The sequence below is a fragment of the Pseudopodoces humilis genome, chromosome 3 (assembly GCF_049639895.1).
Source record: "Pseudopodoces humilis isolate 2021_Gansu_Grassland_sample_001 chromosome 3, ASM4963989v1, whole genome shotgun sequence".
Lineage (NCBI taxonomy): Eukaryota > Metazoa > Chordata > Aves > Passeriformes > Paridae > Pseudopodoces > Pseudopodoces humilis.
In genome coordinates, this window is record NC_142202.1 from 71,364,222 (window position 1) to 71,508,400 (window position 144,179).

Below are 144,179 nucleotides of genomic sequence, written 5' to 3' on the forward strand. Positions count from 1 at the left end.
TAACCTACGTTTGCAGCCATGCTTGCCCCAGATGGCAGGAGTCTTTCAGCCACGGAATGCAGGTTCAGACTACTGGAGGCTCCATCATCTCCCTTCCTGCCCTGTATATGAGTGCATTTTGTGTGTCCTGTTTTGGGATTAGTATTAGGCAGTTGCAGAGTGGTGTCTCTGCTCTTTGTCATTTTCTTACTACAGAGAAAACCAGAGCCAAGCCCCACGGCACCTTAAAGCTGCATATTAGGATGCCTGCTCTCATTGGAAAGCAAAGAAAATGCCCCCAGGGACGCTTGTGACCATCGAACAGTGCATTATGAAACCTGAAGATACAAAAGGTGAATTAAATTTTAATAAAGTAACTTTAGTAAAATTGCTTTCAGTTAATAGCTGAATGCCAGGAGTCGGTCAACTTCAGTTAAGTGGTTTGTAAGGCTGGAGGTGTGAGGTGCAGGGGAGGCTGACAGCCTCTGTGGGGATCCCATAAGATGGCCCGTCTGCAGCGAGCCAGTGGAGGAACCAAAGATTCAGAGTTTGATTTCCTGGTAAGTGTTGTGGCACCTTGGGATATTTCAGCTACAAGATGATTTGTAAAGGGGGTTTAATTGTGTTATGGGTAACCTATTTGTGATTGCTGAGGAAGCAAATGCTGTAGCTTGTCATTGGATCTCATAGTAAAGGAAGAGAAAGCAAATCTGGGTCAAAGCATATTTTGGTGTTTTGTCTGTTTTTTCAGAATCTGGGAAAGACCCTACTGGAATATTGCCTTTTTTTTACAAGGTCTCTTTACAGATCCTGGATATCACTTAAACTTTTAAACAACTGAAAGATTGCATGGACTGCAGAAATAAAGGGTTGAGCAGAGTCACAGAAGCAAACAGCAGTTTTGCTGGAGATCAGAGCAGAGCAGCACAGTATGAACAACCAGCAGAAACAAGAACAGGAGGTTGTGACTGCTGCTAGTAGGTAATGGTAAACCTGGTGAGCAAACAGGTAGCAAATGCAAGACCAGTGCTGGTGTGAGTAGCAAGAGGTAAATATAGAGTCCCTCAAAAAAAAGCAATGTAGAGCACAGCTCCTTTTTCAGGGCTCAAATGGTGAATTATGAGGGAACAGATTGTTAAGTATTCCAGGAACAATGATCAATACCTGTCACTTGGATGTCTCTAAACCTGGACTGGAAATAGAAAGTGGATTTATTATCTTACAAACATTCAGACCTGTAGGATTAGAATATGTTTAAGACTATTAGAAAAATAAAAATAGCTTTACAGAAAAAAAGCCCAAAGTCTATAGAGTCTTATATTCCATCTCTGATGGAGAAAATGTGTGGAAAAGGACAAGTGGGGAGGGACAAACCCCTGCTATGTCCTTCCATTGAGTCCCTAGCAGAAGGGTTAAATCTTCTAGAAACAAATATGCACAGGAGCTATATTTGGATCTGATCGTTCATTTTCATTAATATGTTTAGGGCTAGCAATATTATTCCTAGATCACTTTCCCCGCAAATATTTCAACATGATCAATAGTTTTCCCCTGCCTAGTTAGTTATCAGAAAGGAGCCAATCAGAATAATTTACTGTAATTCATTAAGACTGACATCTTGTGGTTGTTTTTCATATGACGCCTTCTGTCCGAACTTCTTGGGAAAGACCGAATTTATCCCTTGGTTTAACCAGCTGTTGTAAATCCTCTCTGTGTTACTGAGGTTGTATTAGACACACGATTCTGAAAATTATTCAGCAACCCCACCAGGGAGCTGAGAAAAGAATTAATGCTGTATAAAAATTTAATTCTCTTTTTTATTTGCTCCGCAGAGCTTTATGGTGTTGAATTGTTAATGCACAAAAGCATTCTTACTGCTGCAATAACAGCCTCTTTAATTGTGTCTCTGTTTACATAATAATATTTATTATCTTGAATATTTTTAAAACTGTTAGTAATCTTATCCTAGAACACCAAGCAAACTTCTAGGTGTTGGCTAGAGTAACAAGGGAGTCTCCTTTGGTTTGAAATTCTCTTTAATGATGTTGTCTTTTGTGAGCTTAAAGTTACCATGTCTAGCAGAATGTGTATAGTGAGATCTGCCTTTTGCATGCATTGAATCAAGACAGTTACTGGGACTCAGCTGTGCTCCCCAAGGTTTCATCATGTATTTTAGTGTGCTGCGAGGGTAAAACGATGCACCTCCTATCTCTGCAAAATAGGATCCATTTCAGAGAACACAATTTTTGCCAGTCCAAAGACTACAGAAATTTCCACATTATTTTTTTAATCTCAAGGATTGTGTTAAGAGGCTCTATATTCGCATTCTTCTAAATTTTAAGGTGGAAGTTTCTTTTTTAGACAGATGCTTGCAACTGGCAATGTGTTGATACAAAGCTACAAAGTAATTGGGATGTTTATTTGAAACTCTGCAATCTTCTATTGGTACTCGATTAGCTTGTTCATAGGCATCAACAATGTCTGCAGGAATGCTTTACGTGAGGCCTGAGATATCAAGGGTGGTCCACCTGTATAGCATCAGTAGCAAGTAACAAAGAAACAGCAGAACAAATACCTTCAGTTATTTTATCAAGTGATAAAATGTATGTAACTGTGTATGTAACTAATTAATTTATTTATTTGCTTGAGAAAAGAAAAGAGATTGCCTTCCTTTGAACTTTTCTGACTCACAGAATGCTTCCTTGTCTCCCAACAACTAAAAATAGCCGAGTTTCAATGTACTCCCAAGGTGAAAATGAGTTGATTAGGACCAAATTAATAGATTTTGCTTGTCCTTCAAAACAGAATCAGCTCTAGAATGACAGCAAATAGTGTCAGCCTGAATGCAATTTTTACAGAGTTAACAAGGACCTGAAACAGGGAGAGCTAGTGAAAACCTCAGTATATCATAAACTCAAAATTTGCAGCAAATGGAACAAAATAATGGTTCCACTGTTCATTCAACATTTTTAGGTTGTTGTTCAGGTTGTAACATAGTATTTCAGCATTTTTCACCTTGCAGGTTTCCTTTTTCTGATCTCTGCTTGGGTGTAGTGATGATGAGTTACAGGACCTTAAGTCATGTTTATTGTTGCAGAATTGTAAACATGCTTGTTCTAGAAACATGAGAGAATATAAAGAAATGGTCATCATTATCTAGAGAAAAAACTTCCCTAAAATCTGTAGGGAGCTCCTGCTGCACAGAATAAAGGTGCAAACACAACTAACCAGAGAAGTGGTAGGAAAAACATGACAGCCAGAAATAATCTTGCAAGAACATCACCAGTGTTAGAGAGACAAGAACAGAATAGTTATTGATTTCTTCTTGGCCAAGCAGGTGTATAAATACTTGGCTCTTCCCTGATTCCACCTAGGCTAATACTGAGAGAAGCATAATGATTAACAGAAAAAAAAGCCCCTTATGTTTATATCTTACTTGCTCTTTGGTATTTTTTTTTCTTAAAAACACTTTGTGCAGAAAATGGATTTTACTAAAAGAAGAGTGATATTTTTAAATATGAGACATAGTCATAAGCTTTTCAAGCTCCAGTAAAGACAATGCAAACTTAAGGGCTATGACATTATGAAAATAGTTCAAAGTATCTTCACTCTTATCCTTGAGCACTCTGGATTTGTTTTGAGGCACATTAAAGCTTCCTTTTGAAAAATTAATGTAAGAGAAATGTAGCACAAATATTGCAGAAATAGAACTGGTAGGACCTGCTTCAGACCAGGAGCCTGGGTGAATTAGATGAAGAGAAAGTTTAAAAATATATCTTCAAGCCTGGACATATTATTTTTGAGAAATTTCAGCAACCCAGCTTTAAGGAAATGTAGGTAGGCGTCAAGTAGCACTAACTGCTCCACAGAGAATAGAAATGGATGCTGCACAAGCTGTAATTGATGGTCCTTTAGTTTAGAAATTTTGACAGTCAGTGTAAATCATGTGGGTCATAAAAATAGACAATAACATTTTAAAACTTATTTAAAAAAAAATTATACCTCTTTTCCAGCAGTGCCATAATCTCAGAAAGAGAAACCAGGATTTAGTATAGTTCACATAGCAAAGCAGCAAAGAAATAAAAGGCAAGATAGTTCAACAAGGCAGAGAAAATAAAACCGGAAAAAGTGGTGGGGAGTTTTTGTGATGTCCTGAGCCATAGCTGCTGACCTGTCAGTTGGCAGAATCAAAGCAACTGTGGTACTTTCAGGGTCCTCTCTGAGAAATTTTCCTTCCTTGATTAAATGTCTTCATCCTAAAATGAAAAGAAACCCAGTCAAGGGATACATAGTTTGTACTTTTCTAGAACATAGTTTTCAATGTTATCTAGGGAACTAAGTTTGTCCATTAAAATAATATATTAAAATTACTTCAAGAAATCCCATTAAGTGATTATAAAGTCAGCATCTTTTTACATAGGACCATATTACTCAAAAATAAGAGAAGGCATAGAAATAATAGATCTTATTTTGTGAGTTTTTTAATAATCATTATTATAATTTATTATTGTTGTGATAATAATAAAATATAAAATATATTTTTAAATATTAATAATTCATTTAGCCTCTATTAATATTGCTTTGGCATCTATAGCATAAAAAATGAGGATTAGAAATCAAATCTATATTCAGCCAAGTTCACATTTTTTTTTGACAGTAGAAATAAGTGTAGTGATAATCCATATTACTATTATTGACTTTTAACCCCATTGACCAAAAAAGTGGGGTTTCATTGATTTTTTTTAAGATAGATATGCAAATTAAAAATTGATTTCCAGTACAATTAACACATAAAAGTGAAACAGTTTAAAGCTACATTTTCTTACCCTCAATACTAATGATAACAAGGTGAAACGTAAATTTTGGAATCAAAAAAATCTCAGAAAAAACAAGGATTCATGTATACATGTATAAACCTTATCTATCCAATGATGAAAATTTTTGCTAGAAGTTTCACTGTGGTAGCATTTTACATGTCCAGATATACTAAAACATAGCAGCATGAATTAGGGTATAGGACAGACATGCAGCTGTATTAGCACTGGAATTCTCAGAGATATATATAGATCCTCTATTATTGTTTTCATTGGGATTATGCACAATTCTCTGACTGCAGTGCCTTGATCCAATTTCCTCAGTCCTAAAGAGTATACATCCAGCAGTAAGAATGGATCATTTATGGGATAACTGAATGGATCATGGGTCTGGAACATCTCTCCTATGAAAATAGGCTGAGAGAGTTGGGGCTGTTTGTCCTGGAGAAGGCTCAAGGGAGATCTTCTGTGGCCTTGCAGCACATAAAGGGTGCTTGCAAGAAGTCTGGAGAGGGACTTTTCACGAGGGCGTGTTGTGATAGGGCAAGGGAGAATGGCCTCAAGCTGAAAGAGGGCAGGTTTAGAACAGATATAGGAAAAAAGTCTTTACTGTGAGGGTGGTGAGGCACTGGAACAGGCTGCCCAGAGGTGTTGTGTATGTCCCATCCCTGGAGGTGTTCAAGATCAGGCTGGATGGGGCTCGAAGAACCTTGGTCTAGTGGAAGGTGTCCCTGCCCATGGCAGGGTGTTGGAGCTACATGACCTTTATGGTTTCATCTAATCCAAAACACAATTTGATTCTATGAAGACAAGCTTCCCCCAAGAGCAGAAGGAAAGCACCATGCATATGTTGCCTGTGAATATCTTATGTTTTTTGATGGTAACATGGGGAGGAGGAAGGTAGTTGAAGGTATCTGTGAATTAAGTTGATCTCTATCTCTACTACTCTATTACAATTCTGCAAAGGTTCTCAGTTATATAGCTTCATCTTCATTGCAGGCAAGTCCCAGCACAGTACATGCTGACAGTTTTCAATCTTAGTCTGCTGGCATGTCCAGAAGAAGCTGAGTCAGCCCACAAGGAGAACATGGCTGTTGGGAAAAATGGCTCCAAGCCACACTCCAAAGATGTGCTGGCTCCTAATACTGCAATGCAGTGGAGGAGAAAATCTCTGCTGCCAGAACTGCTTCCAGGAAGAGCTCAGATTGCATTTAGAGTTCACTGCTAGGGAATGGAACCAAGGCAAGTGGAATTGCAGGGGGAAAAACATAGGCTCATGCCTGTCTATCTGGAGTAGCCCATAAAATTATCATACTCTTTTCAGATTTTTAGTTAATTCCTTGATGAAACATGGACTACCATGCTATCTTGGTTTGTATCAGAAAGTGTGGCTAGCAGAACCAGGGCAATGATCATACTGTTGTACTCAGCAATGGTGAGGCTGCACCTTGAATCCTGTGTTCAGTTTTGGGCCCCTGACTACAAGAAAGAAATTCAGGTGCTGGAACAAGTCCAGAGAGTGGCAACAGAGTGGGTTAAGGGTCTGGAGTACAGTTTTATAAGGAATGGCTTAAGGACCTGGGTTGTTTAGCCTGGGGGAAAGGAGGCTTCATGGGACCTTATTGCTCTCTGCAACTACCTGAAAGGATTAGGTCAAGCAGGGGCTGGTCTCACCTCCCAAATAATAAGAGATAGGATAAGAGCAAACAGATTCAAGATCAATCAGAGGAGCTTTGGATGGGATATTAGGAGAAATTTCTTCACCAAAAGGGTTGTCAGTCACTGGAATATGCTGCCCAAGGAAGTGGTTGAGTCACCATCCCTGGAGGTATCTAAAAGTTGTGCAGTACTGGTACTTAGGGATATGGTTTAATGCTGGACATGGCAGTGCTGGGTTAATGGTTGGACTCAATGATTCTATAGTTCTTTGCAGGCAAAATAAAAAGTTATGCTCTTTTATCTAATCTATATTTTTCCTTTCTGCAGAGATTTATATTTTTTGAAAGTGGTCTTGTCTCATAATTTTCCTGTAAATTAATAGGGCATGTTGAAATGAATTTGACCAGAAACCCTTTTATTTTTTTGGTTAAAGGAGACAGCAAACTATAGATGAAATGCACTTTCCCACATATTGAATTTGTTCCTATATTCTGGTGTTTGGTGATGACCAAAGGTCCAGTATAGGATTGGATGCTTGGGCTCAGCAGTGTCCAGAGAAGGCTCTTCATTAATAACTAGGAATCCAATGACAGAAAAGGTGTGAAAAAACCTGAGATACAAAGTTTACTAAGTCTTTATGCCACAAATTTCTCTTGGCATTTAAACATGGAAAAATCAATATCAATTCCTCACTTCTATGCTGTAGGCTAACTAGCTTAAAGTTCTTCTAATTTTGTATGTCTTTGTGAAGAATGTACAGAGGAAATAACAGAGTGAAAGAACTGAATGTTTTTAGTTTTACATAGTACTGCATTCCTTTTCTGACAACAATCTGCATTCCTCCCAATCCTGAAAGCAAAATAATTTTTGTCTCTGAAGAAAACTTTTCTTGTAAAAAAATAAATTCCACAAGCACCAGAGTTTTGACTGTTAAGGATGGTATTATCTTTTTTGAAAAGAAACAGTCTACCTCTCATCCTCCTGATACTGCTCACAGCAACGAGCATTCCTGTACGAGTCAAGGACAGTGTTTCTTTCATAGGGCTGATAACTGGTTTGATTTAATTCACTGTGAAAAACAAGTTTGACCAATTCCTTGTAGGCAGTTGAACATGACATCTTCAGATATGTAAGTGCAAGGGACAGATACATTGAGGTCCCCTTATCTCATTATTTAAGGGAACTCTGCTGACTGCATTCAGTGAGCAAATGACTTAAAGCTTAGGTGGTAAGTTGGGAACCTTAATCTTTCCTTGAGATGTCAATTTTTTCCTTGATATCAAGAAAAATAATACAATTTGGAACTATGGCTATGCCATAGTGTAAACAAATTAAGCTAATTTTACTATTTTCAGCTAATTTTATTTATTTAAAAGGTCTCCATTTAAGACTTAGTCTTACTACAGGTGTCTAAACACCTCTGAAGGTATCAAATTCTACTGCAATACCCATTTCTAAACTAGACAGAAATAATTACCATGCAAAAATGCCTAATTCTCCACAGCAGTCAATATAGGCATAGACAGCTGCAATACCACTGGAAAAGCACACTGTTAAGTAGAAATTTCCTAGAACATAGTAAAAGCTCATAGATTCAAGCTGAGACTTTTTTGGAATGATGAAGTCTAATACAAAGCAGTCTACTAAAACGAGAAACGTTAGCCGTATCTGCAGCCCTCAAACCATCTGGGTGGGTCTGGAATTAAATCAACCTCTGAAAGAGAGGCTGTGTTGTGACCATTGACACTGACCACTGAGATCGTATCACCCCTACCTGGATTGCTTTCTGGCCTCTACTGGCTTTTCCTTCCTTGAAGTTTTATACAGTCATCAATTAAAGCAGTTATTGAACATTGTAAACTTCAGGCTGTAGTGGAAAGAATATGGCTAGAAAGCTGCAAATGCCCATCCATATGTCCTATCTGTTTGGGAATGTCTTGGCAAGTAGAATGTGTTTGTGCAAGAAACCCAAAATAGGATCAAAAATGGAGGGAGAGAAAACAGGGATGTTCAGAGTGATGGTGTTTGTCTTCCCATGTCACTACTATGCTCGGTGGAGCCCTGCTTTCCTTGGCATGGCTCAACACTTGCCTGCCCATGGGAAATGGTGAATGAATTCCTTGTTTTGCTTTGCTTGTGTGTGCAGATTTTGTTTTACCTTTTAAATTTTCTTTGTCTCAACCCATGTGTTTTCTCACTTTTACCCTTCTGATTCTCTTCCTCGTCCCACTTGGAGGGAGTAAATGAGCGGCTGGGAGGGGCTGAGTTGCTAGCTGTGGCTAAACCACAACAAAGACCCCAGGAGACAGAGAGTAGAAGAACCTGTATTTAGGTCAAGGAAGACCTTGTGTTTAGGATTGGGAGACTGTGTACCTTATTGCTATGGAAATGAGTCAGTTAGTACGTATGCTCATTCCTTTCTTTCCTGAGCAGTTTGTGACAGTATGGAAGATAATAACCACCAAGATTTTATCCACTCTCTGTCCCAAGAAGAACTAAGAAGAATTTAAACCACAATGAGATCTAGCAAGGCTGCCTAAGTAAGAGTAAGAACTTGTATTATCTCTTCACTGTCCTAGCATTTCCTACCTGCTGATTGCACATCACACTAAAACACTCTACATTTAAAACAAAATTTACTAAGGATTTTATACTGTTGTATCAATCCTTTAAATTTTGAGGATGCATCCTGAATATATTTTGTGTTTAGCACTGAATTAAAGTGAAATACATACAAAATTAGAACATTTTATGACTAATTGCATACTCCTAATGTTTTTGTTTCATCCCATTATTTTGGTACTTTTAAAAGATGCCGCCAAATATGTCTTGTGGCAGTGTTGCACCAAAGGAATATTACTGTACTTACAGAAGGTTTCAAAACATATTAATTTAGAAAAAAACATACATTCTCCAGTTTCCTCACTTTTCTCCTCTTTGATTTCTATGAACAGTTGTTCACACATATTGTAGTTCTAACATTAGGTGCATCTGGAATCATTCTCACAGAAAAGGAAAGGGACCTCAAGTGGTCACTTAATTAATCCTCTACACTAGTGAGAACACTTAGAAATTGGAATAAACACTAACCTCAGCCCCTAGAAACTTGGAATAAAAGGAAATAGCTCTCTAAGACCCCATGCAGAGAGGAGCTTGTGCTGCAGCAGGTTTGCTGGCAGGAGTTGTGACCCTGTGGGGACCCACACTGGAGCAGCTGGTTCCTGAAGGCCTGCACTCCGTGGAAGGGACTCATGCTGGAGCAGTTCATGAAGAACTGCAGCCTGTGGAAGGGATATATCTTGGAGAAGATTGTGGAGGATTGACTTCTGTGGGAGTGACTCCACACTGGAACAGAGGAAGAGTATGAGATGTCCTCCCTTTGTGGAAGAAGGAAGGGCATAGAGAGTGTGTGATGAACTTACCACAGCCCTTATTTCCTATCCTCCTATGCTGCTGGTGGGGAGAAAGTAGAGAATTTAGTCATGAAGTTGAGGAAGAAGGGAGTTGTGCGGGGAAGGGGTATTTTTAAAATTTCATTTGTTTCTCATTAACCTACTCTGATCTGATTGGTAATAATTTAATTATTCCCCCCCCCCCCCAGACTGTATCTTCATGACATTCATTATTTTTCCACTTCTACTTTGTCCTGTACAGTGTTTCTTTTCCAGATAGCAGAGTTCCAAGTCAGTTGTCACTTACATGGAAGCCAATTCACAGGGCCTTTTGCAATAGTACAAGGGGTCATGGTTTTAAACTGAAAGAGGGTTGATTTAGATTAGATGTAAGAAAAAAGATTTTTACAATGGGAGTAATGAAATGCTGGAACAGATTGCCCAGAGAGGTGAATGCCCCAAACCTGCAAACATGCAAGGTCAGGTTGGACAGCACTTTGAGCAACCTGATCTAGTTGAAGATGTCCCTGTTCATTGCAGAGAGGTCGGCATGGGTGACCTTTAACAGCCTACTCCAACTTAAACTGTCCCACAGTTCTATGATTCTTGATTGTCCTTGCTGTCCTTTCTGAACCTTTTTCAAATCTTAGATAGCTTTTCTTCATTTTTCCAAGTCAGAGTCATTGGAGCATTTTACAGAATGAAACAATGAGAGCATTACAAAAACCAGATCACAATGGATCCCCGTGGAGTCCCATATACTTCCTTGCATTTGGAAGTTGATCACTAATAAAATCTTGTTGGGGTATGATTTCTTTACATTCAGTTTTCACATAATTTTTTTAATTCATGCTTTACAGCATTGTCACGTAGCCCATACTCCCCTGGTTTGCCAAGATTGCAACAACAGCTGAAGCATCATTAAAGCCAAAATACCCAACTCTGAATGCTCCTTCACGCTTGACAACATGTATTATCATGCCAGAGGAAGAAATTAATTGACAGGCTCATGCTGGTAGTTGTTTCCTTGCGAAGTTCCAAGTGTCTGTAGTTTTTGTGCTGGCACTAGAAGGGCGATGAGGCTGGTGAAGGGTCTGGAGCATAAGTCCTGTGAGGAGTGGCTGAGGGAGCTGGGGGTGTTTAGCCTGGAGAAAAGGAGGCTCGGGGGTGACTTTATCACTCTACAACCACCTGAAAGGAGATGGTAGCCAAATGGGGCTGGTCTCTTCTCCCAGGGAACTAGCAACAGAACAAGAGGACGTAGTGTTAAGCTGCACCAGGGGAGGTTTAGGCTGGACATTAGGAAGAAGCTCTTCACAAAAAGGATGATGAGGCATTGGAATGGGCTGCCCAAGGAGGTGAGGGAATCACCATCCCTGGAGCTGTTTAAGAAAAGACTGGGTGTGGCACTTTGTGCCATGGTCTAGTTGACGTCATGGTGTTCAGTCATAGGTTGGTCTCCATGATTTCAGAGGTCTTTTCCAACCTGGTCGATTCTGTGATTCTTTCCCGCTCAGGTGCGTTTGCAGCCCCATTCCCTTCCGTGGCTCCGGGGAAAGGAGCCCGCACGGGCAGGACCACCTGGCAGGGGCGGCTTCAAAAGGCAAGTCAAAATTTTTATTTTTATTTGTAACAAGCAGACGTTTAAAAACCCATTTTCTACGCTCTTTGAAAATTTATCCCCACTACCCTTTTCCTTCCTTCGGGAAAAAGCAAACTGAGGGAGACCGCCACCGCCCCCAGCTCCGCCCCGCGCATGCGCGCAGCCTCCCGGGGTGGTGGCGGCCTGGGCGGCCTCGGCGCCGCCAGCGCCGCGATGGGCTGAGGGCAGGCGGTAGCGGCGGTGTCCGCGGCTCCGGGCTGGGCGCTCCGAGGATGGAGAGAGCCATGGAGCAGCTCAACCGGCTGACGAGGTCCCTGCGCCGCGCCCGCACCGTGGAGCTGCCGGACGGTAGGAGCGGGGCCCTGCCGTAGCGGTCGGTCCCGGCGGCCTCCGCGCCCGGGCCGGCGGGGATGAGTTGAGGCGGCTGGGGAGAATGGAAACGGGGTTCCTCTCTGCGCCGCTGGCAGGCTCTGTTTATTTGTCGTGCTGACGGCAACAGCGGCGTCCCCTTCCTTCCCCCGCTGCCTCGCCGCCTCCGGCACGGGGCGCGGGGGATCCCTGCCCGCTGCTGCCGCCCCTGAGCCCGGGCGGGTGGGTGGCCGGGGTGCCGGGCACCGCCTGTATTCGCTTTTAAATCCTTCGTCCGTTGACGGAGTAGTGATGACAAGTCTTTGTGGGTTTTTAGTTTTTTTTCTTTAATTTGTTTGTTTTTTAGTGGTGCTGAATTTTGTTTGAAAAGGTATTTTAAGTCACTGTTACCCGTCACAGCCTAATTTTTTTTGTCTCTAAACCACTTCACATAGAAGCTGGTCCCCCATATCAGGATGGATTTGAAGGCAGAGCTTCAGGCTCTAATGGCGAGTGGTTTGGTGTTCCAGCCAGGTCCAGTTTTTGTGAGAACTGACTGTAAAACTCGGATATACAAAATTTCTGTTCTTGTGAGTCATGTGCTGTCACTGTGCTTTCTTCAGTGTTTCTTTTATTTATGAGTCTTTGGCTCCCTGTCTGAAAGCTTTCATCTCCAGTGGTGGAGGAGGGGGAGTAATATTCTGGTTTCTCTGTTTGGACTTCCTGGTGTCCTGAACTTTGCTACTACACCCTTCACTTATTGTCACCTATCACAATTCCAGTGTCTTCCAGTGCAGTTGCCCATAAATTTCACTTGACAGGCAAGTTTCAGGCAGATTTTGCTGCTGCTTGTAAGCCTTTGAATGAATGGCAGCAGTGAAAATTGTCGTAATACTACTAACTTAACCTTAGACTTACAGAAATAATGTAATTGTACCAGTTTAACTGATTTAAGATGCCAGTATGAATAATGCTTTGCACAACCTGTGTCAGTTGGAGCTGCTTTAAATTTACTCCAGTACTAAAGTAGGTAAATTGATTCTGAATTTTGTCGGTTTTCTTCACATCTTGGGCATTTTTATCTTACACTTCAGAGGTAGTTATGTCTGTGGAATGGCAGTGCAAGTTCAAGCTCTGAGGTCTTTGGAACATGTACTTCTGTCACCCGGTAGTGCAAGTTCAAGCCCAGAGACTTTTGGAACAAGTTCTTCTATCCCCTTGTAGTGCAGAAGGAACACAAATTCTATGCTTTCCCTAGGAATTGCATGAAACAAATTGGTGGGACTGATGTAAGGACATAAGTGAGCTTAACACACTGAAGTCTCAAATTGCATTCCAAGAAGATCTCTGTTCAATGGCCATCCATCTTTAGGTCTGTCTTAGCTTGTTAGGTATCTTCTTTCTTGACCTTGGTGTTCCTTAGGTTCATGCAGGTCTGCCCAAACTCTTCTTGAGAATCAGGGTTGGCTTGTAGTATGTTGTTCCAAACATGTACTGACAGGATCAGCTTGGAACATTGCACACTGGTCTAGGATAGTACGTAGTTTGGTGGCTTCTTGTGTGCTGTGTCTGGTCTCTTAAATTATGATTCCCCTGCCCTGACTCTTCTGTTGCATTTGAATAACTTTAATTTGACATTTAATTTGAAAGATACATAGTTTACCCCTCCATCCTGAAAGTGAGAGTCATAGTTTTCTCGCAGGAAATGGAGATGTATGTTTGAATTTACTTATGCTGAAGAAAGCAATAAATCCAGGTATTGAACTTCCAATCCATGTGCCATAGCTGTTAGGGTATTATGTGGCCAGTGCTGACACTTTAATATTGTGATCTCTGCCAGCTTCACTACATTATCTCTGAGGAAATAAAGTCACAAGTGTATCTTGCTAGGGCAGGATTCTAGATGATGAATTTCCAGTGTTTTTTTTTTTAAAGCAAATCTTAACACCCGAGTCCAGTGCCAGTGAGTACTCTGAGCTTGAAAGTAGGATTTTTTTTTTAATCACTCCCTCAAAGTATCCTTCAGCAGTTGTTTTCTGGACACTTGTGAGTTTGACACAAATTCTTAATGCTACTAGTAAGGCTCAGTGCTTAAAAACTAGGTCTTGCAGCCCAAAGCTCTGACACTGTGTTTGATGTGCCTTTTTTTTGTCTTTATACACAAGATTTGAAATGCAAGCAAGTTAAATAGCAAATAAGTTTGGTAAGTCTGTAGGTTGTATAATGCTTTTTCTCTATCTGCTGAGATGTAGTTCATGTCAACTGGATGTTTTTTTATGACTAGAGAAAATATTCACCAAAGACAGGCATAGAAGCTCCTTAGTCCCACACCCTTTTAGTTACTTCTGTACAGAAAAACTGGGAAAATCTGTATGTGGTCCACAATGCAATTTCTGTAAATAGAATAGCAAAAGGCTTAGTTTTGTAACCGTGCCATAAAATGCATGTTATGGCCCAGCTACGCTTGTATTTAACTACTGTCTTTTTCTAGATCACTATACTTGCAATGTAGTTAAATTTAATTGGAATAAATATTAAGCATTTCAGTTAGGTATTTAAAAGTTTTTTCACCTTTTTTTGCGTGTCTTGTATAGGGCTTGATTGTGGAAATATATAAGGGTGTCATGTTTAAATTTAGTTGATGGTTTTAAGTTCAGGTTTTTGTTTTATTTGGAAAGCTTTATCTTCCTGCCAAAAGTTCAAGATTTTTTTTTTTAGTTTGTGTATACTGGGAGCTAATCATGGATAGATTTTAAAAAAATTGCTCAAATATATTTCACAATTGAAATTTATTTAGCATTATTTAATTTTATTTTAGGTCTCTTTTTCTCTCTGTCCCCTCCCTTCCAGCTTGTTCTTCCCCCAGGAGTCAAATTCTAGGGGTGTTTTGGAGATAGTTATCTGATGCCCACAGAACTCTGCCATAAGGAACAACTTGTAGAGAGTTCAGACTTGAACTTGGTGATGGTTGGTGACTCTCTGCAATGTTTAGTCATCATTTGGTGTTTTGAGAGGCTTGTGTCTCTTGCACCATGTGTTTGCTATAAGCAATGTTGATTTTTTAAAAGTTTGTTTTAAAATTTTTATAGCTGATGAAATGTGATTTGAATTTGACTTATCTTTGTTCAGTGTTCAAAGATAATAGATTAGTGTTGCTTCTTTTTTTTGTTATCTAGGGACACACAACTTCAAATAGCTGATAGAAACAATAATCTTGGAGTACTGTAGAACAGCAATAACAACAAATAGCATAGTTGCAGCATGATAACACTTTCTTGGATTCCACTTCATAATTCTGGAGAATCTTTATTTAATATTCAGTAAATATTACCTTACCTACCTAGTGGAAGTAGTGATTGTGTAGAGGCATGGTATGTAAAAGACATGAGATACTATGCTTGTTTGGGACTGTTTTAATTCTTCCTATTCTGATTGCTTTGTAACTTAGGATCAATGAAGGTGATGAGGAAAATTTTGAAAATAAGAATTTTGTGAGAACAGTCCTGTATTTCCATATCCTGAAACCATATACCTGGGTTCTCAGAAAGCATAGCCCGTCCTGTCATAAGTTGGTGTCTACATGAACAATCTGTGGAGATTGTACTCTCAAAAATGGGTAGCTTGTTGAAGGGGAAAATTATAATTATCTGTAATAAAATAAAAAAAATTGCACATTAATATTATTTATAATTATTATATGTTAAAAGATTTTAAGTTTTGTCAAATGACAGATATTAATATGACTATTTTAAAAATAGTATTTTACTTCAGCAAGTCTGTAAGTGACTGAACAGGCTCATCACACCCATGCAGTGCGCTGGCATTTGCAGTAGTAGTGATTACAGAGACTGGCTGAATGTCAGTGTATTCCTACCACTGACGTGGATCTTTGTGTTCTGGCCTTTTTTGGTGGCCTTCAAGTGTGAAATATGAAACTGATTAGAGATTAAAAATTAAAATGAAACTTGCTGCACTCAGGTACTCAAGTATAGAGACAAAACGGAATGGTTATGAAGTGATTTAAAGAATCACTACTAAAAATTCATGGTCTCAGGACTGTGGAAGTCACCTTGGAAGACAGGAAACTTCCTTCTTTTTAAAATTAAATAGTTCATTGTTTTTGTTTTGTTTGGGTTTTTTTAATGCATATTTTTTAAAAGCTTTGATTGAATTAACAGAATTGTCAATTCAAAGAAATTGATGCTCCATTGAAAATTCTGTAATTCTTACTTTGTAAAAGAAAAAAAGCCATATTGAATTTTCATGTATTGCAATTCTGTTAATTCTCTCTTTTATCTAAGTATGATGGCTTTTTCTTTATAATGAAACTTCGTGTATGTAGAATCTGTGTAAAAAGAATGATCTATTGAACAGTGGACGCTTGAAAAGGTAAATAAGTGTTGCTTGATACATTTATTTTATGTTAAAGATACATTTATGGTAACGGAGTAATTTAATTTCTTCCCAGATAATGAAACTGCTGTCTATACGCTGATGCCGATGGTTATGGCTGACCAGCACAGGTGAGAGCTTCTTTAAGTTTACCTTTTTTTCTTCTTTTTTTCTTATGGTCTGAAAAACAGCATGTTTGCTTAAGTCATAGCTGCTAAAGCACTCTCAGAAGTCCTGCTGCTGAATTGCTGAGTTATGTTCTGATTTGAAGTTAGTCACTGACTGTGTGCATCCCAGCATACTTTTACATGTTTTGATTTATGCCATAGACAGAACTGGGATTTGTTCCGTTGAAGCGCATAGAAAAAATTGTTACAGGATATGAACGAAAGTGTTGTTTTGTAACTGTGTCTTAGCTCTGAGTGTGTATTTTTATGGGTTACATAGAAGCTCTTAGTCTCATTAGGTCATCTGGAATTCCTCAGATGACCAGGTGTTTCTCTTACTGAGTTGTCCTCAAAGTGCTTGGAACCTGGAAGCTATATAATGCCAGCTAAGTGGTGCTTCCTTCACATGATTTTTGTAGGGAAGCAGGCAGTAACTCCTACTGAAACAGTAAGCTTCTTTTTCCAGCCAGGATAAATGTCTGTTCTGCTATGTAGTATTTTGAGATTGCATGCAAGGGTTTTGACTTTCATGATCAGCCCATTACTGCAAGTTGAAAGGTCCTATTTTAATTTTTTTATCCTGATCTTGTATCCTTCTACTTCATTGTTATGATTTCACATACCAGTCTTCCCTCTGAACTTTGCCAGTGTTTGGGAAAACTGTTGGATATGTGGTTGGGGTGATTGTGATAAGGAGGAAAATGGGCATTTATATTTTGTTTAAACCAAAGCTGTTGACATGCTTATTTTTCATATGTGTAAAGGAGTGATTTGGTTGTTTGGTCTAATTCTTACTAGTTTACATTTGAAACAGTTTTCCAGTGTCACAGTTCTTTTTTTATGCACAGTAAGAAGTGGAAATATATTGTTAATCAGCAAATGCTTAAAAATTGTTTGATAAGTAATTAGTTGGAGGGAAAAGAAATAGTGATTAAGTAAGAAATAGAGTACTTGTGTACAACTTACAGTATAAACTTTCCTTTGATACTGTGAGCTATTTTTAAAATGAAAAAATTATTTTTCTGTTTGAAGGTCTGTCTCAGAGCTGCTGTCAAATTCAAAATTTGATGTGAATTATGCCTTTGGACGTGTGAAGAGAAGTTTGCTTCATATTGCAGCAAAGTAAGACTTAATTGAGTCCAGTCCAGAAGTTAACAATGAAAATATTGCCACAAATCTAAGGCACCAATGTAAGCTGGAAAACTCTGTAGTGTCAGTTAACATTTTGTTTTCACACTTTTTGTATCTTGTTTGTTCTTCCTAGTGATGTATCGGCCTCATAAAGAGGACAGATTTTACACATGATTTCAAATGGCTTTCCAAATTCCAGTGAAGGAAGTCTGGCTAGATACTTTTTTACCTTTCTGTGAAATCTCAGGTCTTTAAAAAAATGTAGCCATGATGTGCATCCTGTATAGGTGGGTTACTCTTGCCTTTGTAGAGGTAGGGAACTCTCACTTGGAAGCGCTGGTTGTTTTTGAGATGTTCTAAAACAGTGGGAAGCATTTGGATGTTTGTTGGGAATCAGCTGTTCCAAAGTACTTCATGTGACCGTAACTGAAGGGAATATAACTTGGGCACTCACTTCTATTAAGTTTTGTATCCTGGATAGAGGGCTTAAGTGCAAATTTTGACCTACATTTATTACTTGTTTAGCTCTTCAATGGGAATAACTCTATTTTATATGTAACTCTGCCAAGAAACAGACAGGTTAACATCATATAAATAGAAATGTACCAGATAGTTTTTTGACATGACCTTTCACGAATATAAACTCTAAACTGATGAATGAATGCTCTGTATTTTGCTCCCCTTTTAAATGTCTTGTAAGTTCTTAAATGTAAAATGTTAAAAAAAAGGCAAAAGAATAATAAATAGTAGTAGTATTGCATATGTATAGCAGGATTTGGTCTCAGTAAATGTGGAAACTCTAGCTTCTTAAACAGACTCCTAGAAATAGCTGTTTCCCAACTATTTCCTATCAGAATTTCATATTGCTTATATAAAATTTACTTAAGGTAGTACTTAAAAAAATGCAAGCAAATTTTTAGCATATGCATTAGAATTATATTTGAAAATACACTGTACTTACTGATTCTAAAGATACAAGTAGTTGTGTTACACTTAGTTTCTGGGTTGTCTTTTATCTTGACTTAGTTATTGGGTCACAAAGGGGTCATCAAGCTGCTGGTTTTGCAACATATTGTACTGTTATTCTTCAATTTCTTTGGGTTGTTATAGCAGTTCTGACATTGGGAAGATTTCTAAAGAAGTATTTGGTTGCAACAAATATAAAAATACTGTCTATCTTTTCAATCTGTTCTTCCTCTTGAAGTGCTCAGGAGCAAGATAAACATGTAATGCAGAGTTTCTGTCTTCTTAGTGACATTGGTTATCCTGAAGAGCTGCTATATTATGTAAAATAAAAGATTTCAGCTGTTTATTACAGGTTCAAAATTAATAGCAAAAAAATATTTATATGAGTTTTAGAATTTTCCTGGTATTCAAACTTCTAAATGTAACGTCCAGACACTGAAACATAACAAACTCCAAAATATTTAATGGAAAATTTAGTCATGTTAATAGATTAAGGATGAGGGAGGTGAGAGGAACTTTTGAAACAGTTTATAATTTAAAGAATTACCAGTCTTAAAGACTCACTGCTGTGTTTTAAAGTCATTAAAATCACAGAGAAGCCTGGCATCTATTCGTTGCTACAAGTTATATTTGGTTACTTCTCGCTGCATTAAGTGACTTTTCTTTAGCTTTGTGTAAACTGAGCTGAGGGTGTAGAACAGTTTTATGTAAAGATGTTCTAGTGAGTGTGATCTGTACATAATATTGCTGTTGTCTTCATGCCAATTCAAATTTGTAAATATCCTTGTTATAGTTTTGCCCTTTCTTATTTTCTTGTTAGCTGTGGATCAGTTGAATGCCTTGTTCTATTATTAAAAAAAGGAGCAAATCCAAACTATCAGGACATCTCGGGATGTACTCCTCTCCATTTAGCAGCAAGAAATGGGTAAGTTTTTAAAATGCTTAAACTCTTAAAAAATTTTGTGCATAACGTACTTGAGCTGGCATGTTCTGTAATATTTTTGCACAGTTCATAAAAATGCCTTTGGTTTTCACTTTTGAAAATAGAGAACATGGAGGTTAAAATCCTTAATTTGAGTATTCATAGAATAATTTTTTATAAATAGTAAGTCATGTCTAAAATACCAATTCCAGTGCCAGTCATTTTAATGTTTTCTGTTTATCAGGGGCATAATGATTCTTACAACAGTAATTGAACAAGGGGTACACTCACCTTCCAGTTAGCTGGAAGGTGAATTTAGCTTTCTTTTTAGTAAGAAAAGGTTTTGGAGGGCTTGGTGAGGGTGGGAGATGGGGTCAGAGACTTCTCATTTTTCTAAGATAGTGTCTTTAAGAAAATTTTCCTTGCAAGAAAAGGAATACAAAGTTGGCCTGCACAGTGTTAGGAGAGGGATAGAGAAAAAGCCAAACCAGTGAGCAAGTACCTTTTTAAGATCCTCCTTCTTGAACTGTGGTATGTGAAAACATGCAGCTGTAAAGGTAATGTTGTCTTTTTCTTTTTAGAACATGTATGTGATCCAGTAACTAATTGTATCACAGCTGGTACTTCACATGAGGAGGTGATAGTGTTTAGTGGCTTCTGGGTATTTGTAGGAGAGGAAAGAAGCAGCCAAGTGGTGTATGATGAAATGCAGAAATGTGCACAGGGGACAGTTATGTAGAAATGAGGTATAAGAAAGTTGTGAAATTTTTTATTTTACAAATAAAAAGGAAAAGCAAAATAAATTTGTAAAGGTAAAGCACAGAGCATTAAAAATGTTAAAAAAACCAAACAAAACATGAATTAGGAAAAAATTACCTCTACTTTTTTTAAGATAGTACTTGTCTTAAAGTATTAATCTTACCAAAGATTTGCATAGTTTTACAATGACTGTCTCATTAAGTAATGATTTAGTGAACATTATCACTGACACATACAGGTGACAGTGAACTTGATGGATTTCTGTTAGCTGAAGTCTGGCTTTTTTGTCATTCAAGTTCATGCAGTGCTGAAACTATACGAGTTATGGTTAGGTGCTTCTGCACTTTGCAGAAAAACAGCTATGATTGTAGCCCTGTATCGTTGTTTGCTACCCTTGCACTGTCTTGAGTCTCTATGAAGATCACTTCTTTCTTTCACATGCTTCGTACTCCTTATAAACTGGAACCACCTGCTGTGCTTAGAACAATGATAAATTAGCGTGAGTGGAGCTCTAAGAAGATATTTAGTCTTTGTAAGTGATTTTCCCTGACTGAATTTTAATGTATTCTTTTGCTTATAGCCAGAAAAAATGTATGAGCAAGCTGCTGGAATACAGTGCAGATGTCAACATTTGTAATAATGAAGGCTTGACTGCAGTAAGTGCTATTAATTATCATGATGTTCTTAAAATGAATGAAGAATTTGGAGATTCTTGGTTTTTAAGCTTTTGCCATCTGACATGTTAAACAAAACTGCTGTGTCTCCAGTGCCATCAAGAATCAAAAAGATGTGATCAAAATACCTAAGCATATGATTGTATTGTTCAAAACTTCTCTTAATATTATGCAAAGCTTGTCTTTGTTAAAATGTTGACAATAATACACCCAGGTTAAAAATCATTTTTATGGGATATATATGTCATTGCTAAATAAGAAATGTGTGACATTGCTAAAAATTGCTAAAAGAAATGTGTGTCATCATTTTGTACTTAGATTCATTGGTTGGCTGTCAATGGACGAACAGAATTGCTTCATGATCTTGTTCAGCATGTCAGTAATGTAGATGTTGAAGACGCCATGGGACAGACAGCCCTTCATGTAGCTTGTCAAAATGGACACAAGACAGTGAGTTTCTAAATTGTATGAACACAATTGATTTGTGAAGAACTTGGTAGTGCCTCAAAGTTGTTGTGGCTTTCTTACAAACTTCAGAGTGGAAATGCACATGATAATGGTTACAGGTGTGAAGAGTGCTGTTGTGTCTTAGTATCGACTGCATATACTTCCATGGGAACAAGTTATTTATTCTTGTGAAGGTGATTGATGTCAGTGCTTATGGACATTCAGGTGACTTACTGTATACTGTTCAGCTCTTCTGTAGTGCTATTATTGGCTTGTTAACATCAAATTTTTATGTTATGTTAAGTGTTTGAAAATGTTTTTCCTTATGTTTCAGAATAGGTTTAATTCATAATTGTGCAAGCTATTACATGATTTTGAAATCTGAAATATTAATTCACTGTGAGTAAAAAATGAAAACAGAGTTGGATCAGTTACAATTTTTACTCTGAAAGTAACGAAGTTCAAATAAACTCTTCTGTTATTGATCTGTGTGAATAATTTTTATGCCTGGCCTTGCATTAGGGCTCACTATTTTTATTCAGAGTGCAAGTCTGGATGCTTTACTTGAACTGCATTAGAGCCCTATAGTTATACAGATTGCCACCAGAATTATTTACTGCTAAAAAGAATAAATTCTACCCAGATTCTTTCTGTTGTCCTTGTCAGTGCTGATTTTGGAAGGCCACATCCTGAAAAACTATTACCTATAAATGTAGCAAATTTATGTGACTGACGTGTAACAAAAGCTTGACAGTCTGCTCAGTATTTTCATATTTTAGATATGCATTGAATAGTTGCAAGCCAATAGGGTTTTTCACTGCTCTTTCTCTAAAACTTCTGTTTTGTTCTCTTGTAGACGGTGCAATGTTTGCTGGACAGCGGTGCAGATATAAACAGGCCGAATGTTTCTGGGGCAACTCCGCTTTATTTTGCTTGCAGGTTATAAACTTAACTTTTGAATACTGGCCTAAAAGTGGAATATTTTTTCCCCTTTTGCAGTAGCTGATTAGAAATTACAAAGTAGAGGAAGTATAAAAGCTGACTGGTATTTAATATTGTCTCATTTTTGAGTGTAGTTTGGTGTCTTATCTAAATACTTAGGTTAGTACTGCAGGCTTATGTACCTCTTTTTAACACACATTTTAAACACATACCTGTGCATGTTTTAGCATGAATCGTAAATTGATGATTGCTGAACCCTTTTTTCTGAAAAAATTAATTCTACCAACTTAGATTATTTTGAGTACACTGACTATAGAGCCTTCTATAAGGCAAGTTTGGCTATTCCTCAATGTACAGTATAGTATTACAGTATACATGAAATGTGCATGTATGTGTTAAAGTTACAGTGTTGAATTAAAATTACATTGTTGCTTTGATCAGTTCTGTTTTATTCAAAGTTTAGTTATATTTAAAAATTAATCATATATAAAATATTAACCAAATATTATATCAATATCAATTATTAATCATATATCATATCAGCATATGATAAATGATATTTTGTTTTAATTAGAACATTTCTGTGCTTTGTTAGAACATTTACAATTTTTGCAATCCTTGTGCTTTGGTTACAGGTTAAATAGTTCACATAAGATTAACTGTTCCTATAAGCAAAAGGAGAAATGGACTGACCTTCTGACCTGCTAAGAGTTTTGTTCTGGGAGCTGTGGTCTCTGGAGATAGTGCATGTTGACTTGTGGCAGATGAGAAGAAGGGAAGTGGAGAATAAATAGCTGCTAGCCTTGGTCCTTGATTTAGGGACTGGTATTTGTATTCACTTTAAAGAAGTAAGCAGCTTGTCTTGGCTTGGAGGTTTTTCATAAGAAGGGAATGTGGCAAGTACAGGAGTCATATTCTTTAGAAATTGTCAACTGGAGCAGCTGGCAGGATAGAATGACCAGAGCATGTACTACAGCAAACCTGAAAAGAAAGGTTGTAGGTCCCTGGTGGCCTACAGGGAGGGCAGGATGTAGTACAGTGGCAGGTGATAGCTGCAGAAAGGTATCGGTATTCAAAATCTGTGTCTGAAATACCTGTTTTGTCAATGTATTGGGTTGTGCACTTAGTCTAGAGAATTACCGTGAACATGCTGCAAGTAGGCCATTAGTCTTAGCTCCTTTCTGACCCTTAATGTTTGCTTGCATCGAGACGAAGTCTGGTACCTGTTGGCTTCCTGGGCTGGAAGGACAGGACTGAGGAGAACTCATCTGGAAGCTCTTGAGAGATCAGTGAAGCTACCTCTTGCCTCTGAGCTGTTAGTTGTCACTTTAGCTGTGCCCTTTCTGAACTGATAGGTTGCACCTATCAGGCTGAGGATGCAGGCAGCCTCTTAAATATGCCAGGATGCCAAGTACTTATATATATTGATGTAAAAGGTGTACTGCAAGCTAGCTTGAGAAATAAAACTTCACTGAAAAACTTGTATCTGTAACTCTGTAACTTTAATTGCTATGTCTTTTTTATTAGTTTTTCATTTCACTCTTTAGATGCTTCTCTGTTAGGTTTGGCAGTATTGCACTTAATGCTGGTGAAGGCAATATTCAAGTAATTGTTCCATGTGTTTTTAATGAGGTAAATCTCTGATCACTGGTACTCAGTTTCTAATTTTTTTTCAAAAGAAAGGGTTTGGGTAAGTGTTGAGAAGTATAAATAGTTTTCTAGGCAATGGTGGCATGTTGGGAAATGTTAAACTCAAGGGAACTAAGGGTCCTATACAACCTGTAAGCAGCTTAGTGAATAGACTGTGAAATAGTCTCTGAATGCAAAAGTAAAAGTCATCACTTCTAGAGGCTATGCAAGACATATATAGAAATTAGAGCCATTTGAGTGATGCATTTATCTCTTGTGCAAAAAAAAATCAATAAAAATATCTGGCTAATATTTTATTGATGGTTAAAGCACAATTAGATTGTTTTTCCCCAAATATGGTAGAAGTGAGTAAAGAGCTTGGCAAAGAGAGCTTCCTCTGTGAAGTAAATTAGGATGTAAATTGAGAAAGAGCTCTCTTTTTGCAGGAAATGCAGCTCATAAATATTTGAGGCAAGACTAAGATGAATCATTTCTGAATGATGAGGGTGACTCTGACTTCATAAATGGCTTGAATTCTGCACTGCTCTTTTGCTGTAACTATTTTCTTCTAACTTACGTTGGTTTTATTTGTTAGATGCAATAAAAACATTTGACTCATAATAGACCATAAATGCTGTATTAAATGTCTTTCTTCTCTTCTTCTGAATAGCCATGGTCAGAGAGACACTGCACAAATTCTTTTGATGAGAGGAGCCAAGTATTTACCAGACAAGAATGGTGTTACTCCACTGGATCTCTGTGTACAGGTATTAAGTTAGCAATGCTTTTTCTGTGAATTTCTGTGATTTACTACTCTGTCACCTGATCATTTTTACCTTTTCTTATTCTTATGGCCACGGAAAGATGGTAGTCCTTTGGCAAAACAAGTGCAAAACATGGTTTTTTATCATGAAATTGATCCTACAGGCAGGTTCATAATTTCTACCCTTTGCATAAGTCAGATGCAAGAATTGACCTCATGACAAAGTTTCCAGAGCTCCATTTGACTAGAAAGTTTGGAAATGCCTGGTGTAATGGTAGTGGACAATTTAAGCACTTACCTGTTAAAAAGTAAGAGGTAAAGGCATGCAGAAAGGAGTGATATTTTTTTTTTTTTTTTTTTTTGTACCTCGAATAATAGGTGTTCTTTTCTCTTGAGGAGATGTTGCTATTAAAAACAAACAAAACTTACATGATGATGACTCTTACTTTTCGAAGATATTTCTATATCTGGATGAGGAACAAAATTCTTCCATATTTTCAACTAACACAGCATTTTCAACTGCAAAACAGTCTGTCTTGTTTAATACCAAGTACTGCTTGTACTGCTTGCTAAAGTAACTTTTTTGATATTTGAACACTTACACTTCTTTCTGTCAGATCAGTTGAAAGTCAGTGTGTAAATAACACGATTGTATGGAAGCTTTTTAACCTTTGCTAGTAATCAGACTAGAAAACTGAACTGAAAGCTGAAAATGCCAAATCACTGGAGTGAGTGGGCGTCACACTACCTTTGTGCAGGTTATTAGCTTGTCAGGATAATGTTGAAATTTTCAATTTTTTTTTCTGTATTTTCAGATTATTTCAGCCTCAAATTATTTAATTTCTGAGGTGCCTGCATGTGCCTAAGACTTGCACTTGAAATAGTTGTATGTGCAAGAGTGCTGTCTCCAGTGCTGTAGGATATTTTTGGAATGTTTTACTCTGAAAGCTTTATTTCATAGACTATCTGTGGAAGACCTTGATCCAGTTAGGTTACTTACAGTATTTCTTTTTGGATATAAGAAACCAGCTAAGTCCTCAGCTCTGGTCACTGAGAAGTGCCAGATCACTATACTCTCCCACTGCTGACTTGATTGTGAAACTCAAGAGTTAGATTTTTTTTCCTTGTTATTTCAGAATGACTTACTGTTACATAAAGCCACATGGACCTGAACAGCCACAAGACCAATAAGATAGTATATGGCAGAAGAGGCTCAGATTAGATATTAGGAATAAATAATTTCTTCATGGAAAGGCTATAAAGCATAGGAGAAGACTTCCCAGGGAAGTGGTGGAGTCTCCATCGCTGAATGTGTTCAAATTGTGGATATGGCACTTGAGGATGTGGTGTAGTGGTGTACATAGGGGTGGTGCTAGGCTGATGTTTGGACTTGATGGTCTTAATGGTATTTTCCTACCTAAATGATTCTGTGATTCTAGGCCAGCGTGTGCTTAATGGTACAGTTATTTTTTTTAATTAATATTTTGAGTTTCTGCTTCAATCTCCAGTTTTGCAATTCCTAGGGCACCTCTTTACACATAAAACTGCTGTTAACTTTTTTAGATGTGAGTAGTGACACCTGGTGTTTGTTTTGTAGTGATGATCTTACTGTGTTTGAGATCATGCAGTATACAAGTTCATGATGCCAAGTAAGAATGGAGAAAACAATATGTTTTCTTTCATTTTACATTGTGGGTTTTATTCTATGCTTGCAGGTTTGTTTTTCAAAGTCAATACATGTTTTTAAGACTGAAATTATAGATTAATATGCTTCTTGCCAGCATTACCTTGATCTTGAAGATTTGACTTTCATTAATTCTTACAGATTCTGGGTGGGTTTATTTTTAATACTTAATTTCTTGGTACCAGAAGCAATTAAATTAATCTTTTTAATGTATGGTTTTTACTGAGGTAATGTCAGTTGTCATTCAAAGAGGAGTCCCTGGAGTTGCAGCAGTTAGTACATTATATGGTCATCTTCTCAGAGTAGAAGTTGATGCATATTCAGGTGTTAGGTGTCTGCTTAAAAATGCAGCTGTGTTAAATAAGGTTTGATACAAATAAACCACAAAATCAAGTTCTGTTCTTTACAGAAAACATTTTTTCTCAGAAGTGTGTGAAGTTAGTCTAAGCCACAAGTGGAATCATACCTCTGTATTGATTTTAAAGTTAAATAACCCTTTCATGGGTTTTTCCTGTTTCTTCTTGTAACAAGTCAGATATGTGTCCTATGAACCTTTAGAAAATTTTTTGATTTTTGAAGGTTTAGATTCTGAGTGTAATTAAGTAGATGTCAGCAAGAGGAAGAGAAGTGAAATATTATACTATTTTTAATCTCTGGTAATTGATGGCTGAAATGCTGTTCAACTGTACCTTTAGTTTGGTAAGTAGGAAAATGTTTCAAAAACCAGAAAAATGGGAGTGGATATATGTGAGCCAGTATACTGAAAAAAGTTTGATTCTGTCTTCTCCCGAACATTTTGGGATACCTAATTTTGCTACGTTTTTGAATTTCAATTTATTTTAGAATAGGATTTCTCTATCATTAAAAAAATACTGTAATCCTTAATAGATGTTATTGCCCATAATAGTTTAACTCTCAATTCTGATGTTTCTTTTAATTAAAATGTTTTCTTAGGGTGGTTATGGAGAGACTTGTGAAGTTTTAATACAGTACCATCCTCGGCTTTTCCAGACAATAATCCAAATGACACAGAATGAAGAGCTGCGGGAAAACATGGTAATACAGGGGGTTCTGCGTTTTATAGCCAGGGGTCTCTGTATGGAGAGATCTCTGTGGAGAACCGAGTGCTTAATATGAGTGGCAGTCAGTAGTACTAGTAGTTGACCACTGGGTATCTTTCTTTCCTCATGGAAAATGTACTGGCTTCACATAATTTTAAAAACAAGAACTTGGAATTAAATGTAGGATCTGTTTTCATTTAGTGTTCTAACTTTGCACATTTGGCTAAGTGATCTAGTTAGTTTAAAGAGCAGACATTGCAGGTTTCAATACAAAGGTGGTGGTAGAGCATTCCTAGAGCATCCTATATATACAATTACTTTGTGTATCAGGGCCTATTTTCTTTCATTTAGTCATTATCTGCAGACATCCATTCTAGGATGTGTCTTGAGGGTGAATCATCCTGGATTAGCTTAAAAGTTTCTGGTATGAGCACTCATCTGTATGAGGTTGCCTTGTACAATTAGACTGTAAAAGATTGCAGCCACAATTTAGTTTGATTATTATTTCTGTAGATGAAACAACTGTTTCTTTTTTAATGGTTCTCTTATATCTTGCTTCTTTGGTTATTGTGGGGTAGTGCAATCTAAAGCAAAGAAAAATCAAGGAAAAATATTTGGTTCCTTGATTGTGTAAGGGAAAAGAAGCATGGGATGCCTTTTCCCCCTTGTAAATCTAGCTTGCTGTGGGTTTTTAATACATTCTCTGTTTTAAAATGACTGCAAACAACCTTACAGACTGTAAAAAAAATAAGATTTAGTAAGGTGTTGGCTGCCAATTTACTTAATTTAGTTTGCTAGATTTTTGACATTTTCATTTTCTCTGACTCCATTACTTCTACTACAACACTGAGGATTCCCAAGTCAGTGTTTAAATTTCAGAGGCAGGGTTGAGTTTTACAGAGTGACTCAGGTGAGAATTCTCAAAGTGTATGTTAGGTGCAAGGGGAGATGCTATAGGTGATTTAAATTAAAAGAGAAAGAACTAAAACAATGGAACAAAAATACCTTTTGCATATTGTAGAAGTGAAGAAAATAAGTGATAAAAATTTTTCATCTGTCTGAGTAATGATGGAGCTGTGTGCAAAAACAAGATCTTAACGAGAGTGTATACAAAATATATTAGTCAATGAGTGGTAGAGTTCTGTTTCATTGCCGAAATGTAAACATATATTGAAAATAATTTTCTATGGCCATGTCTGAGCTTTTCTTCTTAGTCTTGGGTAATGACCAGTTCATATTTTCTGGAAGTGACGACATAAGGAAACTGGGTATGTGTTACAAGTCAGGACTCATATTTTAAATGTGCAAGTTGTTATTAATTATAAATGAATAATACAGGGTTAAGCATTCACTGTTTGTAACATTCTGTAGTGTTAAATACCCTGTGGTACATGCATCGAGACTAGAATGTGTACTTTTGCAGTAATCTTTGTAAATGATTACAAAACATTAACTGAGGTTAGATTAGAAGTTGTATGGTATAGATGTGCATTATTATTGTTAGATATTATTGCTTGGGTGAAAGTGTTCTACATAACTGATAAATTATTGTTGATCTGGTGTTCCTTGACACTTGATGCTTTTGTTTTAATCCTTCAGTTGCGGCAAGTTCTGGAGCACTTGTCTCAGCAGAGCGAAAGCCAGTATCTTAAAATCTTGACAAGTCTTGCTGAAGTTGCTACAACAAATGGTCACAAATTGCTCAGGTAAGTGTGAGGTCACAAGTTGATAAACTACCTGGGAGTTAGTATATCATAATAACTATTAAGTTAGAAGCTTAATGGTTTTAATAGTCCAAACTATCTGATGCTCAGCACATGCTGGAGTAGATGGATCTGAAATATGATTTATATGATAATGGCTGTTTAGATCACTGTTTTCACAAAGACTTCAAGAGAGAAAGTTAGTGTCTTTGTATAGCTGCTGGTATCTAGAAGCTTGAGTTGCAGAAAAGTGTATTTTTTGTTTGCTTAATTCGGCTATGTCAGCCCTAGGAAGGGAAGCTTTTTAGACAACTATCAAATAATTTTTTTTGTCTTCACCCTTCTCACTTTTTCTTCCACATTTTTACTTTTCTACATGCTTCCTTAGTATGCTTGAAGAGAGTTTTCTTACTTCAGACACCTGTATCATGTTTGCTGGCTTTGGTTGCCTTACATGGCTACTAATATATATGAGATAAAAAATTTAATTTACCAGTGTGCTGTATCAGCAGCACAAGCAGCAGTAACTTGGGGAAATGCATGGCATAGGCGAACATATTTACTTGGTATGCTTTCCTAGTTTTTGTGGCATCTGTCTGAAGTTGTGCAAAACACTTCGTCTGCAATTTGTTGGAACATTTTACTGTTTTCAACTGCTAACAGGTTTTGGTGCAACCTTTATGTTTTGGATGGCATTTTGGCAAAGAAAGATTTGAGAGTGGTCTGTAATCAGAGAAACCTGTCAACATTGGTTGTAGAGGATTATGACTTGAGAAGCTTCTTTTTAACTTGCGCTGGCATCTGAGGAGCCCATCAGTGAGATAGAAAATAAATAGTATATTCTTATTCCTAGATGGCTTTATTTCCTTCCCCATTAGTCATGTTACATTCAAATGGAGCTTGTAGATAGCAGGTCAGAACTCCTGGATGATGGTAGGAAATCCATTACACCAGTAACAAATCATATTCTGGTGGGTGTTCACTTTGATGAATTAATGTAAAGGTCTGAATCCCTTTAAACTTTGGGGTTAAAGCGTGTAGACATTAATGAAATTTTGTTGTTGCAAAGATAATTTATTGAAGAATTTCTGCTGTTGCTGAGCTTCAGTGTGTATCAGCTTAACTTGTAACACATTGCTTTTTGTCTCCAGACTTCCTTAGAGGCAGTAGACTTCCCACAAATAAATTGTTATAAAGTGTAAAAAACCATAGTGCAGGAAAGGGTTTCAAACTTGCTCTGTATAGGGACATTATTGCAAGTTGTGGTAGGTGGATTACATCATATGAGGTAATATTTGTTTCTGTTTCAGTGTCTTCAGAGTTAAATTAAAAGGATTTGTTACTATTAATGCTCTTCTGATTTGAGCAGCACTCCCTCAGTGTGGATATAGAAAAAGTAGCTCTGTGCCTCTACTGTCTCTGAGTTTGAGCCACCTTGTGCTCCTACACTGCTGTGTATGGGTGGGCTAGTGGAAGCTGAAGGGAAGATCGAAGGGTTGCATTGCCTGAGGACTCATTTCTAGAGATGCCAGTACTTGGAGTGTCCTGTGGACTCTTACTGGCGAGCTTCTCTTTGGTACTCTGGAATATGTCACAACAGAAATGTGATTGCAAAAGAAAACAATTCCAAGACACTTACACAGACACAGTTTTGCAAAAACTGTCTTTCTCTTCAGCTTGGTTTCCTGGCAGAAGCAGCCAATTTCTACTTCAAGAAATATTTCTCAGTTGCTTTCTTATAAACAGAGTGAGGATTAAGGTAGCATTTGGTGAATACCCTGAACTTGGGCTTCTTTCTTCTTTCTCCTTCTTCCAACAAAAGCGTGTAAAATGTACTTCGTACATGAAAACCTCCAATAATGATATTCTTGCATGGCTGAACTATCATCTCTATTAGTTTCCTGGGTACTAACCCACAGCCTATTGCTTTTGGGTTTGTCTGTTGTTTAGTTCAAAAGTATCTAAAATTTTTTCTTGTAATGCTTCTAGCAAGTATTCAGGAGGGCCACTAAGCTTCTGCCTGAAGACTTCTGCCTTGAGTATGAGCAAGAACCCTATTTCATGTAGAATTATCTTCACCATGTAGTCCCTTTTCCCAAGAAAATAATTGAAGTGTAACATGATTTGGTCTTGCTGGTGCAGGTTAGGCATAGCTGAATGTTTGCAAACATGCAAGTAGAAGTTTCAGTAAACTATTAAAAACCCTCTAAGGTTTTTCTATATATGTGGGTCCTTATCCTGGAGACCAGGATAAGCATAAGGACCAGAATAATGATAAATTTCACCAGGAACACTGCTGCTGAGACATGATAAACTTCAGTCAAAATGTTAGTAGTTTATCTTTTTATTTTTTCTATTTTTCAATAGTTAACTTCTTGAGTTAGCTTCTTGAATTCATAGGTTCTTTTGGTATATATGCAAAGATTTTTACAAATGCTGATTTTTAGCTGTGATGAGAGCCTCTGGTAACACAATTGCTGACTGCCAGTCAGGGGATTTTCTTTATCTGGTTAAAAACTTAATATTCCTACTGTAGCACTGTTTACTCTCTCTGTTCCTTTCTTATATTGATTTACTGGAAACCTACCTGGTTAAAGTGTAAATTGGCACAAGAAAGTCATACTTTGTATGGTAGTTTGGTAAAATTCTAGGTACATTGCTTTTTAAAGTTAACTCACAGTCATTAAAATGTAGTGCTGAAAACAAATAGGTCTTTTGCTGATGATTATTAGGATTAGGATGAATGAGATCATAATAAAGCTATGCTAGCTGTTAAAACTGCCTGTGTTTCAGGTTTGTGAATTAACAGATTATTAATTGCAACAGACATTTACAGCATCCTGTAAGATGTCAGTTTTCTGGTGTTTACCAGTCTTCTGGCTGGGAAGCATGCTTTTAAGTTGTAAGTACTTCAAGGACAGAATTGAATATGGGCTTACTTTTATAATATTTATAAGTTGGTAGGTTTTGATAGAAAAAGAATTAATTTCTTGCAGTTTGTTATGAATTCAAGACAGTGGAATTCTTACTACTTGGGGTTTAAGAAAGAAAAGCAAGTTGAGTTTGGTGGAGAATGTTCTGCTTGTGCAGAAAGTCGTGAATATCTCATATTTTGCACTGTTTTTGGTACAGAGTTCAGTGTTTGCCAGTTCAATTAAGGAGACATAAAACTTTTAGTATATTTGTTGGAAAATAAATTACATAGTGGTGGTTTTGTTTAGTATCTTTTAGATTATGTTTTTCTTCAGTAGAAATAGTGGCATCCTTAACATCCTGATCCCTTGTCTGGTTGAGGTAGTTAATGAGCATCTTGAATAATAGCTGGTGAGCATGCGCTGTGGCAGCATATCTGATCAGTCAGTAGGCTTTTACTGTTGGATGCTCTCTTTTTCGGGTTGAAAAACATTTTCATCTGGATATCCCAGTTTGCTTCATGCTCTGAGATTCTTTCTGTAGGAAGTTGAATTTCCTCCTAGGGGTTCATAAGAAGTGCATTTAAAAAAAAAAAAAAGGAAGTATTTTTAAAGATCTGGGATTTGCTGTTCTTACTTCTAGTTAAAATCACGTGTTAGTGAAATCATAATGCTTATTTGACTTCTGGGGCTGGTGCAGGAAATGAAAGCTAAAATTTACTAGGGTTTGAAGATTAGAGTTTGTTTTCAGCATGTTTATCAGACCCTACCATTAGATTGCTTAATCCTTATTATACTAAATTGCTTCATCTAGGAAAAGAAACTTAAACATTCCATTTTTTTCCCCCAGCTTGTCAAGTAATTATGAAGCTCAAATGAAGAGTCTCTTAAGGATCGTGAGGATATTTTGCCATGTGTTTCGCATTGGCCCATCCTCTCCCAGTAATGGAAATGACATGGGCTACAATGGAAATAAAACTCCAAGAAGTCAGGTGTTCAAGGTCAGAAAAGTATATGATGTTGTTAGGAAGATAGACGTTAAAGAGATGAATTTCACAAAGCATGCATTCATTAATCAGACATCTCATGAACAGGAAGTAAGTTTGGTTGATGTCCCTATCCCTTTTTAAGTTAAACCTACCTCTCTCCTCCTGTATTTTTTTCCCCACTGAATTAGTTCATTTAGTCACTGATTCACATCTCATGTTATGATTTCTGTTTATTTCTTATTTAATAGATTGTTTATTAGGTGTTGAAGGTTTAGTTACCCAGGTGACTTTGGTAAATTTTGTTTTTATTTCTGTTAAGAGTATAGTAATCTCAAAATATGGTGATATTAACGTAATAGATTATATTAATGTAATTTCAAAATGGTAGTTGGAGATACACAGATGGAGTGCTGATCAATAAGCTTTATCCAGCTGCGCAAGATAAATGAAAACAATTGAATTCTTGATCTGTTTGTTGTTCTCACTATGATCATGAAATCTTTTCCCAAGTTGTTTTGGGATTTCTTATTATGTGCTTTGAAACATATCAGCTCACTACTACAGTTGCAAGGTTATTGATTTATATCTGCTTTCAAACACATGCTTAAGATGATTGTCATTTAGAGATTTAGTTCCTGAAGGTGTTTGGTGTTTCTATGTTTGTTTGTTAAGGAATCCCTCTGTAGAAAGTTGTAGATAACCTTTTTGTAAAGAAGCCCCAGTTGCCTGTGTGCCACAGTCTTCATTGGATATACAACTGCCATACTTTTCAGAGCACTTACTAAAAAAGAACTGCAGGGTAATTTTTCTTCTCCATCTTACTCCATATTCTTACACAGCACAGCTCATATCAAGAAATTTAGATGCCAGTAATTACTTGAGGATTTTTCTTTACCTTTGCATTTCTTCCACTGTGATGCGAAAACAGTATTTTGAAATTACTGCAATTATTTGATGGTATATGTTCGTCAGGATACTTCTAAGGGCTTTTAAGACAGAGCTGTATTGGTAAGATCATGGAAGATGATACTCTTAATTCCAATTTATTTAGTGAAGTATCTCAGTTTTTATTTAAATTTCTTCTCTTGAAAATAAGAAAAGAATTAGGCCGTTAAAAAAACCCAAAAAAACATGTAAGCATAAGTATTTGTTCTTCTGGTATCACAATAGTTTTAAGAACAAATTGATTTATATAATGAATATAAACTAGTACTTGAGTCTGAACAATACTGTGTGCAAAATGTAAAGCATTGTACATGGTGCAATGTAATAATTGTCCTTTGGAATTGTTCATCAAAATAGGGCAATAATGTGGGTTTAACCAAAATTCTGTTTTTAAAAAACAAAGCTCTACCCAAACCACAAGAATTATTTTATTAAAGGCAGTACTTTCTAACACTTTTGATGAAAATTGCTCCAAGTATACCAGATTAAATAACAAGCAGATGTTAAAAACACTTCATATAAGAGCTATCTCCAGTGAGATAGTCCACTACCAAGCCCATAAAGGAAAAAAATGAAGGTTTCCTGCTTTTCAACTCCACATAATTTCAGAACTCAGTATAAAATAAACAAAAATATTCAATTGCAATTTGCAGAGGAAGTGGTATATCAGTAGGATCCCTTATCTGTGTGCTCAGATGACTTTTTATGATGAAAGAATTGTTTCTCAATTTACTCTGCATTTAAGTCTTGTGAAGTAGACTTATATTAAACAACTGCCACAGTTGTTCCAGAAAATATCAGTAATTCTTCCTTGAGTGAAGACAATATGTATGCTTATTTTAATAAATAAGCAAAATGTATACTACTGTTGCATTATGTAACAAAACAAAAATTTTAGGACAATTTAAAAATTACTATTGCAATTATTGTAATTTATTAGAAGTTTTGAGTGAGGTGACCCTGCAGTAGGGCCACTCTTGTGTCCACGGTATTTTAAAGATTAATTTAAATTTCAAAGTCAGAAATATAAAACTGCTGATGAGAACTTATTGTTGTTTGGGAATGGGCACACAGTCTGGCAGTGTTATTTAATCTCCAGTTGTGGTTGGTTTAGTCTGTTCTTCCCTGAGTTTATGGTAGACTGGGTAGTGGGAGATTAGATGTAGTGCTGAGTGAGTTGGGTGACTTTCTGTTTTCTCTTCGTCCTACCTTTCTTTCTGCTTTTTTTGTCCTTTCTTTGTAAAAGTACTTATGATAGTCTTTTTTACCTTTTGGGAGGAGATAAAAAAGACCTGACTTTTCATAATGCTTCATTAAATTTCTCTGTATCATTGTACTCATTGAACATCTTTTGATGAGTTGTCACTGTAATGTTGCTGGGAAGGGATTAAAAATGTGAGTATACTTGATCTGAGCCTACTGAAGAATGTTACTGCTTGACAAGGTCAAGAAAATCACAGGGCTATCTGTGCTTTAGTGGAATTCCCTGTATGTGATTCAGGCCTATCCAGGTGCTTTAAAGTGGAAGCACTAGCTAATGATAGCACATTCTTGTACTGATCCTGTAAGATACAAAAAAAGTCATTGAATTTTGTCTCCCAAGCTTGAAACAAGCTGCTAACTCAAATGAGTTCTTACCAGTGAGAAACTTTGAGTAGTAATTTTGACCAGATTTACGCTCATTACTTTTCCATGTATTGCTCTTCCAATTTCTGTTCAGTGTTATCACATATTAAGGAAACTTGCTGCAAAATTTCTCTGTAATTGAATAAGGTTGGGAAGTGCTTAATGTTTTTATCTTGTTTCAGATACTGTTCTTTTCTAGAATTGAGGTAACTTCTCTGCTGTGACAAAGTCACTTCATGGATTAGCGACCTCCTGCACCCTGTGTCTTAAAAAGCTATATGACATCTGGCAAAAGATTTTGCTTCAGTGTTGCAGTTTGAATATGCATTTGGTTACTGGTCTTGCTTTCTAGATGAGTAAAGAGGAAGGCATTGTTTGCATAGGTAAATTCTTGTGTTTGGGAGGTAAGGTGTGCAGCTATAAAAACTTGGTACTCCATCAGACTTGGCTGTATATCATCTAGAGAAACTTTTCTGCACTGTGAAATATGACATCTGAAGTTTGAGTGGAGGTCTTTGTTTAAGGTTCATGGTAAGAACCTTAAACCCTTTGTTTAAGGGGTTCATGGTAAGAATTGACTGACTTTGAAGAAAACATCGCTAGTGGTTTGATTGAATATGTCTGTATGCCACTTAAGAAGGTCTGGTCATGGAAGCCAACATAAAATGCTGACAGTTGTGGATATTGAGGTGATGGGCAATATTTAGTTGTTGTACATCCTGGAATTGGACTGGAAAGAAAGAAAATGAAATGTTATAGCTGCTGTGCTTGACTAGACTTTTGAATGAGTTTATAATCAGAAGCTGTGAAGAACTAGCTTTGGAAAAACAAATTGAGTGGAATTGAAGTTCTGAAAGGTGTGCTAAATCTGTGGGAAATCAAAGACAAACCACAGGGGAATATGGTGTCTGGCAAGCTAAACATTGAAAAGTATGAGAGAAAAAAACTAGATTTTAGTGTTCTACTAAATAACTAGTTTTTCCTGAGTTACCGATTAAGAGTACAGATGCATTTCAATTCTTCAGCATGTTCAATTAATCCTATTTTCCATCAGAAAGTTTTTTTACTTTGTATTTTGTGGTAAAGGTCTGCCAGATAGGTCTTGGAAGGAGGATAACTTGATCCTGTATGGCAGACAGTTATGTAGAAAATGCTGCTTGTGCTGGAGGTATTCAGATCACCATCTAGAGAAGTACATAGTCTCTAGGAACATAAGCATTACGTGATTATTAATAAGCATTAAGTGATAACAAAGTATTGGGCAAAGCCTACAAGTATTAGAGATAAGGGTGGCTTTCCCCCACACTCCTACTGGGGAAAAATGGATGTGTAGTGGTAAATTTTTAAATGGTGAATTTCAGCAGAATCTTTTAATACACAGCTCTTATGAGAAGTAATTTACTGTGTATTGAGAGCGTGTCAGCTATGAGGTGCTGACAGTGCTCTAGATAGTGTACAGATGCTGTGAGCAGCTCTTTATTTTCAAAAGCAACCTGAGAACATAACTTTCAGTGTTTGCTAAGTCTTTGAATGTTTTCACTGGTGAAAAATGTTGATGCAACACTAATACATGGAAAAAGGACTCCATTAAGAAGTTCACTCCTACTTTTGTAATGCTGTGAAGTACTTGAGTTGATGACCTCCCTGTAGGAATCATATCCCTGTGCTCACTAGACTGTAGGCTTGTGAAACAAGCCTTTAGACACCATTAAGGGACAGGCCAGTTAGCCCTTGTGGATTTTGTTATGCTCATGAGAAGGGCACAGGCCTTATCCCTTTTTCTTCTGTGTAATAGGCCTGCAGCTCACAGTAGGTGTGTAATGAGGGAATTGTACTGGATTTCAATTATATTGGGTTTTAGCTCACATTATGCATAAAGCACATTCTTACTAGACGTGTGCATGAACCTGAATCTCAGTGGTGTTATCTGGGATTTCCTACATCTTCTTAGTAAAGGAAACTCCTTTGACCAGGTTCTTCAAAAAGAATTGGCACTCTCTTACTCTAGAAACTCAACCTGTGTGTTCCTGTTTCCCTGCTTGGCTGCAGTGGTTAGGCAGTAATGTGCTGTGTGAAGCCCAACTTCATCATATAGTTCAGTTCTATAGTTCTTCTGTAGTTCTTTCTAAATGAGTTTACCTTTCTTCCATCTGCTGCTTGATTTTCCTTCTATATGAAATTTTCTCTTTGTGCTGTTTGGCTACAAGTGCAGAATTTTTTATGAGTATTTGCCCCTTATCTCTAACATGACTTCTAAAGGATCATTTAAAGCTTTAAAATGTGCATGATATTTATTTGCCTTAAGAGGATTATCACATTATTAATATTGTCTAATGTCAACGTGTTCTTTTTTTGTCTGTTTTTTCATATGTTTATTGCAGCCACTGGAACTGCTCTGGCATTCTCTGGATGAATGGCTTGTTCTGATAGCCACAGAGCTGATGAAAAACAAACGGGACTCTGCCAACATTACTTCTATTTTATTGAAGCAAAAAGGACCAGATCACCAAGATGCTACTCCTGCACCTTCTTTTGCCACTGCAGGGACTGAGGGAAGAAAAGAGCTGTCCACTGATGCAGTTGAGTTAAAAACATATGATGTTGCTGGGAAGCAGGAAGCTTGTGCTGATTGTCAGGATGTTATCTCCATGACAGCAAACAGGCTAAGTGCTGTCATTCAAGCCTTCTATATGTGCTGTTCCTGTCAGATGCCTCAGGGGTAAGGAGATGATTCATTTTTCTCACCCAAACTATTTCCATTTTAAAATAATACATACTTTCTTGGAAGAGTGTTGATACTGACCACATTGTATTAGTGACAATCAAGGCTGTGCTGTTTAATGTTTAACTAGTTCAATTATTTGAATGTTGTTTTTTTTTAATGGTTCTAAAGACACCAAGCAGCACTGCAAGTTTTCCATAGTGCTGCTGCCCATGAATGTAGCTGCACTGGGGCACATTTTGTATTGAATGTGTAATAGCTCTTGGTAATCATGTAGTATACTCATAGGTAGTATATGAAACTTAGCTGTATTTGCTGTTGGTTCTTAATGTAAAATTAACCTTGAATTTAATGTGATTATTCAGCAAGAAGAGCTATAAGCGCAGAAGAAAAAAACAGTGAGTTATCTTTGTGGATGATGGCTGGGGCAAAACTTATTTGACTATATTATTTATAGCAAGGAGAGTTCAAAGTAATGCTCACTTGGAATCCTGTCCCAGGCTGACAGACATGTAGTTTTGTGTGGAACATGCAGTTCAATTTAGATAAACCTAATATCATTGAGGTCTGGTTTAAAAAAGGAAACAACTGTGACCACTTGTAACTGAGGTCCTGGTCTGTCCAAGATTGTTATGGTTTATATTTGTGACTTTGGCCCTCATGAGTAGAAGATTGGGCAAGTATGATGGCATTACAAGCTTCCTGAGGAATCTAGAAGCAAGGGCCCCACTACATGACAACTTTTGGTTATTCCTAATCACCATAAGAGCTTTTCTTTCTCTGCCAAATTGAGTTGGATAAAAGCTTTCAAATTGGCCAGTAATATTTGTCTGGGGCATCCATTTTCTGTGGATGTTCTGGAAGATGACTGATTATTAACATTTTTGCCTTTTCTGTTAGTTCAGTAACGGATCAGTAACAGTTAGTTCAATATGAGGTCTTAATGCTGTTGAATATTTAGTTTAATTTAGCTAAACAGTGTCAGTTTCTATTTGTGTAGTATTTATTTAAAAAAAACCCAACAATTTGTGTAATTCAAATTAGTTTCAGTTGCACTAACCAAAAACATCTTATGATTTTTGAACAGGATGACGTCACCTCGTTTTATAGAATTTGTTTGTAAACATGATGATGTCCTTAAGTGTTTTGTTAACCGGTAAGCTTCAATAAATATGGGCCTTGTAATCCTTCCCTCTGTTCCTCCCTGGCAATAACTAATTTTTTTCTTCTTACTGAGTTTTATTTTTAGATTGTTGCTGTGATATATGAACAATATGCAATTTAATGGTCTTGCTGAACTTAAGGGAGTGTAGATTAATGATTCAGAGCTCAGACTTAAATTAACTCTTCTGCATATTTAAGTGATCTATTTGTAAGATTCGTGAACGAAATCTATTTCACAGAGCAACAGAATAATTTGATGAATGGATTCTTTCCTTATATTTGTTCCAAATAAGGCCTTCCCTTTTAAGGTAGATGAAAATCTTCATTCTTCCTCAAATGTGTAACGACTTAAAGGAGTACAAACCATCTTTGTACAGTTGGCTGTTTCCAGCATTTCTCTGGGACTGCCAGGTTTATAACCTTCCTTCTGTGTGGCGAGCTGCTTCTAATCCTCCCATGTTTAACAGATGAGGTAATATAAGCTGTTAGGAAAAACAATTAGGAAAAAGTGATAAAATATAATCTTGAAACTTGTCTAAGATTAATTGCGTTGCTTCTTTATGTAGACTTTTTGCATCACAAAACATTATTATTCAATCTCTAACAGGCTTCTAACCTGTTTTTCTTTCAGAAATCCCAAAATAATTTTTGATCACTTTCATTTTCTTCTGGAGTGTCCCGAACTAATGTCCAGATTTATGCACATCATAAAAGCTCAGGTAAATGTCAGGAGCTGCTTAGTTACAACTTCTGTGATTTTACAAAGGGTGTTTTTTTAAAAAAAATAATACTTAAAGAAAATCCATTTTGGGAGGGTGAAAGAACTAAACATGGCCTCTAGTGCTTCTGAATATATAATGTGGAAATACCATATTTAACAGACATGGCAGCCAGATTTCTGTATTCATAATTCTCTAAAATACATGAGTGAGTCTATTTGAGATAACCAGTGTTGGATGTGTCTTACAAGTTTAACTTTTGGTTAAAGAATGAAATTTCTGTTTCTAAATTGGTTTGTGCACATCTAATAGATTGAGCTTTAAAATGCTTTACCTCCCCCTAAATGACTTATATTTTGAGACAAACCAGAGGATAAATACATCACTATTAATTGATTTGGTCATAATTGGTGGCAACTCCTATAGTGGAACATCATGTTGTCTTCTTGTCTGTTCCAACAGCTTTATTTCCTTAGTTGTGAACCATACTGTGCTTTTATTTTTAAAGATAAAATGCTTTTATTAATCCAGTTTCATTTCTGGGACACGGTGTTGGTGTACTGTTTATTCATTCTTTCATTATGATGTGTGTTTGTGAAATTTACTACGTATGAATGAATAATGAGGAGACCCCGAGAGCTGTTTGTTAGATCAACTCATGCACGTGCTATGAACTGCAGGGGATGAGAACGGCCATACTTGTGTCATATCTGTCTTGAAAGAGCTGCAAAATGTCTATATAAATACTGAGTCAAATAAGTTAGAACTTTCTAACCTAGGAATTGCTTTGTAAGGTTTCTCATTCCTTTGGGATGTTCTGTATTGCCAGTGAACCTTACTGCAAATAGGGCTGGTTCATATTACTTGTGCTTCTGTGGTTGATTATCAGTAGTTTTACAGAAACCAGTGACTTTATTTCTTATCTAAGTTCATTCATGCTCTCCCCTAACCTGTAAAAAGTTTTGTGCTGTTTTTCTCTTCCGTGGAAAACTTCAGTAGCTATTTCTGGACAGCTGTTGGTCCAGTCTTTCTGCAGACTCAACTTCAGCAACCACTCAAGCGCATGTCTAGTCCTTTCTTCTTCCTAAAATACTGTATAGCATGTTGGGGTAACTCTACACATCTCAAAAATCAATTCAGAATTATGCATAACCATTTGCTTATGGGAGAGGAATTTTTCATAGGAATGCATGTGTATGATATGGTTTGCACCTTGTTTTGTAGCCATTTAAAGATCGCTGTGAATGGTTCTATGAACATCTGCACGCCGGGCAGCCAGATTCAGACATGGTGCACAGGCCTGTCAGTGAAAATGACATACTTTTGGTTCACAGAGGTATTGTGTTCTAAATGGAATTAGTGTGTCTTTGAAAGATAATGAATGAAGGTTAAAAAAATAATTTGTATTTTGTGTTTAGATTCTATTTTTAGGAGTAGCTGTGAAGTTGTGTCTAAAGCAAACTGTGCGAAATTAAAGCAGGGGATCGCTGTGAGATTTCATGGAGAAGAAGGCATGGTGGGTAAAAGTGCATGGTTTTCTTTTATGGCATTTTCATATGGAAATATTAATTCTCATTCACAAGTGTGATTTTGAACTAAAGCCCACTTTAAAATTACTTTAAAATAAATATGTGGTTACTCAGCATAACTATTGAGTGAAAGTTTTGTGTACTAATACCTTTTATTCTCTTGACATGCAGGGACAGGGTGTGGTGCGTGAATGGTTTGATATTTTATCCAGTGAAATAGTTAACCCAGATTATGCCTTATTTACCCAGTCAGCGGATGGTATGTCTCTGCCTTTTTTTTTTTTTTTTTTTTTTTCTCCTAGGTGTAGGGTGTAATTTTTTATAAAAGCATTTTTATAATACAAAAAAATCTGGTTTTTTGAGGCACAGATTATTTCATGAAAGCTAAAAGGAGAGGTTCTGCCTGTTCAAAGTAGTCTTCTCCAAGGAGACTAGGAATGGACTGTCTCCTGCCTACGTCTGGCTGGAGACAGGTGAAAGAAAGTAGATATATTCTCGTCCTTCCTTTTGAGCATGTTCACAAGTTGATAGAACCAAAGCCTATTAGAGTGAGTGAAACATATATATGTAGCAATATAGTAAAATGGAGGACCAAATTTAGCAGTTGGTAATTACCCTTTTGCTGATAATTATTTCAGAACAGTGCCTTGGAGAGTGGATTAGCAGTATCATTGTAATAAGATGTCATTACATTCTAAGACATTTCTTTCTGACACCTTTTTTCTGTAAACAAAATACCTCAAACAGACTTTCAAAATCCCAAGATAAAACTCTTGCAATGTTTTCAGATGCTTAGTGTGTTTGATAAATAAAAGCTTAATTTAAAATAAAGAAAATAATGGAACGTGATAATGTTTTTGTTTTATAGGAACAACTTTCCAGCCGAACAGCAACTCTTCTGTAAATCCGGATCATTTGAACTACTTTCGTTTTGCAGGCCAGATCCTGGGGCTGGCTCTGAATCACAGGCAGCTGGTGAACATCTACTTCACAAGGTCATTCTACAAACATATTCTTGGTATGGTTTTATTAGAATCCTGCTTATTAGTCACAACAGTTGTCTGAGTAGTAAACCTTTCCCTTTTTTACTTTTGTGTATGTGTATGTTAAAAGTGAAAAAGCCGTGGAAATTAATATCTTGCTAGTCTTTCACGTACCTCGGATTCCCAACAATTCTTTGCATCACAGTTGTGAAGTTTATTTGCTCTTCTGAGTAGTGTCATTCTTGAGAAATGAAAATAATTGTTCCCTAGTTAGCTTAAAGTTGAGAATTCTTGTGAGCTCTGGCAAAAATCTATTAGGCATTCTTGATCATGTCTGAAGTTCTTCACTTGTGCAGCGGTTTTTAAAAAATTGAAACCCTGCTGTTGAAAACCTCTCTGTCTGCTGACTCCAACAAATACTACTTACTTTCCAAAGTAGTGTTTTAGGTTCATCCTGTCTCCTTAATGAGAGAAGTTAGTTCATGTGCTTTTACTGTAGCATTCAAGAAGCTTGGACAGATGTGTTTATAGAAATGTAGCCGTTTTAGTAGAGGATAACTTCTGTTTGCTGGTAGTAGCTGTGGTCTAGGGCTCTTCTCTGCTCTTTAAGAACCTTTGTGAATCTTGGTTGCTGAACAAGATGCCCCTCTTCTGCATTGTCATTTAAACACTTCTCTTGAAAGAAGATGATTTCCTTTTGCATTCTTGTTACTCCTTCAAGTACATAAATTCATTTGCTGTTGCATGCAGAATTTTCTTTGTGTTCGATCACTAATCTTTGAAGTATAAGATAGCTTAATGGTTTTCTGTAATCAGTCTTCCTGTCATACTTGCTGAGTCCAGGACAGATTAACTCTTAACTTCAGTTAAGTTTACTGTTTATCTTCCCTGAAAGTGTTCAGAGAACACTTGCTGTTCATTGAAGGTGCAGGCTCAGTTTTCTTTGTCGAGATCTTCTTCAGGAAGCATAGAGGAGCATATTTTACTTCTCTCCCTCAGTACTACTTTCTGTGGCAGGAGAGTGAGTATGCTGGGCAGGAGCCAGTGGAGCGCAGCCAGTCTGCAGCAGCACAATGTTGGCAGTGCTTCATCAGTCACCCCTAGCCATTGATCTTCACACAGAAGGGTGGTTCTAAAGCAGAGATATCATTGCATGGCACAGTTTGGTGCTGACTTAAGCCTTGGCCTCTGACATTTAGAGTGAGTAGATGAATCATGAATGATTTGGGTTTGAAGATACCTTAGATACCTTGTGCAGAGACACCTTCCTCTAGACCAGGTTGCTCAAAGCCCTGTACAGCTTCATCTTGGAACACTTGCAGGGATGGAAGGACTGGGCGACCTGTTCCATTGCCTCATCACCCCCAAGTAAAGAAATCCTTCCTAATATCTAATCTAAACTTACTGTCTTTCAGATTTAAACCATTCCCCTTTGTCCTGTCACTACTTGCCTGTGTCAAAAGTCCCTCTCCAGCTCTTTTGTAGGATGCCTTCTGGTACTGGAAGGCTGTTTGAAGGTCTCCCTGGAGCTTTCTCTTCTCCAGGCTGAAACAAGTCCAGCCTTCAGTTTTCATAGGAGAGGTGCTTCAGCCATCTGATCATCATTGTAACCTCTTCTGGACTTGCTCCAACAGGTCTGTGTCCTTATGTTGGGGCTTCAGAGCTGGATGCAGTGCTCCAGATGGGGTGTCTTGAGTGTGAGGTAGAGGGAGAGAATCATTGCCTTTGATCTGCTGGCCACGCTGCTTTCATTGCTATGAATAACACGGTCTAATCTCCTTGTGATGTATTCACAAAAAAGAAAATCTTATTTTTCTGCTGTTCCATGTTACCTTGAGAATAGTGAAATGTTGATCTTGTCACCTCTTTTGGAAATGACTGTTAGTGATGATATGCTTGATTTATTGGTTTCTGAATTGACAAGATGATCCATTACTTTTTTTTTTTTTACTTTGCTAGAATAACTATTGCAAACCAAGCAGCAGTCATTAGTCTCTGTTAATAAGGTCTAACTGGTCTTAATAAGGTCTTGTCATTCCAACATTCTGTTTTACAGGTATCCTAGAACTTTATAGAGGTTTATACACATTCAACTTGTTTAAGATCAAGAGCTTTATCACTTCTTATTACTTAATCAGAGACAAAGAACTGGAAAAATTACACCTCTGCTTCTCAAAGTAGTTGCTTTTTCTGCCTCAGTCGCCGTGATTTATTTAAACCTTGCCAAGGCCTTTTCCATCAGCTTTGCACATCTCCTATCTTCTTGTTTAAGGAATCAGTTGCGCAGCAGTGGGTGCTCCTGAGTGGATTTGTTTTATTTTTGCTAGCTCTTGTTCATGCCAAATACAAGTTATCTGGTTACTGACATAGAAATTCCCTTCAACTCCTTGTTAGGCCTTAAGTAAAGGAGTTTGAAATCTTCTTGGAGTCTGTTTTCACTCCTTTGGTTTCTCACCTTGCACTGAGATCCTTGTTTTCTGTAGGGAAAGTATATGCATCTGCTGATGGCACTGAAACCACCAGTTGTGTGCTAAGCCCTTCTGTATCTGAGGAACACTGTGAATCTCTTTCAGAAACTCTTCTTTTTAGTCAACAGACATGATGTGGAAGTGCCTTAATTGGAAGCTGAAACCTGTATGACCAAATGTTCATACATTTCTTTGAGTCTTGGGTGGGTGCACACCTTTTTCCACTGTGGTGAGTTGAGAGCTTCCTGCAACAATATCTGGTAGTGAGGAAAGATCATTAACTTATGTGATGACTCAGCTAACACATAACTAATGTGCTTTATAAGGTATTAGGTATGTAGTGTGCATGATTTTTTTTTTTTTGTGTGTGTGTGTTCTGTGAAACCAAACATTGTTCCATAGGTCTGCATGTTTATTAACGCTGCATTCTATTCCAGATGTGGCACAGGGAGAAATACAGGCAGAAATTAGTAAGACCTCTTAGGTTTATTTTTCTCATACTTCTTATCTATCAGCCTTCTGCTTAAACGGGGGAGGAGCGGATGGTTTCTCTAGTGCTGTTTTCCAGTTACTTTGTATTTCTTTACAGATAAGGTTACTTTCCTGTTTGTAAAAGGAAACTTCCATCTCCAGCTTATAAAGACAGCAGATAAATTCTTAACTGTTCTATCTACTCTTACATTCCACTCTCAAATAGAAAGTAGTCCTTGAAATGGCATAAACAAAAGTGAAAATTAATTTCTGGGTCAGTGTATTTTGAACTGGAGGCCTTAAAACCTTGAATAATTAATGAGCTTGTCTCAGAGCTTACCTGTAGTATCTCTTTGAAGTTCTGTGTTGCACAGAAATACTTGCTTCTCACAATTATGCTATGCTAGATTTCTCTTCCTTTTCAAACTACAGGGGTCTCAAGGGCATACAAGAGAAAGATAGTATTTTGTGGGATTCAAATTTTGTCATGATAAATCTGATGGAATTTTTTTATAACTGCCTGCTTGAGTCCATTCATTGGTAAAATATCTGACAACCAAATGACTGAGCTTAGTGCTTTGGTCTCACAACATGCTGGCTATGATTTTACTCTCATCATAACACTTGTTGAGTTTCTTCTCTAAAGGAGGAGTCTGTGATTCCTACTTTTCAGTCTTTCCCCACATCATTATTTCCACGTTTCGTGTGTCAAATGCACATATGCTTGCTAGTTGGCAAAAGTGAAAGTCCTTTGGACACTACTAGACAGCTGTTAGATTTGTTTTGAGCGACATGACAGTGATATTTAATTAGTAAGTTATCTATCCCTATCTTGAACTGGAGTGTTGCTTGATTTTATTTGAAAAACAATGCCTTAGAGCTATATACACACACCCTTTCAGCACTTGTCAGCTCTTCCTGGGAAATATTATAGTACTTTTTACACTTGGATGTTTTGCAGTGGCTGCTAACCTTTGAATTTTGTGTTTCTGTGGGGTACTGCATCCACAGTCCATAGTGTGCTAAGGCTTCTACTAATAGGCATCCTTATGACACTGCACAATGCAGGGAAGATGGTGAAGCAAGGGCAGTATTTCCAAATAGCTTGCTGTTCTCTAAACCTACTGCTACCCTCACCCCCTGCCCCTTTCCCCAGATATTGTGTCTGTGTTGGTAGAGTTGAAGTATCTATCATGCCAGAGTTAAAATAGTCAAGGTCTGCTTTCTTGTGAAGAGGGTAGCTCTCTTGTAAACTAGGGTCAGTTTGTTCCAGGCCCATTTGCTCAAATGTGCTTGAGTGCCATGCCTGTGAAGGGGTTTGAAAATAGGCATTTACATGTATCTGTACCTGGATAAAAGTCAGATTTGTAGAAAATCTCCTTTTAATGCTTCTAAATGACTTGCAAGTTTAATTGGAAATGTAAAATTCCTATAATAATAGGTCTAAACTGTGTAATAGATCTCATTTCAAATATGATTAAAAAGAACACTGAAGGGTAATGAGAGTTTTCTGAGTACAGAAAGATTGTTTAAAATTGTCTTCCCCCCCCCCCCCCCCCCCCCCCCCCCCGCCATGTAATGCTCTGGGTGAAAAGGTGCTGTTATAGAAAATATGGTACTTGTGTTTCTAAAATGTAGGTGGAAAACTTTAAGACTTTGTAGGAAACATTTAGCATTTTGTGTTCAGAATAAGTAGATGCTTTTACTGAAATCCATTAGTGAACTAAAATTATGCAAATTGGTTTTGCCTGAGAGTTATGTCATTTGCTTCACTAGGAGGAAAAACATATAGAGGAAACTTGATTCTGTAGTATTTTAAAAATACAGCTGCACAGTTCTGCTGTAGTTCACAACAGTGCATCCCTTTTTCCCTTTTCTTATTACTGCATTATTCTGGTTTCTCTATAGAGGGCAATCTTCTACCACATATTAAGTCAGAACCCTTTTTGCTTTATCCCATTTATTTGAGCAGTTTTGTCTCTTTCTTTGATTTTTTTCCTAGGCATACCTGTAAATTATCAGGATGTAGCATCTATTGATCCAGAGTATGCAAAGAACTTGCAGTGGATTTTAGATAATGATATCAGTGATCTGGGTTTAGAGCTGACCTTCTCTGTTGAGACCGATGTCTTTGGAGCAATGGAAGAAGTGCCATTGAAGCCAGGGGGTGCAGGTATACTTGTTACACAGGAAAACAAGGTGAGTGTACAGGTTTATTCACAAGATGATAGTATAGGAAAAGCCATTGGACTGACTTTCTGAATAACTGGAAGGATGAATGGTATACCTGTTTTGAAGAAAACATAAAAAAAATTCAAGTTGCCAACACTCTTTCCCCTTTTTCTAGGTTAGCATGTTACAGAAACAGTACTACTTAAAATCTTTAAAAAAGTTCTGATTAGAGGTTCTTCTTTCTGCCAGAACTGTGGAAGGGAAATAGGATCAATTTAAATGAAGGATTTATTTTAAAAGTTACAAATACTCCTAAAGTTATGTCTTGCATATATACACCAAGAATGTAGAACAGTAGCAGTTGCTAAACATGAAATTATAGGTAATGTTTCAAAGTGTGCTGCCTGCTAGGCCAGTCTATAGCACTGGATTGCTCAAATTAACGTGCAGGTAATGGACAGAATAAAAGTCTGCAGGAAGCTTTTTCAACCATTTGCAAGGCACTTGGTGTGTATGGAAATAACCTGCTTTTTGAATTTACTTTAGCAGGTTGAAAAGCCCCCACTTCCTCTGCAGCATTAATTAAAAAAAAAAAAAAAAAGAAATGTGGGAAAACACAGCCAGATTTTGAAAATCGTCTAGAAATTATGATAAACACAAGTCTAATTGAATCCTGCAGTTACTGACTAAACAGTTCTGAGTTTACACTGCAGGAGTGTCACGGGTAGACCTGCAGTTTTTTTGTAACATTGACCCTTGGTCCTGATGTCTGCTTTGTGTTCTGATTTCCATTTGTGTTGGGCTGGCTGAGCCTGTTCTCTGTGCTCAGTAAGCATTTGGCTTCAGGAGTGGTGTCAGCAGCTGCTGCACTGGAGAGCAGCCGCTTGGTGTCAGCCTTTGTTGCAGTTTGTGTTGGAGCAATTGGTACTGGATTCTTGTAGCCTTAATCCTCATTTTCATTAAGGCACAGTGTCATTCCAATAGCAGGAATACATATTATTAGCCTAATTCTGCACTGATTCCTGCAATACAGTCATTTGTGGAAGAATACAGATGATAAAACAAGTGTAATTGCAAAGGTAGTGGATGCTTAGTTTTTTTATTATCTATTGGAGAAGGCAAGGATGTAGATTAGTGCATCTGGTCAGTATATTCTAGTATGGAATAGTACATATACTATTACATACTTACACTAGTATATATTTAGCTTCTCAGTATATGTAAAAGATGTATTTAACATAAATTGTAGTTTCATAACAACTATTTAAAACCTGTTTTCAATTAGCATAAAACTAGAAGTTTGCCCACATGGGGGTACTACCTGTTACCAGCTTAATTTGCTCTCTTAACTTCAGAGCTGGGACACTGTCTAGAAAGGGTGATTGAAAATGTGTAGCTGAGATGCCTCCATTCCATCTCATCAAGCCATTGTCAGAATGGCAGGAGGGGACTAGAGTTTGTGTAGCTTTAATTTGAAAGGTGCTAAGAAAGAGTTGGCTCTGGTGGTAGCTTTGGAACTATTAATATTAATGCATTTTTTGAATTTGAAGTTGCAAAATGTGAAGTAAAAAAAATCTGTAGGATGGCACTGTTTTGTTCACTGGCAAAATTGGCCAAGTTGCTGAAAATTGGAGATCTGTATTTTAGTTTTTTTTTTTTTTTTTCCCAGTTTGTTTAATGTGACATAGTTTTGCAGTATGTTTTAGCTTAGCTGTTCTATCAATTTAAATAGGAATGTGTCTACTTAATAAAAAAATACCTTTTTCTCCTGCAAGAGAGAAAAGGTTGGGTTTTTTTTCTGCCTTTACCCAAGGAATAAGGATCACTGTTTAAAACTCATTGTATTTATTATGTCTCTAGGAGAAGAAAATTCAGCTTCTGAAAGTATTTGCTGTGTATGCACACTTAGCAGATTACCTGTTAAAATTAAATTAGGAATTAATCTTTATCCCTTGAAAAACCTGAGCAACAAACACATACACAAAAAAATCCCCTGTGCCAAAACCAAAATAAAGCACACCCTTGCTCCTCCCTGCACAGAAACCACCCAAACAGTCCCTTTCTTTCATTGGAAACTGAAACAGACTAAATGCACTAGTAGTAAGAGCTATTTGTAAAATGTTATTTTCTTTGAATGGGGTAATTTTCTTTTTTTATGTCAAGTGTGTAATAGGGGAATGATTGTGGGGCATTTAGATGATGCAAATATTCGTGTCTTACAATTGCTGTGTCCATGTAGCCCAGCTGAAATATGGTTATAACTTGGTTCAAATGCCTTTTGTCATGTTAATGGAGAGACTTCAAAGGGAAAAGTCAGGCTTTGTCCTGAATTTGCTCTTTGCTGTGTATCATTTTTCAGCTTTGTACTTTTTAGGAAAAAAATGAAATTAGGCCTAGTCAAAGTTTGATTATATGTTATGTTAAAGAATGGTGCAGATTTCCACAATCCTGTGGCTTTCTGTATCTTCCCAGAACCTGTCTGTGAACTGGCCATTCTGTTTGGCACTAAAACAGTAGGTATTTTTATTTCCAGGCAGCTTTAAAATGGAGCTGCTCTCTGAATCTGAAAATCATCATAACCATTGATCCTTGTCTCACAGTATATGGGATTGTGAAATCAAGGTAGCATGATCTCTGCTTTATTTACCTCAAAGTAAAATACAGAACAACCCCTCACCCAAACAAGATTTTGTCATTATATTTGTGTTGCCTGTCTAATGTGTTTTTAATCACGTCTCCCTTCCCTAAAGAAGGCTGGATCATAACTTTATGTAGGAATACATATGTAGATCTGAAATGATGTAGGTATTCCTGTTCTGTAATGTGCTCCTAAGGCTTCAGAGGGGAATAAAATGTAAATGAAGTGCACAGAAAGCAAAACAAATTGACCAAGTTGTTTACCGACATGTATTGTGTAAATTCTGTGCTACAGGTCTTTCATCATATGCCAGTGCTGATAGCCAGGATGCTCGGCTGTTCCAGGCTATTTTAAGCATTTATTTTTACACCTAAAGTACAGCAACTGCTTTCTCTCATAATTAAAGTGTTCAATGTAGTATTTTTTTTTCCTGCATAAAATAAGTAATTTTTTTTTTAAAAATGGATTTTTCAAAATAAGGCTGTAAATTTTACTTTCCACAACCCTGTTTTTCTGGGTAGCCTAATTTACATAAGAACAGTTTGAGATGTAAAATGTGCATTTCTGATCATTGAAGACAAGTGTTAACAGTATTTTGAATCCCAGTATTGCAAAAATTTCTGGTTTCTTCTGTGTTCACGGACTGACTTTTATCTAGTGCAGTTAATCTCCTTTGGCTGCCCCTCAGCCCTCTGACAAGGGAGGTGTCTTCAGCTCCACTGATAGTAGAGGCAACCTGGGGAGACTTCTAGACTTGAAACTAGATTTTTGGGAGCAGTACTGCAGCTGAAGATATTATTAGGTCATGTTCCTCTTCTTCAGAGCACTTCACAAATTAATTGCTCTCTCAGTCCAATGAAATGGTGATAATGCTTTCAAAAGTATTTTTCAACTGCAAAGCAAACAACCCCTCTGTACATCTGTAAGGAGCTGCCTTTAAAAAAATATAAGTTTTGATATATTTCATACTTCATTCTCTTTTTCTGAAAGGGAGGAAAGGAAAAATGCTTGATTGCTTTTGTGCAGGTTCAGGACCTAAAAGTTTAGGTTGCAGTATTTCAAAATTAAAGTAGCATTTTGTAAGATTGTTTTCTTAAAGGAAGCTGATAGTTGAGATGGTTTAATTGGGAGATACATTTCGTGATTTTCTTATTAAAAATCATGATTACAAAGTCAAAGCATTTCTTTAAACAGAGTACCTTAAATAATCTAGGAATAAATTTTGTTTTCAAGTAGAAAACTATTTTCTTGAGTAAATAAACTTTATTCAACTTGGTCAGGGTAGATGAAATATGTTTATAGAATTTTAATGTCGGCACTTTTCCCTTCTAAGGCACTTGTCTTCTTCTAAAAGCCTTCTTCCATTAACGCCACCTAGGCTTTTGTGTTCTCAACAAAAGCAAAATTCTGGTGGATTCCTTTCCTGGCTGGCATCTTTTAAAGGGAAAGGAGCCCCCAGATCTCTAAGGCATGTTATAGTCTATTCCCTGGCTATGGTGGAAATAGTTTTCTGGTTGTTTTTATTTTTTAAAAACTAAGTAGATTTTTCAAGACTTTCTTAAAAAAACCTGAAATTCTTATTGAAACTATTCACCTCTGCAGGCTTTATTATGTATTATTTTAGGCTTCCAGAGACAGGGGGAAAGCAAGGAAGCTTTCTGGCTCACAAATATGCCTTCAGAACTTAGCCCTTTTTCCTGAGTAATGTCGGTTTGCTTAAATAGAGTATTTTTGCTTACAAACACTGGTGTGTTTATGGCCTTAGTTGAGCTTTATGGAGGTTGTACTAGATGTGTACATGGGCATGACAAGTTTTATTTACTTCCTTTATCTTAGTCCGATGTCCCTGTTTTTTGATTGGTTTATGTAACAATTCAAACACTTCTGTTTTGGGATTGTCTTAGAAATGAAGGTAGAAGAGCAGAAGGGGCTTATTTTGGGTTGCTTCCATGTAAAAATGCAAAGGGACTCTTACCATCTTAGAGTGGAAGAGATCTGTGATGCATTGAGGACTGCATTTGTGTGTGTGAGTTTGTTTGAGCACTGTGTGGTTCTGCTGGGGTCTGTCTTAATATTGTTCTCTATGTTGCAGGCTGAGTATGTCCAGCTTGTGACAGAGCTCAGAATGACAAGAGCCATTCAGCCTCAGATAAATGCCTTTTTACAAGGCTTCCATATGTTCATTCCACCATCTTTGATACAACTTTTTGATGAATATGAACTGGTAAGCAGAAATGCCTATGTACTTTTAAACACTTTGCTCAGCATACTTCATCAGCAGTGTAAATGATGTAGAAGTAAAGCTCAGTAACCACAAAATAAAGATTTTGTAGCTTTCACATTGGCTTTGCTTCCTGGGCATCTATCAATGGGGATCTCGTTATGTGTATTCCTGCTTTTGCTAATTACTCAGGATAACCATCTTCCTGAAACTTCACATGGCAGTAATAAATGCCTTAATTTGTAGTTTCAGTATGGAATCAGCATGTTGTGGCCTTTAAGTCTTTGCGTGTTTTCCTTGAGGAGGACAGAAATCCTTTAAGAATAAGGAGATGCTGTCTATTGTCTCTACTTTTTCTGAGTCACAGAGTCAAATTCCAGTAAAGTTTTGTTGGTGGTTTGATCTTCTGTAACCAACACATCTCAGATTTTCTCTGAAGTCATGGCAAGACTCAGAGTTTTTTTTCTTTCACGTTCTTTGGCAATAAGTTTTTCTCTTTCTAGTGCATACTTAAATTAAACAGATCATGTGAAGTTACCTGAATTCAAGAATCTTCATGTATTAAAATTTAGTCGTGGGTTTCATAAGATTGCAATAAGCACTGTAAGCTTTCTACTTCTTAAAACGTTACTTCTTTAAATAGCATAAACTCTTGAAATAAGTGGCTAGTCAGGAGGACTAATCACAGTCTATGTGCTTCTTCTGAAGGAGCTTTTGTTGTCTGGTATGCCAGAAATTGATGTGAATGACTGGTTGAAAAATACAGAATACACCAGTGGCTATGAGAGAGGAGACCAAGTTATTCAGGTAAAATTATTTATTTGTTTGTTTTCTTTTTTGTTATTTTTTTAATAATGTAGACTATTTAATCCAAAAAATATGGTTTTGTTGTTGTCAACATCTATGTGTTTATGGAAGCTTATTTTGGCTGAAATTTGTGAAGGTTTTTTTCTATGGTATTTCTACATTAAGTAATTTAATTATGTATGAATTTGGTACAAAAAATTCCATAATTTAAGTAGAAAACACATATATTCAATTTATTGTTTTATCAGTGTATTTTCAAGTACTACAAGTATTTAATGGAAAATACAAAGTAATTTCTTTGTCATTTAGTGGTTCTGGGACGTGGTGGAAGAGCTAACTCAGGAAGAGAGAGTGTTACTATTGCAGTTTGTTACTGGCAGGTGAGAGACTCTTCTGTAAGAACAAATGCATTGTCTAGATACTCTGAAATAAGACAAGAGACTTGTGAGACCATAAAAGATCAACTTGAGAGACCATAAAAGATCATCTAGAAACTGTTTTGCATGCTGGTTTTTCTGTAAGTTGATCAAAGCAGATAAAGTGTCTGTTAGTACTTTTACTCTCTCTGTTGCCTGCAAAATGATTGATTACATATTTATTGTACTTGACTACTTCGTAAGAGGCCTTTGTTGCTGTCCAGGCTGTTCTGACAAGGCTGTAGTGAATTTAACTGAGCTTTATATTCTTGTTCCTGTTGCATATTTATATGACTCTTGGCTTTTTCAGTAATCAGCTGAGGCTGTAATATATGAGATAAGTAGGTATCACTTCAGTCGGTGTACACAGAATAGCCTTCTCAAACTGAGTTGAATTTAAGATTAGTGCAGTGTGTCAAGATAAGTAAAGATGCAAGCTTATGGAAGGCAGTCTGCTTTATAAAGGTTTTCTGTCCTAAATTCTATTTGTTCTCTAGGGAAAGCCACTTTTATTTCCCTTATGGTTTGGGAGCAGTGAGGGAATGTTTTAGCAATAAAGGCCCCTGTGAGCTGGGTGAGTTGATGAGCTTTTGGGTACAGACATTTTGCAAAGTGGATCCATAGACATAAGTGCGACACCTGAGTTGTGCAATCCAGTCTTTTTCTGATAGCAGGCAGAGATCACATCATCTTCTTAGTTTGATGTTCTCTTAATTTTCTGGGATTAGTAGAGTAGTTGACCTTTTGTGTGTAAGTTTTTGTGGTTAAGCAATGATAAAATACAAATTAAGATCATCAAAAGTACCTTTTATATTAAGGAATTTCACAGTCACGGATGTATCATCAAATGGCCCTCTCTCCAAATTCTATTAGTTTCACTTAATTTATTATGAATTTCCTTGGTTTTAGGGATCATGGATGATTTGAGAAGCTAGTTGTATGCACACTGATCTTTTTATTCTCTGAAGAAATGATTCCTGAAGTTGCATATGTATGGCATGCCAACTGCTTGTCTTTCATTTTTAGTGGACTGCTCCATTTCTAAATCTAGAGAGCAAATAAGGATCTTTAAAATGTAAGGTTGTGTTTCAAATGCTTCTTGTAGCATTCTAAATGATACTGAAGTGGCATTCAGTATTTTTAGGGCATTTAGGGTAATATACTTCTTCTAAGGGACGCTTTCTATCAAGCAAACAGTTACACTGTCTGATTAATATGTGCATCAGCATCATTCATTTTGGTCACAAATCACCTACTGTCTTGTTCTTACCCATTCTCTTGTCAGTAGAAAAGAAATTTTGGTGTGGCTTTAAGAATTCTGGTCTGGAATTTAAAAACAATCTGCTTAGGATTTTTTTTTTTCTGTATCAGCTAGGAGGAACCCTTTGTTTTTCCTTTAGTGTTTGAAATGCAATATATTTTTCCATAAATATTTAACTTTTGAAAGTTACCTCTAATAGTGATATACAACTGGCACTTTTGCACATAAGTCCCCAGACAGTCCTACTTTCTTTTAAATGGAAGATTTAGACAATGGCTTTTCTGTGAGCCTAGTACGGTAGTTGGGCTGGTATCTTAAGTAAAATTTTACATTAAAAGTATACCTGATTTTCAAACTATGGTGTTTTTAAGGCCTTAGTGAAGAATTTGTTTCTATGGGTACTGGTTGGCAGGTTACATTCACAGGTCTTTTTTTTCTCCATTTCCCTTTAATCTTGTAATTTAATCTTGTAATCTAATTTTGTACATTCATTTGATTTTTTGTGTATGTGTGAAGTGGAACTCTTCTTTCCAATCAAAGACTATGAAATGAATCTAGTGAATTAAGCAAAATAGATTTCTGATTGTCTTCTGTGTTTCTCTGACCTCCCTAAGTATTTCTTAAACTTTCCCTTTTTTCTTCTTCCCCCATTTTTACATCTCTTTCTCTTTTTCCCTTATGAAGTCTTGCTTTGGCAATTTCAGTGGAGATAACTTTGCATTTGTCATTAATACCAATTTTGAGACATTTTTAATAGTAAAGCAACTGTCAAGAGCAAAGCTTGAACATATTTGGAGGTCTTAACACACTCAAGAAAAAGCCTGAATGTTTCTGTGGCTCATGTTTGGGATTGGAAAGTTCACTTATGATGCCATTTATTCTTTCTTAGCTAACAGCTGCTTGAGATGATAGTGCCAATTCTACAAGCTTTTCTTATTTTCCCCCTCTTGATCTGTTTGGTATTTATAATAGTGTTTGGCTAATTTATTGTTAATTCTTCACTGGCAACTTCTGATGGAGTTTTTAGTGAGCAGTTGGAAGGAGATGTTGACAGCTTGATAGAATCTAAATGATAAAGTATTTTATTTGTATTCTACATCTGTAAAGATTATATAGAACTTCTTTGGGGACTGTAGTTTTTGTTGAGTAATAAGCAATATGCTTATGCTCTTTAAGGAAAAATCAGCATACTTGTTAAATATGAAAGATATATGTGTCTACTGTCACATAAGAATAAAAAACCATAAGGAAATAAGCTTAAAATCTCTTCTACAGTTTTTTTATTCCAAGGAAATTTATGCAAAACTTGTCAGTGGAAAAATAGATAGAAAAGTCATGATTCAGATGTAAACGTAGAAATTTCCAAAACTATGAAACTGTATTGTTGTTCTTGTTCACAGCTATTGTGATATTTTTTGCATCTATTTGGAAGGTTTTCTCTACTATATTGGCAGTGTTTTGCTTGGAGAGAAGGCTCATTCTTGGAGGCACAAGTTGGCAGCAATCTCTTCCTTTTGAATGTTTAGTCTTTTGACTGTGCTTTACTATTTTGACGTGTTATATGGGAAGTATTATTATAAGTTACATTGAAAAAAACTTTTAGATAATAGTGGAATGAAAGAAATTTTCAGCAGTTAGGTCTCTTTCATTGCTGATTTGAATGTGGGATGTTTTTCAGAGGGGAGAAAAAAAAGTCATTGCAGGGGAGGCAAGATTATATTAGAATGTGAACCAAAACCATGGTGTAAGGGTACTGATGTACCATCTTTACCCCTGTCCTGAATGGTTGCTGTAAGCACAATTCCATTTGTGTCAGAAATAATATGCTGCAAATAATCAGCACTCCTCTCCTTAGTGGCTATTTTGTGTAGCAGTGTTGGAACTATGCTCAGTATTGCTGTCGTTAAGCTAGGTAATACACATTTATGTGTTGGATACTACAGCTACTTCTAAAAGGTATATTACTGTGAGTTGTGTCCCAGATACTTCACATTCAGCAGCAGCAACCATTACACTTCTGCATTTTCGCTGGGAAGTTTTACTGTGAGTGGAAACATTACTTCTTCTCTTCTACACTTGCTTCTGGCTTTTACAGTCACTTGATTTGGTGAATATAGGAGCACTGTTTTTAGTATAGGTAGCTGTAATCCAGAATTCTAACAGCTGTTACATATTTTTGGAAGGTTTATTTTGTTTTATCAGATGCTCTCTTTGCTAGCTACAAAATCACAGAATAGCTGAGATTGAAAGGGACCTCTGGAGATTAAGACTTTCACAGAATATTCTGATTTGAAAGGGATTCACTAGGATCATCAGGTCCAATTCTTAAGTGAATGGTTCATACAGGGCATACATTATTAGTACCATGCTCTAACCAACTGATGTATCTCATTGTCAAGTCCAACATGGTATTCAGAGCAGGGGCAGCTACAGCTGAATGCTCAAGATCTTGTCCAGACAGGTCTTGAGTGTCTCCTGGAATGCTGACCTCTCATCATCTCTGGGCAATTTATACTAGTGTTTGACCACCTCACAGTATAAAAGTGTTCCTTATGTTTAAATGGAAATTTCCTAGACTTCAGTTTGTGCCCATTGCCTCCTGTACTGTAACTGTGGGGATCACTGCATCATCTTATTTATCCTTTCCTTCAGTATTTGTACACATTGATCAGATTACTCTGAGCTTTCACTTCTCCAGGCTGAACAGTCTCAGCTTGCTTTTGTCTTGTGTCAGGTGCTCCAATCCCACAATTTTTGTGGCCCTTCACTCGCCTTGCTGCATTATGTGCTTGTCACTCCTATAGTGGGGAGCTTGGAGCTGAGTATTCCCCCCCCAAGTACAGAGAAAGGACATACTGGTGACATTGTTCCTAATGCATTCGACTTCTTTGTCCTTTCATTATAGTGTATTTTGGGAGGGGTTGAGGTCCTTTTGCATGTAAGGGCTGTGATAGCAAGATGTTATCTTGTAGTGTATATCAGCTTAAGTTGATATTATGAAAACATGTGAATATCTGATTTTTTTTCTATTTGTTAGTTTAGAATGACAGAGAGGGTGTCTGAACAATGGGCTAATGGGTAAAATGCCCATTTACACCTGGAGTAATCATTGAATAATATGTTGGTAAAAGGAATAAAAAAGAGTAATATGATTAAGTGAGATTGCATTCCTGAAGATGCTAGTGGTTTTTTTTTAGCTTGTTCTAGTTTTGCCCTAGCGTGTCATTGGGCTATAGTATGACTGATGTAATGGTTTCATTAGTTACTTGAAATATTTGGTCTGAAGTAGTCAATGAAGAGACATGTCAAGGACACTTTGGTTATTTGTCCCACAGATAGTAATCAGAGAACAAACTGTTTTGTGATGTAGCTTAAACTTCAGACATAAATAGACATGTTTGTCCTAACTGAGATAATGCCACAATATAAGAAGGATATAAATCTGTTAGAAAGCATCCAAAGGGGCCATGAAGGTGGTGAAGGGCCTTGAGGGGAAGCTGTATGAAGAGTGGCTGAGTACACTTGGTCTGTTCAGCCTGGAGAGGAGGAGACTGAGGGGGGACCTTGGAGGCCTCACTGCAGTCTACGGCTTCTCAGGAGGGGAAGTGGAAGAGCAGGCACTGATCTCTTCTCTGGTGACCAGAGACAGGACCCAAGGAAATTATGTGAAGCTGTGTCAGGGAGGTTTAGGTTGGATGTTAGGGAAAAGCTCTTCCCCCTGAAGGTGGTTGGGTGCTGGAACAGGCTCCCCAGGGAAGTGGTCACAGCACCAGCCTGACAGAGTTCAAGAAGGGCTTGGACAGAAATCTCAGGCACAGGGTATGATCCCTGCAGAGTTAGGAGCTGGATTTCAATCCTTGTGGGTCCTTTCCAACTCAGAATGTTCTAATTCTATGAATATTCTGCTACAAAAACTGGTTATAGAAATGAGTCCTTCTTGCAGGCAGAATTATCCTAAATGTCAAACAATATGATGCCTATTGTAAGCGGACTAATGTGTTATTCAGTCTTTTAATTTAAAAGTTTTTAAACAACGAGAATTTTGATATCAGTAAGAAAAAGGGAAGTTTAGTAAAAGTATTAGTAACTGTCAAATAATCCTAAATAAGAGATATTTTCAATGTAAAGATTACATTTTTTTGCCTTAAAACATTATTGCACTGCTCTTATTTCTGTACATTTTCTCAGTTCCAGGGTGCCTCATGGTGGCTTTGCCCATATAATGGGTGGCAGCGGATTGCAAAATTTTACTATTGCTGCTGTACCATATACTGCAAATCTTTTACCAACATCAAGCACATGGTATGTTAACTGTTCTCATTAGAATATCTTAAAACCAGGGCTTTTTCATGTCAGTCACAGTCAAAAGTATAGTTCTTTAGAATATTAAAAGGTCAAAAAAATTTTAAACAGTTTCTTCAGTATTTACTCTCCAACATGAAAGTGGTGGGTTTTATCCCAAATGATGTTATGTTTGCTCATTGTTTGCAACTCAAATTTGTCTAATTAAAGGTAGTGAAATTAATAAATGAATATTAAAGTTAAATTACTATATTACAACTTACTGAAGTGAAAAAACAACTTAATTTCCTATAATACATTCAGATGCTCAGTGGTACTATAAGTCTGCATAGGCTTATTTTCTTCCATACATGTGATCTCTTCAGGGGTTTTAATCAGAAATCTTTACTGTTGAGTTTTTTGCTGAACTGTGCTGTCTTTTTTTTTTTTTTTTTTCTTTCCAGTATCAACATGCTCAAGTTACCTGAATACCCAAGCAAAGAAATCCTGAAAGACAGGCTTCTTGTGGCCTTGCACTGTGGAAGCTATGGTTACACAATGGCATAAAGAAGTCTAGAAAACCCATCTGACTGTTAATGTGCAAATGTGCAATCTTGAGTGGCAGAAGTAATTTTGGGACCTGTCAATAGAAAAGCATCTTAGATGCTGCAGCCCATTGGCATGGCTGGGCTTCTGAACTGGCACAGCATCATCAGCTTACTCTCCATTATTGTGTTGTCAAGGTAGCTTTGATACCATCATAACAAACTTCTCAGTATGCTGTATTTTCATTTTTTAAAATTACAGGTCTGTATGGAAATCAGTTTACATGCTTTTCATTATTACTTCAATCTGAGAAAGTTTGTGAGAATCTTCACACAGTTTACATTTGATTTCCAACTACGTGGTTGAATGACATTTGCATTGCAGTTTACTTTGCACTCAGATGGAATACTGCAAATGGAAAGAGTTGTACTTTATGCCTTGTTGCATGTGAAAGTGCCATTTATTTTTGCAGACCACTACAGAAAGTTCAATTGGAATATTGTACAGTAAGACAGAGCTGATGTATTTTCCATTTCTTTGCAGAGTAACAGAAAGAAAATTTTATAACTTTTTAGTATTCTGATGTATATAATATGTAAAGATTAGACTGTTATCATGGGAAAAACCCAACAGATTGAGTTTATCTAGTTTATATTAGAATTTACACTATATTCTACTAAATATTTAAAGTATTTGTGACTTTATAGTCAACTTGCAGTTTAGAATTTGTAAATATTGTTTAAGATCTATATCCATTGTTTGAATGCCTTTACTCTTTCCTTCATATAATTGTATGTTCAAAAGGTATTAATTAAATTTTAATATTTTAACCAGAATTGGAATGTGACAAGTTTGTGTGTGTCTCTGTGGGCAGATTATTCTTTTTTCTACCTAAATTTTATTAATCTTTTTATAATTTCAGTTGTCATGGAATCAGTATTTGAGGAGTCACTGTCAAAGTATATGGATAGACATAAAAAAATGCACAAGGAAGTAAATTGAGCTTATGAGGTTAACTGACAAAATTATGATAGAATCTCATGTCAAAATTTATATAGAATTAGAATATATTACACTTATATGCAAAAATACACAGCAAGAGCTCAGCACATTTGATAAATAGCTGCACATGTTGGGGTTGGTGATACTGTTACATAACATTTTTTTAGGGACTCTGGGGTAGGCCTACATTACTGTTTTGATTCAGTCTAGGAATGTTTTTTTGTAGTTGTTGGTATGTTTTTTCAGTTGTGGATGTTTTTCTTTCTTTGTAAATTAATCTGGTTATCCCTGCTTGTCATGCTTTTGCCTTGGGGAATGCAAATTGGATTCTGTCCAGATTAAACTAGACAGGAAAAATTGATCCAAAAATGTACTAAATGCTAACGGAGGAGCATCAAATTTATGTCTGCAAGGCTTAAATGATATGAAGAATATCACAGAAGAATATTATGGATCTGAAGAGTTCACAAATTAATTTGGTCATAGCAAACCCACCAAAACTCACAAATTTTAAGGTTCAGGTTCATAGCAGAAGCTGTTTTCTGCTAATCCCTTAATGTTTTCCTACACTAAGTGCTAATACATGTGGAGCCTAAATTCACCAGCTGATTTAGGCTGCTTATTTAGTGCTGGGTTTTTTTCAGATTTTATTTATCTAAAGCATACATAACCTCTCTGGGGGAGTGAGAAAGAAATCCATGGACCATCTTGCCACGATAATGTTCCTCTGGACTAAGCTTTATATATGAATTTACTAGCTTAATTTCCTTTTTGTTTCTTTGTGAACGTTATACATGTGTATAAATGTTGGTTTAAATTCTGAGGCAGAGTCTGTGGTTGCAACATGAGAATACTAGTTTTAGTTAGTGGAAAGAGCACACTCTGAGCAGAACAATCCAGGGAAAGCTGCTTGGCTGTTGCTTCAGTCAGTGGCAAGGTGCTGTTCTTTGGCATACTTGAGGAAGCTTAGGCTACTTGAATACTTGAAACTTAAGTTTAATAAAAATACTTTGCTTTCTTGCACAGCTGGGCTGTGCTTGGTTCCCTGGTTCTATTGCTTATTATATTATGTGCTTCTGCAAGGTAGATGGATAGGAGGACATTGTTTTGAGCATTAAAAGGTATTTGTCAGGCATTGGGTATTTGTTTTCTTTATGTAAACTGGGATTTTTGTCTTTATCTAAGGTTTTACTGTAAATAATGTTCATTAACTGCTATGCAATCTGTGATTTTTTTTCCCTTTCATATGTTTTATTTACAATAAGTAACATACAGCAGTTTCCAGGAAGCCAAAACATTGCATGCTGCTGCAGTGTTCAAAAGAAGTTGTACTGCAAGGCTGAATGAAGACAAGAAAGAAATATTTTTTTTCCACTTCTGTATTATACTGTGGGTGATAACAAGATGAATTTGGTCTCAAGCAGTTCACCTAACATGCTTGGCAGCTGGTTTTGAAATGTAAAGGAGAGTAGAGTTTTAATGTTCTTAACAGTTTCCTATGATAGATCTCCCTGTTACAGCCTCACAGTGGTAAAGCAGGTTATTCTTGTTTCCTCTGCCCCACCTTAGTCATGTCCCCTATGATATATCTTTTAGGGTTTCTTGTAATGTTTGCACTACTTACCCCCCTAACAGATCAGAATGAAATTCCTCTAAAATCCTTCTGTCACAAGAAAACATGTAAATATGTAGATAATGGGAGGAGAGTAGTTGATACTGGACTCTTGGTATAACATCAACCTTGTTATTGCTTGTTTTGAACAGGGTTTTTTCCTGCTGGGGCTGAACAATGCTGTTGACTGCAGCTGACCATTTGAAGTTAGGAGGATTTAATTACTTCATTGAAAGACTGATTTTAGGACACCTGTGCCGTATTAGCAACAGGGTATGAAAAGCCTGTAGAGAAACTATAACTTAATATAGCTTATAGTTTAGAATGGTTAATTGGTTTATATCTGTTCTCTCCCACTGTGCCGGAACAAGGCAGGGTGAATGTTTTATTTTGGAAAGAACAGAACAGATGTCTTGCCAGATCATGGATCATGAGTGCTCATTAGCTTTTATTATCTTTATGAAATGTTAGATAGCAAAGCCTAGTTTTTGATGGTTGAAAATGTGTTGTGCATCTAATGTTGCAAAACCATTAAAACCATAAACTGTGAAATGCAGCTTAATGACTTCTACTGTATGTTCCATAGTCAAGTAAGATGGAAAATGGAGTGAGAGAAAGATGGTGGTTGGCCTGAATTTTCCAGATACTTGAAGAGTTTCACGTGCATAATAGAAAAAATATTAGGATAAACAGTGCTTTAGAAATTATGGGCAAGTCAGTAATTTATGCAGCTGTTATTATGGAGAACTTTCAGCATGTCCATAGAAGAACATTTGTCTGGCTAAGAAGTAAAATCAGCAAACTACTAAATTGATGCTAAGAACCAAAGCTTTAAATCAACTAGATTAAACCTCCTCAGGGATTCTTGAGTTATAAAGATAAGTGCTTTTCAAGTCAGAACATCTGTTTTTATCCAGACTTACTATAGATAATCATACACACAAGAGATAAGATAGATAGACAAGAGACTGTGATACATGTTTTATAGACACACGTGTCAATTCAACAACATTTTTGCACTCTAGGGATACTAACAGAGTTAATGTACTTCTGTGGGGCTAGCTGTCAAGAGGCAGCAGGAATCACACCACATAAGGAAACCTAGTGTGAGGTTACTGACTTAGGTTAATTACTGGCTAGTTCAATTTGAAAATAGCTCTGTGCAGTTCGGTAGATTGAAAGATTTCTAATTATGTGCGTAAAGCAATATTTCTAGTTTCAGTTTTAAAAACCTGCATGTAATTCAAACTAATAGAATATATTAATAAAAATGGAATTGAGATAGACTGCACCTTTAGCTTGGGTTTAAAAATGGCATTATTGCATGCCTTTCCATAAATGGCATATAATTTAGTTGGAGAACATTATTTTTTAAATGCTCACTTAATATGTTTGAAATGCTATGGATTAGGCTCAAAACACCACTATGAAGGGCTGCTGTGGGCCACTGAAATATTTCCTCTGAAATCCATGTCATTTGTCTGTCAATCATCTGTGTGTCAAAAAGTCTCTCATTGGAAACACTTTGGTCTCCTTTTTTTATTAACTACCTTATATTGATAGATTTTCTCTTATATCAGAGCCCTCTCAGATTTTTCCTGATCTTTTTCTCTGATTGTAATGTATTGGTAGGAATAGCAAATAACATCCCTAAATTTGTGTCAGGCTTTTCCAATTGTTTTAAAAAAAAATTGTTTTAAAACATTGTTTTAAAATTTTGAATTTTTTTAATTTGTTTTAAGTTGTTTTAAAAATTGTTTTAAAAAAATAAAATACACTACTATGACTGGAAACTGTTTAATGCCAAAAGAGCAGAAGTTGAACAGGAGTACAAACACTGTGAAGGAAGTGTCCCTGAGCTCTCTGTTTGCAGCTGCATATACTTGCTGCATTAAGTGCTTGTGACATTCTGTGCCAAGAGTTCAACTATCCAGTTTCATACAACGCCAAGTGATTCATTGGGATTATTAGGATACTCCTGGGATAGCTTTGCCATACTGATTGCCTCTGACATACCAGTTTGCTTAGATTAAAAAGCAATTGTAGTTGTCTAGTCAAATTTATAACCCCTGGTAAAAGGAAACTGAACCCTAGTGCTGTCCAGTATATAAAAACACCTTTGGTGTAGTCCAAATGACATGGATTGGAAAGAAAACCAAATACCTTGAAGAATGATACTAGTTAGCATGCATAGGGCAAAGATTTCACAGGTATCTAATAGACAGCTTTTCTGTGCTGGTAAGTTTATTCTGATGTATTTAGGTCAATGTATAAGCACTATTTTAGATTAATTCTTCTAATTGCTGTCTTTATTGCTACAAAGTGATGCAGCTATTGATTGGTATTTGGATGCCTGTGATTGTTACGACAGCATGGCTTTTTGGTGTATGTCAGCTAAAAGATGCTATTGTACTATGGGGAATCTAAATTTTGTATTAGATTGGGTCTGGAGAGGTGGCCTGGAGACAACTGCTGTGCTTTACCCTTGATTTGTTTGACATATTAGTGATGCTCTTAAGTGCGGGACCATAAGCAAGAAAAAAGCGGAAATAAATGGTAGAGGCACACTTCTGAAGGTGAAGAGTATCTTCAGAAAAGAGGTGAGTCATGTCCTGAGTATAAATGTGGAATAACAGGGTGTTTTGAGAACAGATATGTCATTCAGCTGGCAGATGGGAAAAGTGCCTGGGCCTCCTAGAGATATGATCCTTTTTTCTTCCCTGCCTGGTCTGAAGGCTGCAGTCTGCTGCCACTGAGACTGGGAAGACTGGTTGGACTCAGCCAGGAGGGTTCCTGGAGCATGGTGGATTTTCTTTGTTTGATGCTACCTCAGAATGAGCCTACTGCTGACTTGTTATTTTGGTATATCCCCCACATGCCATGCCTTAAGGTAGATTTTTTGGCAGTGTTTGTTAAAGCAAGTTAAGCTTCTGCTGAAAGGGCACCACTTCAAATTATATGTGAAAAGGGGATTCCTTCTGTGTGGGTGAGATGCTCTCCATTAATCATAGTGGCATGAACAGTTGCTAAAATGTATCTTCAGTTTAGGAAAATTCTAAATGTAAACTCCATGGGCAGGACACATGGGGGTTAATAGTCATATCTGTGTTTTTGGTCCTTAGCACCTTGGTATAATTTTAAAATACACCTTATTTATGTTGTGTGTTTGTTTTGGAAATAGTCTTTGTGTCTTTGTTTAGGTTGTGGTTCTTTGTGGAAGTGTTTTTATTTTAGCGTATTTAGAATCTCCATCTTTATTGTCTGGATTGTGGCAATTTAAGAACTGTCTTAGTCCAGGCAAATGTACTTTGAGCCTTTGCTATTCGTTAGAGTTTCTGTGTACTGTGTAACAATTTCCTGTGTGTTCACTGGTCACGCTACCAGAGGAATGGACTGAAATAATAGAAATACGTGAGTGAACAACTGCGATAAACTTTAATGTAAAGCTATGCGTTTTCTAAAGGTGCATTAATACTTTGGTTTAAACTGTCTAAAAGTCCAGCAGTGTGTAATTACATCTCATAGCAATGTGTGCTTTGTGTGTGTGTGTAAATGCCTGAAGAGAAGGTTTTTCTTACTGTCTTTTACAGAAAAAAGAAAAAAATACCTTTGACCGTGTCTTGCTCTGCTGGCCTGTAGGTTTTGTTTCTGCTTGTCTCTCTGTCTTGTTTCCAGTACCAAGCTTCTCTGTTACTCAGTCTTGACTGGTTTGATGTGAGTTCACCAGGGGCTTTTGCTATGTCATGTATCTTTGTAGTTAACAGACAGCAAAGTTCAATGGACAGGCAGATGACAGGGAGGCTGCTGCGGCTCATGTTTGATGTCTGCGTCTGCCACTGACCCCCTTTGTAACCTCGGTGAATCCCTTCGTGTCTCTGTACCTAGGCTGTGCTGTTGCAGCTAGACTGTGAACTTCTGAGGGAAGGAGACAGCCTCTGTGTGACGCCACGCAGAGCGGATGAGGATGGCAGGGATATGTGGAAGTATCCAGACATAGTGCCTGTGTTTTTACCCAGGGTTTAGCTGTGTGCCTTGGGGACAGTCCTTGAGTGGGGTCTCAGGAGTGTACTTGCTCTTCCGTCTCACCCATCCTGCTGAGCCCTTCTGGCAGCTGGAGCAAACTGGAGCAGATGGCTGTCATAAACTTGTGCTTAGGAAACCTCGGTGTCTTGAAAATGCTGTTTGGTGCTCACCAGTCACAAATTTTGAAAATGCTAACAGAAGGGCTTGGGATCAACCAAACTCCCTCCAAGGCTTGCTTCTGCTTCAGTGGCTTGTCCTCCCCTGTCACAATGACTGTATGCTTAGTAAAGTGTGGGGGAATATATTCATTGCTGTGGTCTGTCTGGAAAGCAGTCATGTCTGATAACCAGTGAACTGGTGGGGATGCTCCATACAAGGGTGACTCTAACTTGCCCTAGAAGCACCATCTTGTCAGGAGCCTTCATAGCCTTGATGCTGAAGGCTTTTACACCCAGACGCTGATGGTCTGAATGAAGAGGTGTTTCTGATAAGGTGGGAAATCCCATGGTTCAGTGCTAATTCCTTCAATTTCAGATAAATAAGGATCTAAGTGCTGCTTTCCAGTTTGTGACAAAGCTGAAAAGTTGCTTTTAAGCAGTAGGAGGTTATCTTATGGTAAATCTTACTTTCTCCTTAAAGCAGAAGTGAATTAAATTTGCAGAAGCCTTGATGGTGAGTGTCATGCTCCTCTTATTTGGGTCTGTTTCTATATCCATTCAACATTACCTGGCAACTTCTGTCCCAAGACTAACCACCTAAAGTTGAACCCATCCCAAAAGTTCATCTTGTGCTGATCCTACCTTTTTTCTGTACTCACAAGCTCTCACTAGTGCAATCTATACTTAGAGTCTGCATTTTTTTCTGTTATGTAGGGACTCTAAATCTAATATGGACCTTCAATATGTATTTGCAATGAATATGATTTTTAGTTTAATAAAATAAAGCCCAGTGCACTTGTATCTTTGCAAGATGAGGAGTTATGTACATGAAAAGACTTTAGGTCTGTGTTTGAAGTGGGTGGCACTTAAAGAAAAACAACAATTTATGTAACAAGAGTGGAGAGTTGATTTTTCCAGAAATGTACTGGTCTCTTCATCCAGATTGCTATCCTCGAGCTCTACAGAGATGCTGCTTTTTTAAAACATACCTTATTTTTCCAATGACTGTGGAATATTAGATCTTTCAATTTCATGCAACTACCCTCCCCTTCAGACAAAGCATCACAGCATCAGGAAGGCTTCTGAGCAGGATGGAAGGCAGGATAGAAAGCAGTAAACCAGCAAAGAATCTGCAGGGTCTGAAGGCCTCTAATTTTGAAGGTGACACATAGTTATGTGGTGATTTATGCCAATCATGAACCACTACCATCCCTCAAAAAAGGAGTGCCAGGTATCTAAAATATTTCCATTGATTTTGCTGCCTTAGGACAGCTATTTACTCTGATGTGGACCATAAAGCTGTGCTAGTTCAGAATGTCTGAACCTGCTTAAGTGAGGGAACTTAATTATTTTGACATTTTTATCTGATTTCAATCTTTGTACGATACCAGGTCTTCCAGCTGCCAAAGGCCAAACTACATGTGGGATTTCCTGTTCAGCAGACTCATGCAAATTGATGGGTAAGGGAAGGACTTCATTCAGAAAACTTTGCTGAGATTCCAAGGACTTTTAACTTTTGGGCAAAACCACAATTTTTATCAATGACTTGTTCAAGAAAATGGTCTTTTGCTTGTAAATTGGTAAAAGTTGTTGGAATGGGAGGTTCATACAACATGCCTCTAAGGAATAGTATTTAATACAGAGTTAATTAGTAAAATTCCTCTTTCCTCTGATGAATTTAGTATTTGTTAGCCTTTTTTTCATAGACTGCTGTCTTTGAGAGGTGTGAATTTGGCCTTTTAATAATGTGCCTCATAATTTCCTCCCATTTTTGATTTCTTTTTATGCCAAACTGCTAAATTTATGCTCTGAGCAGTGATTTATCTAAATCTTTACTGAATACAAATGAGGACACTTACCTTTAAGGAGCTGTTTACTCTCTTTAGATTTTCTTTCTCCATGTGTAAGACCACCTTGAATTATGAAAGTTAACATCTGCTCTACGCTACATATTTTCATATGTAGTCTTGAGAAGTTCTTAAAATTATGAATTTTGAAAGAACATGTGTTTCTGCTTAAGACCATATTTCCTCTTTATTGCTGGATCTCAGTTGTGGTAGGAAAATACTCTGATCAGCAGTCTCCAGAGAAAACATCGATGTCTTGATAAGACATTTCTTCTGCTACTTAGCACAGGGTACCTAGGGCAAACTGGGGAAGAAGTTTCCACAGAAATGGGGTGTGCACAGGCTGCTGAATACATCATCTCTTTGTTTCAGAACTGGAGTTGCAATCATCACTCAAATGTGTCAGTAAAACAGGTTTACTTAAAAGAGGATAAAATTAATGTCTTGAGGGAGAAGCCTGATGGGCAAACAAAGGGACTATAAAAACTGTCGAGGCTCCTTTGGATGCATCGACAAGAACAGGCTCCTTTCATTTCTGATTGTTTGCAGAAAATGCAGGAGGGTAACTGCAATGTTCACCTGAGGCTTTCCAGCTCTGGGGTGTGCTTCCCCTTTCTCTCCAGCCTTGGTGGCTGCAGCTGCCCTTTTCTCTCTGTTGCTTCTTTTCTCTCTCTCCTCCTCCCTCTCTCATCTTTCTCTGTTTTTCTGTTGACAGGGAGAATTATCCTTCTATTTGTTGAAAAGAAAGCAGATCAAAAAGAAAGTTTTGTTTTGCGGAAACACATCAGCTATATTTTTTGCTCTGCATCAAATCTTACTTAGCTGATGCCACCAGAAGAACCAACAGTCTGAGATGGTGGAGGGGGTTCCACCATAGTCCCCTCAGCTGGCTCCTATTGCTTGTTTTGTGTGTGGATGAGTCTGCTCTCCCTGCACATACACCAAGCACATGCCTGTGCCAGGCTTGAAAAATGTTAACAATAAATTTTCCTTTACCTTTCACAGCTATTTCCAGTTTGTATTGGCAGCTCTGACTATTAGGACAGATGCTTTAAATGTTGGCACATATTAGAAAATGCAGTGAGGAGGATCTTGGTGATGTTGGAGGAGACTCTGAGACCCTTATCATAGGACTGAAAACAGGAAAGTTTAATACAAGTCAACTCTGAACAGTTAATGAAGGTCAGCTAAAATTAAACTTGAGGCAACAGTCACTTAAAATAATTCTTGCTCCAATCTTGCTGTGCTCCTGGTGGTATTCAATCCTTACACCATGTGTCCTGGCTGAGCTTAAAAGGTAGCACTATTCTTCCCACCCTACAGCCTCTCCCAAAGAAACAGCTTTGTGGTAAGTGTTCTGACTTACGTTTTTGTGAGAAAAATCTAATTACTACAGAGAGAGAATAAATGCATAGCAAGCATGGTTAGGTGTTCTTGTGTTTATTTTTTTTAATGTAACTTTCATCTAAGTGAAATTGAATTCATCTTACCTCAAACCTGATAAGTCAAGGTGGTTCCTTGTGCTACCTGGACTTTGGTTTGACTGCAAAGCTGATATGAATTGAGTGGTGATGCCCTGGCCCTGTGGGCTTGAACACGCTGCCTAATGCAAATCCTAATATGTTGATGTGTAAGAGCTCTGTGCATTTACTGCTGTGTGACCCTGCAGGCATTATTTCTGATCTAAGCACTGACTAGTGCTGTTTGTAGCACTTGGTGAGATGGTAACAATCAGCAGTAGATAAGATTCAAATAAGCCAGTGGGACAGGTCTATCTAAGCCTAACAGAAGAGGGGGTCTTCTTGGAAAGCAAAGGCCATAAAATGTATCGATGCTGCAATTACATTCTGGTGCCTCCTACCACTACCCACCCTGCAGCTCTATTGCTAGCCATAAAATTAAGTTATTTTGTCACCTATGGTTATTAATTTTCACTTAAGCATAGTAAATTTAATGCAGAGATATTTACTTACTGTAAATTTGTCTCCTATGAAACAAGGGGGCTTTGCAGACTTATAAAAGGTAAAGGGTATCTGTTTCTGTTAAAAATAATGGAAACTGCAGGTTAGGACATCTTGTAGAGTAAGTGTATATACTAAGAATCAATAAGTGTTTTATTAGTGCCTGGAGATTGTTTGACTATAAAGGATTTTAGAAAAAAAATCCAACTTCTATAAAAAGATAAAAACGTTAACCATCTGCTTCACTTTCATTTAAAATCTTGTGTTTAATTTCTTCTTTGTAGATAACCAATTTCTGTTATTTTGCTGCAATGTTTAGGCTTGGAAGAAAGTGGCTTTCAATTACAGTTTTTATTTATTCAACATATTGCTGGCATCATAGGTTTTACAGTTCCTATTAGAAGTATGAAAAATATTTTTTGCTACATTGAAAGAGAACAAAATTCAATTTAGAAGTATAATTTCCTACTGCTAAGACACTCCATAACTTGGGAGAGATTAATAGAGCCTTATGACAGATATTTGATTTAAAGCAAGAGATTAACACTGCTTTATCAGCCCATACCACAAGTGAATTAGCTCAAGAAATCTGTTTGAAGCTGCTGAGTTGTCTGTTAGAAAAAGGTCTCTGGATATTTATTTGATCACTGCTGAGAACTTGCTATAGGTTTGTCTATCTGACAACACAGGAACAAACTTCAGACCAGCCGTGCTTATTTTACAGTAGCATGTTTTATGTTCTTTATTATCCCACAGGGAGATGGAGTGCTTTGGAGGTCAGTTATTGGCTCAGGGGGATAATTTATAGTAAATTAACTTAAAATTATCAAACAGAATTACAGTGATGTTCTGATTTCATTGATATATAGAGGACAAAAAAAAAAAAAGCTTAAGTAGTGTTTTAATTGGAAAGGTTATTTCCCTACCTTGGTAAATATTTTTTTTTTTTTTTTTAATCTGCAAAAGAAGCCTCATTTCCTATCCTACACAAAGAAATGTCTATTTTTGGAGCACACCGAAGGTATTCAGAAGTTGGGTCTGACAGGCTGGTAGATATATGGCTGTACACAAGTAACAGAGGGAACTGGGAACTGATGTGCCAGGGCTGCAGCTGACCTCTGGTCCAGGCTGGCATTCCAGCTCTGCTTCTGCTGTAAATTATATCAGCACCTAATGAGGAAAAATAAAAAGTCTGTGGCACTCGATCCATTTCTGTAATCTGGCAGCTTTTGACACCAAATTAACTAGTAGTCCTTAAGATCCTGTATGCTTTATTTGGAGTAAAGGAGAATTTGTGTCAGGTGCATAAATAAATATAATGTGCCTGTGTGTATGCACAAGATATGCATGTATGCACACAAATGCTTTTTCCTCCAGTACCTTTCAATTCTCTTAGCAAAATGTCTGAAGCAGCTGTTCTTGCAAGCTCAGCTAGTCCAAAATGAGGTCTGCATGATTTTGTGTAACTTTCAGTTTTTTATTTATCCTAGACTTGTAGCATCCAGGGATTTATTTCTCAAGCTCTTTCTTCTAATAGTTTTTTTTTTTTTTTGGCATGCTGGCTATGCAAATGAGTCTGCAGAATTTTCCTTCTAACATATAGATTGGATGATTGTCACAATGATATGATTTTTACACCAAGCTTGTGTTTGTTGCCCACAATAAGGTAATATATGGAGGTGCATTCTCAAATGCTGCACTGCAGAGGTAAATGCAAAGAGTAGCATTTTTAATGCAATGAGAAATGCTTAAAAAGTGCCTTTTCTGGCTAGCTCAAAGAGCGTCCTGTTTCTTTGGTACAGATAAGAATTAACAAGGCTGGTAAGGCGTGTACATTTTGCTGGTGTGAATATCTGCATTTCATAAAGCTGAAAGAGTATACTTGTGGTGTGCAGACTGAAGTGTGGGTGGGAGAGCAGCATTTATGTGCAAGCAGCTTGAAGTCTGTTTGTGAGACTCAGGGGAGAGGGAAGGGGAAAGTCCTCTTTGCATCCAGGCAGGAGCAGCAGGCTTTTCCCCATGCCTGCAGCATGGGCAGGAAGTTCTGCTCATCACAGCGAAGTACCAAGCCAGTATCATAATCTGTAGCCTGGGGATCAGGACAGCAAGCTGGTTAAAAGGGGCTGACTCAGATAGCAATAGAAGAGAGCTAAAAAAGTATTGCTGAGTATAAGCAAATGATCAAAGACATGAAACCTGAACCATAAAGGACAGGTACCTGAGAAAATATTGTCCTCATTTGTTTTCACTTTAGGATTTCTCCAAACGATTTGATTAATTTCAGCAAAGGCTTGAACTACCTTCATAAGCTTGGTTGAAGTAGGCCACAGTCTCTGAGTGCTGCAAGGAGCAGGTGACAGCTATGTCCATCTTGACAGGGCTTCCACATCTGTTTCTCTTGATGAGCTCACACACAGCCACAAAGCTCACACACAGCGAGGTTTGCCCCATGTAAAGGGCAAAGAAACAAAAAACCCTATTACCTGGGGAAAGTTACAGTCAGTGGAGGTGTTACCTTGTGAACTCCTGAGGTTTCCTCTGTGCTCAGTTTCGAGGGGCTTCCCTTCCCCTGTGTGCCATCAAGGAAAGCGGTCGCCATCTGGTCCAAAGTGTTTGTAAAGTTCATCGCTGCAATAAATGTCATTCTACAGGAATATAAACAGGCTGTTGCTCGACTGTGTTACTGGAGTATTCACACCAGTATGCCAAAAACTTGGAATTTATTAATGTGAGTAAAATTAAAATGGATATTTTCCAGCAGAAATTGCCTTGGCAGAACACTGGCTGTGATGCTGTTGGGGACACCTCTGACTTGCTATAGTGCCCACTGAGCCATTTTTTTGCTTGTAGGCAGAATCAAGAAGCTGCCTGCTTTATACTGGTTTCAATCTGAATGTAGAGGTGTATGCCTGTGTTCCCTTTCGACTTTTTGTATGGGAGGACACAATATATGTGGGTTTCATTTCAGGAGTTAACTGTTTCTGAACTGTTAAAATACATTTTCCAGAAAGGCTGTTGGCAAAGAGAATTGAAGATCTGGAGATTCTGCCTTTTTCTTTACAAATGTGTTCTAAGTGTTAGTGGACACACTGTATTGAAATCTTACAATTTACGTATAACTTAAATTTACTTGGCTTCAACTGATGTTGGAAACTTCACCATTCAATTAAATATTCCTTCTGTAAGGTGTGCTTTCCATGTCCGTGGCACTTGGACACCATGGCCAAAATCTTGTTTCTAATTAATTCTCAAGACTTTTAAATAACTTAAACTCTGTGCTCAGTATTGTGGAAAAGTCTTTGGTATTGGGGAGGCATATCTGTTTCCAAGTTTCCAGTTGTAACTATCTCTTCTTATCTGTTCCATAACAGTCTCCTTGGACTTTATTTCACAATTTGCAATTTATCTGGGTTTGGTGTTGAGGTTTTTTTTTTGTTTGTTTTTTGTTTTCAAACTACATGGGAGTTATAGCTAGTGTCCAATAGAGTTTATGCAATCCTTATACAGGAAGCTTTTAACTTATTATTCCAATTTTAAAATACCCAAGAACTGTGATAGCATTGATATGAATGTAGATAAACAGAAATTCCAACGAGAAGCATGAAGGAAGGTGAATTTTTTTACTCCTTTTCTTTAAAGCCAGACTCTCAATCAAGTGTTTGTGCAGATATATACACAGCATGGAAAAAAAAAATAGAATTTGAAGTCCACATGCAGCTGCAGACCTGTGTCACTGGAATAGCAGAAAAGTGCTGAGGTAGTCTGCATGACTGGATCTAGTGAAGGGTTCTGCATCCAGTGATAGGCTGGGAGAGTGATGCTGGACTGAGTTAGGAACAACTGAAGTCAATGGGGAAAATACCAGACAGTGTAATCACATGGGCTGCATCCAAGAGTGCCAAGCATTGGCTGATAAAATTGCAAAATCCCTCTTTGTCATCTTGGAAATGTGATGACTGTCAGGGAACAGGACAAAGGCAAATGCCTTTTTAATGCCATTTTAATGAAAGGCAAGGAGGAGTATCTGGGGAACTTTTGACCTATCAGCCTAACCTCGGTTCTCAGGAAGGTTATGGTGCTTGTCTTCCTGGAAGACATGTCCAGGCATGTGAAGGATGGGAAGGTGACTGGGAACAGCCAGAGTGGATGTACCATGGACAAATGGCTCCTGACCAGTCTGCCACGTTCATGTAGTGGTGAGCAGATGAAGGGATTGTGATGGGGGATATTTATGCTTTAATATTGTCTGTGAGGTACAGAGGGAAAGTATGGCAGAGACCAGAGCTAGCTGCCACAAGGGAAATTCCAAGTAGATATTAGAAATTTTTTTTTTCACCATGAGGGTGGCCAAATACTGCAAGAGCCTGGCCAGAGAGGTTTTGGTATGTCTGTTCTTGCAGACATTCAGAGCTAGAACATGGCTATGAACAACCTGATCTAGTTGACCTCCTTGGAAAAGGAGGTAAAACTGTTTGATGTGTTGAGGTCCTTTCCATGCAAACCTGGGATTTGAGAGAGACTTAAGTCTCTGGTTTGCCTCTCTGATGATAACATCTCAGATGCAGATCTCCCACTTTCTAAGTGGCTGTCCTAACTGCTAGAAATTAAGACATTTTCTTAAGGAGAAATGCTGGCAAACCTAGCTTTGTTTTCATACTAGCAAGCTCTGGAGGAAGTGGAAATTACAATTGTTGGGAGTTACTTTTTCCTATGCCCTGTTTCGTCTAAAACCAGTTTGCTCTTGAACTGAAAAAACCAGTTAACAGCACCACATAATTTATTCTGTGTTAATATATTTTTTGTACTGTAGTGGAAACAAATCTTTTTTGGGAGATTTTATTTTACAGTGTTTCATTTCTGACATATTTGATATTAGCCAGGAAAGCAATTTTCAAGACAGAAAACAAGAAACAAACAGGACTTGCCTTGTGATTAAAGTCTGTGATTTTGCTATTCATATTGTAAACTGCATGAAAGCGCCTCTGACAGAATGAGAAAATCTTCAAGGTTAAGAGTCACAAGAAGGCATAATTTTGTTTTGGCCATTCTCTTTTCATTTACTTTGGAGAATATGTTTTCAATAAGAGGCTGAAGTCTGCTGGTTCTTGCAATCGTGCTGGCATGTTGCTGCGTCATCTGGACAGAATGGATTTTGCTTTTCCTCTCAGCCATTTGAAAATATAGTCCAGTGTGGTGACAGTCACCACTCTCTTCTCTTCATGTCCCTCCTACCCCAAGACAGGCTGTTCCTCTGGCAAGAGAGGCCTCTTCCAGTGCAAGAGACTAAGAGAAGGTTTTTGAGCAGGGGTGAGTGGGTGACTACATTGCTCCCTCTCTCGTGGTGGTGGGCAGGCTCCTGCTCGTCTCCCAGCGTGGCAGCAGGGAAAACCATCATGCTGTTGCTCCTCCTGCTGGGGTACACTTTGTTCCTCAAAGCCTAGAGAGATATGACAAACTCCATGTTGTTGAAATTTTGCTTGGGGGATATTTTGCAGATGATTATAATTGTATTTCTGCAGCCTGTCTTCCACTGTCCTTCTGGGATTTTGTAAGGGGTCTGCAACACCTCTGGAAATGAAAGGAAGACCACCTTCTCCTGGCTTACTTCCTGGGCAGCAGAATAGGTTTGTGTGACTGGGGACCTGAGGCACTGTCCTTGCACACCCAATCAGTCATCAGAGACTTCATGCTGTTCACAGGCACAAATTTTAAAATTCGTTAAAAAAAAAAAAAGTTGAAGAGCTTCAGAACTAGGTAAAAATATCTCATCTTTTGAGATACTGACTTAAACAGTTGAGATAGGGATGAGATTTTTGTCATTCACCTTCACTTTTATTTAATGTGGAAACCAAATGGCAGGTGCAAGGGTTTGTTTGTGAGGTCCCCTAGAACAGGGGCTGCCTCCATGAAGTCCGGTGCTTGAGAATTCAGAGGCTTCTGAAACAGAATGCCTTAATATGGAGTCATTCACTCAAATGGAAATATTCAAAATTGGGAGTGAAGCTTTTAATTTTGGGGGCCAGTTAATTTTCTTAGGGGCCATGAAGCCGATCAATGCCTTCAGGCAAAAGTTCAGGGTTCAAAACCTGCATCTTCCTATTGTAAAAGTGGGGCTGTTGTTCAGCACAAGGAGCAGGTTTATGTGAGTCGTATTTCAACTATTCTTTTTGTCATTTTGTTCTTAGATCTCTGAGCCATCCATAAGAGTAAAAATGTTATTGCTAGAGAAATTGGAAACCGGTAGTTGATAAATAGTGCTACATCACTTTGCAAAGAACAGTTGATGAATGCTACCATTGTATGTGAAACGTTTCTTTCCCCCCACTCTTTAATAGCAACATTTAAAACTACATTGTCCCACACAGGGGACTGCTAAGTAAACCAGAGCTGACATATGATAAATGTAAAGCTGTGGTTACAGCTCCAGAAATCGATGAATTGCATGTCTCACATGTGGAAGGGCAGTCATGCTGTTGCTGCTTCCAGAGTGATAAATGTAATTCAATCTATGAGCAGTAAAAGGCAAGTGTAATTTGCTAATGCAAGTGCTTGCCTCCAAGAGGAAGGAAAAGTTTGTGAGAAACTACTGCTCTGCTGTGAAACCTCCTGCAAAGTAATAAGTTCTTAACTTTGCAGGGGATGTAGGAGAGAACCCTGTTAGTGTGTAAGTCAGTAACCCAGAGAACGTTTCTCTAACAAATGTGGTTTAGTACCTGTGAGTATTGTTAATCCGTCTCAGGCACAGGAGCACCAAACAAAATGTCTCTTTGAGAGATACTGGAACAAGAAAGATAATAATGCTGTAGATGAAGGCCATTATTTATGGCACTATGAATGAAAAGATGGACCTCTGGGAATGACCCCCTACAACTCAGAAAGTTGGAATCCATATTTTAAAAGCTGTTCTTTAACAAGTGAGTAAATAAATTCTAGAATAAAGAGGAAAGCACAGGTTGAAATAGATTTCAGGGAGTGGAAATGAAGGTGACACATTCCGGTTCTTGCTGGGAACCCTGATTTTGACATGTGCTTGGTAGGCTGCTCATCATGAGTGGTTTCTGATAAAGAACATAGAGCAGCGTCCTGCTTTTCATCTTAATTCCATTTTGAATTAATATTTAATAAAGGATATTTTTTTCCCAGAGCAATTCAGGGAAATTCAAGCAGTGTCACCGAGCTTGTGCCAGGACACTGCGGTGTTTCTGTAAAGTTCAAAAAGATAATATTTCATGTTAATATGCTGTTAAACAAGCAACCCTAGCTGTCAGGACTGCCACAGCAAGACCTTATTGGAAGGTTGTTGTCAGTAGGCCAGCAGACCATTATTGAATGGGCATGCAGGAGCTGATAAATTCCTTATGTAGTTCTGACATACTGAAGATTTGATAACAGCAATGTCTTAAAGCAGATGGAAGTGCTCTAGGAAAAGTCTAGCCCTCTTGTCCCGTGAGAAGGAGCTTGGGAAGATTGTTTCAACTGCTTTTCTCACAAGTTAGGATCTTGGCATGAGATATATCCATTTTGAACAGAAGAAAGTCAGAGGTGTTTAATTTGGAAACAGAACACTTCTGGCTATCTTGCATTTTAACTGAAATGCCTTCCTACCTACAGAGCTTTTTCCTAGACCCTAGTTTTACACAGGGCAGGCCCACAGACAAATCCCTGCTTGGCATCACAGGGGCTCCTCTTTACATTTCTAGAATTTACTGCAAATTTTACATCATTTTGATAGCCTTAAAAGAAGATGGAAGAAAAAACAGACCATGCAACAGGAACAGAAAAAGTGCAGAAGATTTCCTGGGCTTTTTTCCCTCTTCATTTTGGTTTAACACACTCCACCTTAGTTCTTTGCATGGGAAATCTTCCACTGCCCTTTGGCACTGAACTCCATGCCCTGCTGGTCTCAACAGGAAGCAATGATGCTTTCATGCTGCTCATCAAGATGTACTGTCCATGCGAATGAGATGCCGATGATTATTGCAAGTACTTGTACCACAGAAGTGCTTGGAGATCCAGATGGAGCAGGTGAGTGGAGACTAAAGAAAGTGCTGCCCAACACTGCTGATTGCTAGTGGTGTAAATCAAGAGCATTATCTGTACAGCTCCAAATGTGTAGGAACTTTCAGGCAAACATTAAATACAGAGCACCTCACTGGCAGTAGGTTTTTAAGCTTCTTGAAAGGGAGACAGGATCAGATGCAAATGAACAAGCAAAGGCTCATCTGGTTACTGTCATGGAATAGAAAAATTAGAAACGCAAGATGCATTTGTGATAAACAAGATTGAAATTCCTTGGGAGTGTGTGTATGTGTTTAATATCTTGACATAAACGTATTTGGTTTTTGTTAAAAAAAATTTGCTCAAACTAGTCATAAGATACTGAAGCAAGGAAACCTCTGGATTATGGTGCAGGTAAATTCACAATTCCCAAAACTCTCTTTAAAAATGCTGATCAGAAGTAAACAACATCAAACTATGATGTCACTTAGTGGGTGAGAGATTCCAAATAGATATTCTTACCAAGAAATGAACTATGAATACTTCCCCAGTTTCTAATAGATTATTTCAAGAGGTGCTTTACTTAGAAGTTGATGTCTTTTATCTCTGTGTTTTTTTAAAAAATATTTTATAACAGCACAGAACATTTCAGCATATAACATCCAGGTTTATTCACACTAAATCTCTTGTCTACACTTGCTATTTTCCCTGATGCTTATATGTTTTTCTGTCAGTCTGACCTGTCTCTGGGGGTGACAGTGTTCCCCCCACCCCAGCATTTTGCTGGCAGCCAAGTTTCTGCTTGTTTCACCTCTCGGACAATTTCACAACAGACACGGTGCCTCTCTAACCCTGGTGTGGTTTAAAGGTAGTTATGCTGTCTTAAAAAACTGAACCACAATCCAGGTGAGTGTTGTGCTTGCTGATAGTAATTAGAAACCAAATGCTTTGTTATGTTAAACTTAATTCTCTTTTTTTTTAAGAGAAGATGTCAAACCCCTATCATCTCAGTGAAAGTGATCAGTAACAGTTCCCCCAAACTAGGAGAACTTTAAACATTTTTTCTCTGCAGTTTCTTTTCAGAATGATTGAACAGTTGCTCATGCACTGTGCCAGGTGTATTTCCTTCCTTCCTCCCTTTCTCCCTCCCCAAGGCAAGTTGAGGTGAACACACTGGATGAAAAAAGCACCTGTGTAGTTATTCCTCCTTTTTCTTCTGCTGGTAGTAGACCCCTTGCTTGCAGTTATTCTTTCTCTAGCACAGCAGTAACTAGACTTCAAGACCCTAAACTGACTGCTTTTTTTTGGTTTCTATCTCTTTACAGACATACTGTCAAGATTTTGAAAAATGCTAGTAGGCTATAGAGAATTTAAAGCAAAATGTGTGGGAGCACTTCATGTGGCATTGCCTTCTGAACACCACTGGATATGCTGTCTGAAAACAGGAATTCAGGTGAAGTGTCCAGGTCTCTATTTACCCCTCATATTTCATCTGTTCTGACTGGGGAAAATATTTGATGAATCTGAAAACCCAGTCTGCAGGGTTTCAGAATTAGAAAACTGAAAGTCTTGTTGAAAGATCCTGGGTCTAAGAGCCTCCTGCGCTTCACCCAGTAAGACATTATCGATGGGACTTGTTTAAAATCTGCCTTCTTCCTCCCTCTAGCCCCTAGAACATGTGGCATGGGGTTCAATGTTTTGCCAAGCAGGGGGCCACTGAGAGTTTCTGGCAGAAAGAGCATGATTATCCTGAGTGACTGAAGTGCAAGCAGTTCTGTTGTTTGTTTTACTGGGGTTTCTTTTGTTTGTCCAAAATGCCTTGAGAAGGTTTTACTCTGAGGTTTTTTATTTTGTCAGAGAAGTGAAAGGAAATCTTGCCAGAGTGGTTAACAGCAGGGGCACAAAGTTCCCTCCTAGCATCCAGGACAGACATGTGAGTACCACCAGGAGTGTGTTTGATAGTGGAAGCCACAATTTTCATGTGGCCAGCCCTTGACTCCTGAGCCACATGCAGCAAGATCCCATTGCTAGATGATGTTTGGCTGAATGTGGCTGGGATACCCTTGAATCTCTGGATACCCTCTGGATACTTTGCTCCATCCAGCATTGGAGCTCCAGAATCTGAGGAGCTGTTTTCCCATACCCTTTCTTGTGACTTTGCCACTTCCCTTGCCTTTCTGACATAAAAAATGTTTTTAATGGCTCTTGGTCATAGGGGTTTTGTACACTGCTTACAGGGTCACCTAGGCTTGTTGTCTAATTGGATAGGGAGTAAAAGAAATAATATTTGTATGTGATACCATTATGAAGCTGTTGGTGTCTACATAAAGGATTATGCTGATAATTAATCAAAAGTCACATCTGTATCTGGCACAGTTCTATTTTTATGTCAGTCTGCCCTGGGACTGTAGAAGAGCTCTGAGAGACTGCTGTAAGAGATGAAAGAGCTGAAAAATTCCCAAATGGCACCTAAATAATAGGCTGCAGGGGCAGAGAGGTGAGAATGGAGGCTCCTCTGTTCATGTTTGAGGCTAAATGTTCAGCATATCAACTTTGCAACATCAGTGAAGTGATGGGCATATGTTTCTCTGACCTCTTTTGAGACAGCATTTTTCTTTCTGTATCTGAAATCATTCCTGGTTCATCTTCTTTCTAGTTCAATCTACAAAGCCTTTTGCAACTCACTGTTCCTCAGTGAAAAGCCATTTGGAAAGGCAATGAATTGTGAAGTGGTCTGATAAATAGTTGGCAGAGGAAAGATGCTCCAGTGCTTGGGAGGCTAGTCTGGGATTTGGATGACCATGTTGGCTTTTCTTTTTTTCTTTTTTTTTTTTTTTTCTTTTCCCCCCTACAGCAGACTTCCTAAAGAAGCTTGTGCATGTAATTTGGCTTCACTTTGCAGCTCATGAAAGTGGTGTGGGAATGGCCTCTGAGGTGGTTGGTCATCACAGCAGGGTGGCATCAAAAGAAAGATTGGAGCCTTTTCTATTGGTTTTTCTTCTAACTTTTTTGTTAAATATGCTGCCAAGTTCAGTTCCTTTCATACCTCTAACTGAAATATGCTAAAATAGGCTCAACTTTTACGGGACAAGTCCTCCTCTTATACTTGTGCTTTGACACCCAGAGGATGCATCTGTATATGGGATCTGGAAGAGTCCCTTGGACATCTTCCTTTCTGCTGGATGAATTTTAGCTTCACATGGCAAGGTTTCACCAAGGACATGATTGTTAATCTTTGCAGACCGATGGAACAGACCAATTATTTCTATTTATTAATCTCCAGTGTCCTCAAAGATCATTTGAATCTATGGCCAATGGTAATAATAAAGAAATGGTGCTTGACAACTGACTCCCCTCAGTGCTATTGGTGGTGAATGGTACAACCAGATATCATGCATGACACCTTGAAGAGGCCAGTTGTTGACAGATCTTTTGGTGTTCCATGGGTAATTGCAGAACTGCTGTTTGTCTTCCTGCTGATTCATAACTATCATTTTCTGTGCCATTTCAATGTCTCTTATCCTGATTTCACTTCATGGTGCAGAAAGGTACTTGCTATTAGCAGAGGTAAGAGGGTTTTTCACAGTACTTATGTGGTGAAAGTTCCCCTGAGCAAACACACACCTGAAAGCAAACATGCCTTCAAACAGCATTTAGCGCAGGCAGCCATGGTCCCACGGGGTGAAGAGAAGAATCTGCAGCAGATTCATGCAATCCACACTTGTGCACAAAATAAGGGCTCTCCTTCCCTCTCAGTTCCTGAAAGGGATCTCCCTCCTTTATTTGCTTCCCAAAGGCACACACTTCTTCCAAGAGATGCTTCTCAGCAGAGCTGAGAGCTTCATAACAGCATCCAACAAGCAGCCATTTGCTGAAGTCCTGAGGTCGCTCTGTCTTGGCCTGTTCCTGCTGGATTCAGGAAGACTCTGACAGAGAGGTGTCATCTCATTGCTGCTCCCCTTTTTCCTCTTAAACTGAACTTTTTTTTTTTTCCTGCACTCCTGAAACATAGGGAGACTTGAGGACAGCTGACCAAATTATCTTGAGGCAGGTAACCTGTTTGTACAAACTTTTCTGTGGTATCATGTGGTAGAGATCTGGAGGATCTGATGAAGAAAATAAGAAGTTTGTGACATAAAAAACCATCAGTGTAGGCTATGCATGTCTTTCATCTGAGCTCACAGAAGAGGTTGCTTCCCTTGTAGGTCAGGCTATGAGGAATTGTGTGCAAGCTTTTGCTCTTGCTTCTCCAGGAACAAACCATGTCTGGTGTCCTGTGAGCTAATTCACATGGCTTGGCTTGGAACATGACGAGAGTGTTTGGACAGGTTTCTCCACTTACAGACTGGCAGGGGCAGTAGCCTCCAATGGGAGAGAAAGGTGATCAGCAGATATGATGGTTCCCCTTTTCTTCCCCTTTTCTCTGGCACAGCTGAGCCTGGAGGAAGATAACTATTTGAGGCTAATCAGAATTAACTTCAGTCTGTATTTTTTAACATAGCTGATAGAGAACAACTCAGGGCATGAAAAGCAGTATAGAATTTCCACTGCCTCACAGTGTGTGGGCACATTGAGTCAGGAGTTATCCAGGCCCTGTCTCAGCCTCACACCCACTTGTCTCTGTCCCTGACAGGCAGGCAGCTCTGCACTGTGTCCTTGCCACATAGCAAAGCCAGAAGGTGACCCTCAGGGCAGACAACTTTAGAGCATCACTTGACAACCATGAGTCAAACTGAGGCTGATCACAGACTTGACACTCAAATAGAGACTACGCAACAGTAGTGGGTTCACAGCAGAACTGCTCAGTGCTTTTGGGGTGATGCTAATGGATTACACTCGTTTTGTCCTGTGAGATTTTAGCACCAACATCTCTGAATCTGCCCCTCATCCTCAATGAAAACTGGTCACCTTCTCTTTAGGGATACAGGTGGGCACACTTTGGGTTTGATGCTCAGTCTTGTTCTCAGTGTGGAAGGCGGAGCACTGAACCAAGTATCCTGAATGTTTTTTTCATTAAGGCAGCAGTCTCAGGCTTTCTTGAAAAACCCATTTGCTATTTAGCAAATTAAATCCTTTTTAATATGTGCTAGAATAACTTTTTGGTTTAGATGCTGCAGCTTCACACTGGTGATATAACTAAGGCTTGTTTTGTTCTACCCTTCTGAGCTCCCAAGAAACCCCACTCTCTAGGGTGGAAATGAATCAACACATTAACTGCTTTAACTGTTGGATGGGAGAATTGTTCACCTGTGAGATTCATCCACCTCTGGTAACTGAAGCATGGTAGCTCTATATATAATTATGAGGAAAAACCCCCAAGAATAGTTTGCAGCTTACCCAAGTTAATTAAAACAAAGCCATAATTGTATCCTTTTCTGTAATTTGGCAAGTTCTCAAAAAGCTGCCTTTCTAAGCCATGATTTTTACCACTTTACTTGTCTGATGAAGATGGCCATTTTCACAAAAGCTTTCAGAGAAATAGATTAGTACCTAATAGCACCAAAGCACTTGAAATCTTCTGGTTCAGATGTCAATCTTATTAGTGCCTGAGCTTTTTCACGTAGCACAAAAGCTATTTATTTACAGACTGACACATAATAGCTTGCTTTATTCCTTTTCCCTCCCCTCGAAAGAGATAGTGTTTACTCAAAATCAGCTCTCTTCTTTGGTATAAATACTAAAGAACACTTTCTATCTTCAGAGCACTATAGACATTCTTTTAAGCATTCACTGCTGTTATTAGCTATTACTCTAGGCTTAAATGGTATTGAATTAAAATAATTTCTTAATGATAATCTCCTTCTCACAGGACTTAATGGTTTTTAAATTGGGTTTTGGCAAATATGAGACCAGGCAAAGATGCAAGCCTGGATCTTTTCCAGGGGCCATTTAAATCAATGAAGTCATCAGGTTCTATAAATGTATCATGCCACAGCACGACAATTAACGTTTACTGGAATGTTTGCAGAATATTACAAAGTCTATCAAATATGGATTAAATGTACCTGAGATGCAGCAAGTTTCCTGAAAAATAGACGATGAAAGCATTTTTTTTCTTTTAGATTGACTCTGCTGATCTGACATGCTGCAAACTGTAGAAAATGCCAGCAGGCAGTTCAACAAGTCTCTTTAAAATGGACTTTTCTATACAGATGGGTTTTGTTAGATAAATGCTAGGAGTTGTAAAGAACTCCAGCGACTCCCATGCCTCTCCCCTCTCTATGAGTGGAAGATGGCATGCACATTCCTATTCGTACCCCTGTCCACCCCTGAGTGGTGTGTAAACAGCTACATCTTGACAAGGAGTGTTTTTTGTGCATTTTCTGGGTTTTGTCATTTGTAATGACTTCATATTTCTTTTGACATTTCTCAGGATTTTGCAATTCAAATGAATAAGGTGCCTTCAGATGTCTAGGGGTCAAATCAAAGTGTGGCCTCAACTACCAGCAGCTGGTATTTATTTCTCCTGCAGATACATAGCTGCTGGGTCAACGGGTACGTGCCTTACTTTTACAAAGCTGAAGATGTTTTGGATAATCTTAAAAGTAAATGAAACCAAACCAATCTACTCATTCAAGTCACATGTCCTTTGTTTTTGAATTCTAAATTAATGAAAAGAATTCAACACATCACTGGAAAAACAACCCTAAGGGTAGTTTGATGACAGGTTGGGAAGACATCAGAAAGGACAGGAGGATCTGAGGATCTGAGGTGCTAAGGAGAAGGGGGCTTCTCTCGAAGAAGACAGTTTTGAGCTCATTAGTTTTATAGACAAATTTTAAATCCACCCTTGCTCTTCTCTTTTGCTGTAGGCATCAGGCAGCCCTTGACACAGAAAATAGTAATTTTACATGAGTATAACATATGATTTCAGAAAATGATGATATTTCTATAGAGGGTGAGATTTGCTGCTCCCCTTCTCCATAGTGCTCTGAAACAGCCATATTTTGTGGGAAAACATGAAAACCTTGTCCCGGAAGAGAGAAACTGCCTTCTGCAAGAGCTGATAATTAGAGACAACAAAGCTGTACTGCAGAATCTGAGCAGGAAATACCTGCATATATAATGCTTGGTCTTTTTGTGGACCTTCGAGCTATAGAGTGAGAGTTTTTAGGACTTTTGGTTCCACTGTCTTGGAGCAAAACACACGTTCTGAAATGGCAATCACAGTGGCAGGAGATGCATTGTGTGTTGGTTCCTGGGATGCATTGTTGTTCCGTAAGCAAAGCCAGGGCTTCTGTTGGATCCTGAGAAGGAGGGAGGACTGCCACCCAAAAAGGCTGTAAGTAGCCTAATTCCCCACAGTCATTGTGAAGGAGACTGCTTTGGAAAGGTTCCTTCTTTATCTTACTTTCTCACTCTGTTTTTTTCAAGCCAAGTTAATTATATTTGAATATAAAGTCGCTGTTTACTCCTGTGACAAGACCATAGGGAGTGATGTTTTGGCTGGAAAGGATGCTGTATTTAGGAGGGAAGGAGAGGGGGATAATTGGGCAGTGCTGAGGTTCCCTTTTCCCTTGGTCCCCAATGCTATATTAAAGCTTGTTGTTGCATGGCCCTCTGTCCTATGTCTCACAGAGATTTCTTGGCTGCTTCAAGGCTAACTTTGTTCCTGCTCTTTTAATGCTCATAGTTACTGCCATTTTGTAACCATCCTCTACCTCAGGTAATTACATTCTGTCTATTGAAGATTCCTATTGCTAGATCAATAGAAGAAGTTTATTCTTCATTTCCTTTATAATAGCTATTGTATAGTGCTGCAAAATGGCTGATGTAGCCAGCTGTAATTCGTCAGTGAATGAGCAATCCTGCAGTCTGAAAAGCATCCAAAGATCTTACGGGATGAAAAGTGAAATAATCGTTATTGGTAGCTCAATTGCTCCTTTGACATCTCCTATAAGTATTAGTAGAGAACTGGAGGGTTATCTGGGCCCAAATGTTGTTCCAATCAATTATCTGTGCATTTTCCCTATCTCATCTGATGATTGCTTCTGTCGCTAACTGCTGGTATCCTACAGTGTCCCTTGATTGAACTTCAGTCTGTGGAATTTTGTCTCTAGTTCCCTGCTGCTTCCCAGTCCTCTAGTGCCCCTGTGCAGACCTGGGCCCTTGAGGTTAGGATTGCTGGTTTCCTTTCTCTCTCAAACAGCTGCTGTGTCATTGCAGTAGCATCTAGACACAGAGCAAGTTGTCCTCCAACAAGCCTGCTGGCAGCATTCTGATGTATAAAGTTACGTGCCTGGTGACAAAGAAACTGTTGAAGCAATCTAATAATTCAGGCCTGATGATATCAGCTTCTGCCTTTTGTCCCTGAAATAGGAGACCTTCTCAGTATTTTGGGTTATAGATCACAGAGTGTTTTGTAGTTAAGAATGATTGAGTCAAATAACAGAAAAACCCCTAGCTGTTATTGTTGCATGGCTCTGTGAAGCCAAGTGTGTGCTTGATTTTCTAGTAGTGTGCTGTATTGAACTGGCACCTACAATGGTTCTGTCTCCTTAAAGGGCTTGGGAGATTGAGAGACAGTAATCACATCTTGAGCAGAGAATGATGCCTGAGCCACTGCATAAAGCAGGTGGAAATGTTTCTGGGCTGTAACACTGGTCTGTAATACCCGAGCTCTAACGTTTGAAAAGGCTGCTCCTGTTTTGAGTTATGATGATATCTGGGTCCTGTGATTTTAGTGTTTTTAAACACCACCTCAAAACTGCACATCCACTGGTGGAATCCACTGTGATGCTACTAAGCAATCTAGCTAACAAATAACGAGAGCTGACGTGACAGGTAGCTTGCAATGATGATGTTCCAAAGAAAAGCATACAAGGATATGTCATTTTGATTCAAATTTTGTGAGGGATGTGAAATAAATTAACTTTTACTTAGGAAATAGGCAGGTGTCATATTGTGAAGGAGTAGAACCAAAATTTGGAAGTCAGAGTGAAGCATGTTTTCCACAGTCATTAAAAAACCTGAATTTGTCTTGTGCCTTTTTGTGATGATGAAGTAAAAATCCTCCAGCCTTTAAATGAGCTACTGCATGGAAAACACGTTTATAAAGCAATCTTCTCACTGCATCTGCATCACCATAAAACTTTTTAGCATAGGCTTTTGGCTTTGGTTTAGCTTTTTATAACTCCCATCTACATATGCATCTCAAGAAAGCTGCTTTTGAATATGATAGTGCAGTCTATTGAAAATATTAAATAATAAATTATGCAACTTTCTCACTCCCTTTCAGTGAAATGCTTAATAGACAATATTCAAACACAGAGTTAATTCACCTGTAAAGCACTTGGGCATCTGAATTACGCTTTTAATCTGCAGCAGCTGAGTTATGTCCCACTCCTACAATATTTCTGGAGGGAAGGCTGGACAGGTAGAATCTACTTCTTTTACAGATTGTAGGGATAACTTATGCAGACAGCTAACAGCCTGTTCTTACTAGGTGGAGAGAATTTATTGGAAGGGCTCAGGATTTTGCTCTTCCTGTCACTTGTGGGTAATTAGCTTGTTCTTCCCCCTGAAGAACAGATCCATTTGAGTTGAGCCCTGAGCTGAATAAAGGTGCTGCCTTCTGGAGATATGAGCTTGCAGTGGGAGGGGAGGGTTGTGCCTGCCTGTGCTCCTGACCAGGAGGGATGATCCAGTGAGTTAGCTTGCTTTTAATTTCTGCTGTTGGCTAACATCTGAAGAGAGCTAGGAGAATTTGTGCAAATTTATATAAGCATGAAGACTGTCGTGGTCTGATGTTTGTATGGCTTGAACCTGCAAACTTTTCTCTGAATACTCAAGAGGGTACTCAGCTGGAACGTAAGCTGGCAACTCAGCCTCCTGAGGACAACAGGTATCTGTCCAAACTGTTTGACATTCTGACCTAAATAATTTAGACCAGAATGTCAATTAAGCATATTGTTAATCTTACAGGATGAATATCAATATTTCTTTTTTCCTTGGGGCAGCTAGAGATATAAAAATCTTGCTGCTTGATCAGATTCCCACATCAGCTGCCATGACTCTCAGGGTAAGCAGGTGTCTCCCTTGACCTCTGTTTCCTATGCTGACCACTTGCTCTCTGAAAGAGAGAAATCAGAGGCTTGAGATACAGCCAACTACCACATACTTTTGTCTGCCAATTTTCTCCAGCCCCTCTGAACTACTGAGGAAAAGTACCAGGGGTGGCAATCATAAAGGGATTCACTCTGTAAATATCAACACACCATGAAGGTCATTATGTCTGCTAGCAGCTCAAAACTAGTTGTGAGAACAATCCTCTACACAGACTTCTAAAAAATCCCCCATGTCTGGATTCCAGCCATATGGGGAACAGAAACCCAAATGGATTAAGATCAGAGAAAAAACCCCTCATTTTATAGCATGTTAACCATTTTTCTTTAATACCTTAATACCAGAAAAGTCACTTGATATTGTCAGATGAAAGACAATATGGAAAAAAGGCATTAATGCACATTCTGTAGTGTGTAAGAGAGTTACACAGTTAAATCTTACTTGGAAAAATGGCTTCAGTGAAACTTATGCATTTTACAATGTCAGCTGGTGGAATGGAAGATGCAGCATCCAGGTTTTATGTTGGATCCATGCAATTCTGTGTAGTATTTGCCTTCCCTTATATTTACTAAAGATGATCATAACTACCAGTTGCTTTTCTAGTTAACCTCAGACTGGGCTGGGTGATTTTGATATGACAAATTACATCTTGTCCTCAGGACAAGTGAACAAGATACTAACAGAGAAATATAAAGCTGGAGATAAATAAAATAATTGTAGCTAATGGAGCAGCATAAAAGGGGTGCTTTTTATGGTCTTTGAGAAACATTTTCAGCTTGCAATAATTTATTTCCACAGCTCACAGAAGCTACATGAATAACTAATATTCTCTGATAGAGGCTCTATTCTATTAAGGAGTCATCTTTGCAGTAAAGGCAAGGAAGAATAAAAAATATTGCGAAGACAAGGTAAAGCTATTAGCAAATCTCCATTCCAAAGTTGTTTCCTACTTGTAAACCATTTCTCTCAAGGGAGCAATTTCTTATGTGCTGCCATTAGTGGATATTTTCCTTCAAATAATGGCCTGTGGATGGTGACTAACCACAAATGGTAATATTCTGTCTTTTAAAAGCCTGCACAGCACACTTTAATATTCTGCCATGGCGCATTAGAACATAGACTATTTCCAATGTGAAAACTCATTTGTTTAGAAAAACCTCTCTTCCCCTCTCATTACCTCTGTCAAAACAGCTGAATGAGAGTGGAGGTTCTCATAAAGTTCCAGTTGTCTTGGATTTGAAATGTGCATTCTATGGTTAGCAAACCTTGGAAGAACACTTTACATGCAGCTTATAAAAAGGGACAATGAAATGTGATGAACAAGGCAACAGGATGTGTGCATATGCCATGAGATTTGTTACTGCTCACGTTGCTGGGCTGTGCAGACACGCACACAAGATAAACTGGGCCAGGATTAACCAGGTGCAGGATAACAGCATTCTGTTATCTGTCCCTGACAAATTACAGGCTGCTAGCTGGAATTGCCGCTTGCAGATAGCAGTCATTTAGTAGTAAACCGCGCTTGTTTTTTTTCAACTAAAAGCCTGAAACAAGGGCATGTTTATAGAAGTACGTTGAAATATGAAATGCTTTGGGTACATGTAAAGGAAATGTAAACCTTCCTAGCCTCTCATTTCCTATCAAACATTTACTGCATTGCAGCTCTCTCCAGCTCAGTAGCAATGAGAGCGTAGCATACCTCATACACACTGTGCTTTGCAGTGTCATGGTAATGTATATCTAGGGCCTTCTTTAAACCTGTATTCTGCTTTTATAGAACTGATTTTGATTAAAGAGTAGACAGAAACATTTTTTAAATGTTTTGAAGTGTGACAATTTATGAGGGAATATAAATGCTTTATGCTTGAGTGTTATTGCAGGATTCATTGCTCTGGAGGAAATGTCCCTGCTCACAATTGAGCTTGTGTGGTGGAACAAGCACAGCCCAAAATACTGAATTTCCTGACTTAGTTTTAAATTATTTTGTTTTCAAATAATTTTATTTTTAAGCTTTGAAAACTGAAACTGCAAAACCAAGGCAAAACCAATGCAATGAGACTTTCTCTTCTAGAATTGTCTTAAGTGATACACAATCTCATGTCCTAACATTAGGCCATATATTAGGGGATAATTTTACTGACCATCAAGTGAGAAAAACAAAACCTTTGCAGCTGCAGGAGATAAGTAGTGAGACTAGTACATCTAAAAAGCATTTACATGTACATGTAGCCAGATCACAGCAAATTAAGTTCATTTCTTAAAAGCAGTGTACGTTATTGGTTTAAAGGATTATCAGAAAGCTGCACCTTTGTTAATATCCTTTTCCCTATTTCCTCCCTCATCACAGAACAGATTGGGGAAGTTTAATAGTCAACTGTGTGAAGTTCATAATGAAATATCTGGATCAGCAGTTACCAAGATGTTTATGAATCACCTTGAAAGGAAAATTGTGTCACTTCCATTTTTGCACTTCCTTGTTCAATCGTTTTAGGCCTCAATAGGCTAAATATTTTCTAGAATGTATAGCAAAATAATGCCAAGGGAAATCTAAAACATTGGCTTACTGTTATTTAAAAATATGTTAGGTTTTTCAGGCAATATGTCTAAAAGAAACACAATGAAATGGTCAATTTTCCCCTATTTTTATAATTTGTAAAAAAACAATTATAAATGGTTTGCTACATTTTGGGTTGCTTCAGTGATCTAGCTTTTGAACTTGTTTAATTTAAGTGTGTAGTTCTTCTCTTCTTTGGATCACTTCCAAGCATGTGAGGTGAAGTCTATACTGCAGTATTACAGCACACAGCCCTGGTAAAATACTGATTTTTTGCCATGGCTCTTGAAATAGCCGAAAGACAGTTTCACTGCATATTTTATGGTAAAAGAGAGAGAAAAAGAGCAAAGACAATGGAATTCAGAGGATGTGACACCAGGTGTGACACAGCCTCAGTTTCCCCTTTCCTCTCAGTGCTTGGGATATCTTTCAAATATGTGGAAGTATCATAATTTCAAATACACACATACACGCAAAGGGGCTCTCTCTGTTATGAGGCAGCACGAGCCCTAGTTAACTATGTTAACAAAATTATCTACCAAGGGTCTAATGCAACTTTGGGAACTGCTGGCTCAGTCTCCTAATGTCTGCAAGGAGTACATGGGCTATTGCCCAGGGAGAGCAGCAGCCAGCCTGGATTGTGGCAGTGGTGGGGTGATGACACTGACTGGCAAGCAAAACATGTACTAAGCTGACTGCAGAGTTTGGGTTCTGCTTGATTCTGCCCAGCTGAGGCATGAGATGTGCAGTGCAGAATAGTTCATTTACTTACCTGTTTAAGAGTGAGGCAGTAAATGAGACCAGCAGTTTGCTCTGGCCTTGAACATCTGAGCAGCAAGTCTCCTGTGCTACCCACCCCAGCTTACCAGCAGGATGCTGTAAAAGGTGCTGCTGGTAGTGGTTTCCTTTTCTGAATACACAAGGCATCAAATGGATTCTAAAATGATGCCAGATGTTTTCCAACAGCCAATGCAGGAATATATTAGATCCTTTGCCAGCAGAGTTGTGTTCCTTCCTGGTGCACACTAGGTTTTTAAGATTTTGTACCTGTTTGTCTCAACAGTTAGGGGTGTGGGCTCAGGCAATAAAGCAGGAAAGCAGAGGTGGGCTGTTCTTTGCTTTGGGACACCTACAGCCCCCTTTGGAGTGTCGTGGGTACGGGTGTGTGGCAGATTTTACTTCTCAGCAAAATTGAACTGACTTTATTATGGCTACCTGTAACACTACACTAGGCTCAGAACATGAGCAGAAAGCTGCCTGATGTGGATGTGGGGACAGTTTTTTAGCAGCTGGATTTCTAAGGGATCAACCACCATGTCCTTTACTTCTCAGAAGTTATTGCCTTTTGGATGCAGGGCCCTCTCTGCTAGCATGTCATTTTACTGCTCTCTGTGTCTGGTGATGTGGTACTGGCTCCTCTGGTCATGCCTTGTAACCCTTTGAGTCATAACTACAAATACCAAAATTCCACGATCCACATATCACACAAAACCACATATCACAGGTAAAATTCTCTATTCCTCCTATATTCCCTACAGCAACTTTATTGCAAGTGGAATACATTGAACCTTTGCTATATTTGAAAAGTTGATGCCCAGCATATGAGGTCTGAGAAAAACATATTTTGCCTTACAAGTAAATAATTCTAGGATTAAAATCTGGAATAGTTCATTTTCCCCCTGGCTTCAGTCATTTCTGTTTTTCAGGTACATTTCCCAGCTCTTAAAAGTGCAAATTTTAGAGTTTTTATGTGTCTGTAAATCAAAAACTGCAGAACACATTTTAACCTCTTAAAAACCCCCCACAACTGGACTAAGGACTTTCTATGCCAATCTACAGCATTATGCACATACAGAGATGAGTTAAATTCTTTGAAAAAGGGAGGAGGTTTATAATGGGAATGCTTTTTGGAGTGGAAATGTGAGAGAGCACCACTGCAATAAATCTAGAGAAGAGAGATAAAATGAGATCTTATGATGCAGTTTGGCAAAATGTAGTTCTGCATCTGAGTTCTGTTGATTCTGCTCAGGAGAGGCTATTAAAAGTGTACTTTTCAAATGCTTGTGCTTCTCTGTGTCCTTCTCTTATTATTTTTCTTTCGGTGCGAAGAAAGTCACGAGGTCACTGACCTGAAGGCAGAGCTATGCTCAGGAGATGAGATATTAACTCCTCCAGCACTGCCCACTTTGCTCTGTCACATCAGCTCCCTTTGGGGCAGCTGAGCCACATCTGGCCCTGAGCCAGGCACATTTTACAGATGCTTGTGTGGTTTGGCGGTGAAGGCATTTCTCTGCCCTTTGGGAGCTGCCCCTAAATACTCAAGGAGTCAAAGGGATAAAGAAAGCAGCTCTGTACCACTGTGTTGGGAGCAGCTAGGCAAAGTGCTGGAGTTGTTTTGGAGATTTTGTGCCCTCTAGAAATGTCCAGGTGGCAATTACCACCCAGAGGTTTTGGGCTCTGTTGTGCCAGCAGAGGAATGTAAAGTAGCCTTGCTGAGACAAAATGACCCACTCTTCAGAGGTCTTGATTAGGAGCATGGATGTTTTCAGAGGTCCTAATAAAGACTGGAGTCCTGTTGAATCCTGAGGAATTTGGCATCTCCTGCAAGTCAGAGTCTAATTTTGTGGTAAATAGTTTTTTTAACCTTTGTGGCAGCCTGAAAGTGTTCAATTTAAGCTTTCATATACTGGGCTGACCAAAATAGAAGGATTAGAACAGAATGAGAAGCAATGTGCCCTGGAAAGTACAATTATGAGGAAATCCATCTGAAAACAGCTGTCTGCAGGAATAGACCAGAGAAGGCATTTTTAATACATCACCAGGAAATGAGGAAGCTGCACCTGTGGCTCAGCAGTTTGAAACCTGATCACATCAGCACCTGTGTCACTGTCATTTTAGTTGCTCGTTACTCTTCTGCATGGAAAGAATCAACCTGACCATTAGAAGACACAAGGGCCAGAAACAAATCATTCTTTAGCCATACCTTCTAAGGGAGATGGTGGCCAAGGAAAGGCTTGATTTTCTGCCCAACAGAGCAGGAAAATATGGACCAGAAAAATGTAATTGGAACAGAGTCCCTAAAACCCCTTCCATTTTCATTTTTATTGCTGGTTCAGTACATCCTAATTAAGTGTGAGAAGGTGGAGAATATCTGCCTGAAGTTTCAAATTCACTGCTCCTGCTGGGCAGAAGGAAGTTTAGGACTAGGGTGTTTAGAGCCCCAAGTGATCCTGGAGCTATAGTAGCTTATTTCTGTAGGAAAAGAGAGTGTAGGTGATGTTCTGGGGGAAGCACCAATAGACTCTCTTTAATGAAAGATGAAATGGGTGGAAGAACTGCTGAAGGCCAGTCAACTTGGATTCAGCTGTAGGAAAATTCAGGAGTAGATGAACAAGAGCCTGCTGGAAAAAAAAACAAAAACCAAATTGAACCAAAAAAAAAAAATCACGTGAAGTTTTTGAGGCTCCTGAGTCTGTCTTTACAGCATTTTTGGAAGCACAGTGGGAATTATGCAAGGTAGAGGCAAAACACCTTAGAAAAGTCATGAGACAATATTTCACTGTCAGAATGGAAGTGTATCTGCAGGCATCTGTTCTTTTTCAGGTACAAGTCAATGTTGTTTTTAATGTCTTACTTCAGGGATAAAAAATATCCTATTAAATTTCAAGTCAGGAAAAAATGAGGAGGGGAGAGCAGCCACTTGAAGCACAGGTTAAGTGATGTTGACAACATGCAGAAACGGTCCAAATACAAAAAAGAAAACGGCAAAGATAGGACTCCACACTCACTGCAGTTGTTTACTGCTGCCAAAACTAGGATTAAGAACAACTAACTGGAAACCAGTCCTGTGGAAAAAAAAAAAATCTAAAGATTTCTAAGCTGAATATTCTTTAGGCAGGATAGGGAACTCTATAAAAAAAGAGCTGGAAATCTTTACTCACTCTCCTGCTCATGACTAGAAAGGCCTCAGCAAAACTAATGGTCTTATTTTGAGTGGACCCATGAGATTTCTTGCTAAATGATTGTATGGGTAGTAAAAGTTTACATGAGTTAAATGACAACCTGGGAAATTAAATATTAACAGTTTCCTATTAAAAATAGCGTTTTCTTTAAGGTTTTGAAAAAAACTTCAGAAAATATTGCTTATGTGTTTGATCTGAGCTGAACCTTCAGCAGGTCTGAGTAAACTCTTTTCAGGCTGCCACACTCTGTCCATTCTTCTGTGGTGTTCTTAGAGCCAGCAATGAAGTTGAGGGATGGGATTGGAGATTATACCAGAAGATGATAATAGCTGCCAGGAGATACCCAGTAGGTTCTGGAGGTCCTGTGCTGAGAGATGGCTGGGCTGACTTGAGTGATTACTGGAGTAATAGGTTTCCTCTCCTTTTAACTCTTGTATTATGTCCACACCAGACCCTTGCTAGTGCAAGTTCCTCTCTCCTGCTGTCCAACCTGCTTCCTCCTTTCTGTATTCCAGGCTCTGCTGACACCCTCTCTGAACATTACTATACTGCAGTAATACTGCTTTTAATTTTGCTCCTGCACATTTTTCTGAGGTAATATGGTAACCCAGGTAGCCATCCAATGTATAATTTGGATTTATTCTTTAAAAAACTGCCTGACTTGAACAATAGATTACAGTGGTTGTGAAGGAGATGCTGTCCTTTCCCGGGTAAGTTCTCATAAAGTTTTATCTGACAGGCTGAAAAATAATAAAAGGAAGAGGAATAATAAAATAGGACATTATAGTAACAAAGGAGCACAACAATTGAGAAGATTCAGGCTTCAGACAAAAGCCAAGGGCAAAAATCCATCTTAGTCTATGAGGTTAGTGCTGCTTTTTTGGTTTTAATCCCTTGGCTTTGGTGAATTTCACTCCTACCCTTTGCAGGGTGTGGAAGCTGAATATTATACTCTGGTGGTTTAATAAAGCCTATCATCTTGTTTATTTCAATCATTTCCTCATTGGGCTGAAAGCTTTAGGGATTTCTTTCACAATAATTCCCTAGATCTCATTCTTGGCCATTACAGTGCAGCTGATTGCCTCTAAGCAGATAGTTTCTCCTTTTCATTCTTTGCTTTCAGTCTCATAGTTCTGTGCTTATCAGCACTGAACTTCATTTGCATTTATTAGCTGTGTTGGTATTTAAAATATCTACTCTAAGACCTTCTTTATCTCTCTGCATTGTTTCTTATTATTTGCTGTCTCTCCCAATTTAACTTTAAATGCAAACTCAAAATGTTTATTCCAAATGGTTGTCAAAATTCTTTGCATAAGCTGCTGAGTGTGGACAGGGTCCCATTTCCCAACTACCAGATTCTTTCTCCCAAGAAAGATCCACTTTTTCCACTTGCACTTCTTCCATGAATCTCCTTATAGCTCCAGCTAGTTCCATGCCTCACTCCTCCTTTCCCTCCTGTCTGAGGGACATGGCTCTCCATGTTCTTGGCAGGGCAGGGCTGCCTCTTGTTCCTACTGACACACTCGTCTCGCTGAAAGCACGCACGTCGTCGTCCCCCCATGCTGGGATGAGCATATCGCCTCAGTGTCCACACTCCAACACTGCCACAGGGCAGGACATGGGCAAAATTAAATCTGTCCTGTTGGTGCTGGGGTTTTCACACAGTGCCATCACTGCTCCTGATGGTGTTCTTGGTATCAGAGGTAATGCTTTTAGTGTCTGAAGGCACCCACAGGATGCAGGTAGCAGCTGCCTGAGGACAGGCTGGTTACCGTCGAAGCATGGAGCCTGGTTCCAGTTTTTAGTCCTGGCATAGACTTCTCAAACAAATCTCTCTGCCCTAGTTTTCCCTTGTGTGAAATGGAGACTATAATGCTTATTAGCAGAACTTCTCTTTTACTGTTTGCTCTTGTCGTTGGCCTCTTATTTGTGTTTAAAGAGATGCATTGTTCCCAAACAGAGCAGAACTAAGAAGCTGCAAGTCCCAGGATGGCCACGGGAGGCTGAAGGGCTGCAAATATAGCAGCAGTCACCTGTAAGACACAACAGACAGGTAAGGACAAAATATCTGAAAGGGCATCAGCTTCAGACTCCTTCTAAAGGAGTTGATGTTAATCATGATACCAGAATTCAGGTATTTATGGAGTCATAAAGTAGTGCTTGCCTGTAGCCATAACTTCAGTATCTCCTCCCACACTGCCATCAGGAATTCCTTATTGTTTAGAGCTGTGGAACGTGACAGTCTTCCTAAAAAGTGGTGTCAGAGGCCAGGGCCACAGGGGGCACAGGGTTTCTGCACCAGTATCTGGACCTCATGGAACTACATATGGGTCCAACGCTACAGGCAATTGTTATCACCATTTCCTTTCATCTGAACCAATTAGTTAGAACTGAAACTGTACTTTTAAGGTCTTATTGAAAGTCCAGAAAAGTCAAAAGACCATTTCCATTGGCACTAGAAGGCTGCAACAGTCTCTAGGGCATAGCATTTAGGAATCTAAAACTGTTCTCCAAGTTTCTTCAATGTTTTAAAACTTGAAGATATTTTGCCATGCTGTATAAGGCAGAGGGCTATAGTGATGGGAAAGTACAATTTAAAGCAGAGGGCTATAGTGATGGGAAAGTACAGAAATATTCTGCAGTCTGTGGAAATTTAAAATGCAGCAGCCTACTGTCCCTGATATCCCCATACAAAGTTCTGAAAACATAGGACACCATAAAATATTATTTTTGTTACTGTTAGCTCTAATGTCTGTTTCTTGTGGCTCACACAGAAGATACACTCTCTTCCCTCACCCCACCCTCCTCCTCCAAATTAAACTCTCATAGTCTTTCTACTTTTGTTTTAAATTGTTGAAGAAAATCGTGGTCCATCCCAAATATAGGTGTGGAAAGTCTGAGAATTTTGATTTGGAAAAGCAATTAGATACAAATTCCAGAAACAATGCTGCAATTTCCATTGCAAACATTTTGAAAGCCTCTTTCTGAAAGTGTGAATTGTTTCTATAATATCAGGTCTTTTTAACCTTCACTTTTGGATAGGCAAGAAACAAGTAAATTTTGACCTGGGCTAAAGCATACTGTCAGTGAGTTGAAGAAACCAAATTCAAACTGTCTACTAAAATAATGTAAAAATACTACCTTAATTTTGCATGTAAATAGTTTCCTAACATCACTTCTCTTGTACTTGCTCTGCCAGTGTGAATATTTCCTTGTTGTTTGCTCGTTTTTCAGAGTGAATAGCATTTTACCTCTTAATGAATATCCTGCTATTATGGGGGCATAAAATTTGCTGATTCTTGCAGTCTTTCCTTGTTTTGGTACCTTGTAGTTTATGGCTAGCTTGGCTAGGTTGGTTTGATTGGCTGATTGGTTTGATTTTAGGTTTCTGTTTGGTTCTTTTTGCTACCCTCTCCCTTTCCCCCAGCCCCCCCATTTTTCTGTGGTATGGGTTATTGTTTGTTAGCAACATTCTGTGACTTAGACACATTAAGAAGAACATCTGATAACTTTTTAGGATGTAAATGACTGTCAAACAATTTACAAATGTTTCATGGAACTGGTCTTGAAAGAAAAAGATGGCATCTTTTAATTCTGCTCTCAAACAGGTCTTTACTAATTTGTTTTAGTCTAGGCTGACCAGGTCTATTTTCATTTTTCACTTAATGCAATCTAGATAATAAGAATAATTGGTGTAATAAAAAATTAAAACTCTTGCATAATTATAGCATTAATGATGTTTCTTATGAAGTTTTTTGCCAAGAATTTTCCATTTTTCTTTTTTTATAATTATAATAAATCTGCTTATTAAGCTTTCCACTATGTGTATTTTCTCATGGAGGGTAATTTACTGAACAACATGTCAGTGTCTGTGAATGTATTTAGTGTATTTAACATTTTGCACAGTCTTTTCCTTCTTTTTGTAAAACTCCTCAACCTTCTTAGTGTTATAATTATGTTTACTTCATTATTATTCCCATTATGGTTGTGTATTCAGTGTTAGCTTAGTTTATTGATGAATGTGTCTACACACTTACAGGTCTTCATGAGGATATAAATTAACTGTCAAGTGAAGAATTTGGGAAAGACTTCTGTGGAAGGCTAGCACTTAATTTTTTTGACTTTTCTCCTTAGAGACTGAGTAGAAAGCCTTTTTTGTCCCAGACTTACGCCACATCCTTTTATCTTTCAGACATGCTTGTGCTGCAGCCTTGGACCTGTGCCCTCTCTCCTTGACTGCTTGCAAGGCCTGTGCTCCTCCTGCACCCAAGATTTGCAAGAGGTTCATCCTTTATGCATCAAACCATGACAAGAAGGAAAATAGTGTTTGAAAAAAACAAGTTAAACAGAAAAACATTCTTACAGAACTCATGAAGTCCACTAAAAATTGATATCAAGCATAGAAAAGGCTCCATAAATTACCAGCTTCAGGATTTGTAACTGTCTTTTATAATTTGATTATCTTGATACATGTTTCATCTTCTCTCAATTCAGCAATTAAATATCAGCAATATATTCATGTTAGGTCCTGGCAATGAAAACTGCATGACAGTTTGTACAAATTCTGGTAATTGACTTTCTAAGACACATCAACTTTTATGCAAGAAAACCCTTTAGATCCATTCCATATCATAGTATATATTAATTGTCTGTCGATTGCCTCAATTACAAACTGGTGAAGCAAGTCAGATTTCTTGGAAGTTTAAGTCTGAATGTAAAAAAAAAATTAAATTCTTTTTGTTACTAGAGCTTGTTTTATTCTAGATATATGGAACTAAATGCAACTCTTGGTCCTAATGAACTTTGACATAAATTCAAATACTCCACTGATCAAACTCAATGAAGATTTCGGGGGTCTTGAGGTCTGTGTAACTATTTTGGGTACCACTGGTCTGTATTAAATGAGCTCATAGGGAGTCTGCAATGGATGAAGAATTATTATTTCAATGTGCGAACTGAAGCAGCCCTGTATGCTCTGAGTTTGCTTGAGGTTAGATTGATTCAGATGAAAGAGGATGGTATTTCTAGTGTTTCAATAAGACTAATGGAGCTTTGAGTTGCTGCTCATCTTTTCCTGTGAAATTTGGGAGCTACAGGGAACATTATGACTATCTGATTGCATAGATAAAATGTTATAGATGCAGAATTCCCTGACATATTTTATCTTCCAGTTCAGTGGCTTCTGGTGCATTTGGAGCATGGGTGGCTCTAGCAAAGTTTTCATAAGCTTTTCAAAACTCCGTTTCAAAATCTGGATTTAAGAATCTAATTTTAAACTCTCTCTGAATGATGACCATCTCACGAGAGGCCTTAAAGCATCTTATCTATTTCCTCGTGATAATTGAGTCCTTCAACACCTGTTGAATGATGGCAGGAAGCAAGTGCACCCCTACGTGATTTGTGCATTCGAGGGGCACAAGTTGAGCAAGTGACAGCAGCAGAGCAAGATTAGAGACTTTTAATTGCAATCCACTTTTCTGAAGGGTTTCATGAGGACACCTTGATTTTGCCAAGCAGAGAAAAGTGACTGGGTAGGGCTACTCACCCTGAGAGGGAGGAAATACTTTTGCTCAATTTCTGTAATGAGGCTCAGCTCTCATGAGTCAGATGGTGGTTTCTCTCAGGGCCTTCCATTCACCATCATTTAATCAGCAGCAGGTCCAATGTTTTCTGTCTCTGACTAAGAAGTGGAGAGCTGCACTGAAGTGCAGGGTCTAGTTAATTGTGACCTTTCCTTTTCTCCTGGGTCATGAACATTTAAAGGATACCCTCTTCTGTTTTGTTTTGATTTTTTTTTAACACAAGCTTCATTTATTTAGCTCTTCACAATTTTGCTCTCGTGACAGTGATGGCATTATTTTCTGTATGTTCTTTTAATGTGACTAAGGAGCAAGCAAGTGTGGAAACTTCCTACAACTGGAAGAAAACAGGTAATCCCCATAACTTTTATGGGTAAGACATGTCCTTGAAGATCTGAGCAGAGGAACCTTTAAACCCTTCATCATGGTTACAAGGGATTCTAGTTGAAAGAAAAATACGCATTTTTTGACAAAACAGTGACAGAATCATGAAAAAGACATCTTTAGCTTTATTCATCAGATATGGCTCATGAATCCTATTTGGATGGACTAGGAATCATATAACCACAGCATGAAATATGTATTAACCATGTTGTATAAATCTGCAGTGTGTCTTCTTCACGGTGCAATAAGTGACAACTAGAGTAATGGTGCCTAAGATACCCAGTAGCAATTGAGTCAGCCTTCAGACCTTTTACAGGGAGTCAGCGTGCTTTGGGATGGGATAAGAGTAAACTGAAGTCCTGGATTTGGGATTTGTTCCTAACTTTGCCCTGGCATGGAGGTGCAGATGGATCTGCTAATCTGTTCCTGCTTCTGGGCAGATCTCAGCAGGGCCCTGCTCTCTGAGGAACCCAGCACAGCCCAGTCCTTGGTGAGTCAAGTAACTTCAAGTTCAGGGAAAGACTCTGGTTGTTTTTTTTCTTCTATTCCTTCTATCTAACCAAAACCTCCATATTTATATCCTGGGCTTTTTCTAAGACAAGCACTCTTTCTCAACATCCTCAGCATTACAATTTTCAGTCTGAAAATTGCAACATTTAAAATTATTACTTAAGTTCAGGGAGTTTGCCAACTTTACTTTCTTCTACAACACTAAGGGGAAAAGGTTCTGTTTTAAAAACCTATCTGCTCTCTTCCTGTAACCTATTTGTTATTCATGTTTTGGTGACTGACTTTTGGGCACAATCCCAGGAATTATTAAGGCAGTCTTTAATAACCTTTAATATGTCTGCATACAAAACCAGATGATTATTATTCATGGGTGAGATTACGCAGAATTAAACTTTCCAAAACTGCAATGAACATTCAGCTAGACATGAAAGTAAGCTGAATTTCCATTTGGTTTGCTTCTTGCTGAGCCTTCAAATTATAAAGTGAAGTAAAGCCAAAAGATTAATACAATGAAAACAAAGATTGGGAAATTAAATGACACGATGCAATTTTCTGCCTCATTGGGCTGGCACCAATAATATGCAAAGGAAAGCCTGCTTAGTGTTGGTTAGCTGCTGTATAAATGTGGCACAATCAGTCTCCTTCTCCAGGGAAGGTATTTTCTTGAATCATATAGCCATTGACTCTTCCAATTACCAGAGACCCCACGAACAGCTTGAGGCCTATTTTTTTCTTTTTCTGTTCTGCTTTTTCATATTACTCCTATTAGAGTTTACACAGGTACATGATTTCTCATTATCTCTAATATTTTAGAGACAGATAAGGAGAACATTGAAAAGAAACAAGGGGAAACCCTGCAGCCTTCTGCCACCTCCGTAATTAAATATTAATATTTCAGAAAATGTTACTTTAGGGAACCCATAATGGACCATGTGTTAATCATCTCTTTCAGTGTACTTTTAATCTATTACATATTCAGTCTGCAGTTAGGGTATTATAGGAAATATGTCATCGCTTATAACTGTCCAGGGAGAGGCATCATCCTCTAGTCTTTGCATTAGTTAGATATTAAAAACTATGTCCTCATCATTTAAAATTGAATAATCTGTTACATAGCTATAAGCCCAAGGACTGCTTATTCCCAGCAGGTTTAGTTTGCTTTTCCACTAAGTTTGCAAGACTTGTGACCTTGGGAGGAAGATTTTATTGCCTATGAATACTCTGGTGTTCCTGCAGTCGAACTTGAAACCCCATTGATGGCTCCATGTCATCCTGGGGTTTGTCCAAGCTGTGGGGCAACGGTTGCCAATTCTTACAATGCAACATCTAAGGAATAAACTCTCAACTGGTGTTCAGGAGGACTAGTGTAAGTCCCAGTTTTAATACTGACATGGTGCATGACCCAAAGTAATTTTGTTTTGCCTTTCTTTAACTTTCTGGTTTTGTTTCTTTGGTAAATTCAAACCATAAACCTTGAAGAGTGGGATGTGCCTCACAACTGGGTGGTTTATACAGCACCTCTGGGTCAAATCGCTTTCTGCAGCAGCCCTGGCTTTACCACTTTTGTATGGAATAAAAGAAACACTTTAATTTTTTTTGTAGTGCTTATATCTCCTGGGACAGAATGAGGCATGCAGGAATTAACATTATCTTGATATTCTCTTAACTACTGAATACTTGAATCTTGATTTACTTAATGCTCTTACTATTCACTCCTGTGTTATTTTATATTTAATTTTCTATTAATGTGATCATTATATGTGAGAGTGTGGCATTTTTCTGGGGATATTAACAGGCTTTGCAAAGCAGATGTGGTCAGGTAACAGAAGTCCCATCAGCTGCAGGTGGAAAATAAATAACCTGAGGAAACTGTGCAGGTGCATTAGCAAGAGTGACAATTTCCCACTGATCAGCCAGGTTGATGGGTTTGGTAGATTCTTTCTGGGGGTGCTGCTATTTACTGCAGATGATGTAGTTTTCTATATCATAGTAGACATATCTATTTCTATCTATATCTATATCTATTACAGAAGAAATACCTCTTCCTCTCCTGTTACTGCACCTTTTTGCCTGGATGTGATATTATGACATTGAAGTTTCTTGCAGTGGTTTCAGCAGCCTGACATTTCATAGTGAAATTTCCATTACTTTTTGTCCACCACACTCTGTTTTACCCAGTAATTTGCACCTACAGGTTTACACTTTCTCTTAGATAGGGTGGTTCTTGCACTTTTAGCATCGGTACTACACAACTTCAGAAATTGGTTTGGTTATTGTACTAAACAGAAGTATGGATTTCAACCCTTTTTCATTTGCCTTGAGTAATGTCTACTCAGTTACTCAAATGTGTGTTTTCAGGCATTCTGTTGCACTGCAGGTAATACAAACTGCTTGTTGTCAGTATGAAATATTGTCCTTTGCAAATTATTGGAATATCTTGGGTATATATTGCAAGCTACTCTTACAAATTAGCTTGCTGTACACACTATGCTTGGTGAATATTCCTGTGGCCTGACTCATTGCAGCGCTGTATAATGTGTTTCTAAGTTGAATTACTTTGACAAAACGACTGCAATAATCAAGTATCAGCAGGCACTGTTTCTGCCTATGTTCATATAAATCACACACCAATTGCTGCCAAGCTTCTATTAGGTGCATCACGAACTATCAGTGCTTCCTCCTTGCTGTTTTTTTTTTTTTTTTTCCCTGATACTTTACATAAACAAAACAGTCTAGGAGAATTTATGTTACCTGTGACATCTTTCTGGAAAATTTTTCTGTGTTTCTGTGCCTTCTGTACAGTGCCACATCTTAGTGTCCCTCACAGACTTTCTTCCAAATGACTGGAGGAAATATTCTCTAGAATCCTTTGGGGTTTTTTTTCTCTAAACCACTTTGGAGTTGTTCATATCCCACATTCAGAGCCTGAAGTATTTTTTTACTCCAAATATCTCTGATGCCTGACATTCAGGCCTCGATGACTGTATTAAAAATAAATCGGTGGTAAGTCAGAAGCACACACTGTGCTTCTGTTCCCATTTCCCTATTTCTGTTGGCAGATCATAAGTGTGAGTGAACATCTGTCCCTTCTCTTCTATAGGCCATCATCCTGTTGCATCACAGGACAGTTGCTACAGGATTATTTTCTCTTTCTTTGACTTCTAATTTGAGTCACTAGAGTGGGATTGTCGTCCTTTGTGTTTTGGATACTTCTGTCCATCTCCTTCACTACCAGTTGCTTTCTTCTATTCCTCAGACCTCATGAAAGCACTGATGTCTCTCTTTGTGTAAATACTAACAAAAAGTTCACAGCCTCAACGTGGTTCAGTTCTTTCATGGATGATGGTGCTTTAAGTCCTTGAGTGTCTTCTCCTCAGAGGATTAGATCAGATCACTTCCCCTCTTCTAATCTCATTCCCTTTTCTAAGATATAAAATGCTTCTAATGAATAGAAATGCTTTCCTCCTGATGCAGTAATGGAAGTAGGGATCCCCCAGCTTCCCCCAGCAGATGAGAGCAGACTGTACCTGTTCCTCTGCACTGAACCCAGCCTTTGTGGAATTCTTGGAAGTTACACCTGGGAGGGTGGCTGTGGTACAATTTTCCCTCTTTTAGCTGTGTGTGGGTCCCAAAGGCCTTTTCACTTTCAGATTGGCCCAACATGTGCTTGTTCTTTTATTACTAGTGGCAATCAAGCTAACCCACTCTGAGGAAATCTGCCACCTTTCCAATTACACTTAATTATGCTGCATGCTGGAGCTGCTCTCCCACTTTGGCCATAATGCTCCTGTCATGCATTGCTCTGCATGCACCACTAGCACTGCATTCAGTGATAGTTTGAGTTCTTTATTGTCTTTCCAAGTGTCCCATGCCCTCCAAGATGTCAGTAAATCTCTTCATTTCCTCTGCCCTGGACTGGTCCTTCTGTGGCTTCCACTGTGTATTGCCAAGATTATTGATTTTTGCAACTTTCAGTCCCACTGCTAAATGTTTGGGTTTTTTTTTAAATCTCTGTTTTCAATTTTGTGCTAATCTGAGTGAAATCTAGACAGTTTCCCTTTAACACTCTATTCCCAGGCTATGTGTAACAGTATCTCCTGTGTCCTGCTGTTGCCATTCACATTCATACAGTGCTCAAATCTAGAGCTTGTTTCTTTTTCATTCTCTTTCTGGGATATAATTTACTTATGTCTTTCTCTTAGTTTTGAGGGCTGGTAGCAGCTTTCCTGCACCCATTAAGATGATTGCTTAGCTGTAGTTCCTCATTATCTCTTATTTTGTGGCTTTGTAGCCACTCTGCTTTGAAGGCAAGAGAGGTCATGCATGGACTGGTTTTGATGCACTTTGTCCCTCCCAAGGCTGCCATCAGTGTTGCAGGCAGGTGATATTGCCCCTTAAATGAAAAGTCTATCAGCTTTCCCCAGGAAAGATAACTACAGCCCATTTTTTTTTTTTGTAGTCAGAGTCATTCTGACACCTCACCTTCCTCAAACTGACCTGAGTACTGCTCTTATGCTGGTCTTAAGAGCTTATTGACTTGTACTAGGTTTCCTTTGAGGAGACATTTCTTTATTACTACTAACTTTTTATTCACTTAGCAGCAGAGCCTGCAATTCTCTGTCGTTTTTATTCTGCCAGATCTTGTGTTCCTACAGGGGAAACTGCCTCTTTGTGCTGTTGGTGCTGCCACCACTGTCCCAGGCACAAGGGCATGCCATCAACCAGGCAAATTAGCCCCAAAATGGAGCAAACATGGGCATTTTCAGTTCCCTAATGCAGATACAATTTTGAGTGTTCTTCAGACTTCATAAAATCCCTCTGTGAGTTTAGATTACTTGGGTGGACATGAGGAACTGTAGCTAAGCATGCCCAAGGAGTTTCAATGCTTAAAAGACCAAGGTTTTTTTTTGCTGTTTGTCTCTGGATTTCTGGGATAACAAAAGACTGAGAGGGAGAATGTTTGTCCATCTACTGTAACTGTAAATATATTTCCCTAGCCTAGATAATCTTCACATTTACCTTATGACTCCTTACAACTGCTCTTAGCTATTCTTGCACTTCAGATCCTCTGAAATTTGGTTCCTTGGGTAAACAGATAATTTCTTTTCCAAAGCAGTTTTTACAGTGTGTGGGTACTGCAAAGACAAGAGCTTTTATGTCTAAATCTCTGGCTTTCTAGGCACTGCAGCCTAGATCAGTAACAGATACAAAATCACTTTTCTTCATAAATTGACACATAATTAAGTGATAAATTAATTTAGTTACACCAATTAAAATGGTGGCCTGAAATTTAATAAGGGTTCAATGGCAAGGCACTGTGACTGCTTTATGTCACTTTCCTACAGCTGTGGTAAGTAACTAGTTTGGCATGTGTTTTCCATTAGTGACTACAATAAAGGCTTTATAGTGGCACAATATAAAGTGACCACTAAAAGTGACTAGCAGCCAATTCTGTGATGGTGAGTAGGGTTTAGCTTTACAAGGACTAGTGCTGGTAACTGAATAACTAGAAGGTTTCTGTACTAAAGCAGACTAGATAGGCTCCCCTGTGGTGTACAGGGAGGCAGAACTATTGACAACTGAGCATCAAAATAATTGTGTGGAGAGATGTCTAAGCTCCCACAGGTTCCACTGGGAACCTTCCTGTTCTCAAGCAAGGTTAGGCAAGCACCCAAACTTTGACTGGAAAGAAATTATTATCTTCTCCCTTTGGATGAGAAGTCATGACTATCTGTTTCAGCAGGTCTTGATTGGTTCTTAAAGTGACTGATCTGTTCTCACTCTTGGCTCTCCTTCCCCTACATCCAAGATCCCAGTGATGAGATCCCATCTTAGGAGCAGAAATGTGGAAAGCTGTGTTTGATTTGAATTCCCTAATGGCTAGGTTGTGGTGTGGATCTTCTCCAGCTTACTCATCCAAGTCAGAGGCTAGGATATTTTGAACCTGTTCTCTGATATCTGAACACTCTTACGGGATGTGTCTTCCCCAAAGGGCTTGAGATTACTGGACAGGAGATATTGGTGAACTCAGTGGTAGTGCCCTAGAAATATCAGTGCCCTGGAAATTGTACAGTCAGCATGTGGCAATTATGGTGAAGATCGAAATTTTAGATTAAGTCACCTGAAACTTCAGTGAGGTCACCCAGGTGCAACCATAGACTTGCCTCTCCTCTGTGTGAGTGTTTCTAAGGAAAATGCCTGCCTGCTGGCATTTCAGACCCCTGAAGTCTCTCTGTCTTGGTGTGCCAGCAGTGTTGTTGGTTGCCCACCACTCAGATGTGCAGGCTCCAATTGCCTGTTTTGTGGAGTGAGAATTGTTTCAGCCTCCTGCAATCAGACTTTGTTGTAAGGTTAGAGCAGGTATGTCTGATTAAGAAGTGCTGGCACTAGCTAGCACAACGGAGTTCTTGTCTGAAATCAGCCAGGAGCTGCTGCTATTTATCCTCCTGTGTGTTTTCTCTTAAATGTCTTCTGTTTTCTTGGTGTCACTCTCTCCCTTAAAACAATTATCTGATACTTTTTCCTGAACCATAATTGGTTGCCTTCATTATTGGCAAATGTCATAGGGGCAATTGTAACTTAATAACCCCGGTGATAGCTGAGAGATTTACATGAATTTCCTGGCAGCTATTCATTATGCCCTCACCTACTTTAAGAGTTACAAATAATTTGCATGAAAAGCAATTCTTCTTATTTTAATGTTATTTTCTCAATTCCTTGTGGGAAGTATGAGTCTGTAGTTTTCCAAAGTGTGAGAAATACTGATAACTGGAGATATGTATTTCTTATACCATATCCTGCTGAATGCCACTAGGAGTAAATAAATGAAGACATGGTACAAGGTGTTTCTATAAAATAGGTTTGGTTTTGGTTTAGTGCTGTTTCTAACATAGTTTTCTTTGTCTTCAGCAGATGGTCAGTGCTTATTAGCAACCATTCCAGCTCTAGATGTTCTGTTTAGCATTTCAATTGTCTGAACTCACTCTCAGTATGACATCATCAAGATTTTTAGAAATTTCCTTGCTGGGGTGAAGGTGGAAAAAATCTCACATATGAAGATGTTTTGTATTTAGCTTCTGTCTTGGAATATATATGTGGAGAGAGAGAGAGAGAGAGAAAGAGGGGGAGAGAGAGAGAGGGGAAACCTACAACTGAATCCAGTTAGGACTGTATAATATTTTTCCCTGATTAATTCTGTCAGCTGAAGCATCATCACATCTGTATGTGCTGGTGCCTTGCAGTGAGTGTGAGTGTGTTGAAGCTGCACATCTTCAGTGGTGGCATTTAACTGCTAGGCAGTTCTGAATCCCTAGCTGAAGTGTCTGATTGGACTTCTCTGATTTGGAAGCAGATTTCAATGTCAGACACTTGTGAAAACAACAGATAAAAGCATAAAGAAGTTTCTGATTGCAGGATAAGATGATTGAGGTCTTTCAAAATTATCTTCACTGTAGCTGGAAAACCATACAGAGATCATTTAGGCAGCCATGTCCATTTTAAGTAGAGACATTTCTTTATCTTCAAGAACCAAGGCAGTGTCAAATTATATGCAAACATATTCTGCAGTTATTTTGAATGTAAATATGCTATGGGGCTTTTGAAAAATGGTGACCCTGGCTTGTACATATTCTCCCTTTTCATGGGACAACTGTAATAATTCCTTTTTTAACATAAAATCCTGTATCACTTTCTTTGCCTAAAGCTTTGAAAAAAAAATAAAAAGGTGAAAACATAATGAACAGGGCAACCTTGTCCTGAATCCTAATGGCTTTCTGATGAGGTAAACAATGACTCTTAATTAGAAGCTAAAATTTTTAATTAAGATGATTCTTCAGTAATTATCTCAGTTGTCTGCTTCACTGGATTTTAATGAAAAAGATTGATTAGGTATAAAACCAGTAGCATAATTAAACATTCAGGGTCTACATCGGTTATTGAGGTGAAAGTAATGTGATTAACTTCAAAGTGCATTTTTCAACAAATGGTCTGAGACAGTGAAGCCCATTTCAGGTGTCATGCTGCCCTATTCCAGCTCCCTCCCTCTTACCCGTGTTTCACAAAGTGAATATGCAGAACATCATTTTTGGGTAATAGTTATGTTGTGTGACAGATTATAATGGCATGTTTTTAGCTAAAGCTGTCACAGTGGTTATGAATTCCACATGACAAGGGTTTTTAGTAAATGGACTGGAACTTGTCACACAAGACTTCAGACCCAAGAGTAGATTTGTTTTTTGTTCTTATGAGAGGTGTGAAATAATTAGTTCAGCAGTTTTGTTTTCACATGTGCTCAGAACACCCCGTAGGACCTGGCTGCAGAGAAATGCCTTTCTGGGCTGATGTGACTACAAGGACAGTGCCAATCACCAATCTCATTTCTGCTTCCTTTACTCTCACTGAACAACCCCTCACTTTATGAACAGCGCCTTTGAAAACATGAGTAAAAGCTTATCGAAGTGCAAAATTTGTTCAGAAGGATAAATGGCTGCTGTGCTTCTGATTGGAATTTTATATCCTTACTACACCAGGAGAAACTGTCTAGAATCCTGTTAGCTAATCATGGTTAAACCTTGTAGCTCAATGTAACTGTGAGGCAAACTGGTGATTTCTTTTTTTTTTTTTGGAAGTTGTTGCCATTACAGCTGGAAAGAAAGATGTCTGTGCTGAGGAAGTGGCCTTTAGAAAATTTTGAAATCAGACTTGCAAACTTTCAGATGTAGTTGTGATCTCAGTGAGAGAACAGCAGCTGTAGACATCCATGGAAGGATGCTGGTTGCCTGTTTTTGGTTTAGCTTCACAAGAGAGAACTCAAAAGTCCTATCTGCTGTTCAGGGAGTCTCCTAAGCCTTTGTCATGGATCAATCTAGTTGGAATCATCCAACAGTGTTAAGCTTCTTGCCAGTCATCAGAAGGAGAAAATGTGGTAGAAGTGCCAAAAAAATCTCAATGTACAGCTGTTCCAATGAAAGACTGCCTTGCTTTGGTTCCTATTCAGGTTTATTTTCCCAGCGTGAAGGCAAGAGGTGTTTTCCTATGACTGCACTGGTGCATCAGAGAGCAAGACTTTGAGCCACGGGATTAATTCTCCTGTTTTTTCACTACATCAGCCCACGTACATTACTGTTAGGCTTAATTCTTTTCTCAAGTTCCTCAGCTGGCAAAGAAGACAGCAAATCACAATTCACACTTTCCCCATTAATTTCTGGAATATTTTCCTCAGGGCTAAACAGTTGTAGCTAATCATTAGCCACATTAGCAAAGGGCTAACACTTTTATTTCTGTTGATTGCTCAGACCATCAGAGTTAATGTGAAAGCATCATGATGGAAGAGCCTGTGGTTTTTATGAGCTCTTCTGCTTAGTCTTCCATGACATACAGGAATATTCCCCAATTACATGGTTCTAACTAGATAGGCACAAAAGGAATTCTGCCTTGTCCTCTATTTTCCCCACCTTTGAGAATGTATTTTTAAAAGACCTTTAAAAAAATATGTGTTTGTTTCTGTGGTATCCTTAGTGGAGAAAACTTGCAAAAATGCCTATCTTACCTAAAGGGAGAGAAAAGGGAATTTGAACATACCCTTTTTGAAGTTTTCTTCATGTTTGGAAGGTCAGTTGACAAACCTGGGAGCACCGAACTGTGAGAAAGCCTGCAAGGTATTTGTAGAAAACACTACATACGAGGTATAACTACCAGTGTCCATAGCAAGGAAAAAATAACTCAGTGGAGATACTTCTTTTACAAACAGGCTTGCTTGTTAAAGGAAAAATCCCTCCATAGACCCTGGCACCACTCAGAACAGTTGGAGGTAGCAGATTGTGCCATGCATTGTCAGTGGGTGACATTCCCTTTCCACTGTGTTTGGAGCTGGCTGATGTAATTTCTTTCTCCTGTGTAATCCGACTGAGACAATCCCCAGATATTTTGGTTCATTTTCTCAAATACTTCTTACTTGTGGTGACAACGTAAAAAATAAGTAGAGGTCCAGATTTTTTCATGAGTGTTTTAACCACTACCCCTTGGAGAGCTGAGCTAATCAAATAAAAGACTGGAAAAAAAATAATCCAGTGTTTGGTCATGTAGCTGCTTGAATTTTCTGTTGAAGGGTGTGTTGTGTGCTTAAAAGAGACCAGGGTATACAGTTTGTGTATACCAGATTAATCAGGACCTGAAATCTGTTGCTGCCCAGCTTCCCAGAACACATTTGTCACAGCAGTCTTTTGAAATCAATTGAAATGTATCTTTTCCTCCTGCTAACTGACATGATAGATTGGTAATAATCAAACACTATTTGTGCAATGTCAGTCTAGCTTTTCTGTCATGAGTGATTGAATATCCTTTAAATACCATTGTGGCATTGCTCTTGAATTGAAACCTAATGAGAAAACTTTATAAATGGACTAAAGTCATGTTTCCAACTCCCAGTGGGGCACTCAGTGCAGACACACCTTGCTTTATCTCTGTGCTTAGCAGGGATTGTTTAACAGGCTGTTCCTGCAAACTGTCAAGCCAAATACAGAGTGTACATGCAGTATTTTAATTAATGTTTAATGATTCTTTTCTGATCAGGCTTAAAATCCTCTCTGTGCAAGTGATTATAGGTAATTCTGTAGCTGTAACAAGATCATTTGATAATAAGGCTGATAAAGAAAAGCAATTACTTAAATATCAGCAGCTTAATATCAGTAATGACTATCTTCTTGTTCAGGCTTTGTGCAAATGTGTTAATACAGTGTAATCTTGATACTAATTTTTATGACACTGCAATCGAGCATAAACACAAGTAGAGTGGAGATTTCCCAAGGGAGAGAGATTTTCAAAATTTGGTTCCTCATAGTTCTTGGCTCCAGTTGATGGTAAGAATGAGGTAGCGCATTAATATTCATAATATACATGGTCACCGTGATTTTTAGTAACTAGCAATTTTTCTTGCTCAGTCTGGTCAAATCAGCATAAGGCTCTGTTGTATGCTTTGCCGTGGTTTCTGGCTTACAGGGAGAAATAGTTTATTTGTGGAACTCTCTGCACTGAGGCTTGTCCAGGGCTACATCTGTGTATGCAATAGGGAGCAGCTTCAATAATTGTGATGGACAAATAGCTGTAATGTTTTTCTCTCAAACCACATAAGTCAGAATCTACTTATAATTGATTTGTACTTTGGTAAGAACTTTGCTCATTTATTAAAAAAAGTACTATAATTTTGCAAGACAAGTGGAGGAATCACCTTCTCACTCTGGGAGATTTGAAGCCAGTTCACGCGCACTTATGCTCTTTGTGTGAGGATCAGTGCCTAGTACTAATGCTACAGAATTTGACCTTGCAGTGTAGATGAAACTGAGAGGTAACTACTTTTCCTCCACACTAACAAAAACATTAATCTTCAAATAATGATAACTGACTTGAAGTACTGTGATATTCAAGAATGTGGAAATGGCAAAAATGCTGTTGTTCTGGTTTGGGCTGGGATAGAGTAGCTCTTATGGGGCTGTGCTCTGGTTTTGTGCTGAAAATGGTGTTAATAACAAGGATTATTATGTGCACCATTGCACATAGTTTTCTGCTTCTCACCCCACCAGAGAGAAGGCAGGGGGTACACAAGGTGCTGGTCAAGTGACAGCTGACCCCAACCAATCAGAGGAATGTTACATTACAGCAACTTACATTATTACAACTTACAACATTGTGTTCAGCAATAAAATTGCTACGAGAGGTTTTCAGGGATGTTGTAAGTCCAGGGACTGTCTGGACTTGGCTGGTGGTAAGCAACTGGGTTTTTCACCCATCATATATTTTTTTTCTCTTCTTTCTTTTCCTTATTAAACTATCTCAGCCCATGAGCTTTGTACCTTTTGCTCTTTTGGTTCTCTTTCCCATTTCACCATGGAGGAGTGAATGTGATGTCTACTGGGGCCAAATTACAATAGCTATAAAGAAAAACATGCCACCAAATCCCTTTTAGATTTTTTTTTCTTGCTTGCTCCAAATTTTGATCTACCTGACTGGTCCTGGCTCTTCACTGGTGACCCTGGGGCTGACTAAGAGCTTGCTTTACACGGCTTGGATGTTTCTGAAAACTGAAGCCTATCTGAGTCAATAACCAGAAGACAAATCTCAATTGCAAAGGTAATGAAGCGTGAGGTGAGGAGGGGAAGTAGCCCCTTCTTTATTTGCAAAATAAAGCAGAGCTGAAGATGAGACAGAGTGCATATGCCTTAGAGCAGAAGATCGTGCAGTCAAAGTGTGATAGGGAGCAGAAGGGGGAATGATGGTTGAACTTCTCTGTGTGAGGAAGCAGAGCTCCACTCTGAGGCTTGGCATCCATCCCATATAGCTGGTGAGTGCAGGAATTGTGTGTCTCTGCCAGGTTTGGCTCATGCAGGAGTACCTGTGCTGCTTTTGGAGGCAGGGTAGTCAATCTTCACACTGGTTCAGAGCTCCATGGCAGACTGAGAGAAGGTGGCATGGAGCTCAGCCCTGCTTCCACTGACTTGAAGCAGAGCAGGTGAAATGATCTTCACTCAGGCTTTTATCTGTGGAACATAATGCTCTCCTTTTAAAAGGACAACAGTCAGAAGTTTTTCCTCCTTTTACCCAGGTATATATTGGCATATATGTAACCATAGCAACTATGCCTGGAAAAATTGAGATTTAGGAGTTTTTAAATTGCTTTCAGTGTAAGTTTAACAATGAAGCTTGAAAGCAGATAATATAGCTCATGGAGAAGTAGATAGTAAAAATGAAAGGAAATTTTATTGCTAAACTTACTCAAGCCAGAAGAAGTTCTAATAAGTGAAAGAATAGCTTACCTCCCTTAAACAGGCATTTTTAAATCTCATTAACATTTCAGCTTTACCTCCAGGCAGACTATCATATTTTTTTTGATAGAATTGATATCTACTGTCATTTACTCATAGCAACTATTTTTAAACACGGGTCCTTAATACATGCTGAGTTCACATGAGCTCAGCTGAACTTTGTTCAACTGAGTGCGGACTGCATGGCTTATGGATTTAAACAAAGACTCCTTCAATTGTATTGTTTACCCTGCCTTGAATCCCACTGCCTGTGTCTGAACAAGTGTCCAAGTCAACATTTACAAAGCAACATACAAATGTGATCCTCTGTTTTCTGTACCTGACCTAGAGCCTGGGAGAGATGTACAAAGCGATGAACACCCAGGGGAGCAGTAGATGTGGACAGGCTTCTGCTACACACGAGAAAATGGCAGATGGGTGCTGTTAAGATTAAGGAGCCCCAATCACCTGCAGCTGTTCTCTTTTGGAAATATAAAGTCAAGGCACCTTAAATCACTGGGGTGATTTTGGGAATTCAGGCTTTATGAGATGAAGCAGTTTATTGCACACTAGTCCTGGAAATGAAGTGATAGGAAACAAAAGTGCTATGTCTTTGTTTATCAAGAGCTTGAGAAGATCCTCAAAATAACGAGTAGACGAATTGAACTTGGAAAAGGTTGAATGTAAGCAGTGCATTCCCACTCCTTTTTTAGAAGCCTTTTTTTTTTTTTTTTCAGGAGAAGGAATGAATCTTCATCTATCTCCACAGAGGAGTTTTGCATGTAAAAAAAGAATGATGTAGCTGCTTAGGACTTCCATCTGTCAGAAACCAGGCTTTAAAGAAAAATTATTAAGTGCAGAGGAATGCCACGTATATGCATGCTAGAAATGAAAGGCTTTCTCACAGCTTTGTTAGTTTCAAGTGCAAGCTCACTGCTTTAACCAGAGCCCCATCCAGGTGCTCAGAAATACAGTTCTGGGGCTGGATGCTGGGAGGAGGATGCACATGTCAGTGTTATGGTTATCAGGCAATGAGAGAGACCTGCTTGTCTTGATACCTACTGCATCATTTGGGGATCTTGGGGTGCTGGATGCTGAAATCAGACTGAAATCTGCTCATCTCTGCTGCATGGCTGAGGGGCTGGAGTGACCTGGGAGGGGAAAGAGTTATGATAATAGTTACAGTTTAAGGGTAGAGAACAGGCAGCTAGGAAGAGATAACAGTTTAACTAAACTTAACTAGTTTAACTGCTAGTAGAAAGTAAGCAGAGAAAAATAACTCCTTTATTCAAATGTAAATCAAAGTTTTAGAAAATAGGAGGCTCAAAAGTGAGTCACTGGCTATTTAGAATAGAGAGAGACTTAAAGGCAGCTCACAATTCTCAGCTAATCTAATTGCCCATCCTTGGTGTTAAGGCTTGGCAGAAAAGAGTGGATTTGTTGGTAAAGTAGTTCAGGGTTTGCCCTCTCTAGATGTGGAATTTACATGTTAGTACCAAGAAAGACATGCTAATTTAATCAGGCTTAATTTTTACAGTTGTTTAAAGTTTTATTAAAATTATACTAATAAATAAAAAACTTGTAATCAGATAATAAATGTATTAGTTTTATTATTTCATAGTGGATTTAGTTGTAAAGTAAAATTATATTTGTGAATAGAATATCCCAAATTTCTTTGTGATGTGATACAAGTATTTTTAAATGGTACTTTTAATTATTAGATGGCTAAAGCTAAAGGCCATTTCTTTCACTGCACTGAGAACTGGAGTGTAGAGTATTGCATCTGGGTCTGGAGCCATCAACACAGGATGCAACAACATATTACCTGATGGAGGAGCAGAAGATGGACATGAAGATGATCAGAGGTCTGGAGCACCTCTCCTATGAAGACAGGCCTAGAGAGTTGGGATTGTTCAGTCTGGAGAAGAGATGGCACAAGTGGAGATCTTAGAGGAGCCTTCCAGTACATAAAAGGAGGCCTACAGAAAGAAAAGGACAAAGAAAGAAAGATGAGGACAATGTTTTCAGTAGGGCCTTTTGTCATAGGACAAATGATTTCATATTAAAAGAGGATAGATTCAGACTAGATAGAAGAAAAGAAATTTTTACAGTGAGAATGGTGGAACTCTGGACCAGATTGCCCAGAGAAACTGCAGATGCCCCATCCCTGTGAATATCTAAGGTCAGGTTGGATGGGGCTTTGAGAAACATGATCTAGTTGAAAATGTCCCTGCTCATTGCAGGGAGTTGGATTAGATAACCTTCAAAGGTCCCTGCCAACCCAAGCCATTCAGTGATTCTATTCTCTACAGATCCAGAGCAGAAATCATGACCAGCAGTTAGACCTCAAGTACAAAAATCATTTTAATTATAGGAAAGCATTCAAACATGAAACATTAATTTCCTTACTTTGCCTGTTGTATTGGTCTTGTCCAAGGGCACAAGGGAACCATGGGGTTGGAATGCACCATTTAGTTTGGTACTAAGGTAATTCTCAAGGAAGTGGAAGATGGCACAGATGGAATAGTGGAGTGCTGGGTTACTGTAGCTGAGCAGCAGCTGTTCAAATTTTGGAGCATAAAATCTTACAAATCTGGAAAGCAACCAATATGCTCCCAAAGGAAATGGGAAATCTCCTGAGTTGCATGATGTATTTCAGGATGGAGGGGAAGATGGTAAATCTTTGATGCATTGTACGTCATCTGTGATACTCCAGCACTTTGTTTTGATAGCCTTAAAAATGGTTCTTGGAACACAATTCTGGACACCTGCCTTTGATTATTGCCTTTTAACATTTATTTCTTCACTCTGTGGACAGATTGGTTAAAATTTTGCCATATTTTGGCCTCCTTTCAATTTTTCGTGGTCACTCAGGATGATGCCAGGCATCACTGGACCTACAGTAGTCCTGTCCCACTTCTGTGCTGACCACAGCCCCTCAGGAGCTCATTGCTCCTCTCTGCCCTTATGGGGCTTCACTGCTGTTCACTCTGGGCAGCAGGGGACAGGAAAAAGAGAAGCTTCAGCAGGAACTGAGTGCACACAGTGTGAGTTGCATGTCAAAGGCAGGTCATGTGCTGTTTGCTTAACACATCCAATTATTCATTGGGTACTTATGGAAAAACTATTCTCTGTTGTATAGGAGGACATCTATGTTACTGAATAGGACTTTTAACTCATTTCAAGCAGGGACTTATGGATGTCTAAACTGCCTAAGAAATGTTTAATATTTGATGAAATATGCCAATAATAAATATATGAGTTGATTTTTGGAGACAACTGAGTTATAAATATTGAAGCAATGAATGAAGAAAAACATGATAACATGTTTCATAAGGTTAAATCCTTTTCCCATTAGTGACTAATATTTTTGATGTGATTCATTGCCTCTTTCTTCACGGAGTATCTGTGCTGATATATTTTGAATAATATACCTTGGGAGTGAAAAATACCAGATAGGAAATCAATAGGAACATTTATTCTTATTGTTCATGTCAGCTATTGTTTAGGGGACATTAAAGTGACTGTAGTGTTTATACAACAGCACTTGCTCTCAGACCATTTCCAGTAGTGTCATATTTTTGTGAGTAATGCTTAACTAATATTTTCTTACTTTGTTCCTCAAGAGAATGAACAAGAAAGAGTAAGCATTGATTCCTAATTTAGGTAACTGAATGAATAGGATGAAGGGGGGTGAATATTGTCGGAACTGATTCTTTCAAGGGCAAATTCCAAAAAGCTTTGGCTCCTAAAAGAAGAAGATCCTAAAGTATCAATTCATCAGAACCACAAAGGGTTCCTGGCTCCCCTTTAAGATGATCCAGTTAGCTGAAATCTCTAAGTGTGGATGTCTTACTTTGTAGATTTCCATCAGGCTGTGCTAGACAAGCAGCAATTCCCAAGGAATATTCTTGCTTCTGAAATGTCCAGTTAAGTAGTGACATTGTGAATGCAAATGTGGGAAACATCATGCCAGTGACTCATGCTGTCATTGCCAGCTGAATGATGAAAAGTACCAACCTGATGACCTGGGCAAAAAACAAAGAATGTTTGTGTTTCTTGTGCTGATCAAGTGCACATGCCAGAAAGAACTTTTAGCTCTGCTATTGCCTAAATCCCTGGATGTGCTGAAGGGTGGAGGCACTTACCATACCAGACCTTGATTTGGATGGTCCCCAAGTCACTTTTATTCTAAGAAAGCCATCAGAGAGAGGATTTCATGCCAAGTAGTCTGTCACTGGCAGCACATTTACATGTGGAACCAGTGACTGAACCATAGAAAGTAATGTGAAGAGTAGCTGCCACTGTGTGATTTAAACCTCCCTAAGCAGAGCAGAAGGAGATCAGTGAAGCCAAGAAAAGTGTCTCTGTAAAGATAACAGCAAGAATGTTGCAGCTGAGGTAGAAGAAGCAAGGTCTGAGGTAGGTTCGGGTGTTACCAGATTCAGAGAACTAGATACTGGAAAAGGTGAGTGACAAAGACCCTGTGATCGTTTTGAAGGTAAAGAAATGGAATCTGCAGGAATTTCTTACATGTGAGAATTTCTTACCTGGGCCTCCAGGTTCCAAAGACTTCCCAGATATCTGGCCAAAAGACTCATGAGATCTTCTAAATGCAGACTACAAAATTTCATATCACTATTCTATACACCATTTAAATAAATTGCCTCTGTCAGAGGGCAGTCAGTCTGTTTCAGGAATGACTTCACTGGCCTGATTTCTCACATTGCCAACTATGCTGGAGGAGCTTCAATTCCTTTTGAATAATGTTTCTTGAAAACTGGGTATTAGTGTAAAATTGCAGCAATTCTTATAACTGGACTGCAAAGTTCTAGTATGTTTAGAATTACATTTATTGTTGTGTTATTTATACACATAATTAATACATTTTAATTAATATTCCTTGAGAAATCTTGCATATGGAGAATGGCATGAGACTCTTGTTGTGGGGACTTGCAGACTCAATGTGCTTGATTAGAGAGTTGTGAAGTGTCTCAATATTTATGAGATATATTAATACACAAAAATATTGAGCCTGAAATACAAATGATCATGAATTTTTACAGTGAGCAGATTTTCAAAAACCCTGCATGATTTTCCTGGCTAAAATTGCCTCTTTACATCAGGTGTAAGTGTATGGATAATCAGGACTTTCACTGCTTACTCATTTAGGTTCAAATCATGACGCTAACAGCTGTGGAGGTCTGTGTTCCAGCCTTGTTCTCAGGTCATGTTTTCCTTCACTTCCCTGGATATTTAAGAATCACCTCCGGATCCTTGTTGGTGATGTGTAGTTAGAACACTTGAAGAATTAATTGGTTGCTTCCAGAATAATCCTTCCTAGTACTTACACAGTTTCATAAAATTTACACACCGTAGCTTCAGAGGAATTATGGTGTCCTGGAGTTTTGTAAAATGGTGAAATATAGTGAATGAGCACCCCATTCATTAGAATGGAAAAAGCTTAAAAGTTCAAAGTTGATTCTCTAGAAATCTTGAATGTGAGCAAATGAGTGCAATTGCAGTGTTCTTGAAGATACTTTTGATATTACTGTGGGATGAAAGACAAACATTATGTCAGCATAAACCCTGTGGTCCTTTCTAGGAAGAACATCGACCAAGATTTGTCTTCTCTGTCACGCAAATATTTTTACTTTTAATATCCTAGATGACTGAATTTTCAGAGAATTTGGCAATTATTAGTTTGATTGGCCTTCACTTTTTTGTACTTTTTTTTAAAAAACCAATTGATTCTTATGGCATGTGGCACTTTTTTCTGGGATGATTTCAAAGTCCAAAACTCTTTGTTTAACATGTTCCAGTTCACAGCTGACACACAACTGCATTGCTTTATTCTGTTCCCTCAGTGACCATAACCACAGAGCAGCTGTATCATAATTTCTGAAGTACTGGCAAAGTTTATCTTGAGATAGAGAATTTCTGAACGGAAAAATATAAATTTTGTGATACACTCTGGGTAAGAACTCGTTCTAAAATAAATAGCTTTTTTTCTTTTGCTTCCCAGATGTCAGTGCTGGAGGAGTGGAAGAGACAGAAACCTGATTGTGTAAATGCAATACCCCAGGCCCAAATTCATATTCATGGTCACAATGGAATGAAGAGATTTTCAAGATCATTGAAATCCCACTCAGCTCCTTGTGATAATGAACTCAGGATAATAATCCTAGACTGACAAACCATGCACAGGTGGCTTGAAGGTTGCTGCCCATGTCAGCCTCCCTCTCTTTCTGCCATTTGGAGACAAAAACCCATTCTCCTTTAACTGCAAGTAAAAAGCTGCACTTTCTTGAATCTCCAGCCCTTGCATTTGTTATAAACTCTGCATGGTAAATGTTTGCTTATGATCTAAACAACAGGCAGTTTTCCACTGTTTCAGCTGAAGCAAAAGTCATGTTTGTCTTGTGCAGCTGGGATGCTCCAAAATTCAGAGTTAATCTGTTTACCTGAATTTCAACCTATAAAATGACTATAATGTTTCGAAAGTGCTAATGTGTGAAAACTTAAAGTTTTTACATAGGTAATTTTAATAGTGGTCAAAAGACTGGAGATTAGAGATACGTGTATTGACAAATCCCAATCTTTATATCAGTAAAATGTAGGAAAATGACAAAAATATATTTTTCAGTTTATGATAGTATAATCAATTCAACATGATTGTGTATGATTCATGGTGTTTTCTCCCCCGGTCCTAATGCAATGTACTAAAAGACAACTTTCTTAGATGAAGACATGATACTCAAAAGTAGTCTCATACTTGGGCATTGAGAAAAGTCAGAGCTTAAAGTGCTGCTGAGAACAGAAAGAATAGTTTTTGTCTCTCAAGCTCTACGGTAACTTCACTACCTAGACAGACAAATAAAGGGTCTGATTTAAAAAAAATTCCACTGGCTCAGCTTGTGCCCTGAGATGATCCTGCCTGAGCAGGGAGGTTGGACCGGATGACTCGCTGTGGTCCCTTCCAACCTGACCCATTCTGCAATTCTGTTGCTCTGATCTACCCAAGCAGGAGTGTACATCTCCCTCCAACATATTACTCAGTTTGCTTGTAACAGTGGTTTGTGTGAATGGTGACAGAGCTGCTAATTAGAGATCAGCAGAATTACCAGATGAGTGTGAAGGATGCCAGCAACACTGGTCCCTTCAGCAGGGTGCAAAGGATTTACCCTGCGAGGGGTGGAGGCTGGGTAGCTCTCTGAAACCATCTGTATTGTCCCCTGTGTCTGACAGGGTCTCAGGGGATAAAATGGAAAACCCAGAGCTGTGATGGCCCTTTTTTCCAGGTGCTTCTGAGTAGAGGTAAAGTAACCTGTCTAATCAGGTGTTCTCGGGCTGAAGCTGTACAGCCTGATACTCCCTCCCATGTCCTATCCAACTGCCATGGAATGAAAATGGTGTGTGCAATCTCATTAGACTAATTAAAATTAACAGGGCGCAGCCTAGGGTCAGAGGCATACCCTAGGTCAAGAGATGCAGCTCTCAACTGAGAGGAGTCAGTGGATTTACAAAATAACTTTCTTCTCTTAGTAACCAAAATCTGGCTCTTCAAACATGTTGTCACTCTCTGTATTAAGACAACACATTTTTCTGCCAGGAAAAAAGACACAGCACTGTGATGTGAGGGTGGAAAACTAGGTACTACAAGTATGGCAAGGCGTTTGGAGGAGACCAGACAAACTAATTTTTATTAAAACTGCTGTTTGTTTGCATGAAACAGTGAAGCCACTATGAATGAATGTTTTCCAAGATACCAGTCTGCTAATAACCTGTGAAAAGATACTGAAATTCATCTATTCATCTTTTATTAAAAGCTTCATAACCAGACATAGTGAGTCTAACCCCATTCCTTTGTGAAGAATATTAACTGATGGAAGTTTTGACACTTTTCATCTTTGTTCTTTATAGGCCATTTAAAGACAAAGACTTTGAAATGTTATCAGTTGTAGTGACTTACAGGTACTCAAAGGCACAGAGAGAACAGGATTTTATGTCCCGATACATATACATCATGTAGCTTTCTGAAGGCTTGTAACACCTAGAAGGAAATAGAGGTCATTACATAGGAAAGTGTTTTGTTCACTATCAATAAACAATCTTCTTTTTATTCATAATTAACTGTTATTTCCCTCTTTTTGCTATTTCCCCCTTTTGCTTGCCTGCCAAGACAAATTTGATCAAATATCTGTTTTTCTGTTTAAATTTGAATTATTTCATTATTCACCAAAGAGGTGTTTGGCAGGGTGGGTAAGCAGAAGAATAATGAAATGAGTTGAGAAAGTTTAATAAGCATAAATAAAACTTAAAAACAACAGCCTAAGGTTTTTGAGCCTTCAATGACCCTTTGATTACTTCCATTTTTCACTCCTGTGTGTATGTATGCACTGCAGCAAATAGAGAAGGAGAGGGAGTGAGCAGAATAAAATTTTCCATAAATAAAAAAGGAAAACCAGAAAGAGGTAGAATTGGACTTGACCACTTGAGTGAAGAAACACCTTTTGTCGTAACTCATATCCGTTGAAAAAACCGGCTGAACTGTATCCTCCTACATCTGAAAGCTTGCAGGTTGCTTTTGAAGCTGAATAAAATGTTCCAGATCAGTTTCTCAGGGCTGTTTCCTCCCATGGGAGACTTGTTGCTCTTACATGTGGAAGCTGTGGCTGTGGAGGGGTCTCTGGCTCCTGGACCCCACAGGCATACGCTGTTTATATTTTGATAAGGTTTGGTTTAGAATGAAGAAGTTACATGTAAGTTGAAGATCCACTGCATTGCGCTATAAAGATAGAATTTGTGAGAGGAACCATACTCTGAGGCCACACAAACCAATATAATGCTACCAATGAGGAGGAAAGTCAGAGAAAATTAATGCTGTTACCAGGAAATCCTAGCCAGAGTGACCAGATGCTGGGTGCTACTGTATTCAGGAGCCTCCTTTTTCTCAGCACAATGCTTCTGGGAAACCTGCATTGCAAACTCTCCTATTCCTGTTTTGTGGGTATTAGCTTAAAGGTAGAAATGTGGGTGTCTCTTAATGGTGGCTGGGATTCTGTTTCATAATTTCATATGTTCTCTTGAAAAAACAAAATCCCTCTTTTAAAATTCCTATTACTTTTAAAATTCCTATAATGGCGATTAAAAACCCAAATCTCATAATAGGAGGGTTGTTATCCAGTCTTTTTCCTTGCCCCCTCTGGTCTACATTTCAGCTATGTGCTAGTGCTTCCACTTCCTGCCAGAAGAAAATAAAAAACAGTAAGTATTTGTTGGACCTGATGCCTCAGGTTTTCCAGGTTGATGTATCCCTGTCCCTTTCCTCCAACAAAGTTTTTGCCTGAGGGCCAGTAAGTTTTTTTGTTCCATGCTTTTGTTGATTATATTTATATTACTGAAACTTTGCACTTATTTTTCTATTTATTTTTTCTTTTTATTTTTTTCTGCTTTCAGAGGACTGGCCTATCTTTCGCTTGTGCAGTTTTTCCCCACATAAAACAATCCTCACTTTTGTGGGAATACAGGTGAATTGAAGGTTCTGACTGGAGCATTCAAATCATTGCAATTTAAAAATTGCCAGACCTAGGGTGACCTTCAAAGAGAAGGTGCAAAAGTTTCAGTTTTCTAGCATGTTTTCTAAAAGAATTTAAGCCAAGATCATCTGCAGGCAAACTCATTTTTCTCCTTCCATCTTCCAGGGAAAGCTGATTTGATATTTTGTGAGAACAACATATATTGACAAACAGAGACCACAATCTTCTTTATTAATGACTGCAAGGTTGTGGTATAAAAATTTGTCTCAGTCTTCAATGCACTGCAAATATATTCCTGCATGGCAAGCCTGAAATTGCAGTAATACTGTTTTCTATTATGTTGTAAATTGACCTTCTACTATAAAAAGGCAGCACAAGAAGACAGCCTGGAAAATACTAGAGTTGCTTCTTGGATTTTTCAGAGACTTGGTGCTTCCCACCTTTGACCTTGTGAATTTTGCAGATAATAAAGAAATAATAAATACTTTGTGCAGCTTAAGTTCAGGGTAGGTTAGATCAAAACTAAAAGGGCACTGTGACAAACTGTAGCTGAATTTTAAATGAGTGTAAGATTATTATGACTACTAATGTCTTGAATCCTAAGTTCGATATTAAGGTCAAGATAATGGCTTAGTGTTTTATGAGCCTTTGTAGTCTTAGCGGCACCATGTCTTTAATCTTTACTTTGCCTCGAGCCAAAATAAATCTCAGTGTTGTAAACTCTATTGTAACATAACTGCCCTGTTCAGGAATGATCATTTTTTTTCTAAATGTCACTAATGTCTTACTGTGGCAAAACAAGAAAGGAAATCTTACTCCTCTTGAAACAGCAAATCTGGAAGTATTGTAGCTTTTCTGTGTGAACTGAATCTTTATTTTTGAGCATTTTATCTCCAGTGTTTTGAGCTTGTTCAGTTATTTTCATCACTGCATAACTCAGGTTGAAAAGAAAACTGACTGCCATCTTCAGTGGCACTCTCTGAATGTGCACAGCTTATTTGTTTATGAATCTGCCTTGGCTGGGTGGAGGGAGAGAAAGTAGGGTAGGGGCTTTATTCCATGAATGTCATAGCCCTATAGTTTTGTTATATGAACCAAAAATATGTAAGACAGTGTCTATGCACAACACTCAGAATAATGGATTTGTCAGAGGAACCCCTCTATAGGTGATACCTCTGTGATTTTTCTTAACGTTGTGCTGTTACAGTTATTTTCCTCATATTTTGGTTTTTGTACTTTGTTGTTTTCAGCTTTTTTTTTTTTTTTTTTTTTTGAAGTTGCATGTATCTATTCAGTATCTGTTCTTCCTTTTCAGGAACTGAAAAACTGGGAGATCATTTAGGAATACAGATAGACTCCTTCACAGTGTACTGTGATAGAGTTTATAATTTCATGCAGCATTCTTTGATGAGACATAGGGTGCATCCTGGATTACTCTGCATATCAGATGATTTCCGTGTTGCCACCCACTCCGAGAAAAAGCTGATAATGAAGTGTATGGATGGATAGATATCATAATTATTTGCCAAAGTGAAACAAAGAGTAAATGTTTAATAGTCAATTTAGTGCTTTACACTGTCCTAGAGAAACATCATGGGGAGAGTGCATTTTTTTGTGTCTGTTTTTTTATAAGTAATAATTTAATATTTGTCCACTCTCATATTCTGGATGCTGGTCTGGTGAATGACATCCCTGTTCATGAACAGGAAAATGAACTAGATCTAGTACAAAAACCCTTCTATGATTCTATTCTGCTATTAGTCTTAGCTCATCCAATCTGCCTCCACAGCAGTAGGGAGAAATGCCTGCAGAAGATGATTTGTATCCCAAGCTGGTCTATGTGAGAAGAAAATAATTGTTCTCTAGGAGCACTTGCCACTCTCCACTCCTCTCCACTGAGGGAACCTTGTTTGGTGTTGTAATAGGAAACATAACTGGAATCTTAGTGAGGTGCCCTGGACTGAAGGGAAATCACTTCTGTAAAGCATTTTTAATGGGAACGTTCAAGTGTGGAGATATTCACAGATGGATGAGATGTTGGTTAGCACCAGATACTCTGAACCAATTCATCATTTTTTAACCTGGAGGAAAATTTTACCTCTCATATTAACCTTCTTTGGTACATGGCAAACAAAGTTTGTGTGTTTATTACCCATAGACCATTGTAATCAAATGAAGATTCTTACCAATTGCTGTTCAAAACCTGAAAGGCACAGCAATCTGTATCCATTTCTCTCTCTCTCTCTCTCTTATTTTTTTTTTTAACTTGGAATTGCATTCCAAAGTCCTGGATTATATAATTTACTTTTTTGAAGTTCAAATCTGCTATCTAAATGCAATAGGATGTTATTTAATGATCTTTCTGACATATATTTATATTTTCAGAATCTCTGTAGGCTGACATTGGTCATCCATGCCAGACTTTAGGTCTGCTGCTCTTTCTTCAACACGTTCACCTGGAATCAAAGAGGGTGTGAGGATGAATAACTCCTTTTCTCCTGCCATGTTTGCCATCATTTAACAGCCTTGTGTCAGGGCAGAAGTGCCTATGAATCACGTATGCTTGTGAAAATCATTCATTAGAAGTGAAAAAATTTTCTAGTATGATGCATTCAAAAAGTTCTTCCCTCCATGGAAGTGTTGCTGAACAAATTTAAAAATGTTTACAAATCCAGTTCATTCTGTTAAAGCAATAATATTATTCAAGGCTATTTGGTTGGTGCATACTAAAGAGTTAGGGTTTTGTTGTTGTTACAGCAGGATCTTGAGAAAAAAGTTTAACAAAACCCAATAAAAAAGGTTAGTGTAAATTATTGTGCAATCTCAGGCACTGCACCAAGTGAATTTTGTTTTATTGTGGTTTTTTTTTTTTTTAATTGAAAACTGCAGTACTTTCAGACAAGGATCTGGAATGCTGCCACCTACCTCTCCTTTGTATTTCTAACCAATTTATGGCATAAGAGCTTCTGGGTGTAGCGTGCCTTTTTAAAAATTTTGTACAATGTTAGAACAATGACATTTCAGTCCTATTTGAGATCTGCTGAAGTTACTTTATTGCTAATAATGATGCTCTGAAAAAGCACTGTGAAACCTTGAAGCCCCTGGGGGCTTCACATTGATGATATGATGCACACCTGTTTACCTCGGCAGAGATCCTGATTCGTCTTAAGGTAACCTGAAGCCTTGCTGCCTTAGACATTTAAACTTAACTTAAACCAAACTTATTTATTATGATAGTTATAAATATCTGCCCTGAGGAACAGTTACTGTCAGGATCTTGACCCTGCCTTAACTGATCATGACAACTACAGTACTTCTATCCATCAGGTATTCTTCCCTATCCAATTGCAAAGGGATCTGGTTCTAGGAAAATCCTGTTTAAAATCTGTTTGGTGGCAGAATTTAATAGCTATTGACATAACCCAATAAGTTGGTAGTAGCACACAGAGAATAATGCCTGTGACAAAATTAGCCACCACGACTGAGTATGGGCAGCTTTCAGGCAGAGCTGCTCTGGACTTTTTAGTAAGCACCAGCATATCTTATCCTAGGGAAAATATTTTGCACTAGCCTTTTAAAACCAGGTCTCCTAAATGATTTCCTTTGTTGATAATAGGTTGTGAATTTAGAGGAGATATTTATGTTTCCTGCTTGGCTGGGTGCAGAGAACCTGAAAGAATAAACTTTGTGAAGCCTGCAATATGACAGTAGAGAACACTTGCAAAAGCAAGTGTAAAATGTGCTTTCTGCCTATGCTTGTGCAAATAAAACACAATTATTCCAGTCTTGAACTAAAGTAAATGTCAAAGGAACATAGAAATTCTGTCTTTTTTTTCCCATGTGCAAAGTAAAATGTCCATAGTGATTTTTATTTTATCATTGTGTTGTTAATCTTTATCAATGTGTTCTCTGGTAACTTATACATAAATACTTGGTCAGGTTTCTCATTTCACTACAAATATTGGGAGAAGATATAACTTGTATTCCTCTACCATACAAGGTACCCAAATAATAAATTTTCTGCTTCTTAATATTTTTAAATTTTTTTTTTTTTAATTAAAAAAAATTGGTAGTTTCTTTTGTGACTTATCTTTAAATGTAAAATTTTTGACTTCTTTTTTTTTTTCTTTTTTTCTTTCTTACATATAGAAAAATATAACTTCTGACAAGAGTCTTTTGATTTTAAGCTATTTCAATTTTTAAAAAGATTTCACCTCAGTAAGTAAGTAAGTAAGTATATTCCTTTTTCCTGTAGCTATTTTTTATGTTCAGCAGTCCTCCAAATTTAATAGCGAAAGCAGATCAATATTTTTGCGAGTAATTATATTATATGTGTTAGAGTTCTTGCAGTTGTTCCCACAAGGTTGTAAGAGATGAATGGAGAAAATATAACCCCTTTGAGTACACTGTGCATACGCAGACTCATGCTGGGGACAGCTGCATGTCACAGGCAGGTACAAGGACCCTCAGCGCCTGTAACTGAGGCAGGGATATGAAGACAAAGAACTCTACCACATATGAATCTCAAGGCTGTTTGTATTGCTACAAGTCCCAGACTTGTCACACTCCCTCTTTAATCAGTGCCACTTAAAGATGCAATTAATTAGATGCATTTTAACAGCTCATGTTTAGAGTGGGATGATCCAGGACCATTCACTGAGCTTGAAGGGAATGTAGAGTGGGCAGCCCCTGGCACTGTACACCTCGCCTCTTCTCACCACTGGAACCCCTCCCTGTGCTCATCCCTGTTCTTCTTGAGGCTTAGGAAACAGATAATTTATCTTCCTAATTACCACTACAGATCAGGAATGTTGCTCTTCTCCTTTGAGATTGCAGGGAGAAATGGTCTCTTTCCTTTGAGCTGCTGAGTACTGCCTGCAAAGTGAAAAGAAGAGCTCTTTCACCTCAGAGACAAGAAGACCTTATTTGCTTAGTCTTATTGGGTATTTAGTGGTTATGAAATTTGTGAAAGGAAGTATGGAAATAATTTCAGAATAATATACACTGGGCTTTATAGAATTATTTTGGTACACAGAAATAAAATACATGAGTGTAAACAGTTATTGCTGTTGTGTAATGCTTCAAGGCAAATTTTTATACTGTCACCTGAGAATATTCATATTTCTACACAAGTATTGGAGAGAGCAACCCTGTTACATGTGTGATGGCTAGAAAATTCTTTCCTTGGAGTATATAAAATCTGAGATTGCATTCTAGGATGCTTGCAGCTCACAGTTTCTCCCTGTTTCTCTCTAAACAAACTCACACAAGATATGGCATGCATGTCCATGTGTTCTGCTGTGGGAAACAAGTGCTGAGCTGCCTGGACAGATTGCATATTAAAGAATTTAGCTACCCAAGCTGCAAGTAACATAGCTAGTAAAAAACCCAGGTAAGATTAATGACAGGAGGCTGGGAAAATTTTCTGTGAAACTGAACCACTTTGGTGGTACTAATAATTGTTATTCATTACAGGTTAGTTCTAGCAGCACAACAAACACTGTTGTCAAGCTTGCTAATTCCCTGAGCTTGTTTACCCACTTGTTTAAGAAGATTTTGTGCTTAATGTTTTTTATTCATTCCTCTCTATCCTTTTCTAGGGTTGGTTTTGATTTTTTCATGTTCTCCAGAGCAAGTGTATATGTTCCCTCTTTGCAGCTCTTGACATGGCAAAACCTGCTAAGAAGATGGAGTGAAAAGTTTCAGAAATATAAAAGGAGCTCTGCTGTTTCTCAAACAAAGGAACAATACTGTAAGGATGGAGGTACTTTTTAGCAATCCAGCTGAGGCAGTTATACTTTGATCAACTTATAAAGGCACAGTCCTTTAAAAAAAGATAAATAGTATTTTGGTTTTCCTTTTTTCCCCTAAATCTTTAGCAAATGAGGTTGTTCTAGGCTCATTTATACTGAAAACTTCACTTTGGCACTGAAAGATAAATGATTGCCTTATGATAACTACATAGTACCTCTATAATATAATTTCTATTTTTTATATTCCTCTTGCTTCCATTTTTTTATGATACCTGAAATTATGGGAGATTTATGAAATAAATTATATGAAAAATTAAATAGTGTACAATTCCCCTAACTTCTGCACATACTAAGATTTTAGGATAACCACAACACTTTTTTATTATCACTTCTCCTCCAGTTCTCTTGTAATGTCTCCATATCACATAACTGTCTGTATAGTCTGGATACAGGAAAAGAATATCAGTAGAAAAAAATCATAATATGCTAGCAGGATGCCTCTCTGCTTTTATTAGTATAGCATCCAGAAAGCCTAACCAGAATTTTGTAAAGAATGTATTTTAAATTTTTGATTGATCTATCAGAATTCAAGAATCTGATTTCAAGTCAATAGAAAACAAATAAATAAAACAAACCAGAACAAAACAAAATAGGGGAAAACTGATGCAGTAGTAAAATACCCAAGGCTTTATTCATATAATCCAAGTGTGAGTAACAGAAATAGCTGGCTCATATTTCTGGTCCTTTGATACTGAGAGAGGAGGTTAGCTCAAAGACCTTAAATTAGCCTTTTCTCTGAATTGCCTCATGGAGGAATCTACCCCTCTGCCACTGGCTTTAATGAAATCCTGTATGACTAGCTGGATGAGGTAAATGATATGAAAATTAGCCCCTCAGAGGATGCTATTTTCCTTTATGTGTTTTCTCTAAACTCTGAGAGGGACTTTGTGTATACCTGAGTGGTATCTAGAATGGTGGGAAAGGATTCACCGGAGGACCTTTCATCTGCTAGCATGGTAAATTAATGTTAAAAAAAGAATTTCACATTTGAAGCAAGTTGTTCAGACTAGCAAGAATTATGAATAGTATTTGTTTAAGGAGATGTGGTGGGTCCAACTGGAGTTCTGTTTAAGTTCTTGAAGGAAGCACCCAGAAAATCCAAAGGATCATGACCAAGTCACTGAAAATCAAAAGAAATGAAAATGAGTAACAGCTGCTAGAATAACCAGAACTGCCCTCATCTCTTCAAAACCTGATCATGTCAATAAATTTAATGTCCAACATCATATACTGAGATGCTGGAAGTGTGCAAGAAAGCAAAGAAACTCTGACAAAATCTCATCAACATATCTAAGCTATGATCTTGCCCTTAAATTGGATTCCAACGCACCATGCTGCTCAAATGACCCCTTCTTAAAAAGGTTGCCTGAAACTGCAGTAAATGGAGACTTGTGCTGGCCTCTGCTTTGTCTGGGTAATATATACCCTGGAGAAAGGAAATAACTCACAGCATTATCAAGTTAGATCTATAATTTCTAGGGTATTTTGTATTGTCCTTTCAGATAATGTAAGGTCACTAGATAAATCTAAAAAAGTAAAATGTCAGAACAAGCATCAACCTTGTCTTCTGTATAAAAGGGATCTTGACATAATCCAAAACAAAGATTTATAAGATCATGTCCTTGTAAATAATGTTCCTGAGTGTTAAGATCAAAATGTTCAATAAGAGTTTGGCATAGATGGCAATCCTCTCAGTTACGGACGAACAGGTAAGAATTTCTTGTTCCTTCACCATTCCATAGATACAGGAAACACAGGCCAGGAACAATGTCAACATCCAAATCTTAGACCGAAGTTCATTTTTTCCAACATTTTCCCTTATTACTTTGTTTGTTGACAAAAATGGTTTCTATCTGGATTCATAGTATTGTTTGTATCTTGGGTGACCTACTGGACAATGATGCTGAGGTTGGTCTCTCTTCCACCTGTAACTCTGTTACTGAGCTTCTCCTAATCTGGCAAGTTGTTGTATTTTTGTAATGCAGTCATTTTCACTATGTTTTTGGGAAAAATGTGTTGTGATCAGAAATACCTGTAAAAGGAACAGGAAATTATGAAGGTAACAGTAATTCCTACCATAAAGCAAAATGACCAATGAAACTTTTCAGAAGGATGGCCACAAATCTTTACAATGCAAGGTTACCATTGGAGACTGGATTGCTTCACTGAAAAATGTCCTGTCCTCTAGAATTCCTTTCCACCTCATTCCAAACATTTTTATCAACAAACTATTTTGGCTGATTTTCCTTTGTATGTAATTATGGTTAGAAGGGCATTAGCTGAGAAACCTGGACCTGTGTGAATTTCACAAGAATTGAGACGGGAATTCTGGTGTTCTCGAAGACATAACTTGCAAATGTGTGAGGAAAGTTGCACGCCTATCTATCAGTGTTGGTGTAAATACATATATGGATATGTGTGCTTAAACTGAAAAAAGAGCCCCAAAGTTTTATCATCATTTTAAACAGATGCAGACAGTGTTCACTACTTTCAAGACCTAATTTCTGTTTTTCTGTTCCGGTTCAAATTTAGGAACAAGCCCCATTTTTGTGCAAAGGTCTTCAGATTTGGTTTCTAGGCCTTAAGGCAGATATAGATACAGAAAACTAGGGCGAGATTGTTCCAGTTCACTGGTGCTCACAGGGTGTATGCATAAGCTTGTAAAACATGGATTCTACATGTCACCTAAATGCTCTCATGTATGACTCTGTGCCATGTGTGCTTATAACGGAGTTTATTTTGACACGACAAGGTGTAATGTTAAGCTCTTAACACCTGTGCCGAATCTGTTGCCCTGTAATTCATTTACAGAATATGTATGATCTTACACCAGGGTGTTTCCTTTTTGAGTGTAACAGGCCTTGTATTAAGACTAAACCGCTTTGCAGGCTTGCATAGAGTGCATAAGCTTTTAAAAGTCCATGCGAAAGTTTTTTGAGACCTCTGATAAAAATCAGAGCCTTTGAAGTTCATCAATAGCTACTTAGAATAATAGGAATAAGGACTATTCTCTCATTTTAATTAACATCGGCTGGTGGATGAAGCACTAAGAGATAAACTGTTTGTTAAAGCTTAAGAGTACACCACAGAAGTCTGAGTCAGTATTGTTACTTGAATGCATCAATGAATAACAATGAAAGCCATATAATGAAAAGTTTTTTCCTCTCATTTAATTCTAATGTGCCATAATGGAAGCTTGTGTGGTATGAGAAGCCTTTTCATATATAATTATATTGTTGAAAACCCCCCAAAAATGAAAATTGTAAATTCTGAAGGCCGCAGAAGGACAGATAAATGAATGACAAATTCCACTGAGCATTTTATCAGCTTCCTGCCATTCTCTGAACAGTGCCAGATAAAACCCTCAGTGCTTAAAGGTCTTGTGAAAGGCTGTGCATAAGCTTGTAAAATGTGTATTAATTATAGAAAGTACATCATAGTCTCCTCAAACTTCAATTAGTTTTCTTGAAACACACAAACATCTCTAGCACTTTCCTATCTGGCCAAGATGGCTGCTTTTAAGGTTGAAATTGCTGAACTGTCTTTATGAAATTAATTGGCCAAAGACTCTTATTATTTGCAAATAGAGTTTTAGCTTATCTCCTGCTGTACTTCATATACTTTCTATTGTAGACAGAGGAGGTAGTGAGATGAGCCCTTCATTTTGTTCAACAGATACTTGTAGAAGACACTGATCTGAACAGCTTAGACCTCATCACCTCATCCCAGGTACTTGGGCTCAATCTGTTCATGATGGCTATCCATGACAACAATTTTCCAATTTCAGAATACGAAATTAGAGAAACATACTGTTCTGTCTGTCCTACAAAAGCTCAAAATTCTGTATATTTCAGAATTCAGGAATGTGTTATTAGGTAATGAGGAGGAGAAGCAACCTGAAATATTTTTTGGGTAACACCTTGGAAAAAAAATTCTAAATACGGACACTCGCAGACACACACACACACAGAGGGAAAAAGAAAAGGAAGTTTGTTAAATTTATAAGCTGAAATTTTTTGAAGAGTGAACGTAGCCTATCCTTTCCTACTCTTAACTGTGGCATGGCCAACAGTTGTTGCAAGGAAGAGAGAAAGACCTTCCCTGAAATGATCTTTCTTGGAAACACTGAAGTACTTCAATGACAGACATGCTCAGGGTGAAGTCAGGGATGGGTTGCTGCTCTTGGGTGCTCCTACTGCTGCCCTCAGGGGAAGGAGAGGGAAAGGAGAAAGAAATGCAGCTGGAATGTAGACTTCAGGAGAGAGAATGAAAACAAATAGGGCATGAGTTTAGGGAAATATGATCAAAGATGTGGAAGAAGTGATATCAGAAGTTAGCAGATCACACAGAAATGGGAGATTTGAGCTGAATGGAGATGGAAAACTGAATGGAGAAGAAAAACAAACTGTGTATAATCAGTGGAAGAAATATTCTTGCAGAGCCCAGGGCTGAGAGGATTGAGTTGAAGTCTGTCTGTCCATGAAGCAAGCCTATTCCTTCCTTTTTCAAGTCTTTCTGAACATTTTACAGCAGTTTCCTGAATTGATATAACTACTGGTTGGCTTGGTTGCTTTAGTTTGTTGCATTTTTTAATAAAGTTTTTGTTGCTGTGGACAAAATTCCTTTGCATCTCTCTAACATTTAACAGGCCCTTTGGAGCAGCTGTTGGATAACCTGGACACTTCTGAATAGTTATGAAGTCAAAATAAAATTATGTTGAGAAATACAATTAGTGCAGGTAGCTTGGTATGCAGCTGAGGTGGGAGCTGCAGGTTGAGCTTGGGGTGATGGGAGCCCCAGAAAAGAGGTCAGAACTAGTGCTAACCTTTTGCACAGGAAAGGGCACAGGGACCTGTAGCCCTGCCAGGTGACTGGTCACTCAGGGACATGGCAGGAGCCAATGACACAAAGCCCCACACTATCACACACAGACTGAGGGTATAAAAGCTCAGAGGTTCCTTGTTTTGGGGTCCCTGCTCAGGGGCACCAGTTGAAGCTGTTACTCTGTTGTTACACCATGACTAAGGTCTTTGAAGGAACCAGGCACCTGAGGCTCTGCTATGGGAACCGAGGGTCGAGCTGTTAAGGAAGCCTTTTCGGACTGTGCGGCTGTGGGGTGCGCAGGGAGTCGAGCAAGGCACCCATCGGCTCCCTGGAGCCGCCTGCTGCAAAGGGGCCTCGGTCCCAGCTCAGGTGGCCCAAGTGTGTGACTGCCAGAGCAGCTCCTGGGTGGACAGACAGAAAAGTTTCCTTAACATTTACATAATTACAGGAATTGGAATGCATGCTACTTTGCTATTCCTACAAATACTTAAGAGAATGTCAACAAAATAAGTTTTTCTTTTGGGGATTCTTATGTGTGGAGAAACTTTATCTTGGACTCTTTTTAAAATAGTTTTACCAAACTCATGAACTACTGTGTACATATATTCTCTCTTTTTTCAAAGGAGAACTGAGAAGAAAGTGCTTCCTCATTTTTGCTTTAGTACTGTGAATTTGAATGAAAAGCAGCTTCTCTCCACTGCAGTCAATCAGAAGTTTATGTTGCAAATGCATTTCAATTTTATCTCTGCTTACATTCTTGAGCAGTTCCTTTTTCATGTTGACACACGTAAAGGCATGTTACCTTTGTCTTAATATTAAGATACAAGTCAGGCTTGTCCTTTGCAGCAGCCAGGCCTAGACTGACGCTGTTTGAGACAGGTAATGCAACTTCTGTTGATCATCAGCACAGAGAAGTCTTGTCTTTACTTCTGCAGCACTCGTGGTTGCTCTGTGCACTGTTGTCCCCTCTCCACTGCTGCACTTGAGGAATTATGAAGTGGATGTTAAAAACCCACAGCATGCAAGATCCACTGCTTCCCACCACTGGAGCAAGGGATTTATCATATCCTGTAGGGAGATCACTGAATGGCTAGTCACAGATGCAATGGTATTCCTCTAGGAAGTCTTAATGGTAAGACTGTACAGGTATTTTTAAGAAGAAGGTAATTAAAATTTTTCTGAATTGCTGCATTTTAAATGAAAATAAGTTTTCTTAAATCTTCATTATTTTTATTTTAATTTATTTGGCTAACAGCTTCACCTAATAAGTATAACACTGAGTGAAGTCTTAAGCTGGCTAACTGAATTTACTTCTCTAGCCTGTGGTCAAGCATATCGTGGATCACACCAGCAGGGCAGTGAATCACAGTCTGGGAAATCAACTGATGGCTCCAGCTGAGTGTGTTGGGCTTTTTGCCTGTGTGTTGGCAGGTTGCTGGACCAGAACCTGGGGTTAGGAGCCTTGGATCTCAGCAGGAGGAGCAGCTCTGCCTCTGTGCTTGGCTTTTAGCTGTCTTTTTAGCAGAATTTAATTTGATTGTAGGTTAATATTCACACTTTTAAAATCAGTTGTTAGGGCTTGGATAGCTCTACTAATGTGTTTTGTAAACTCCATTTACACCTTCACAAATCCTAGTGGGAGTTCAGCATTCACTGTGAACAATAAAATATTTGGCTAGTTTGGCTCACAAATTTTTATTCTTTGCCAGAGGCACTTAAAAAACAATGCTCCAGAAAAATGCCTAGAAACTGTGTGTGTGTGTGTTTTTAATTTTGTTCTTTCTCTTGTTAATTGCTGCTTTCCACTGCCTCACCCACTTCTCCTTAGAGAGTGGAGAATACAAAGGAAGGTTCACATAGTCTTTTTCCTATCCTAAACTGACATCCAAAATTCTCTTTTTTTGGTCATCAGCAGCTGAAGCAGGTAGTGGAGCTGTTGGCTAATTTTTGTTATAGATGAGTGTAAATTGTAGAGGGCTCTCCTCTGTGTGACTCGCTTTTGGTATTTGTGGCTTGTTTAGAGGAAATTTCTGGTGTCACAGTGATTCTGTGCAGTTTCAGTCATGTTTAGATTTATTCCAGGACCATTTGATTTGTGTCAAGCTTTTCCTTGCATAAATGTCTGCTGAGATTTTAGAAGGCACAAAGTAGTTCTAATTTCTCAGGAGATGTCTAAGATATTTTGTTTAGCAGATCAGAAGGAAATCTAAGAGCATTCAGAGTAGTATGGAGAAGTGGGAAGATCGGGAATCTTCCAGTCATTTCAAGTATCCATCCTTCTGTGATGACATATAAGGCCCAGGTGGAAAATGTCTCCTCTGCTTGAGAATTTGAGTGTTTCTGCTTTTCTCCCCTTTGAGGATGATAAGGATTGATTGGAAATAATGCCTGAGTGGGTGTAGCTGTAGGCACCCACTTGCTGTAAGCTGGACAGAGAACTGGATTCAAGCTTTATGGTGTCTTGCTCTTGTATCTAGTCATGGGGAATCTGGATTTTTAAAAAGCTCCTTTGTTTTCCTGAATATTATTTTAAACTATGTTCAAATGACTAAGTTTGAATAATTTTTTTTTCCTGTTAAAGCAACAGTGCAGGCCATGGATGAGCTGTAGAAGAATCTGCTTGAAAGAATCTGATCTGCCTTTATTCTCCAGAGCTCTCCTGCTTGTAACTGTTGAGTAAATTCTATCAGAACTGTACCATTAGGAACAGAAGCAGAGTCAAGGAAGCCAGGGAGATTGTCTGTACCTCAGCTGTATCAATTAGCTCTCGAAAGTCATGAGACGATTCCATCTCGTCTTTGAGCTGTCACCAGAGGCTACGAGAACAGCAAATGCTCCCCACAGATTGTGTAACTTGTTTTGAGCTCAGACACACGGTTGTGTGGTGTGAAGAGGAACAAGACTGGAGATGCTACTTCTCTGTCTGTTTGTGTTGTGTTAGGAGCTGCATCTACCTCAGAGACAGTGATTAATCATCCAAGTCCGTGTGAGAGGTAACAAATATCCTTGGCTGCTAAGGTTGGGTCACCCAAAAAATGTTGCAAAGACCTAGAAATAATCACTGTATTTACTCCTTATGAATTAATTTCTGTTGGTTTTTGTAATACCAGTGAACATTAACTTGCAGCAAATAATGTCAAGGTTAGGGAAACGAAATCATGTGCATTTCAGAAGCTGGGTAGGAACATAACTTCATATGAATGTTTGAGTGTTGAGCTCTTTTTAGTGCTTTGGTTACCCTAAAAGCATGGCATGGATTGCTTTAAGACAGATTTTTTTTACTGGTCTTTATAGTGCATATTTTCTTGGAATTAAAATAGAATATTGAAATAAAGCCCAAAATTCTGTGCACACAGATTAATTAAGGAGAAAAAAACCTGGAAAATCTGCTTGCAGTTGATGTTTCAGTATGTTAACAATAGTGGACAACTTTTATGGAACTTCACACTTGTATAAAGTCTCAAATAGAGCCTCACTCTGTTTGATGATGACTAAACATTTGTATGATCCAAAATCAATTTTTTGTTGAGTATCCTACCACTCCTGTTTGGGTTCTGCTACATCTTAAACTATATTCTAAACTGATTTCTGTTACAGTTCCTATTTTCATGCAAAAAGGAATTAATTTTAACTATAAAAATATTCCTGCTTTGGTCTCTAGTTGAAAGAAAAAGTGTTCTGTAAAAGAAAAAGAATAAACACATTTCTTTAATTAAAGAAATATTTTCACATCTCCCACACTTGAGCTGAAATGACAGAAAGTTAAAAGCTAAAATTTGTCATGGAAAATTCCAATCTGTATTAATTTCTTAAGCAGATTGTCACAAAGACCTGAGGTTTGTCTACAGCAAAAAAATATTAAAAAATCAATTGAATTAAACAAAAATTACTAGACACATAAATTCAGCAATGATTTTTTTTAAAGCAGGAATGTTAATGAAATCTTTCAACTATTTTTTGTTACTAAACTGACTTTCAAACTCACCTACCTCACAGAACAGCTGCATTAGCGCAAGTCCAAAGTCTAATCCATGTACTGCACTTGGATTTGCAGAGAGACCATTTAATTACTGTCTGAGGATATCTGCATCAACTGGGACTCATTAACAAAGACAGTTCTGCTATAAGACGTTCTTAATTTGGTAATATATAAAAGTCATCTGAAACATTTAAGCTTTCATCACACAGATGGAGTGATTTCTAAATTTGTAGCTTATTTGTAATTTAGTTAAACAGTACTTATATGCATTCACATTAACAAGTCCCAGCTCAGATCTTTGTCATTAATTAACGATGGAGTTGCTAAATCTGACACAGATTGTACCTAGTGTCACACAACACTGTCCGTCTGGGCACAAGCAGCCTGTGAGTTCCAGCAGCAGAGAAGGCAAACCCAGCTCTTGTCAGTGGCAGTGCAAAGGAAAATACATGGGCTGTGTGTGTGGGCAGAATTCCTTCTTATCCACTGTCTCTCCCTTTGAGTGCTTTTGCTTATCAGCAGCTGCCACTCATTTTTCCCAAAACGTGTTGAGGTGTTTTTTTTTTAAGTCTTCACTTTCGAGTTGTGCTTTCATGTTATGGAATTGTTCCATACAAAGCCTCTGAGACAGGCTGTCCTATCCATCCATGTGTACACATTGCTAGTGCAGGTCCCCTTCACATCTTTATTCCTGGAGTCTCTTCCTCTGTCACCTCCTGCCTTGCCTTGCTCACACCCACTCACAATGTTGCTGCAAAGATCATTTCTCTGCTCTACAAATTTGAAATCAACTGTCTCTTTCTCCTCAGCTGCCATTCCTTCTCTCTCAAACATGAGTCACTTGTCTTTATTTTCAAGACCTTTTCTCATGTCTCTCACATTTTTTGTTTACTACTGAAATTAAATTAAATTACTGTTTAAATCCTTGATTGATTGTGATACCCTGATGAACTGGAGATGACCACAGACAGGATTTTGGTGTTTTGAACCATCTTTTTGCTTCCAAATTTAGATTGAAAGATGCAAAATGAATAAATTTGTAGGTATGCCCTCACTCCTCTCACTGTATTCAGCTAATACCTCCAGGTCCCTGAATCCTTTTCAAACCAGAAGCAGAAGACTTGCATTGAGAAAATGCTAGGAGCTGAAATTTTAAGGACTTAAACTCTACTGTGAATATACTCAAAATGAAAAAGCATTTTGAGATTGTACAGGTTGTGGAAGTAGAACAATGTTGGTTGTGAATAAATTCATATTGTTCTTTATTCCATTGAAAAGAACAAGAAACATGACATGAAAGAGGGACTTGGGTTCAGGTAGCCTAATTTCTTGCTGAGTTGTGAAATGCTCCCAGGCCCTCCCCTTAACCCCAGCTGGTTATTCCCAGGAGCAAGTACCCATAGAGCATTTTGTGGGCCCAGTGTACAACTGTGATCATGAACAGTCTTGGTTCCCCCTCCCTTCTTCATCTCTCAGGAGAGTAAAAAATCCTGTCCAAGCATACACCACTGCACTAGCTAGTGCATTTACTTTTCAAAACAGCAGGAATTCACTTACTAATTCACTCTTCAAAACATGATTTATTCTGCAGAGCCATCTACTTTAATTACTATTTGAGCTTTCTAGAACCACAGGTCTGGGTAATTATTTTCATTGCCTCCCCTCGGTTGCTTATGCTGTATAGATCTGCTATTTAATGAGTCACTCAGAGGCCAGAATGAAAACTGAATTCCTGGAGTACAGGGTGTCTAGACAAAAATGCACAAGCAAATATTTCCAGTGTAAGCAGAGAGATAGTGTTTGCTTGTGATAAACTGGTTCTTAAAAATGATTTCTAAGTTTGATGTGAGATAGACATATCATATCATAGGGATAAGAAAGGGGGGAAAAGGAATGCAGTGACGAGGCAGTGATTTCAGTCATTCATTTAATTATTGTTATTTAGAGTCTTGAGAACATGGCCCCACTGTGTCAGACACTGCTAGTGTGTAGTAAGAGATAGACAGTTGCTGCAGTATAGCTTCTACACAGGCCAGTAATGGCAAAGTTAAAATTTATACTCTGGCAAAAATGATATGTGTATGCACTATCCTCACATAATTGTACTTGGCATAAGGGTTTTTTTATTGGCTGCAGTTTTTATTAAATGTTTACATTAGAAGCAGCTGACTTCCACTTTTCATTACAAATAGAGTCAACACGGTTATCCACACAGGATTTATTTTATTGGTGGATTTATTTTGCAGGTGGATTACAGTATCACACATGGGTCAATGTGCTGACTAGCTGTGTGCAGAGCCAGCCATAGCTGAGGGGTGTTAAACTTGGGTGTGATGCTGCACAAGTGTGGCTGGCTAAGCTGGCTGTGCCAGGGCCACCGGTACAGGAGACCAGAGGACTCCTGATGTGACAGAGGTGTCCCCACCGCGCTGGGATCTGGCAGCAGCCCTTCCCCAGCCCACTTGCCAAGCAAGCTGTGACTGTCTGTGCCAAGCAAGCTCGCCCAGAGAGCACACAGGCTGCTGAATCATTCCCATGCCTCCTAATCCTGGAAACATTTTATATAGATAAACTACAGAGACCGTCAGCATAAGAAAAAGAAATCTGCTGGAACTTGGTTACTGCTAATAAATTCTGCTGGACATGAGAGACCCTGAACTGTTGCTGCACATTATTCTTCAGACCTGCCCTTGAACTTACAATTTCCATCTTTTTCTTCATTTCCCAGAATATTCTAAACATCTGTGCTTTCTGATAATGTAGGATATGCTACAGGTCTGAATAGGAAAGAGTTTTCCTATTCTGTGGAAAATTTCCCTACTGCTTTTATAGCATAAACTGAGTTTTTTGATGGTTGACCAGAAATTCTCAGTTTCACAGTGTAAAGTTAGGGATAAATGGCATTTTACATTCATACCAAGTGCTTTTCTGATTGCATTTCTTTGTATAACATCCTTAGAATGTTGGCACTGATTGAAGAAGTTTGATGAAATGATGATGACAGAGTTAAAGTAATGGTGTGTTTCATGACTTTGTGTAGAAACAGAGAGACAAATTGAGATGTCAGGTCTGTGCTTTGTGTACAAGGCTGTGTATTTTGTATAAATACTATGGGAAAAGAGAAGCAGTTGACAGTAGTCCACTCTATACTGTAAACAATATGTACTAAAAAAAAAAAAGAAACATATGAGTAAGAAAAATAGATTTGTATTCTTCTATATTCCATGAGTGTGTTCCCCATCTCTGGTGTCAAGCCTTGTTTTCTGAAGTGTGTTTCTCCTCTGGTAGTCAAAACCATCTCTTTTATCATATGTCATGAAATGATAGCTCATTCTCTTGCCTCTGAGCTATCACACGCACTTAGAAAGAAACTCATCAATATAAATGTTTGTGCCTATGTCTGATTGGTCTCTCATGTTTAAAAAGGAAGAAAAGGGAGATTGATTGCAGAGGCCATAAAAGTAATGATGCGTTTAATGAAAACATACATTTTATAGGAAAAACACGCTTAAAAGTTACTTGAAGCTGCTGCATATGAGTTAATGAAATTAAATGACCTTCAAAATTTTGCTAATTTGACCTCGGGTTATCCCTTTGAGCCTTCAGCCAGTTTTACATTTATTTGCATACATGACATTTATTTTTTTATATTTGGTCTATCTCAAGAGCTTTCAGCTCTCCCCATCGAACAGTGTGGCTGCAGAGATGCACTGCAGTGGTTACACAGAGTGAAACCCAGGCTGCTGGCTGCCTCTCTGTCCCTGCAGTGGCAGCTACCCTTCCTTCCTCCAGTCCTTCACTTTGTGGTGTTGGCATAATTTTTCCTTGAGGAAACAGTGCCCCCTAAATTGTCTGTTGCTAGCTACTTCTTTTTATATCAAAACCAAAGCATAACCAGGTCCAGCCTGAAATGGGGCTGCATGGCTGAGTTTTCTAGGGGAAATGATGTCAGAAAAATCTCCATTTTACTCACTAAGAAGTGAGTAAGTAGTAATATGGCATAATTTCATTTCCAGCTGAGCTGAACAGCTCTGAGATTGAGATAGCATTCACTGTCAGGCTAGTCCACCTCTCTGAGGCAGTGCTTGTTCATGGAAAGGAACACAAAAAGAACACAAAGTGAAGACTTTGCTATGTTGTTAGTGTGGTGGTACTGATGGCATCCGTCCTAATGGCCACTCTCATGCCAAGTGATACTGAAAGGCTCATGTTCACATTGGTTGAAACTATTTTTCTGTACAATGGTCGAATCGTCTCAATAGGACCTAACATTTGGATTCTGGTTATGCAGCCCTTTGGGCTTTGAGATTTTGTAGTAGCAGTCATTGATTATAATGAATAAAATTAATTGCTCATTAATAATTGATTGTATTAGTGGGATTTTGCTGTTTTCAGTTGCAAGTAAGTACTGAGGAGGTTTTGTTGCAGCATGCAAGAATGTTTTTTTTAAAATGTGATTTCCCAGACACATATTGTACAGCCCCAGCTGTGGTATAAGGCGAGTGGGGAAGTCTGTGACCAGGATCAAACAGAACTGGGGGGTGGTGTGAGGTGCATAATGCACAGAAACTAGTCCTGAGAAAGAAGTGTCTGCTGAACCTCATCTGGATTTATTCACCAAGGGTGAATAAATGAATGCATACAAAATGAACATGCAAGACTCATCTTCCTGAGCTGGTGGCTGTGACCTGTACATTGGCTCCTGGGTGGGATGGATATGGTGCCAGATGTAGCACTAGGATGGATCCCATCCCTGCTGGAGCACAGACTATGTCATGGCTCCCTGCTTCACTTACTCCCAAAACTTCCTCATTCATTTATGCTATAAAACAGTCTTGAGTATATTGAAACACCAATTAGACTTATGAGCTGAAAAACTTATAAACAGAAAACTCTAGTCCCGAGGGTCCCTCTGGTGGACCTTGGTGGTCGTCAACCCTAAAGTTATACCTGACATCTTGAACTTGATGTTTCTTCCCAAACTTGGAGTTGACTTGGCAGTACTAGTCTGGTTCATTATTTTGTGTCCTCTTTTTGGTTAATGTTCAGCATGGTTTGTAGAATGAGCATTGTATTTTTCCACCAGCTGAGCAAACAGTTTTTCACCTGGCAACAACCTGGCATTAAGTATCTTGTCTGAGTAGTTAGAAGAACAGTAGGGATGAAAAATCCCTAGTGCTGAATGAAGGTAAGTGTCTTGACCAAAAGACTCAGTTATATGGTACCTCTCCAACTATCACTCTGGGAAATGAATTTGGCTCTTTTCAGATACATATTAGGAGAGGCTACAGTTGTCCTGAAAGTTCGACACAGCTGCAGGTACCTAGGAGCTGAGACATCCTGTTTTTCCTCTAACCATGGCAACATCTGCAAATACCAGACAGATACCACAGTGTATTTATTGCAGCAGGGGAACAGCAAAGACATAGCTTGCCCATGTTCCCCTGGAAAGGGTCTGGAATGGAAGATGCCAGATGTGTCATTCACTTCTGTCTACCTGTTATGACCTGATGTAGTAAAACCTCTGTGCACAGTCCTGTTAGCTCGTGGCTCTCTGCGAGGTACCACCTCACATCTAAGTTCATAAACAGGGAAGATGTGTGCTGTAAAAATCCATGAGAGTCTGAGCACAGTCTGCTGGTCACAGAGAATGCACTAACTGGCAGTTGA

At 38.3% G+C, this 144,179-nt stretch overlaps 1 protein-coding gene across 3 annotated transcripts; it reads left to right on the plus strand.

The window, feature by feature from the left end:
• Window positions 1-11,614: 11,614 nt before the first annotated feature.
• HACE1 (HECT domain and ankyrin repeat containing E3 ubiquitin protein ligase 1) lies at window positions 11,615-60,741 on the plus strand. Of its 3 annotated transcripts, none has more exons than XM_005518234.2 (24): window positions 11,615-11,795; window positions 16,264-16,318; window positions 17,387-17,476; window positions 19,272-19,376; window positions 20,713-20,788; window positions 21,125-21,256; window positions 22,110-22,192; window positions 24,495-24,591; window positions 27,226-27,327; window positions 28,932-29,038; window positions 32,798-33,044; window positions 37,889-38,226; window positions 39,317-39,385; window positions 40,025-40,112; window positions 41,337-41,448; window positions 41,531-41,628; window positions 41,813-41,900; window positions 42,510-42,659; window positions 47,566-47,762; window positions 52,466-52,597; window positions 53,303-53,401; window positions 53,711-53,781; window positions 59,267-59,380; window positions 59,824-60,741. In XM_005518234.2, the coding sequence occupies exons 1-24, from the start codon at window positions 11,720-11,722 to the stop codon at window positions 59,924-59,926; spliced, it is 2,829 nt and encodes a 942-aa protein (XP_005518291.1). In that variant the 5' UTR covers window positions 11,615-11,719; the 3' UTR covers window positions 59,927-60,741. The 3 variants fall into 3 exon arrangements, with proteins under 3 accessions (XP_005518291.1, XP_005518292.1, XP_014118781.1); XM_005518235.2 differs by having other exon boundaries at window positions 32,798-32,948; XM_014263306.2 differs by lacking the exon at window positions 11,615-11,795 and having other exon boundaries at window positions 16,266-16,318; window positions 17,387-17,544.
• The last annotated feature ends 83,438 nt before the right edge of the window (window positions 60,742-144,179 follow it).

Excerpts from the sequence above, each read along its gene's own strand:
- HACE1 (XM_005518234.2), top strand. The coding sequence starts at position 11,720 with ATGGAGAGAGCCATGGAGCAGCTCAACCGGCTGACGAGGTCCCTGCGC. Across the intron at positions 17,477-19,271 it reads TTGCTTCATATTGCAGCAAA|CTGTGGATCAGTTGAATGCC; the intron begins GTAAGACTTAAT and ends TTTTCTTGTTAG. Across the intron at positions 21,257-22,109 it reads GTCAAAATGGACACAAGACA|ACGGTGCAATGTTTGCTGGA; the intron begins GTGAGTTTCTAA and ends GTTCTCTTGTAG.